This window comes from Nannobrachium achirus (assembly GCF_963921795.1).
Source record: "Nannobrachium achirus genome assembly, chromosome: 16".
NCBI classification, from domain to species: Eukaryota; Metazoa; Chordata; class Actinopteri; order Myctophiformes; family Myctophidae; genus Nannobrachium; species Nannobrachium achirus.
Window position 1 is genome coordinate 12,690,805 of NC_137823.1, and position 129,156 is coordinate 12,819,960.

A 129,156-nucleotide genomic window follows, 5' to 3' on the forward strand; every position below is an offset into this window, starting at 1 on the left:
TTCCAGGAGTTTAAAACCCAGACTAAACTGACAGAATGTGTCAGACAACAGAGAATTGTCGCTGGAAGAACAGTGAGTGTGGTGAACTGTCCAGACTGGTCCACAGCACCTCCCTCACAGATGACCAAAGATGTTCTTATACACGGCGTGACTCTGTGTTCTCCTGGGCCCCACGCTGTCCTTGTGAATGTTCCTGCCAAGTCCAGTTTCTCCGAAGCTGACAGGAGATCAGTGGAGGAACGCATGGAGCTGCTGGGGGACAGAGTCTGGAGACACGCTCTGGTTCTCTTCACACGGGGATACTGGCTGGGAGGGAGATGTGTGGAGGAGCACATCGAGTCTGAAGGAGAACCTCTGAGGTGGCTCCTGGAGAAATGTGGCTACAGGTACCATGTTCTCCAGTGCTCCAGGTATGACATGTCAGAGGTGACAGAGCTGATGGAGAAAATAGAAGACATGGTGACGAGGACCAGGGGACACTTTGGAACCGTCGGCTCAAGAGAAGACAAGTCTGTCAGCGACTCAGGACACTTCAGGGTGGGACACGAGACAAGACAGCTGACACTGTTTGAAAGACTGAAAGGAAAGAAAACACTTCTTCCAGATGACGAATGTCACAGACTAGAAGAAGAATGGAAGAAGAGAGAGGAGGGATGGAGGAGGAGAGAGGAAGAGTGGAAGACGACAGTGGAGGAATTGAAGAAGAGAGAGGAGGAGATGATAGAGAGGATGTTGAGGTTTGTGGTGATGAAGCCAGAAGAACCAACCCTGCCCAGGAGATGGAGCAGCAAGGAGATCTTTAATCCAAGCAGTGAGTATCAATATCCTTTCTGCAGCATATTGTAATGATTCCTGCGTGCAAGTTTGCTTTCTGTATAGGGTGAAAACGGGATAGAGCGCTCGTTTTCGGTGGAGATGACGGAGGCGCGCCATCTTAGCCTTCACCAGCGTCGGCAGGTTAGCTACTCACCAGCGTCGGCAGGTTAGCATTTCACCAGGTCAGCATTCACCAGCGTTAGTTTTACTGAGGTTAGGGTTAGGGTTAAGGTTAGGTTTGCGTGACACCTCGCCGATGTGTAACCTCTGCGCGGACCAAGTGAACACAATGGAGCGCTCCCTACCTCCAGTTCAGCCGATCACAAGCTTCAAAAATGAGTTTGGTGCGTGGTTATCCCGTTTTCACCCTACAGAAAGTAAACTTGCTTCCTGGTATTTCACTTAATTAAAACACTTCTGGGTTGTAATGTCTGTCTCTGGCTTTTGCGTGACACCAAAGTTTTTAAATTGCTTGATTCAATATTGAAATATTTCACCCTTTTTTTGCGTACATTGTTTCATAAAAAAGTTAAAGTAACAAAATAATCACACCTAGTGTGAAGTGAGTGGTGCTACTTATGAGTTCATCAAGCGTCCGGCTAGCCAATCACAACGTGTCCTTCGAAGCTTGGCCAATGGGACCCTGGCGTACAACAAACTGAGCCCTAACATAATGCGACATAATGTTAGGAACCATTTAGAGAGGTTGGGGTGGGCAGGGTTTTTTATTAGCATTATCCTCGTTGTAAATGTCTTGCTGTCTGTTGTCTTCTGTTCCAGTGAGTGACGGAACACCACCTGAAACAGGATATTCTTCATCCTGTCCGTCACTTGACAAGAAGGTCTTCGATTGGCTGAAGAGATGTCCTGGGACAAGGGTGCCTTCTTCACCAGTGACTGACTTCCTGACAGACGCTGATGTGATGAGTGAGACACGTGAAGATGTTTCATAGATTAACTTTGTTGACAGCAAGCAACTTGGTCTCTTGGCCCTTTCCATAGTAAATATGAGGTGGGGACCACCAGGTTGCGTGGCCTGGTCTGTCCACTGAGGCGGTGAGTGGGCCGGCGGCCCCTCTGGGGAGGCTGGGGCCACTGAGGGTCCTGCTGGCTGGGTCACAGGCTGTGGGGAGGACTCTCATGGGAGGACCATCAACAACAAGTGAACACAGAGACTGATGAACTGGATGGGTTTAGATTACACTGACTGTACAACCCTGACACCTGCTGGAGGCTTTAGGTACAACACTGTCCAGACTAAACATATAAAGATGCTCTTTTTGTTAATTATATTATGTTAGACATTAGGTCAGAGTAAGAGTTCTGTTTTGTATTTAGGAGCTATGGTCCCCACCCTGAGGTAATGTTGATGTTTTATCGTAAATGTACATAAATAAGTGTGGCATTTGAGAACCTCTGTGTGGCCTGGTTGTTTGGGGACTTTAGAGGGAGGGAGTCCATCATTTATGTTAGTGAGCCTAGCCCTGGCAAAATCAAAGCTTTGAATGTTTTTAACCAAATATTGTTAATATCTTTAATTTAGTTTTTTGTATTGCATATTTTCATATTTTGTATTTTATTGTGATCATGTGCAATAAATACAGTGTTGTAAAGCCCAACTAAGGACAAGGACAATTCAAATAAAATATAATACAATTAAAACAAAACACAAAACATACCCAAACAAGTATCCAAAATACTTAACTGGGTCACCTTGGCTACCGAAGAATGAATCAGTGTAGGCCTATGAATCATGGATCTGTTTTGGAAAGTTGACGTTGATACAGTATGCTCTACAATCGGCAAAAGAACAAAATAAAAACCTGTCATCAGTCAAAATAAGTAATCATTTTTTAACCACTTAAGCCTTATTAAAAAACAACATAATAAACAAAGTCCTAATATTACATGCCCGTAGGGATAGGAATAATGGTTAATAGTCCAATGTGATTGTTATTATGCATCAGTAAGTCTTCTCATTCTGTTCTCATTAAAGATGCGGTGCCATGGTTAAAACATGATGATCAGGTATTATGATTATACTAGGAGGAAGATTATTTCCAAAAAAGTGGACAGAAAGTGTTAAAATTATGTTTTTATTCATTAGGTTCATTAGGTATGCCTGGTTGTCAGGTGGGTCGTGACCCAGCTCTAGCTGAAGTGTTTTTCAGTTGGGCCTTTTGACTCTGAGGCTCTCAGCTTTCAGGAAGTAACCAACAATACACAGGGAAGGCAAATGTGCACATTATAACCCCAGCCCGTGGTACAAAACAGAAAAAGTACAAAACTATGGCACCGCCTCTTTAACGTAACACCTCCTCCACCATTATGGTGGCAAATGTTATACATATAAAAATGTTTAGCCTGTGTGCGCGCGTGTGTGTGTGTGTGTGTGTGTGTGTGCGTGCGTGCGCGTGTGTGTGCTGGGGGAGGGGAGGGGTATTTACACTCATGCTCTGTCACGGCAGGTGATCTGCTCTCCTCCCTTGCCTCCCTGTCATCCTCCCAACTATTCCCTGGACACCTTACAATCTGCCAGCGCTGGCTTCAACGTAGCAACACTAACACAACTAGAAACACACCAACATGAGAGAGATGGAGAGAGGAGGAATGATGGAAACAGGTGCTGAAGGATTCTATGTTCTTGCTTGAGACTTTGGTTGCTTTATGATACACTTTGCAGTATTTTTCAGCTTTTATAACTTTAGCCCATTTGTAAATGATGCGTTAATTGGATAAGCCATCTAGTTGTGACTACACCAAGAGGAAGGTTTTGTGACCAGCCAGCCATTTGTCAACAACTCCAAAATGACTCCAGTGACAAAGGACTTTGTGACATATGGTTCATTCAGTAAGATCGCAATGCATTCTCTCCGCTGCTGACTGGATTACAACATGAACGCTTTGGTCTAATCTTCAAGAAGAAAGATTGGCTTCAAACAGCGGTCATAATTTCTTTATGGTTTTAAACAGACATCTGTACGGTGAACTGATTATGATAACCATGCATGCTGATGGGATTGTCAAAGCAGCACCTTGCTCTTCCAAGGAAATGGTGTCTCCTCTTGCTTTACATATATTTCATCATGTTGCCTAATTAACACGAACAAAGGAGGTTGTTTTTAAATTGTGTAATTTAGAAAGATCAGTTCACTTAGTTTTAGTTATGCTATCCCTCCATGTTTTCGTCCGTCTGGGCCTTCATTGGTGTGTATAAATTGATGGTTTGCGTTCCCTTTTTCACAGAGGACAGGAAGGTTAACAGTTGAATGTCAATTTTAATTGATGTGAGAATGAAGACTATCGCCAACACCAACTGGGGACTCCTGAATCGCTGCCCTCCCCACGCTCCTGTCTAGCATCAGGATCTTGAGCTCTGCAATTAGCCTGGTTAGCTCTGCTGTCGCGCCACAGTGTGTCTACGTAGGTGGTGCACCTCTTTCCCTTCCTAACTGTGCCCTGGGTCAGCTCACACAGTGTCAGTTTGCTCACTATGGGTGCCTGACACATGTGACACAGTGCTAAAACAAGCCTCATCGTCATCTCTGTGACCTTGCCTGTGACCCCGGCGAGGTCACCCATTTAGGTCCACGTTTCTGAAGTCACCAACAATTAAGATTATAGCTGCGTTACACCGAATAGAGTCATGGCACAATTAGACAAAGGGAAGTGACAATCTTTGGAAAGTCCATCTTTTTCAAAATATTAAGCTTCATTAATGGTTACTTATTAATGGTTACCCACCGGACACCATAAAGATAACGATAAAGATATGTCGGCGTTAACATCAATTATGACGGCTTTATCGTTGTGGTGCAGACACTGCATCCACTTCAATTGAAAATATTTTTTTTTTATCATTAACGTGGCCGGTGGGAAAGGGCCTTAAGGCCTATATAGGCTCCGAGCCAAAGGGACTAGGCTACATCCTCCCTGAGAATGTCTGTGAACCGGGTCCACAACACAGACACGGGCGGTTCAGCACGACACCCAGACAGGGAGGGACACGGTTCGGGAGGCGGGTTGACACGCGAGGTGACCGACGCCCGCCAGTCGGGCTGCTGCCACCGTTGCGTCCCGCGCGCCGCGCGCCTGGCCTTCGTGCCCGCCTCCCTGGAGCGCCTTTACCAGACCTACTTCCGCCGGCAGCGGCAGGAGACCCTGGCGGTGCTGGCGGCGTTCGCGGCGCTCTTCAACGGCTACGTGGTGCTCATGTGCGCCGTGGTGTACACGGGCGACAAGCTGGCCACGCTGGTGGTGGCGGCGGTGGGGCTGGCGGCGGACGTGGCGCTGTTCGCTCTGTGCCGCCTGCGGAAGCTGCCCTCGGCGCCCGCGGCCCGCGGCGCCGTGCCCTACGTGCTGTGGCTGATGATAGCCGTCCACGTGCTCTGTTACATGGGCCTCAACTACCAGGCCTTCCCCCAGGTAGGAACATTACAGCAAATATAGAGATTATTTTTTATACTTTTTATTGCCATGGTTTCAATTTTACAATATACAATATACATTTCACAATATTTGGAATTTATTTGGACACCTACAACAATATTTAGTATCAAGTTATTTTCAGTCAGTTCTAACCAAAATGGCTATTATCTCAATGTTTTCCTCGCAACATAATCACTAAAATAACGTCACTATCAGGCAGAAACCTTGTATCTCCAAGTTTCAAATGTGTAGTCTTTTGGTAAAGCAAAGCCCTGCTTCATCATACAAGACTGTCGCACAAAACTAGTGAAAACAGCCGATCTACAAGCACACAACTTAGATCTGCTGTTTTCACTAGTTTAGTACATTTTATAGATGATAAATACAAAACGAACGGTTTTGGACACCCAACAACAACGATATAATATAATATAATATGCTATAAATATAAAGTGCTGGGAGTGAAAATTATAATGTAGGGGTGCCTCGGATTAAGAAATTATTTATGGTGTGCCCTGAGACAAAAAAGTTTGGGAACCCCTGCTCTACGCCCCCCAGGCCAGTGACTCTGCAGGCTGGCAGGCCTTCTTCAGCTTCTCCTGCTTCCTGACCCTGCCTCTGGACCTGGTGTCTCTGCTGCTGCTGACCGCTCTGTCCTGCTGCCTGCACACCCTGGTCCTGGGCCTGACCACAGCCCAGAGGCTGACCCACCCCGGCCAGGGTCCCATGCTGGTCAGACAGGTATAAGCACTGTCCTGCTGCCTACACCAGGGTTTCCCAAAGTGGGTGCCGTCGTGGCACACTTGGGTGCCGTGATGCCAGTCCAGGGGTGCCTTAGAATAACCTGATAACATTTGGAATTCATCAATATCACTAGGGATGTCCCGATACCAGAATCGGTACTCGATATTTTGCTCTACTCGTACTCGTCCGATATTGCTCACGGCAGCGCCAGATACCATTTAGTTTCATAAACATGTTGGCAACAACATATCAAAAGTCCCAAGACACAGTGTTGTGTATGTTAGTTCAACTAATGAACAGTGTTTTCACCTTCTCTCACTCTAGGCATGACAACATCATTATTTAAAGCATTTTATTTTGGAGCACCACACACTATTTAAGCACTTGTACAGAAACTTAACTTAGTGAAACAGACCTGATTTGTGACAATGCGTCACAATGTGACCCCAGGCATAGAATCGGCCTCAGGCCTAAATGGGTGGTTAAAATAAATATTGTCTCACTTCTCTCTCTCTCTCTCTCTTTCCCTCTCTCTCTCTCTCTCTCTCTCTCCCTTTCCTTCTCTGTCTTTCCCTTGCTCCCCCCCCCCCTCTCTCCCAGCTCATGGCCAACATGGTGTTGTATGTGTGTGCGGCGGTGCTGGGTGTGATGTCATACTACATGGCGGACAGGAAGTACCGGACGGCCTTCCTGGAGGCGCGCCAGTCTCTGGAGGTCAAGCTGACCCTGGAGGAGCAGAGCACCCAGCAGGTACGTGTCAAAGTGGGCGCCGCGGCACCCTAGGGTGCCGTGACACAACTTGTCCAGGGGTGCCTCGGAAGACTTTGACAATATTTGACTTTGTAAAACCTGAGTTGCCCTACACTTGGTTCGTCCTTTTTCAGCCTACACCGAATCTCTTCAGCAAAGAATTGCAGATCTACAAGCTGAGGGGGTTCCAGGTGGTCCCCCGGAGGAGAGTTGGTGACCAAATGGACTATTAGGGTCGATTCAGAGTCTAATAAGGAGATTATTAGTTCGGTTCGGCACTGTCCAGACCCAAATATGGTTCGCCTCCCCCGGTTCGGGGGGGCGAGTTGTGACTGTGATGCATGCAGAAAGAGAGGCGGCACGTCTATGTGAGCTTGTAGATTAAATGTCTTCGACAGAGCTCGAGCGTGTGTGAGAGTGAGGGAGAGAGTGAGAGAGAGAGAGAGAGAGAGAGAGAGAGAGAGAGAGAGAGAGAGAGAGAGAGAGAGAGACCCCATCTTCATCTGGTGCTGCTATGGAGCTGCTGCTCACTGGACCTCCAGCGTGCAGCTGCGAGGGCCAGTCAGATATGTATCCGTCCTGCTAAGCTCATGTATCGGCCACAAATGTTTTCATGCCATGGACCTCCAATATTTACAAGCGACTTCGGCACTAGCCGTTAAGAAAGTATGAATGGACTCCCCCCGAACCTAAATAATTTTGGGTCGGGGCGCCCTCCCGAACCGAAATAAGTTAGGCTCCTTATTAGACTCTGAATCGACCCTTAGCCTAACTCTTGAGAGTGTACCAAAGTGGACCAAATGAATCCAAAAGGACCCGGAAGGGTCCATTTGGATTCATTTCGTTTCATTTTACACTCTCAAGAGTTATATTAATGTTAAACATCTACAGTACATTACTTAATTTCAAATTTACAACACAATTACAGAATCGGTATTTAATTCACAATCACATTAACCCTGGTGTCCCTAATTTTGGCATGTCAACATTTACAAAGAACGCTCCACAATGCAAAGCGCTGTGATGCTGGAGTCCCTCAGGGCTCTATACTAGAGTTTAGTTTTAGCATCAGTTTAGCATCACGTTGCAGCACATTGTGAGCTTGGTGATTTGCTATTTTCTGCTAAAGGGATGCTGGGGTTTAAGTGGATAAAAGCTCTCTCTGGGCCGTTGGCAGGAGGAACTGTTGCTGTCCATCCTGCCCAAGCACATCGCTGACGAGATGCTGCAAGGAATGAAGAACCAGGCAACCCAGAGCGACGTGCAGCAGCAGCAGTTCAACACCATGTACATGTACCGTCATGAGAACGTCAGGTCAGTACAACATGTACCATCATGAGAACGTCAGGTCAGTACAACATGTACCGTCATGAGAACGTCAGGTCAGTACAACATGTACCATCATGAGAGCGTCAGGTCAGTACAACATGTACCGTCATGAGAACGTCAGGTCAGTACAACATGTACCGTCATGAGAACGTCAGGTCAGTACAACATGTACCATCATGAGAACGTCAGGTCAGTACAACATGTACCGTCATGAGAACGTCAGGTCAGTACAACATGTACCGTCATGAGAACGTCAGGTCAGTACAACATGTACCGTCATGAGAACGTCAGGTCAGTACAACATGTACCGTCATGAGAACGTCAGGTCAGTACAACATGTACCGTCATGAGAACGTCAGGTCAGTAACATGTACCATCATGAGAACGTCAGGTCAGTACAACATGTACCATCATGAGAACGTCAGGTCAGTACAACATGTACCGTCATGAGAACGTCAGGTCAGTACAACATGTACCGTCATGAGAACGTCAGGTCAGTACAACATGTACCGTCATGAGAACGTCAGGTCAGTACAACATGTACCGTCATGAGAACGTCAGGTCAGTACAACATGTACCGTCATGAGAACGTCAGGTCAGTACAACATGTACCGTCATGAGAACGTCAGGTCAGTACAACATGTACCGTCATGAGAACGTCAGGTCAGTACAACATGTACCGTCATGAGAACGTCAGGTCAGTACAACATGTACCGTCATGAGAACGTCAGGTCAGTACAACATGTACCGTCATGAGAACGTCAGGTCAGTACAACATGTACCGTCATGAGAACGTCAGGTCAGTACAACATGTACCGTCATGAGAACGTCAGGTCAGTACAACATGTACCGTCATGAGAACGTCAGGTCAGTAACATGTATGTTCATCTACATGTGTTCTTTGAAGGGATGGAGCTCGAAACAAGGGCCCGCTACAAACTCGATTACAAATGTATTGAGTACCCAGTATCAATACGTTTTGGGCTTATCAAGCTTGTTATCGACCATAGCGGCCCATGACGTCATCTTTAAACAATCAAGACAAGAGGCGATCAAGAAATTATTACAGTACTACTATCCATAATGAATGATTGTTTTAATGATATTTAATGATAATATTTGTTACTTTTGTCAATTGTCATCTTCATAGTTTGGTCAGCCACAAACTCAGTCAAAACAACTGGCCATTAAAAAAAGATAACAGTTCTGTTTCAGAATTTGTCGTCTTTCCAAGAAATATTAGATAACGGCGAATGCCCAGTAGTGGGCTCGATAAAATCCCGGCAATAAGCAGGATCGATGAGGTGCTCATTATTCCACAAAGAACTAGTAGGGATGGAGCTTGTTAATTTGTATTTGCGACCGTCAGGTCGCAGTTACTATCAAAACCTCCACAAACTGTCAGTCCGTCCGTCAGTCAGTCCGTCCGTCAGTCAGTCTGTCTGTCACACGTCACATGTCACACTTTTGCCCTGCTCATATCTCCGCAACCGTTGCCCCGATCCATGCCAGATTTTGCACACACACTCCTTGCCTGCCAACTACAACCTCCAAGGACCCCCGGAGTCCCAGGGACCCCCAGGTCCCTGGGGGACCCCCAGATGTAAAAAATGACCAAATGTGCAAAAATGACCAAATGACCACCCCAACGGGGCTGCTCACGGGGAATTCCCGGGGACCACCGACTCCTGGTGCTCCAGAACGGATGCAAAAGTGGTGGCGCCCCCAGTGGAGGACCCCCTGCCACTGCAGCGTACATAAAATGCCGTAACTCGGGCTAGGAGCGACCGGGAGAGCCGGGGCCGGTACCTATTCGTCCGCCTCGGCGGCGCGGAGACCCCACCTCTCATTTCTCACATGGCCCTCTTCTAGCGCCACCATGTGGCGGATTCTTGCACAACACATTTTTGGACACTGCTCCTACAATTTTTGCCCTAAAATCACTCAAATCGGTACACAGTATGTCTACACTCATGTCATCAACATGGATCTGTCCCATATAGCGCCACCTTCAGGCCGATTTTTTAAAACACATTTTTGGACACTGCTCCTACAATTTTTGCCCTAAAATCACTCAAATCGCTACACAACTATGTCTACACTCATGTCATCAACATGGATCTGTCCCATAGCGCCACCTTCAGGCCGATTTTTTCAAACACATTTTTGGGCACTGCTCCTACAGATTTTGCCCTAAAATCACACAAATCGGTACACACTATGTCTACACTCAGCGCCACCATCAGGCCGATTTTTTTCAACCACATTTTTGGACACTGCTCCTACACATTTTGCCCTAAAATCACGCTGCGACCTGACGGTCGCTTATCTCCCGATTAGGGAGTCTTACTGGTGATAAACTGCAGATTCACTCCCTAGCTTCCATCTTGGCCCATAGCACTTACTGTAGCACTTGCCTACCCTCAATGACCATACATGTAATCCACCGTTTGTCAGCCTTCTGATTGGTCCCTGAGACTCCCTGACTGGCCAACCAGAAAAAACCATTCACTTTTTGCTATCGGGGGTGGAGTTTGTGCAGTGGAGAATGTTGCTTCAGGCTTTCAACAACTGTCCGCACTGCGCGACACGGCGTGCGTCTAGTACGGCCACGCGAGGTGATCGCGATTTCGCTCAATATAATGAATAAGCTTCAACAAACTAGTTCACATGGACCTTATCAATATAACTAAGAGTTACGATTGGGTACATATATTTTAAATGGGCAGAATTACGAAAGCCAGCCTATTATGTGAGGAGAACTATAATCTGGCTGTCATCTTCCTACCCAAGATGCACTGCGCTTTCTCTTTCTATTTCTATTCTCTCTCTGATCCAGAGGATTAAACTAATTAAAACATATATTTTCGGGGGAAAACTACTGTTTTGCTATGTAATTACTGTACCTTTTTCTTCCCTTTTTATTAATATCACGTAGATGTGTTTTTTTGGGTACTTTATATAGCTGTAATGAGGCTATGAAAAAAAGAAAAATCCCATCCACTTCCACTATAAAAGAATCTGCAATGGTGATTCTGTCCCACTGGGATTAAACAAATTAAAACGGGAAACCCCCTGTTTTGCAATGTAACTACTGTACCTTTGTCTTCCCTTTTTATTAATATCACCTAGATGTTTTTCCTTTGGTACTTTAAATTGCAATAATGAGGCAATGAAAATACCCTCTCCCCCCATTCACTGCCACTATAAAAACAATCTGCCCAGGGTCATCTGTACCACCACAGGGCAGAATGGGGCGGGATTTGCAAAGGGGAGAATTTAGATAGCATTTTTATTTTATTCTTTGTTTTTTAAAACGTTCTTTACCGAATAAGGTGCTTGGTCTACCTACGTTTTTCTATGCATTTGATGTATTTGATGTTGATTGATGTATTACCTTGCTTATTGCGACCGTAGGTCGCATTTACTACCAAAACCTCCACCGGCTGTCCGTCCGTCAGTGAGTGAGTGAGTGAGTGAGTGAGTGAGTGTGACTCACTCACTCACTCACGTCACACGTCACACTTTTGCCCTGCTCATATCTCCACAACCGTTGCCCCCATCCATGCCAAATTTTGCACACACACTCCTTACCTGCCAAACTACAACCTCCAAGGACCCCCGGAGCTCCAGGGACCCCCAGGTCCCTGGGGGTCCCCCAGGTGTAAAAAATGACCAAATGTGCAAAAATGACCAAATGACCACCCCAACGGGGCTGCTCACTGGGAATTCCTGGGGACCACCCACTCCTGGTGCTCCAGAACGGATGCAAAAGTGGTGACGCCCCCAGTGGAGGACCCCCTCCACTGCAGCTCACATACAATGCCGTAACTCGGGCTAGGAGCGTCCGGGAGAGCCGGGGCCGGTACCTATTCGTCCGCCAAGGCAACGCGGACACTCCACCCCTCATTTCTCACATGGCCCTCTTCTAGCGCCACCTTCAGGCCGATTTTTAAAACACATTTTTGGCCACTGCTCCTACAGTTTTGGCCCTAAAATCACGCAAATTGCTACACAGTATGTCTACACTCATCCCATCAACATGAATCTGTCCCATATAGCGCCACCTTCAGGCCGATTTTAAAAACACATTTTTGGACACTGCTCCTACAGATTCTGCCCTAAAATCACGAAAATCACTACACAGTATGTCTACACTCATGTCATCAACATGGATCAGGAAGATTTTGGAAAAACTAATTTTTGCCCTATTTGTGGAGATAAGTGACCTACGGTCGCTTATCTCCCGATTAGGGAGTCTTACTGGTTGTAAATCGCTCTGGATTAAGAGTGTCTGCTAAATGCCTAAATTGCAAATTGTACATTTGTGTTCTAGCATCCACTGTGGTTTCTAAACTTTCCAGTATTTATTTTCCAGCATCCTGTTGACTGTGGTTTCTATATTTTCCAGCATTCTGATTGCTAGCATGTAATATTCTATGGGGTTTCTACTATCTATCATTCTGTACACTGTGGTTCCTATACTATCTATCATTCTGTTCACTGTGGTTCCTATATTTCCCAGCATTCTGTTTGCTGACATTGTGGGATTCACTCAGCTGTCCTCAGCCTGTAGCGCTCAGGAGCTGGTCAAACTGCTGAATGAACTGTTCGCTCGCTTTGACAAACTGGCAGCGGTGAGTTGATCTGTAGCACATACTGTACCTTTCTGATTCTTTTCTTTTCTTTTCTTTTCTTTTCTTTTCTTTTCTTTTCTTTTCTTTTCTTTTCTTTTCTTTTCTTTTCCAATGACAACCACATTCACCACCAGCTAGGAGTTACGAAAATAACAATGCAGTATTGTTTTCAGGGAGTGCATTTGAACAGCATGAGAATAATCTATACTGTAAGGTTATTGCTCATCTTTATTCATGTATTTCATATGGATTTACTTGCATAACATTCATCATGACACATGTTTTTTTATTCATAAGGGACTGTCTCAGCTCTTGATAAGGACTAACACCGTATAGACTACAGATAATCAAGTGTTAAGCTAATACTGTTGTTTCCTGTTGAGATTGGCACATTTCCTGGGGCAACCTTCCAAGATCACACATGTCACATGTCACTTTTTTTTTCTTTTTTACTCTCAAAAAAGAGGTACATTTGAAACTACATTGCAGTGCACATCATGGGGTGATCACTGCTTGCCTCTTGTGAATTGTTTTATTTTTATTTTGTTTATTTTCTTTTTATTCCGTTGCCGAGTGAGGTCAGCAGACAAAGTGAGTGGTCATGTATAATTATGCGTCTTTGTGAATAGAATCAATCAGTCAATCAATGTTTAAAAGGCTCTCCTCTGGTGCAGGAACACCACCAGCTGAGGATCAAGATCCTAGGAGATTGTTACTACTGTATCTGTGGTCTCCCTGACTACAGAGAAGACCACGCTGCCTGCTCCATCAGGATGGGGCTGGCCATGGTGGACGCCATCTCGTGAGTTACCCAGAGAATCACTTCCAACTTCCATGGGATGTTTCACTTTCAAACATGTTTTGGGTCATTTTCTCCCAGCTGGCTTTTGTGATCACCTCAGAACTATATATAGGCTATATACTTATATCTAAATTATTTTTAGCATATGAAGGGGGCTTCATATGCAAACCCATTGTAATAATAAATACATAAAAATACAATAAAATAAAATGGATAATTAATTAATTGTCTCATTAACACGGCAACTCACGTATATTAGAAGGATTATATCAGTCACCAGAACCAAGGACAGGTGTTTTCGATGTTAAAATAGAATTTGAAGTTTTGAAGACTTGAGAATATCAAATATCTAAATACTGAATCAAGCAACTTAAAGGAGCTATTGTCAACTTTTTCATTGTAGGGCCGACACTTTGTTTACATCCTAGTCTATAGACTAGAATGTAAACAAAGTGTCGGTCTGACAATGGCCAAAATGATTATTTTATCATTATTTTACGCTTTTTGTGGTCATTTTTGAATAGAAACACATATATGAAGCTTATTTTTTAATAAAGTATTTTCGAAACATTATTTTTATTTTAGCATCCGTTTTTCAAGAAAAAGTTGACTATAGCTCCTTTAACTCTCCCCACGCTTTGAACGTTCACGTTCGCCCCAATTCGCAAGACCTCTCCGCCAATACGGCGCTCGTTCGGTTCGTTCGTCTGATGACTGTAAGCTGATGAGGGGTCGCGTGGCCGTGTACTGTAAACACATTTTCCGCGGTGATGGTGTAAAAAATCCATTATGCGTTAACATCAACGGAGAACAATTCACTTCCTTGTTGATTTCTCTGGCTCTGAGGCGCTGTGGCCAGTGACTGGTCTTCTTCTTCTTCAACACATAACAGGCAAATTCACATTCATTCTCGCATGACGCCGCCCTCTGCTGCCTGGCAGACCAAAGTGCACTATTGCACAACCCAAAAAAATAAAAATAAATAAATAAATGTCTGTCTGTCTGTCTATCTACTATAACGTCGCAAAGGTAAGCCGCTTTTTGATGGCACCAGACCCAATAAATAAATAAATAATCTGGCAGTAGGAGAGTTAAGCAACGATCCAGGTTGTTCACAAAAGCCTTAGTAGACGTTAAAAAATTACCCCCCCAAAGAATGTTAAAGTGAAATATCCCTTTAACCTATAGGGTTATAGGTTACTAAGCTGACCAGTCCACTGCAGTATTTTATTTGGGTAGTCATTTATGAAGAGCCCAGATATTGTTCTTTCTGATGCAGTTTGTCCCTACCACCTGTTGGCTGAAGCGCACAGACGTCTCCTTACCTGTTACTAAGCTGTGCTTGTCCCTCCAGCTACGTGCGTGAGAAGACGGGGACGGACGTGGACATGCGCGTGGGCGTGCACACGGGCACGGTGCTGGGCGGAGTCCTGGGACAGAGGAGGTGGCAGTTTGACGTCTGGTCCACCGACGTCACCGTCGCCAATAAGATGGAGTCTGGAGGCATTCCTGGGTACATGAGGATGGATGAGTTTATCTCAGATGTATCACAGCTATTACTCAAAACGGACTAAAATACCGGTCCACACCCTAGTTCGTTTTCAGGCCAAGGACCCCTTAGTTGAGAAAGAGATGAAGCAGGGACCCCCACAACCACAATAGATCTGCTATTTTTGGCTACAGTTCTCACAACTAGGGTACAAGTTGTTAATATAAAAAGGATTGGAAGATTTGGAGGACCCCCTGTCGTAACTCTGAGGACCCCCTAGGGGTCCCGGACCCCCTGTTGAAAACCCCTGCCCTAGTCTAAGGCAGGGGTGTCCAAAGTTCGGCCCGGGGGCCAAATACGGCCTGCAGTTTCATTCCTAAATTGTATTATAAACGGCCCGCCAGCACCCTCAAACAAGAATACTTTTCCCAGAGTATAATTTGTCGGAATTGTTTCTTGTTCTCTCATTCTGAAGTCTGGTTACATGTGGTAATGTGGGTTATTTTTATTTTGTTCAGAGTAGACACCTGACAAAAGAACATTGATATTAAATATTGATGAATTGTGATGCATACTGTATGAATGTGACTTACCGGTAGCTACTTATGTATATTTTGTCAGGAGATATAGTATTAGTCAGCCTTTGGGTGTTTTAATATTTGCTAATGCGTCCTCCTTTGAAAGAGTTTATTTCTGCATGTGCGTGCGTTTCATCTCATAATACATGCATTCTTCTCTTCCATAGGCGAGTGCATATCTCTCAGAGCACCATGGAGTGTCTCCAGGGAGAGTTTGAGGTGGAGGCGGGGAACGGAGGAGACCGGTGTGAGTACCTGCTGGAGAAAGGCATCGACACCTACCTGGTCCAGGTTCCTCAACACGCCTCCAAAACCAACGGGCTCAGTGGGACGGTGTGTGTCCCGTGGCTATGTCATGTCACTCCTTCTGTCGATCCTTTTGAACGACGCAGGCCCTAATTTATTAGGGCACGGTCACACATACTCTTCAGAAGTGTCAGCGTTCACTTTCATTCTATGAGCGTTTAGCAGCTAAAGCGTGAGCTTGCTACATTTTGACACAAGGCTTTGTATGTGTCTGAAGTGTGCAGTTCAACATTGGTGAACTTTTACCGGGCGTGAAAACCAATAGCAAAGAAGCCCTGCGGTTGACCACCTGGCGGCCATTCCACTTGTAGTTTTATTTCAGTGAGCCGACCACTTCAACTCAAGTAAAAAAAAAAAAAATACATATCAGAAAACTGAAACTGAAAGAAAGAAATGCGTAATTGATGCTTTTTTCATCTCGGCATGCGTTGTACAGGGCTTCTGAGGGAATGACGACCCTTATACTGAAGCAAAATTACACGAGAGGGTGTAGGCCTATGTTATCATGAATATCGTTGCTGCAGGAACAAGCCGAAGGCTTATACCAGTTACCCTTAAAAAACACGTCAACTTCTTTTCATTGTAATTAAGATATTCGATAGAAATTTCTACATTTTTAATGCCACATTTACAGTAGCAACTATGTCCCTGAACTTCACATGAAACTGCTAGCGTAGCCGCTTACAAGGCAACGCCTATACGAAAACAATGATAGCGAACCGGCAGCTTTTTTGCGACCACCACAGCTGATTTCTTTGTTTGATGAGACCTGTTCCATATATGCTCAATATCACCACGGGTAGATAGCTATTTCAACGAATCCGATTGCTTCGTCGGAACTACAGTAGGCCTACCTGTTACTTTGTTCCCTTAATCCAGGGGTTGGCAACCATTCTGACATGAAGTGCCACAGTTTTTGATTGATAAAACATCAGCGCCAGGGATTATGTTATTCCCTCTGACTATGGGATTGTGGGTGGCATGTGATTGGGCATGAGAACATGTATATGTATGTACCGTCATTTCCTGCCCATTCATTCAGTAAACATGGTTGCACCGCTCATCCTCTCCTGTGTGTGATTTACAGTTCCTCCTATCTAAACTGGCGTGGTGGCAGCGGCGATTGGACTTACGTCTCAGGCCGAAAAAGGAGTTATTTAACAGTCTTATGATAGACGATCGCACGGTGGATTTCAGTCTGCCGTCAGAACGCGAGAGGATTTAGAGCGCAACATAGCCTAATATGGCAACGTCACTCAGAGCGCCAAAGCAATGGTGCTTAACCAAGATAGAGAACGTGAACTCTTTTGAGAACTGGCGACAGAATCTACTGTATACGCTGTTACTGGACAATGAATTCGCTCCTTTCCTTGTGGACGGCGCAGCGTGGGAAAAGAAGACGAGAGCATCTCCGCACCGAGGCTTCACTGACGACGGGGACGAGGTGCCCCGCCCCCAGCGGCGGACAAAGGAACAGAAAGTAAGCATGCTGGAATTGATGCTGGGGCAAATAGCCAATTATTGCCCTGTGATCTCACGTCAAAGTATAGTTAAAAACTCTACTTCCATTGACAGTATATGGCAAGCTATACGCCAGCATTATGGATTTCAGTGCACAGGAGCTCATTTCATTGACTTTGCTGCTATTAAATTGGAACCTAATGAAAGACCAGAAGACTTATTTCAGCGCTTAATGGCTTTTGTGGAGGATAATATGCTGCACAAAGACTCTGGAATCAGTCACATGGGAGAAGTTGTGACAGAAGATGAGGAGCTCTCGCCATCACTGGAGAACTTTATTGTGCTTACATGGCTCCGCTTGCTGCATGAGGAGCTGCCCAGACTTGTGAAGCAACGGTATGGCACAGAGCTACGTTCACGCACACTTGCATCCATTAAGCCAGAGATTTCGCAGGCTCTTGATTCCCTGTTAAATGAACTACAGGCGTCAGAGGACGCAAGGGCTATGCGCACAGCTGTCTCTGAATTTTCTAGGTCTGGTTCTAGATTTTCTAGCTCTAGATTTTCCAAGCCAAGACAGATGAGTCAGGGTCCGAGGAGGAGGGTGTGCCCTCTCTGTAAGGAGGCCAGAAGAGCTGATGAACACTTCTTGAGCACGTGCCCTTTTCTGCCCCCGGAGGACAAAAAGTTCATGGCAAGGACACGGCAGGTTACGGGGGAGCTGAGTGAGTCTGAGGGCGAGTCAGACAACTTTGCTGGTGAAGAGATGACTGCAGCCAGTGTTGTCCAGCGTGTGGTCATCAAGGCATCCCCGTATCTGGACACCTTTCACGGTCATCTAGCTGTAAGGCTCACTATTGACAGTGGCGCCACAGGGAATATGATGAAGGCATCATGCGCTACGAGACTGGGCGTCACCGTTACAAAGACCACACAGTTGGCCCATCAGGCTGATGGCTCCTCTCCACTGAAAGTAGTGGGGGAGGTAAGAACATGCTTTCAAAGAGGCGGGCAGAACTTGTACTTTGAAGGCCTCGTCGTGGAGAACCTTGATTCTGACATCTTGGCTGGGATCCCGTTTATGGTGAAGAATGACGTTTCGATCAGGCCAGCCAAATATCAGGTGTGTGTGGGTGAAAACACCTACTATTATGGCAACCAGCACAAAGGCGACAGACATGCGGTGCGGCGTGCACACGTACTCAGTGCACCTGACAAGTCTACAGTATGGCCGGGGAAGTACATCGAGCTTGACCTGCCGGCCGACCTATGTGACGTGGAGGGCGAGTTGGCAGTCGAGCCGCATGTAGACGAAAGACACACACACCAGTGGCTTGCCCCAGCGCTGCTTCAAGGCGTGGCAGGGAAGATCCGAGTCCCTAACCTCACCAGGGAGCCACAGTTGATCCAGAGACATGACCACATATGCCGCGTCAGAGCTACATTCGCACCAGCATGTGAGGATGTTTCACTACCAGCCGAAACTCCTAAGAATAGCCTTAAGCCTAAATCTGCACCCTTTGCTGAGCTTGTAGCTTTGGACCCAGACAACATTATGTCCCCTGCAATCAGAGACAAGTTTCTGGCATTGCACAGGGAGTTTGACTCTGTGTTTGACCCACAGTTCAAAGGGTACAATGGTGCTGTGGGCCCCTTTCAAGCCAATGTGAATATGGGGCCTGTGCAACCCCCGCAGCGTAAAGGCAGGGTCCCGCAGTATTCCAGGGGTCAGTTGCAGGAGCTTCAGGCCCAGTTTGACAATCTGGAGCAGATGGGCGTCTTCAGAAAGCCTGAGGATGTCGGCGCTGCAGTGGAGTATGTCAACCCATCCTTTCTGGTTAAGAAGGCAGGAGGCGGCTCTCGCCTTGTCACAGCATTCGCGGATGTTGGCCGGTACAGTAAACCTCAACCATCACTTATGCCTGACGTTGACTCCACCTTACGGTTGATTGCGCAGTGGAAGTACATTATTGCTACGGATCTCACAAAGGCCTTCTATCAAATTCCATTATCCAGAGACTCTTGGAAGTACTGTGGAGTGGTTACACCGTTTAAGGGTGTTCGTGTGTATGTGCGCTGTGCCATGGGCATGCCGGGGTCGGAGACAGCGTTGGAGGAGCTGACATGCAGGGTGTTCGGGGATCTTCTGGAGCAAGGCCACATAGCCAAAGTTGCAGATGACATGTACTGTGGCGCAAACTCTCTTGATGACCTGTTGGCCGTCTGGAGGAGGGTGCTGTCAGCCCTGCAGCATTGTGGGCTGAAACTTGCCGCCACCAAGACCACCGTAGCACCCGTACAGACTTCCATCTTAGGCTGGGTGTGGCGTCAGGGTACCATCCGTGCCACCCCTCACCGTGTGTCTGCCCTGGCCGCGTGCCCGCCCCCAAAGACTGTGACTGAGATGCGTTCATTCATTGGGGCGTACAAGGTGTTGGCTCGTGTACTCAAAAACTGTGCTACCACACTGGCACCACTTGATGATGTGGTTGCTGGCAGAGACTCAAAAGATGTGATCCAGTGGTCTGACGAGCTGCTATGTGCTTTTAGTAACTCCCAGAAGGCCTTGTCCTCAGCTCATGCCGTTACATTGCCGCGACCTGCTGACCAGCTATGGATTGTTACTGATGGTGCTGTCAGGGACCCAGGTTTGGCAGCTACGCTGTATATCACCTGTAAGGACACTGTGAAAGTCGCTGGATACTTTAGTGCTAAGCTGCGTAAAAATCAGGCCTCCTGGCTGCCCTGTGAGGGTGAGGCCTTGTCAATAGCAGCAGCAGTGAAGCACTTTGCTCCCTACATTATTCAGTCATCTCAGAGGACATGTGTTCTGACAGACAGCAAGCCATGTGTCCAGGCCTTTGAGAAACTGTGTAGGGGTGAGTTCTCAGCAAGCCCTCGTGTCACATCGTTTCTGTCAACAGCCAGCCGGTACCAGGTGCACGTGCGGCATGTGGCGGGGGCATCGATTTTACCGTCTGACTTTGCCAGCCGCAATGCAGCAGAGTGTGACAATCCAACGTGCCAGATTTGTACATTTGTGCAGGTGGCTGCAGAGTCTGTTGTGCGCCAGGTGAGCACTGAGGACATTATGCGAGGAGCGCAGAAGCTGCCGTTCACCTCTAGGTCAGCGTGGCTGGCTATACAGTCTGAGTGCTCAGATCTCAGACGCACGGGCGCTCATCTCCGTCAGGGCACACGACCGTCAAAGAAGCTGACGAACGTGCGGGATGTGAAGCGTTACTTGAATGTGGCCACGTTGTCCAGGGACGGCCTCTTGGTTGTCCGCCGCCACACTCCTCTTGCAGCATCAACAGAATGCATTGTAGTGCCGAGGGCTGCTCTAGATGGTTTACTCACTTCTCTCCATATTAAGCTTGACCATCCGTCCACCCACCAGTTGAAAACCATCGTGCAGCGTTACTTCTATGCCTTGGACATGGATGCTTCTGTTCAACGTGTAGCTGATGGGTGCCATCGATGTGCATCCCTGAAAAAGGCCCCGGCGTTCATGCTTGACCAGTCTACGTGTCACCCACCCGAGGTCGTTGGGGCCGCCTTCGCAGCAGATGTGTTTAGACGTGAACGCCAATTCATTCTTGTCGTTCGAGAATGCGTGACATCCTTCACACTAACCTCCATTATTGAGAATGAACGCTCAGAGACACTCAGAGATGCTCTACTTCGCCTGTGCGTAGGCGTGTGTCCACTTGATGGGCCCTTTGCAGTAATCAGAACTGACCCAGCTCCAGGGTTTGCTGCGTTGGAAGGAGATGAGGTTCTCGCCACGCACAGGCTGGTCGTGGAAGTGGGCAGGGTTAAGAACATCAACAAGAATCCGGTGGCTGAGAGAGCTATTCAAGAACTGCAGGGTGAGATCTTACGCATTGAGCCTAATTGTAAAGCTGTCACACCCCTGCTGCTCTCCGTCTCCACGGCCCGCTTGAACAGCCGGGTCAGGTCACGTGGGCTGGCTGCCCGTGAGATGATGTTCCAGCGGGATCAGTTCTCTCATCAGCAGTTACCAGTGGATGACCAGGCTCTCATCAGAGAACAGCAGTCGCAGCGTGTGGCCAACCACCCTTACAGCATGAGAGCGAAAGCACCATCCGGCCGTGCAGGTGCGCCAGTATCCCTCCAACCAGGAGACCTGGTGTACCTATATGGGGATCGGAACAAGTCAAGAGCCCGTGACAGATACCTGGTCGTCAGTGTTGATGGAGCATGGTGTAACATCCAGAAGTTTACGGGTAATCAACTGCGCCGTACCTCCTACAGAGTCAGAGTGAGTGATTGCTACAAGGTGAGGGACCAGTCTCCTGTCACGGAACCAGTGGACGCTGGCCTGTCGTCCGATGAGGATCCTGTGGAGTCTCTACGTGGCCCTGATATTCCACCGGCCATAGCAGAGCCGCCCCTGTCACCCCAGTATCATGGTGGCACGTCAGCAGACGTGCCTGAGACATGTGAAATGGACCAGTCAGTGGAGAGTGTGCCTCCTCCTGAGGCTGAGAGAGAGGTGACAGTGCCTCGCAGGTCGGGGCGTCAGACCAGAGAGCCAGATAGGCTGAGATATTATTGGTGAATGGACAATGCACAAGTTGGGGTGTTATTTAAAAAAAAAAAAAAAAAGAGAAAAAGGGTGGCGCCAGGGATTATGTTATTCCCTCTGACTATGGGATTGTGGGTGGCATGTGATTGGGCATGAGAACATGTATATGTATGTACCGTCATTTCCTGCCCATTCATTCAGTAAACATGGTTGCACCGCTCATCCTCTCCTGTGTGTGATTTACAGTTCCTCCTATCTAAACTGGCGCAGGATGCTTAATAGACTCACAGAGCAATAGCCCACCTATGTCCCAGACCCCCCCCCCCCCCCCCCCCAATTAGAATTAGGAGTTAGAATTATGTGCAGTTTGTTTATAGATGTGAGGGGGACTTCATAACCCATTTAGAACGGGTACACATGTGAAAATAGCAGATATACATTTAGCTATTTTTGAAAAATCGTGAAAATTTGAATTTTGACCTGATTCTATAAGTGTCTTTTAAATCCTTCCAAGGTTTTTTGAAAAACCTATGTTTCTATGTCAGCAATCTGGCAAGCCATCGTCAAAGAAGAGACTACTATGTCAGTGGTTCTCAAACCTTTTCATGTGAAGGACCCCCAAACTGATATTTATTTGGCCACGGACCCGCATCTCAAAATATCTAGTGCCAGGGACCACCCAGAAGCAAAATTTTAGTTACAAACGTTCGCTTTAAAAATACATAAATTCAAAGATTTGTACACATTTTCACAACTTTTTCAAAAATAGCAGATCTACAAGCTCGCAGCGCGGCACTCGGTGCCATTTACCGCAAGAGAAAACCTCTCTCACACACTTATGCCAGTGTGCGAGTGATCACCCTCTCCTGTGCCATTGTTGGCACCTAAGGTTGCCTACCCCTGCCTTAATCGTAACTCTCTTTCCCTGAGCTCATGTGTCATGTTTCCTCCCTCTTCCTCCAGAAACCAAGCACGCTGTCCAATAGAAACTCAAACCAGTTGATCAACACCACGGGAACCAATGGGAACGCTGCATCGAGCCACGCTACGCCCACCGAGCCTAAACAGGAGGTAAATTATGATGGAGTCGTAAAGTACTTTGATTGAGAGAACTTAGAGAAAAACCTGTCATTAAGTTGAATTTGTGCTCTGAGAGAGTGCTTTTTCTTTTCTTGAGTTTTTCCCACACACTGTGTGTGTGTGTGTGTGTGTGTGTGCGCGTGTGTGTGCGTGTGTGTGTGCGCGTGCGCGTGTGTGTGCGCGTGTGCATGTGTGCGTGTGGGTGCGTGTGGGTGCATGTGTGTGCGCGAGCATGCATGTGTGTGTGCGTGTGTGCGTGCGTGCGTGCGTGTGTGCGTGCGTGCGTGCGTGTGTGTGTGCGTGTGTTTGTGTGTGTGTGTGTGTGTGTGTGTGTGTGTGTGTGTGTGTGTGTGTGTGTGTGTGTGTGTGTGTGTGTGTGTGTGTGTGTGGCCCGTGCAGCCGGTGACGCCCCAGAGGAGTAAGAGCCAGGAGGAGGATCAGATCAACAGACGACTGCACCAGGAGCTGATAGAGAGAGAACAGCAGCAGATGTAAGACATGTCCTCACTGTCTGTCACATGAAAACCTTGGAGGTCCACAGGGGCGGACTGGGCATCTGGCATACCGGGCATAGTGGTGGTGGGCCTGTAGGCCCCTGGGACCCCCCAAAAAAAGATTATTATTATTATTTTAAAAATATTTTTGCCACCACTTTAGGCAAACAGTACTTTTTGGGCTGGGCCTCCATTAAGTGGAGAGGACCAAATGGCCAATCCTTCAGTAGCCCACAAAGCACATCACATGAGTGGCCCACTGGCTTGTCTATCATCTGAATACCGGCCTAGTAGCCCAATAAAGGGCTTTGCACACAGGACCGTTGAGTTTCTTTCCGTTTGCTGCATGATTAAAACGCATTGGATTTGGTGTGCAAGGCTGTGCGGAATCCACACTGCGGATCCAAAAAAGAGTAATAAAAGGAGTCAATGAGTTTTTACCGCATGCGACAAGACACAGGAATCGAACTGGGTTAGATCGGGAAAAAACGCACTTGCCGCAGCCACCTGCCGCATGGCAAATTCAGAGCCGGTGTGCATGAGGTCATAGAGAATCTTTGCTTTGTTTTGAAAAAATGAAATCGTCAGTTTTTTCCGTGCGGATAAACGTGCCTATCTGCAAAGGGCTTTACAGGCTACTGTGGCCGAGGAGTCCCACCCAAACATTTAACAGCATACAAGCCCACACCACGCCGCTGCCTTGATGCATTGTGGGCTTGTAGATCTTCCATGTTCGGTTTGCGCCGGTTGTGTTGGGCCAGTCTGGGCCAGGATGTCCAGTTCCATTACTTGCTTTTCCAACACGCTGATAACACTGGCGCCTGTTATATGGAGCCAAGGGGAGCAACGGCTCCCCCAGATCTGCCGCCCCCCCCCCCCCCCCCCCAGGAATATTGCGTGCCGATCAAACAACGTGAAGCGCTTTTGCGCACTTATTTAATTATTTATTTAGCGTCAGACCCTAGCTCTGGCTTCACTTACTGCACGTTAACACGTACGTCCTTTAAGTAGACCTAAAAATAAAAGTAGTGTGTTGACTAATCATTACAAGTGTCTCTTATTTCTCTTATTTTGAAATCCGATTTTAGAGGAAGTCCGTCTTAACCCAGCTGCCATGACACTCGAAACTCTAGTGTAACTAAGTAAACACGGACCCACGTGGATTAAAAACAATATATTATAGCCACAGTTCATATTTACGATAGGATATTTAAACCATGCTGTGACTTAAACAAGAACACACTTTGGAAATACGGCACGTTAACCTCTCGGAATCTCCGTAGCAGCATACAGTATTATGTGAGTAGAGCATCTCATCTGTCTCTCTGTCTGTGTCTCTCATGCTGGTTTATGTCGCATCACAAGGCTTTCACGTTGTGGGAGCAGAGCTTGCAGCTCCAATAAAACGCTTGCTGTGCAGTTATCAGGTGCAAAAGACGAGATCGCCCATCGCCGACGTCTTTTCTCTTTACTAGGCTATTATTTATATTGTCTTGCATGAGCAACTACGAGGTTTGCACTGTGCAGCATATCTTGATACAATCTGCCATAGTTCTCCATCTATTCATCATTGCTTTTAAAAATGGCACTGTTTAATGTGCAGCTCTGAAAGGCTTGCATAGACCTAGTGTTCTATTTATTTGGTCATGTCAGAGCCTATTAAAAAAAGGTGCACCAAGCAACATATCCAGGTCCTCCCCTGAAGCCCCAAAGACACCCGAAAATGACTTAATAAAGGACGACTTTATAACAGCAAATGACCGATTTTCGCGCAATAAAAGAAAAAAAAAAAAAAAAAAAAAAAAAAAAGATTCCAGGATTTGTGCTCCCCCTAGTGGGGACAGAGTTAGGCGCCGGTGGCTGATAACCCCTACTTACATGCATCTCCCTCTTTTGCAGCATGAAGGAGCACGGCTTCAACACGGTGTCTTTGCGCTTCGTGGACAGGGAGCTGGAGAGGCTGTACTCCTCAGAGAGGGAGGGCCGCAGCGGGGTGGCCTTCTGCAGCTGCTGCCTGGTGCTGCTGTTCATCACCGCCATGGAGGTCCTTATAGACCCACTGTGAGTTTATTGCGAACATAGGTTGCAAGTTTAGTATGTGAACAGAATGGTTTTGCCAATCTGACATCATGCTCTGGCTTCACTGTGATGTCACACTAACAGAATCCCTTTTATGCCCACATATGGAGTTCCCTGATGTCATCAATATTAAGCCCATATCTAACAGGACTTCATATAGGAATGCCCCTATATGGAGGCCACATCGGCCACATACCACACTAACGGCTGGTTCTACAGACAGCGATCTCCATGTATGGGCATTGTTAGGTATTTTCTTCTTCTTCTTTCGTGTATCATTGTCCTTGATGATTGGTTGGCGACATTTTATTTCTCAAGATTTCTTGTTACTTAGAGGAGGCCATGGGGCTGGTTGTCGTCTTCTCCCCCTTGCTGACGTCGCCTTAGGCAGGGTTTGAACCACTCACCTTCTTGTTGTGGTTTATATCATCTTTTTATCAATTCATATTGATGACCAACCGACCACCTGACCCTAAGGCACAGCTCGTGACTGTGTCATGCTTTAATGTCATGTACCATACCCACAAGGTCTCTGTCTGGTAGAAATGAGGCCTTATCTACTGCCATGGAGCCTGTAACTAAAACAATGAAAATTGTTTTGGTTTATAAGGTTCAGCCTGGGACATCTGGTGTCATCCAGACACCAGCAAGGACATCTCTTCACCCAGGAATCTACTGTATATGGACTCTTTGTCTTGTCATTTGTGGACAAGAAACATCCTATGAACTGTTGAAACGTCATCCACTGACTGACCAAATGACCATACTTATACTCATGTCAAAACATCATTTGTCAGACAGAGCACGAACCATTGAACCATTATTTCTCTACTGTACCTGTCTTGAATTCTCTTTCTCCATAGTAAACATTCCATTCTCACTCTGAACCACTCTCCTGTCTTATTTCTTTGTGATGGATTATTGTATCTCATAGGGGAATAAGAAGGTGTTGTTGTTTACAAATAATATATTTATCAGGCATAAAAGGGCATGATGTCAGATGTCATAGACATCATAGGACTTTAACATAACGAATAACTGAGTAAGCATGTTTGGGCTCTCACAGCATTTCTCCATACACTACATGGGTCTCCATATATGGGTAACTGGTCCGATACACATCACTGGCCAGATGGCCAAGAATTGGTGCAGACTTGCCCTTTAGGGCGAGGTCGCATGTCGCCCTGAGGCGTCTTACTAGTACATTAATATTGGACTGTACCACCGTAGCATGGAGCTATACATTAATACTGGACTGTACCATCACAGCATGGAGGTATACATTAATATTGGACTGTACCATTACAGCTCGAAGGTCGCTACCCGATTCCGGCTAAGCGGCTGAAGATGGATGGATGGACCCCTGGTCTATGGTCTGAACTGATGTGTCTATGTGTTTCTGTACAGGCTGACAGTGAACTACGTGACTCTGGCCATAGGAGAGGTGTTGCTTCTCATCCTGACCATCTGCTCCCTGGCTGCTGTCTACCCCAGGGTGAGAATGATTACTGTAGAGCAGGGGTCTTCAACGTTTTCAGTCCAAGGACCCCTTAGTTGAGAGAGAGATGAAGCAGGGACCCCCACAACCTTATCATAGATTCCATATAGTTTCATTGTTTGACAGCACAATCATCAGTGTGTATTTTGGATTCATGTAAATTTGTGTTTTCAGATACAGTGTTTAACCACTTGAACGTCAATACTTAACTTGACATTTCACTCTGTACTTAGTCTGCTCTTTTCCCCCTCTACACCAAATCTCTTTGCCGAAAATAGCCGATCTAAAAGCTGCACAACGCCTCGCAGCGTGAGGCGTTGTGAGCTTGTAGATCTGCTATTTTTTCAGAATATGGACGCTAGGAAGTGGTTAATTAATATAGAAAAGGAGAAAAAGGTTTCTATCACACAAAGATTTGGAGGACCCCCTAGAGGTCCCGGACTCCCTGTTGGAGACCCTTGTTATAGAGATAAAGAACAGTCTACCAGTGTACAACAAAGTACAAAATATCAGAGAATAATGTATACGTGTAATCAGCTAGTGCAAGTCTATCCACAGCTTTCCAACATCCCATCGTGCATTGCGCAGAAGGCGAGCGGCATTTCCGGCATCGCAGCCGAGTGTGATCTACAAGTTCACAAAGGTTGCATCTGCAATGCAACGTGAGCTTGTATGTCTGCTGTTAACCGTAAGTGTCCTGCAGATAATGCTACTGTAAAGTCTTGTGGAAACAGGTGGATAAAGATGCGTTTCAACCACTGACACCTTCTAGTTCACCAGTATTTCCCCCTAGTCTAAACCAAATCCTTTCCAAGGAAATAGCCAATCTACAGTAAGACAATCTGACAATCTGCATGTGTGCGTGTGTGCACGCTAACCCTGTGTGTGTGTGTGTGTGTGTGTGTGTGTGTGTGTGTGTGTGTGTGTGTGTGTGTGTGTGTGTGTGTGTGTGTGTGTGTGTGCGCGTGCGTGTGCTTCTACGTGACAGAGGTTCTCTAGGCGTCTGGCGTCTTTCTCGATGTGGATCGATCAAACACGCTGGGCGAGGAACACATGGGCCGTGGCCGCCATCTTTGTTCTCACCATGGCTGAGATCGCTGACATGGTGAGACTGTAACCGTTAGAGAGAGAGAGAGAGAGAGAGAGAGAGAGAGAGAGAGAGAGAGAGTGTGTGTGTGTGTGTGTGTGTGTGTGTGTGTGTGTGTGTGTGTGTGTGTGTGTGTGTGTGTGTGTGTGTGTGTGTGTGTGTGTGTGTGTGTGTGTGTGTGTGTGTGTGTGTGTGTTAGAGGTGTGCATTGGGACTGCCCTCACGATTCAATTCCCGATCTGATTCAATTCTACGATAGGGCCTACATTGTGAATTTGCAATGCATCAGACTTGGCACAGTTTTCATCAATATGAAAATAATCAATATACAAGCAGTCAGATATACTGAACAACATATTGTTTTAGAATGATTATATATACATATAATTATATAAAGTATTATAATTAAATAAAATTATATTTAGGCTTTGATTATTGATTGTCACCTTGCTGCGTGCATGCATGTGTGCGTGCGTGTGTTTCCTTCTTCTCACATCTCCTCAATGTCTTCCATGTGTGTGACTAACCAGTTCCCCACGGGGTCCATTAGAGTGCTTTAGTCGTCCGTGTCACTGCCTGTCGGCTCATTTGTCAGGCCCCGCGGGGACAGCCTGTTCCACACACCACTGCCTTATGAGAGAGCATGGCAGGAATAGAAGCGACACCAAGTGAACATGTATTCACTACTGTTAGTCATTAGTCTATATCATCAATGTCAGGTGGAAACCCTGTACGTACAGTAGCAGGGACATGCAGAGAATGAAAAGTGCCTTTTGGTGGAAATACCGAAAATAGCAGACCTCCAAGCTCACAACGCGTCGCGCTACGACGCGTTGTGAGCTTGGAGGTCGGCTATTTTCGGTGCATGATACCACACTGAACAAAGCATAATCAAGTTAATACTGGAGATATGGCGCACGGCATGGAATACATGTCTTTGTGACATTAAACATCTGAGTTGTGTTCCCTTTGTGATGTCACAAAGCTGAGTTGTGTTCTCTTTGTGATGTCACACAGTTGAGTTGTGTTGTCTTTATGATGTCACACAGCTGAGTTGTGTTGTCTTTGTGATGTCACACAGCTGAGTTGTGTTGTCTTTGTGATGTCACACAGCTGAGTTGTGTTGTCTTTGTGATGTCACACAGCTGAGTTGTGTTGTCTTTGTGATGTCACACAGCTGAGTTGTGTTCCGCTGCCCTACCGTCTCAACAACTCCAGCTCTGGGCTGACGTTGGAGTCTCTGGGAGAGGAAGGCTGTGCCCAGAACCCCAAACATTACAGGTACCTACTGATACCAGAACCCCAAACATTACAGGTACCTACTGATACCAGAACCCCAAACATTACAGGTACCTACTGATACCAGAACCCCAAACATTACAGGTACCTACTGATACCAGAACCCCAAACATTACAGGTACCTACTGATCCAGAACCCTAAACATTACAGGTACCTACTGATACCAGAACCCTAAACATTACAGGTACCTAATGATACCAGAATTACAAACATTACAGGTACCTACTGATACCAGAACTCCAAACATTACAGGTACCTAATGATACCAGAACCCTAAACATTACAGGTACCTACTGATCCAGAACCCTAAACATTACAGGTACCTACTGATACCAGAACCCTAAACATTACAGGTACCTACTGATACCAGAACCCTAAACACCAGTAAGACTCCCTAATCGGGAGATAAGCGACCGTTGGTCGCTTATCTCCTGTCACACTGCTGACATCAGTATGACATCACACCGTACACAAATGACCCTTATATAAGACCGGCATTATCTACCGACAGATTAGTAACAAGATGTCAAAATCATTGAAGGTTTACCCTACTAACCAACTGTTTACCATAGCAACCATGTTTTTTACCTTAGCAACCAACTGTTTACCCTAGCAACCAACTTTTTACCACAGCAACCATGTTTTTTTTACCCTAGCAACCAACTGTTTACCCTAGCAACAAATTGTTTACCATAGCAACCATGTTTTCTTACCCTAGCAACCAACTGTTTACCCTAGCAACCAACTGTTTACCATAGCAACCATGTTTTTTACAGGGCCTGGGATTGATGACATCAGAAATCTCCATATATGGGCATGAAAGGGATTTTGTTTCTGGAAATATGTCTGTGGGGTGCCACATTTGGAATAAAACACTTACATCACACATCTGGATATCCATACAACCCATCTAGTTTGCCTGTGTCCATTTATGCCCATATATCTGATGACATTGGGACAATGATCTCCATATATGGGCATAAAACTTATGTTAATTAGTAAAGCCTGGGGATCTCCATATATGGGCATGAGGGGTACCCTAAAAGGGCATCATCTGGGAATAGCAAATATAGTTATCCTAGAAAGTGAAAATCTTACATCAAAGGCCATAACTACCTACCTACCACCATACTGCATTCCTCATTAAACTACCTACCAGTAAGATGCCTAAGGGAGAAAAGCAAAGGGCGAGGTTGCACCATTTCTTGGTCTTCTGGCCAGTGATGTATATCGGACCATTTAACCATATATGGAGACATCTGGTACCCAAAGATATTCACAGATATGGGCTTAATATTGATGACATAAGGGATCTCCATATATGGGCGTAAAAGGGATTTGGTTCCCCTGGCATCACAGGGATCTCCATATATGGGCATAAAATGGATTTGGTTACCCTGGCAACACGGGGATCTCCATATCTCCATATATGGGCATAAAAGGGATTTGGTTCCCCTGGCATCACAGGGATCTCCATATATGGGCATAAAAGGGATTTGGTTCCCCTGACATTACAGTGATGTCAGTGGCTGGTTCTACAGAGGGGATCTCCATTTATGGGCATAAAAGGGAATGTATGTATGATGATGTCAGATATCATAGACGTCATAGGACTTTCACATAACGAATAACTGAGTAAGCATGTAAACCCGTAAAATCTATATTTGGGCATGGCTGATTTATGACCTCATCATGATGACACGAGCAAACACAGCTGAATTGTATAAATGATCAGTGCAGAAACCAACAGAAGTATTTGACCAAGACTCTTCGATTTAAACATCAACAAAGGTGTGACGTTTGTTGATGGTCACGTGTGACGTGTGACGGACGGACGGACGGACGGACGGACGGACGGACGGCCGGTGGAGGTTTTCATAGTAAACTGCTCCCTGACGGTCGCAATTACAGGTACCTACTGATACCAGAACCCTAAACATTAACATTACAGGTACCTACTGATACCAGAACTCCAAACATTACGGGTACCTACTGATACCAGAACCCTAAACATTACGGGTACCTACTGATACCAGAACCCTAAACATTACAGGTACCTACTGATACCAGAACCCTAAACATTAACATTACAGGTACCTACTGATCCAGAACTCCAAACATTACGGGTACCTACTGATACCAGAACCCTAAACATTACGGGTACCTACTGATACCAGAACTCCAAACATTACGGGTACCTACTGATACCAGAACTCCAAACATTACAGGTACTGATAAAACCCCAAACATTAGGTGTGTAGAGCTTCACGGGTAAAAATGTAAACAAATTATTAATTCTCACAAATAATTGCGATGAAAGATTGAATTTAGTTTTTTGGCATTGAAGACTGGAACATATTAATACAAGCTTTGCACACACACACTCCTTAGCTGCCAAACCACAACCGCGAACCCTCATTCCTCACATGGCCCTCTTCTAGCGCCACCATGAGGCCGATTCTTGCTAAACACATTTTTGGACACTGCTCTTACAAATTTGCCCTAAAATCACGCAAATCGGTACACAGTATGTCTAGACTCATGTCATCAACATGGATCTGTCATGCGACCTGACGGTCGCTTATCTCCTGATTAGGGAGTCTTACTGGTTTTATACATTAAAAACATTTCTTGGAGATAGCGGGAATAGCAGATCTACAAACGCCAATAGCTTGTAGATCTGCTATTTTTCAGATCTTTCAACATGGAAACGATTATGACGATTGCAAAAGAATTGCTATGAAAAGCTCCACCGGCTGTCTGTCTGTCTGTCTGTCTGTCTGTCACGTCACTTCACATCACGTCACAGTTTTGGCCCTACTCTTATCTCTGGCAACGTTGCCCCTATCCATGCCAAACTTTGCACACACACTCCTTGGCTGGCAATTAACCACAACCTCCACCAATCATTTCTCACATGGCCCTCTTCTAGCGCCACCATGACGATTCTTGCAAAACACATTCTTGTACACTGCTCCTACAGATTTTGCCCTAAAATCACACAAAGCGGTACACAGTATCTTAAAGTCATGTCATCAACATGGATCTGTCCCATTTCCCATATTCCCTCCTGATTGGCTACCATTGCCTTCTAAGGTTTCTGTATGCGACGTGGCGGTCGCTTACCTCCCGATTAGGGAGTCTTACTGGTGTAATGAGTGTGACAGGCCTACAGGTATGGCTAATTAAGTGTGTGTGTGTGTGTGTGTGTGTGTGTGTGTGTGTGTGTGTGTGTGTGTGTGTGTGTGTGTGTGTGTGTGTGTGTGTGTGTAGCTTCATGGCGGTCATGTCCCTCATGGCTAGCGTCATGCTGGTCCAGCTCAGCCACCTGCTCAAACTGGGGCTCATGGTGATGGTCGTAACGGCGACGGGCGCCGTCAACATCTACAGCTGGCGTGACCTCTACGACCTGTACGACCTCATGCGCTTCGCCACCTACAGGTGAGGACACCAGAGTGAGAGAAGTGTCAGGTATAGCGCCCGACACTTCCTGATGACCTCCCTGATGTCATCAAGATTAAGCCCATATCTGGGAATGCCCATATATGGATATATTGTGTCAGTCACACTTGTCCCTTTTATGCCCTTATATGGAAATGTTATGCCTCTCTCTCTCTTTCTCTGTCCAGAACATCCGTAGTGCCGTCCAGGTACTTGATGACCATGATGATCATCGTCATGATGATCAGTTTCTACTACTTTGCACGTCACGTGAGTCATGCCCAGTCTCCCTCGCATCCATCACAACCAACTGTGACATAATATACCCATATACCACGAAGAACTGTGATATACCCATACCCAGAAGAACTGTGATATACCCATACCCAGAAGAACTGTGATATACCCATATACCCCAAAGAAGGCTGTGTAGGCCACTATACCTGCTTTATCCCATTATTTCCTCTCTTTTTTCCTATTATGAACTAACCACCTCAAATAAAGGCTTTTTATTATCTCACCAGAAGAGTGCCTTGGTTTCTTTTTCCTTAGTTTTCAGTTCCCCACCAAAGAGCACCTTCGCCACACTTTTGTTTTTGAGCGGTGGTAAACCGCTCCAGAGAGTGGCTGTGCGTGTGTCTGTAGCCTTTTTCCTCAGCGTTTTGCCATAGTAAAATATGTGTGTGTGTGTGTAGCATAGCGCTCCATAGAGTGGCTGTGCGTGTGTCTGTAGCCTTTTTCCTCAGCGTTTTGCCATAGTAAAATATGTGTGTGTAGCATTGCCGGTACATCCTAGACTTAAATCCTAGTCTGAAGACGTTATGCAAGCACGACCACCGCTCACTTCACATTGGGTGTGTTTTTTTTTTATTCCGAGCTCTCAGCCTTTTCTTTTTTCTTTTTTCACAAGGAACTGTGATGTCACCTCACAAGTCTTTTACCACTCTAGCGTCCCTATTCTGGGGGCAAACATTAGATGAAAAGTAAGCAATTTACCCCGAGTGAGAGGACATTATGCTCTCATAATGTCCTGAGTGCGGGTGTTATCGGACGAGGCGCAGCCGAGTCCGATAACACCCGCACTCAGGACATTATGAGAGCATAATGTCCGACCCCGAGTGGTAAATAGCTTTTCTACCACTTTTTCCCGTATACATGAAAGAAAACACATAGTTGTAACTTGCAAGGATCTTAAGTTACAATCATTATTGCCTATAAAACTTCCGCGACGACAGCAAATAGTTCCACAAACATCTTCTACTCACCACCAGATGACGCCAACTCCATGCAGAGAAAGATGTCTAGCATACAGCTAAGCTAACGTCAGTTAGAAGGACCGTTCCGGCCGTAAATAGAGGCTGTTCGCTTCCAGAAAGGCATAGGTTCAGAGAAAAGGGGCTTTAAAGTTGGCGGATTGCATTGGATCCAAATAAATCGGCGACGATAGTACGCACGTTAGTAAACATAGGACCGCTGCGACCTTCATTTGTTGGTTGGGGGAAAGTCCCCGGATGTACACTGAGGCGCATTGATCTCGGACACACAACTTTGCGGCAGTAGTCCTCTCATAACCTCCGGAATTTAGCCAATCAGAATCCAGTATTTGAACACGTGACTCGAAAAAGTGGTAGAATAGCTCATCTACGAAAGCACAAAACGTGTTGCAATGTGACACACATGTGGAAAACGGAGGGGGAGCGATGAGTCTGCGATCCCTAGGTGGCTTTAAGAGGTTTCAATTTAAAACACATTCTAGAAGCACACAATAAATGTCTTTAGGAACGTCTCCAGTTTGCCATCATCACAGTTATTTCTCCTCATCTTTATCAATTTAATATTTTCCCCTTACTTAAGTATTGTACTTAAGTACAATTTTGAGATTATCTGTACTTTACTTGAGTATTTCCAATTTCCAATACTTTTATTACTACACCTTAGTTTCTAGTTACTTTGCAGATATAAATTATAATATTATAAAACATAGATGAAGCACTTTAGCTCTATTTTATACCTAGGCTGTTTGAAAATAGCCGATCTACAGGCTGACAACGCGTCGCGATGCGAAGCGTTGTGAGCTTGTAGATCGGCTATTTTCAACCTATTTTACTTTAGCTTTTTAATTTTGATACCAATACTTTTGTACTTTTACTCAAGTAGAATTTAGAATTTGGGACGTTTACTTATAACGGAGTATTTCTACATTGCAGTATCGATACTTTTACTAAAGTAAAACATTTGAGTAACTTTTCCACCACATGCACACACACGTGCGCGCCCCCAGGTGGAGCGTCAGTCCCGGAGGCTGTTCCTGTGGAAGGTGGGGGTGAACGAGCAGAAGGAGCGCGTGTTTGAGATGAGGCGCTGGAACGAGGCTCTGGTCACCAACATGCTGCCCGACCACGTGGCCAAGCACTTCCTGGGCGCCAAGAAGAGGGACGAGGTGAGTGGGTGTTCTGTTTGTTCACTGTACCGTATGTCCTAGAGCAGTGGTCCTCAACCTATTCAGGCTGGGACCCCCAAAATAATCATATTTTAACTGGGGACCCCCCCACCCAACCTGACGAGCACTAAGAGTTGAGGCATTACATTTTGTATCCACAACTTTCCAACGTCCCATCGTGCATTGCGCAGAAGGTGTGCGGCAGCTTCCGGCGCCGCAGCCGAGCGTGATCTACAAGCTCACAACGGTTGCATCTGCGACGCGACGTGAGCTTGTATGTCTGCTGTTCTCCGAAGTGTCCCACAGATGATGCTACAGTAAATTCTTGCGGAAACAGGTGGATAACACCGTTCTATTGTGAAAATAGCAGATCTACATACTCACAACGCCTCGCAAGGCGAGAAGTTGTGAGCATGTAGATCTGCTATTTTCACAATTTCTGCCTCTAAAGCCCCTGATACACGTAGCAATTTTTTTCATCAATATCAACCAGCAACGACCAGAGGCGTCAATTGGGTGTGGTCATTGGATTAATCTTTTTGTGCCTTCACGCGTGTAAGACACCAGTCATGTTTCCATATATCAACAGGCTTAACATTTGATAACATTTGATTTAAAAGTCCTTCAATTGTCACTTTAGAAATGTGCAGATACCCTCTATACACGTAAACTTTATGCTGGTCTGTTTACTGTTGAAAGAGAAAACAATGTTGCACATTAAGTTAATCATCTGGGGACCCCCCAAATAGGGGTCCCGACCCACAGGTTGAGAACCACTGTCCTAAAGGAGAGACAAGGTGGGTGTTCACTAGTCACCAAGACAAAATCAAAGGAAAGACCCACTGTCTCTGGTTTATAGACAGGTCTAATCCTACAACAATCCGATAAAAGGGTGTACCAAACTTTTCTCAGTTGATTCTAATGAGTTCTGTAGAATCCATTTCTGCCATGTATTTTTGTATTGTGCATAGTTAACCCTTTAAGTGCCTATCCCGAACATGTTCGGGATATTCGGGATCAAAAACAATTTTTTATTTGCTATTTTACTTACCCCGAGCTGCTTGGAGCAACGTGGGTGGTCCCGGCTCGCCCAGCGCTCACCAACGAGAGACGCTAGATGCTCCGACGATTTATTCCATTGAAAATGGTTTAAAATAAAGTTTAGACCCCCCCAATGTTCACCGAATGTTCATTGTAGGCGGCGCGACGTATTCCAGGGTGCCTATCCCGAACATGTCCGGGATATTTAATAAAATGAATTATTTTATCGGAGGCCTCAACGAAGCCCCGGTCTAGACGTCCATCCTTGGCCGGGACTTAGACTCGGCCATCCACGGGCCGCATCGCGCCGCCCACTCCAATAATAAATCACATCTTTAGACAGGATTTTCTCCGGATTGTGTCCCCAGACCCAAAGAGAAAGTTTTTTGCGGCTGAAATAGCTTTAGATCGGGCTTCTAAATGGGTTAGCATTTTGGCTACGTGTCAGCTAGCTTCCTCCTCTCGACACCCATAGCATTGACTGCAGTGAAAACACAAGCCAGTTGGGAGAGGGTCGACGAAAGCTATAAAGAAGGTCTATGGAGAAATTTCTGGCACTCTAGCACCCCTTGTGGCCGGATGGCACTGTATGAGTTAATGAGATAATTAGCATATTTGAGTCAATATGCAAATTATCTAATTTATGCACAATACAAAAATGTACATGTCAGAAATGGATTCTACAGGAAAAAAATCATTAGAATCAACTGAGAAAAGTTTGGTACACCCTTTTATCGGATTGTTGTAGGATTAGACCTGTTGCCTTTTTAGGAGGCAGAAAGCAGGTTGGAGTATATTAATTTACAATGGGAGAGTGAACGTGAACACAGCTTCTGAACCATTCTTTAGCCCCACGGTCACTGAACTAAAATATTGGACCCAATTGCCACAAGCCACACAATATTTGGAATGTTTTGACACTAAAATCTTTCAGAGAGACACATCAGGAGAAAATATGCTTTATATGATCGTGGGATCTGGCACCAATAAACTATAGTCACTGTGAGCTTGTACAGTACATCTTGCAAATTTTCTTAATATTTGGAAGATTTTCAATAATTTTGATTTCTTTAACACAAATCTTATCTTCTGGGGGTCCCCGGCACAGAAGACAAAACGTTTTCAGATGGGGGTCTGCTGCCAAAAATATATCAAATCGATGTCCTTAAACCCCCAAAACATTTTGAGAACTACTGTTGTAAAAGCCTAATTGTATTTCCTTTCCAGGAGCTCTACAGCCAGTCCTACAATGAGATCGGCGTGATGTTCGCCTCCATCCCCAACTTCTCTGACTTCTACACCGAGGAGAGCATCAACAACGGAGGCATCGAGTGTCTCCGCATCCTCAACGAGATCATCTCTGACTTTGACAGCGTGAGTCCCTGCAAAGTGTGTGTGTGTGTGTGTGTGTGTGTGTGTGTGTGTGTGTGTGTGTGTGTGTGTGTGTGTGTGTGTGTGTGTCACGTTGTGCTGCGACACGCTGTGAGCTTGGAGGTCTAGGTTCAACCAAAAGGCCCTTTTAGAAATGCCAGCCCCTGCTTCTCTGCACGTCCCTTATTCACTGTGTGTTGTCCAGTTGTTGGACAGAGAACAGTTCTGATGACTACAGTATGTATTGACTGTGTGTTGTCCAGTTGTTGGACAGAACAGTTCTGATGACTACAATATGTATTGACTGTGTGTTGTCCAGTTGTTGGACAGAACAGTTCTGATGACTACAATATGTATTGACTGTGTGTTGTCCAGTTGTTGGACAGAACCGTTCTGATGACTACAGTATGTATTGACTGTGTGTTGTCCAGTTGTTGGACAGAACAGTTCTGATGACTACAGTATGTATTGGCTGTCTGTTGTCCAGCTGTTGGACAGAGAGCAGTTCTGCAGCATCACAAAGATCAAGACCATAGGAAGCACCTACATGGCAGCGTCCGGAGTCACTCCCCAGAGCAACACCAACGGCTTCCCCGACAGCAAGGTAACCATAAGGATCTTTATTCCTTTTATTTATAGAGCGCTGTCACAACCGGCTCAGGCCATGACAAACATCGGGGAGAGGAGATGAGGTAAAAGTGTATTTATTGAATAAGGCCTGGGACAATAACTAAAGAATACTTTTAAACAGCTCAAATAAACATAACGCATAAGGATCCTATGAGATGTGGAGTCAGTGGTGCAAGTGTGGATGAGTGAAGCACATAAATAGACTGAAAATGATGGACGGTGGGAACCCATTGGCTTCTAAGCTGATAAAAAATTAAGTTTTTGTATCGGTGTCACCATCATTGTTTTAATGTGCGTACCAGGAATGCTATTGGCTGCCAACGGTCACGTGCAACCGCAGGGATACATGGGACATTGTCTTGAGCTTGCCGAAAATAAAGCACACGAAGAAGAACCATCACAAGCCCCTCCTATAGCATACCCTGCTTTAACATCAATTATATTTTCACAAAACGCATATCGTGGTGATTGAAACAAGGCTTTAAACTAGCAACAGGAACCATAAAGTGGTGGAGAGAGCAGGTCTGTCTCCTCCGGATCTCATCTGAAAACTGGAGAAGGGAGGCTTTTATAGCCTACTGGAGGCACCGGGCTCAGATGCTGTCCAATGAGCCATCAACCAATAAGCCAATGAGGCCCCACCCTGCTCACCTACAGGGAGAGAGTTAGGAGCAATGCAGGCACACCCCTAACCACCCAGTCTACTACTATGTATACAACCACCTTTAGAATACAACTGAATGTGCTTTACACATAAAGCATCATCAAAATAAGTTCCTAGAGTTTGGGAAACTGAAAAAACAAAAAAATGCATTAAAACTAAAAGCTATAGCATCTCTATGCCTCGTATTACACACAGCTCGAACACCACAGTGGTATATAGATGGATTCTGTAACAGAAAGGTATAGAACAACACAGTGGTGTATAGATGGATTCTGTAACAGACAGGTATTGGTGTGTATACTTACTTACTTACTTACTTAGTCCTCTTGCACTTCAAGGCGCGTAGAGCCAACTGTGGCAACCAGGTTTCTCCATTTGGGTCTATCGTGGGCAAGGTGTTGGGCTTGTGCCAGGGTCACATTACAGGCCCTAAGGTCCTGGGCAACTACATCCAGCCAGCGGGTGCGGGGTGCACCTCTGGGTCTTTTCCATCCATTGGTGTGTATACTGTATATCATCTCTGTCGGAAACCTTGTAGGCCTGGGGGGGGGGGAGAGAACATGTGTTCCAACTTCCAATGCAGTTATTGTTTAGTCACAAACTCTCTTTTTCATTTAAATTATATTGAATAATTCAAAACTCTCTAAAATTGTCGCTGGTTGAACGCTGACAGCAACTGGCGGACATTGATTGATTGATCGAAGAATTTTTTAAGAGGTTTGCATAAGAAAAGGTACAGTTTCATGACAGTACAGTTCACTGGTCATCCTTTTTTAACTCATATAACATTGAATGACAGATAAATAAAACAGTAATATGCAGAGAAAATTCTAAAAAGAGTTGTAAACTAGAAATACTGTTCCTACGAAACAGTGTGGGCTCGCATGTAAGACCATGTATGGGCATAAATATCTACCCTTTGTTGCACCTCATCTTTTATACTGTATTTTGTACTGTACTGCCTTTGTACTGTCGAGGAGAATAGGTTACGTAATAGGTTATGTCATGTTTGAGGAGAACTTGACTGATAAATTACGGAATTTTTGAGGAAAACTTAATATTGAATAAATAATGAAGATAACATAATGTTCTCGTTCTCAGCGAGCCCACAAAAACACGATTAAAAAAATAAATGATATATACAAATAGAAAAGGTCAGGGGAAGATATGGTTATAGGCTATGTTTACTCTTACCAGTTTCGAGTAGTAGCCGCCTGTAAGTGGCTTTTCAGAGCGGTTTTAAAGGAAGGTTGGGATTTACACTCTCCTTTAGGGCCTTCGGTGGGGCGTTGCACAACATGTTTAAAATAATATACCAAATGTACCATTATGTTTCGTCTATATTGTTGCAGTCCCTGGTTGAGCGCTGGCAGCACCTGGCCGACCTGGCAGACTTTGCTCTGGCCATGAAACTGACCCTCAGCAACCTCAACAAGCAGTCCTTCAACAACTTCATGCTCCGCATCGGTCAGTCACTCACTGTGTGGAGTCGTGTTGTACTTTCAGTCACTGTGTAGGTTTGTGTTGGGGATCGTACCTATATGTTCCCCAGGTTCTATGTTCCTTTGGGGACGTGTGTTATGTGTTGTACTTTTAACTCACATTTTAATACAGGCCTATTACTTGTATTATATATCATGTTATTGCTACCTTTACTCAAGTAAAAAAAAATCACACCCAGTGTGAAGTGAGCCGTGCTGCTGCTGCTGATGATAGACCCACATGACGTCACAAGATGTCAGTGTATGACACTGTAGAAAAACACTTGGAAAACCACATGTACATGGACACATTGGAGTCATATAAACATACTTATTTATATAATGCATTATTATTATTATAATATACTATAAGCCATGAAATTGATTAGTTTGATATAAATGTTGCAGTTGAAACATTTATTCTATGGTCAGACTGTCTAATAAAGGAGAGGGGTTCTGTGTTCAGATATTTGACCAATCTGCAAACTAAAACGTTACCAAGACATTTCTTCACCAATGTGTTTCTAAAGGTGTGTAATAACATGTACTTTAAGTTTGAAATTCAACTCCCGCGGGGAAACCTCTAAAACGCTGCTGAAAGTTTGGGGTCCCATTAACTTTACTATACAGGAAAACAAATACAAAAGATAAATCTGTTTTAAGTAGCATGTGAGGGGTCAAACTAGGGGTTTTTCATGATTCTGAATTCATTCATTCATGTGTTTTGCACGGAAAACATCCCTTGGGCTAAAAACGATTCATCACTTTTCACAACCCCTCACATGCTACTTAAAGCACATTCATTTTTTGTATTTTTTACCCCTGTATAGTAAGGTTAATGGGACCCAACATTTCAGCAGCTTTTTATGAGGTTTCCCCAGGAGTTAAATTTCAACATTTTAGAGTTTTAGAAACACATTCAGGGGTTGACAGTAAGGTCTCAGAGGCAGGCCATATTCTACTTGCCCTCAGGTCTTGGCCACTTGCCCCCCCCCCCCCCCCCCCCCCGCAGCGATGGAAAGTATATTTACTTAAGTACTGTACAATACGTTTACTTCTACTCCACATCTTGGATCCTAATATTGTACTTTTACTCCACTACAATTATTTGAAAACTTTAGTTACTAGTTACTTACTGCAGATATAAATTATAATATTATAAGACATATGTAAACCACTTTAGCACTTTTGCTTTTAACTTTTACTTAAGTAAAACCTTTGAGTACTTTTTTCTACAACTACCCCCCCCCCCCCCCCAACACACACACACACACACACACACACCAAAAAAGGAAGAAGAAAATAAAATAGTCTTGCTTGTTTCTCTCTCACAAACAAAACCTGGCAACGCTGGACAGCAGACCATCAGAGTCGGAGATGTGTTTATGTTAGTTGTTAGCACAGAACGCTAACAAGCAGGCTGCCCTGCAGTGCACATGCATGCTGCTCATGATTAAATACATTATGTAGCGCAATACAGGGAGGGAAACATCGGGAAAGCACTGTTGATAGCATGGAAAATAGACGCTTCACTCACTCGTAAAATAGACGCTTCGCGCCGCTCGCGGACATGTCAATGTTTTAGCGACTTTTGCGGTAATAGTTCTGTCTTCTTTCACTTTCTCCCCAACGTTTGGTGACCTGTGCTTCAGCACGTAAAGTGCGTGCATTAATCTGGCCATGCTGTAGCATAATGTGAGTGTGTATGCCTTGTAGATTCGCTGTTTTTGACGGAGCTCATAGCCACTGGCTGGCGGCTGCCTGCACGCGCGTTCGTTCAGTGTGTGAGTGTGTGTGGGGGGCGTGTGGAGGGACTTCGGAGGGAGAGAGAGACGGACAACTAGCCCTGTAGCCCCTGTTCAAGTATAGGCACACATCTCATTATTATGTTGCTCAAAATGTGCACTTGCCCGTTCGGGCAACCCAGTAGCACAATTCACCTGCCCGACCTTTTTATTTACTTGCCCCGGGCAGGCGGGCAACCGTTAGTGTCAATCCCTGCACATTGGTGAAGACATTTCTTGGTAACGATTGAGTTTGCCGATGTTTATCATACTATTCCTCCGTCTCCAGGTCTGAATAAAGGAGGGGTTCTGGCGGGGGTGATTGGAGCTCGTAAACCTCACTACGACATCTGGGGGAACACGGTCAACGTGGCCAGCAGAATGGAGTCCACCGGTGTGATGGGGAACATACAGGTGTAATTATATACTCTCACCACCAGGGGGACATACAGGTGTAATTATATACTCTCACCACCAGGGGGGAACATACAGGTGTCCTTCTATACTCTCACCACTAGGGGGACATACAGGTGTTCTTCTATACTCTCACCACTAGGGGGACATACAGGTGTAATTCTATTCACTCACCACTAGGGGGACATACAGGTGTCCTTCTATACACTCACCACCAGGGCATTCCCAACCAACTTGCACAGTATTATATTTATACGTTTGAACACTTTAGTTACTAGTTGCTTTGTGGATTTTGGATTATTATTAATACAAAACATTACAATACCCACTTCAGCCCTATATACATTTCGGCCCTTTGAAAATACACGATCCACAAGCTCACAATCTGTTGCGATAGGACGCTTTGTAGATCTGCTATTTTCAAAATGTTTTTATTTTATTTTTTATGCATTTCGTAAAATTTGAAAACTTGTGAAAATTCGGCATAATGACTAATGAGTACGTTCTACTTTTGGTACTTTAAGTACAGATTGATACCAAAACTTGTGTACTAAATTGAATTCCGGACTTTTACTTTGCGTAACTTTGCAGTATTGATTCTTTTACTTATGTAAAAGAATGTCGTTATTATTATTTTTTACACCACTGTCTGAGTGTGACGTTTTGCTCTTGTCCGCCCCCAGGTGGTGGAGGACTGCTATGTCATCCTGAGAGAGTACGGCTTTCGATTTGTGCGGAGGGGGCCCATCTTTGTGAAGGGGAAAGGGGAGCTGCTCACCTACTTCATGAAGGGCAAAGACAAACCCAGCAGCAACAGCACTGCTCCCATAACCACTAGCCTACCACACCAAGTACTGATCCCATGATAGTCCAGTCAATAACCCAAAATAAATTGCAATAGTAATCATTCAGGTTTTTTTTATGATCCTTTGGGTCATCCAAATAACATATTAAAAGTTGTGAATTATATATTTAGTGGATCCAGGTAACTATGGTTTAGTGAGTCATCACTTTTCACAGTTTTGTGGGGTCCATTTAAGCACAAGGAATGTTGGACCCAAACTCGAACCCCCTGAATTTATCTTGATCCACTAAATATATAATGTACAACTTTTAATATGTTATTTGGATGACCCAAAGGATCATAAAAAAAACCTTGAACGATTACTATTGCAATTTCTTTTGAGTTGGGCCTTTTTTTATATTTTTTATATTGACTGGCCTATAACCACTAGCCCAGGGGTTTTCAAACTTTTTTGACTGTAAATAGCTTTTTATTCCACGCACCCCTGAATGACACTGTTGACACAATGACACAATCTTACATCATATTACGTTACGTAAATATGCATTCCACCTGAGATACGGTATGATTTGTCACAGAGAAATATCCATTTCCATCAGAACTGACTGAAAATAACTTTATAGTTGACGTTTAACCACTTGAACCCCAGCTTCCCCCTACTCTGGGGGGGAAGGTTCACCAAAAATAGCTTTTTTGGGTGAAGAGAGTTGGGATAGATGAGAAAATAACTTGAGTACAGTGCAAATTAGTTGTTTTACTACCGTAAGCAAAGTGAAGTGATATTGATGAATTCCAAATATTATCAGATTATTCTGCTGCACCCCCTGGACTGGCATCAAGGCACCCTAAGGTGCCATGGCACCCATTTTGGAAAACCCTGCACTACCAAACCAAGTACCCATAACCACTAGCCTACCAAACCAAGTACCCATAACCACTAGCCTACCAAACCAAGTACCCATAACCACTAGCCTACCAAACCAAGTACCCATAACCACTAGCCTACCAAACCAAGTACCCATAACCACTAGCCTACCACACCAAGTACCCATAACCACTAGCCTACCACACCAAGTACCCATAACCACTAGCCTACCAAACCAAGTATCCATAACCACTAGCCTACCAAACCAAGTACCCATAACCACTAGCCTACCACACAGAGTACACACCATTATAATATTCTTGTTTTGATCTTCAGTACGACACTTATTTACTATGACAATGACAACACTATCCAGGTACGAGTCCACTCGTACCAGTAATTCTCAAATGTTTCACTTGGCAGGGCGTTGTCAATGCATGTTTCAGCTACATCCTTACATACCGTAGATGGTATTGCCATGTCATAAACAATGTAGCAGCAGAAAACGTGGATCTAGATGGACAAACAAAGTAGGTTATACAGCTACAGCAACTACATCCAAATGTAATGTTTTCTCATCAGCGAAAATGTACAGAAACGGTTTATTTGCATAAAGGTGGACATTACAGACTCTACAATGTCATTAATATTAATACTCAATCAAATGTGTCTTGTTTATTTTATTTTTTATTGTTCCACGTAATGACATTTGTTATATTTCATATCACCTGTTTATAATTAAATAGTAATATCCTCCTTTAAAGACTCTCAATGTCTCCACCTCATCATCATGTATAACTGCATTGTTCCACAGTTACACTGATCTTCCCAGGTAACATCTTCAGAGAATTTCCAGTGCAAATGTATGGAAAGAGAGTTTCAGTGAAAGTGTGTGTGAAGGTGTGTATGTGTGTGTTAGTATCAGGATCAGAGAATGACAGCTTTCCTCCATCCCAGTCCAGCTGGACTCTGATCCTCTGAGGTTTCTGCTTCAGCGAGAGCTCAGTGACTGACACTGGTTTGGAGGCTGCAGAGTATTTACCTTTAAAGAACGCTATTCCCCAGTGTTGACCCCCTCTGTCTCCCTTCCTATGGAATGACCCTGCTAAGACACCCAGTAACCAGCAGGGATCGTCTCCAACCTCAACATCCCAGCTGTGAGTCCCTGAGTTAAAGCCCTCAGAACCCAGGACAATGACAAAACCTCCAAACCTCTCAGGGTTGTCAGGAAGCTGCTGTCTCTCTCCGTATCTCACACTGGTCAGATCATCAGACAGGGTGTATACTGGACAGACAGTGTTGGGGTCCAGAATGACAGGAGTGTAGGAGACAATGTCCTTCATCTTGTCCCAGACTCTGAAGGTCAGGTTTCCCAGGTGTTTGGCTACGTCTATCAGTGGTCCTGAGACCGGCTGTGGGTACTGCGGTGTGAACTGGACTCTTTCCATTGTGGTCTTGTAGTTCTGCAGGAATGAGATGTGTTCAGCTCTCAGCTCCTCCTCTATGGCTCTGATGTTGTTTGAAAGGGTTAACATGTCTCTGTTCAGAGCCTTAATCTTCTCCTTGATCATCTGGCTCTTCTGCTGCTCTTCCTCCCTCAGTGCAGTGATGCTGGCCTCCTCTTCCTCTTGTAGAAACAGATGCATCTTCTCAAACTGCTCCTTAATCTGTGTCTCTGTGTGCCGGGCCTGGACTTTAACGTGTTTCGCTGTTTGGTCACTTTTCTTTTTAGCTTTGTTAAAGACCTTCAGTTTCGCCTGTAAAGGCTTCAGTAATTTCTGGACTTCTTCCTTGTGATCCAGAGCAGCTTCATCGATGGGTCTGAAACTGTGGTTGGTGTGTTTTTTAGAATCCCGACACGCAAGACACACTGGCTGTTGACATTCCAGACAGAACTGTTTTAGTTTCTCGCTGTGCAGACTGCAGAGATTAAGTTTTGAAGCTCTCTGTCTCTCCTGTATGACGGCCTCACACACGTTCTTCAGAGCCAGGTTACGGGGTAGATGATCTGTTGGATGTATTTCCTTACAATCTGGACATTGCTTTACCCCCTTCTGTCTCCACCATTGCTGCAGACAAGCATTACAGAAGCTGTGGCTACATAACAGGAGAACAGGATCTTTAAAGATGTCATGACACACAGGACAGGAATAATCCTCTACTGGAAGAGACGACGTGGAAGCCATTTAGTCTCTGAGTGAAGCTACAGACACTCTGCTCAATACAGGAAGTCAGTCAGTGGTGGTAACACTTCCTCCTCTAGAATGTTCCCTGAAGTTTACTCTCAGTGTGAATGGTGGTTGTTGTTACAGTCCATTCAGCAGCAGGTTCCAACTAGTGGTCTGGGTCAGTATTCCCTCCTGTAGCTGTGGAAAGACAGTCTGTCCTCCTCACTGGAAGTTGGGTTTGATCTGAAGGTCAATCTTATCGTCTCAGATGAGTCTGGCAGGGGCCGGAGCTTTGACACACCACCACAGACCTGTTGCAAAGCACACAGACATACGGAGGATTAAGATACTGCGTTTACATATATGAGAAGAAGAATATTATTGAGTTGAAAATCAACAATGGCCTCTAAATCATCTAAAGGCCTTATGAGTTATCGATCTACATTTAAAGAAAATAAAGTTCAATTTGAATGGTTCACTAGGAAAATGTGACAAAATGTTACAATGTGTAAAATGTCCTGATGATTCTACTTTTTGAATAAAATATGTTTCCACAGACCCAATTCTGTTCTTTTTCATGATTCAAATTTACCAGAAGTTTAAAAGGTAAGAAGAACAGAGTCTGGGTTATTATGTTCTACATCGTCTAAATGTGCTTTGCACACAACTTGCAATGAGTCATCTTCTGAGTACCTGCACACAAAGCACACTCTATAGCACTCAGGAGGATCCCATGATGCAACCAAACATTTGGTCTTCTTGAGACCCCACTCTGAATGCTTACACAAAAGAAAACTAATGAAACACTAACTGTGTTGTACATTGTTCCACAGAGACTGTTAAACACATGCATAATATGTAATCTGTACTGGACGTAATCAAGTACAGATTACATCCTTGCAGAATTCACCCAAGGCCTTGTGGAACACTTGAAACTGGTGGATAGATGAGATACAAGTCCACAATGGAAACAAGTCCCCAGGACTTTTATTGTGAAATCCTTTAAGCCTTAATGTCTTACTGAATCAATGCTGTTTTACATTTCTGACTAATAAAGTATTCAATCAATCAAAGTCACGTTAAAGTACAGGTAGAATGAACAACTATCAGAAAATAGGATTGTGCAAGAAAGCAGAAGGCATACATCCTTACCTGTAACGTTGTCTTGAATGTTTCCTCACAACAGAACAGAAGGTCACTGTGAAAAAGCAGTCTGATAGTTGAAGTGAAATGGTAGTTGCTTGGTGGTGGTCACTCCATGGTGTGTGTTGTGTCCTGACTCCTGTCTGTGGTGCTCTGACTCTGAGCAGCAGCTCTATTTGTCCTTGGAGAGGAGAAACACCTCCTCCCACCTTCCCACACCTCTCCTCCAGTAGAAAACACTCATTGGTCATTGTGCTGGTCATCAAATTATTGGTTTAGGAACACACACAATGTTGCCCTTGGTTGATGTTGATACTGCTAAAATTTTTGCGAGTTGAAAAAATTCGAATAATTCGTAAAATAAAATACAAAATAATCAAAGAAATCATTTAAGAATTATAGTGAAAATAGCAGATCTGCAAGTGCAACATGGCGCAATTTTGCAGAGCAACACGTTGTGAGCTTGTAGATCTGCCATTTTTACAATTTTGGTCTCAGGTCAACTCCTTTCTCTCTTAACAAGTGAAATTGGAAGTGATGAAAAAAAGTGCACGAAATGGAACTGGAACACAACATAAAAATGAATCGATATTAAATGTGTTCTCTCTCCTGAGTGGATGAAATTGATGACCCACCTGAAAACATGTTTATTTATTTTTTAGAGCGGTATTGGTGTGAATAAAACTTTTCTTTATTCAAACAGATGTGTTGTTGGACGTTATGACGATACACTGACCTCCCATGCCACCCTGTTTATTGCTAAAATGTGAAGCAAGAGAAATGTCAGACAAGACAGATTAGATGACCACACACACAGGCAGACAGATTGCATGCTGTGATGTAAAGACACACATGGGGAAAGGTACTGCTGAGCCATTACGCAATCACAGGGTGTTCAAGAAAGAGGAACCTGGCCTCAGTGATGCACAGAGTTGCAGGTCTAATGCTGGACATGATGAAAACTTATAATGATATGATTAATGTAAGTTAATAAACAATATTGATCATGCTGAAGTATGAAATGGACTAAATGATACATGTGTACAATATATCTGTGATGAAATGGGATATGTATTATTTGGTTGTTTTTTTGGCTAAGGGATAGAGATGCATTAATTGGGTGAAGGGTCATTTGAAATGCCAAACAACAAATGCAGAAGTAACTTGGTCACTCAGCAGATAGCAGTGATGGGGAAATGAATCCCACCCAATAACACAATACATACAGTTTGAGGGTGTACAGCATTGTGTAAACAGAGCTATTTCACTTTGTGTCGTTAAATATATACACACAGGGTAAAAAGCATTTGGGACAAATAGCACCATTTCTTTTTTCTCAATACAACTTAAATACTAAACAAACTAAAAAATGTTTACCAGGTAGCAGAGCTGTTTATAATGTAGGCTATAGGCAGTACACACACACACACACACACACACACACACACACACACACACACACACACACACACACACACACACACACACACACACACACACACACACAATATTGTAGTTCTATTATTATATCAGTCTTCTAGTGTTCACCCGCTATGAGTAGCTCCAGTATTTGTCTCTTGGTGACATCATCACAACAGCACTCTGCCTTTCATCTTAAGACAATTGAAACTGATCTGTACAATATAGAAATAGCTGTCAGCTCTTTTAAAGTGAACTTTAACAGTAGCAACAGGACATTAGTCACTTCTTTCTCTTTCAACGGCTAATAAATACATTTGGCTGGTAAAATTGCGCCTCCGGCAAAATTGACATCAACATCTTGTATGTCACTATAGGAAGATCAGAATGTGAAAAATGAAAGTCATATTGGAACACATTAGTGGAATTATATTTTTTTAGCCCAAAAATGTAGGCTAGTTAAATGTAATGCATAATCACAACATAAGGGGTCTTGTGACGTAATTTACAATGAAACATCTTCAACTGGATAGACATGTGTTGTAAATATTAACAATTTATGAATAGTCAACGTATGTGTTGTAAATATTAACTATTTATGGATCAATGTATGTGTTGTAAATATGAACTATTTATGTAACGCTCAGTGACTCAGACAGTACAACACAGAAACGATAAGTTATGAATTCAGAATCAATATTTAATCCAGATTACAGTCAAGGATCAGAACAGATCAAACAGTGAAGAATATTAATGTAATCTTCAGGGAGCAGGCAGAAAATCACAATTCTGGACAAATAATGTCTGCTAAATGCCTACATTATAAATTATAACTGTTGTATTTCTGAGAAAGGAAGAAGATATGACCGAAATACCTTTTGTATGTAAAACATGAATTCTTGAACATTAATCAGGCATTCATTCTGCATAATAAACCAAATAGCCTTTCTATTATTCTTGCAGTTGGATCCTATCAGATACCAAAGTACTTAAACCCATCACCAGAGCTGAACATTAACTAAGTAAATTTACTCTTAAACCAATGAACAGTGGTGGACAGTAGCTAAGTACATTTACTCACACTGGGTTCTTTCTGTGGAGTTCGCTAAGAGATTTTTAGGTCAGATTTAAATTTGGTTGGAGAATCATGATAGTTTGTTCTCTGACATCTTCAAAGTCACTCTTCTAAGGGAGGGGTGTCCATGGAGCAACACTCTTTTTGGAGCTGTGTGAAGCACAGGCTCCCTATACGTGGCCGTGTGGGTCTGTCTGTGTGTCTGTCTGTGTGTGTGTCTGTATGTAGCCTGAACTTCCTAAACTTCGGCACGCTACTAGTCCCACAGTTTTGCCACCACACACTCGCGCCATATGTCAAATCGACAGGCTTACTCGGGAATCGTGGGCTAGTAACTTGCTAAGAGAAAGGTTCAATAGTTTAATTGATATTAATTTATTAGTGAATTAATTTTCCCCATTGACTTATAATGGGAATCGCAAAAACTCACATTCAATTATTTGTCTCTCGCAAACCATAGGGGCTAGAGTTTCAAGACTTGGAGAGGAGGTTCATAATGATTTCAAGGATTAAACCAGTAAGACTCCCTAATCGGGAGATAAGCGACCGTTGGTCGCTTATCTCCTGTCACACTGCTGACATCAGTATGACATCACACCGTACACAAATGACCCTTATATAAGACCGGCATTATCTACCGACAGATTAGTAACAAGATGTCAAAATCATTGAAGGTTTACCCTACTAACCAACTGTTTACCATAGCAACCATGTTTTTTACCCTAGCAACCAACTTTTTACCACAGCAACCATGTTTTTTTTACCCTAGCAACCAACTGTTTACCCTAGCAACCAATTGTTTACCATAGCAACGATGTTTTCTTACCCTAGCAACCAACTGTTTACCCTAGCAACCAACTGTTTACCATAGCAACCATGTTTTTTACAGGGCCTGGGATTGATGACATCAGAAATCTCCATATATGGGCATGAAAGGGATTTTGTTTCTGGAAATATGTCTGTGGGGTGCCACATTTGGAATAAAACACTTACATCCAGGGCAGGAAATTCACGGCGGCCACGACGGCCATGGCCGTCGTTGCCCCTCTCTTTGGCCGTGTGCCCCTCGAAAAATGACATGCCCAAACGGCCACAGTGGCCGTGGTGCCCTGGCGCCCACAGCAGTCCATTAACTGCTTCTTACCGTTTTTTCCTCTGCGCGATTTTCCAGTCATTACGGTAACAGCAGTGCGTGGTTGGTTGAGCTGCACACATGACCAGTAGTAGATTCCATTTACGCTCGTAGTAGCAGCATAGCAGCCGCCGCATAGTGGAGCCGCCGGAGTCCCGCGACACAGTGTTTATACAAGTTACAACACAAAAACATCACCGGGCTAAACGAGCTCTGCTGAGCTCAGGACAACAACCAAAATGCAGCACAAGGGAACCAAAAGCTATTCTTTCCCCAAGAGGCTGAGCTGTCAGAAAGTACATTATTGTTGAGAAAGGGATCACTCCGCGAACGGGAGGGAGGAGTTTGTGTGCGTGTGTGCGTGCGTGCACATGGCCAGTGGTGGAAAAACTACTCAAATGTTTATACTTAAGTATCAATAGCCTACTGCAATGTAGAAATACTTCCGTTGCAAGTAAAGTCCTCGAATTCAAAATATACTTGAGTAAAAGTACAAAAGTATTGGTATCAAAATGTACTTAAAGTACCAAAAGTAAAAGTACAACATTTTTGAAAATAGCAGATCTACAAGCTCACAACGCATAGTTATGTGACACATCTTGAGCTTGTAGATCTGCTATTTTTTCTACAAGCTTGATTATTTTCAAATAATCAAGCTAAAGCTAAATAGGGCTAAAGTGGTTCATGTATGTTTAATAATATTATAATTTATATATGCAAAGTAACTGGTAACTAAAGATTTCAAATAATTGTAGTAGAGTAAAAGTACAATATTTGGATCCGAGATGTAGTGGAGTAGAAGTAAGTGTTAGAAATACTCAACATTACAATAAACAATTAAGTACAATACTTAAGTAAATGTACTTAGTTACTTTACACCACTGCACATGGCAAAACAGAAATAAACAGGTTCTTGATATTTATTTAATTGAAAGGTATTACATTAAACCTTAACGTTTAAGCTAAATTAATTATGACTGTGGCGTGGACTTAAAATCATTGTTTTAATGATGGCCTTCCTGCCCTGGCACTTGGCCTTTGTGCCCTCAAAAATTTGACAACACTAAAGGCCAATTGGCCTTGCCCCTAAACTGACGAAATTCTAGGCCTGCTTACATCACACATCTGGATATCCATACAGCCCATCTAGTTTGCCTGTGTCCATTTATGCCCATATATCTGATGACATTGGGACAATGATCTCCATATATGGGCATAAAACTTATGTTAATTAGTAAAGCCTGGGGATCTCCATATATATATAATAGCAAATATAGTTATCCTAGAAAGTGAAAATCTTACATCAAAGGCCATAACTACCTACCTACCACCATACTGCATTCCTCATTAAACTACCTACCAGTAAGATGCCTAAGGGAGAAAAGCAAAGGGCGAGGTTGCACCATTTCTTGGTCTTCTGGCCAGTGATGTATATCGGACCATTTAACCATATATGGAGACATCTGGTACCCAAAGATATTCACAGATATGGGCTTAATATTGATGACATAAGGGATCTCCATATATGGGCGTAAAATGGATTTGGTTCCCCTGGCATCACAGGGATCTCCATATATGGGCATAAAATGGATTTGGTTACCCTGGCAACACGGGGATCTCCATATCTCCATATATGGGCATAAAAGGGATTTGGTTCCCCTGGCATCACAGGGATCTCCATATATGGGCATAAAAGGGATTTGGTTCCCCTGACATTACAGTGATGTCAGTGGCTGGTTCTACAGAGGGGATCTCCATTTATGGGCATAAAAGGGAATGTATGTATGATGATGTCAGATATCATAGACGTCATAGGACTTTCACATAACGAATAACTGAGTAAGCATGTAAACCCGTAAAATCTATATTTGGGCATGGCTGATTTATGACCTCATCATGATGACACGAGCAAACACAGCTGAATTGTATAAATGATCAGTGCAGAAACCAACAGAAGTATTTGACCAAGACTCTTCGATTTAAACATCAACAAAGGTGTGACGTTTGTTGATGGTCACGTGTGACGTGTGACGGACGGACGGACGGACGGCCGGTGGAGGTTTTCATAGTAAACTGCTCCCTGACGGTCGCAATAAAAAATAATTGTGTCATTTGGCCGCATGGTGGCGCCATAACACCCCACTTTACGTTTTGGCCTGTAACTCTTGAACCGTAGGTCGGAAAATTAAAAATATTTTTTCCCTGGATTCCTTGGGTCATGACGCATTTCCCCCTATAGGCCACGCCCATTTGCGCCATGATAGATTTTCCGCCATCTTGAATTTTCTCCAAAACACACTTTTTGCTCCTTTTCCTACATATTTTCTTCAAATGTCACAAAAATCGGTACACATGATCCACACACACACACACACACACACACACACACACACACACACACACACACACACACACACACACACACACACACACACACACACACACACACACACACACACACACACACACACACACACACACACACAGCTCCACTTCACACGGGTGTGATTTTTAAGATGGTGGTCCCTGGCCAAATACATATCAATTTGACATGAAAAGTTTTGAAAGCCACTGCTTTAGGAAACACTTACGTGACTGTCATTGACCACAACACGATCCTTATACATTCTACAAAACTGAGTAATATTCCCCTTAAAGACTCAATGTCTCATCATTATGTTTAACTGCATTGTTCCACAGTTACACTGATCTTCCCAGGTAACATCTTCAGAGGGAGAGTATCATCGTAAGTGTAAATGTATGGAAAGAGTGTGTCAGTGAAAGTGTGTGTGAAGGTGTGTATGTGTGTGTTAGTATCAGGATCAGAGAATGACAGCTTTCCTTCATTCCAGTCCAGCTGGACTCTGATCCTCTGAGGTTTCTGCTTCAGTGAGAGATCAGTGGCGGACTCTGATGTTGTGTATTCACCATCACACAAATCTATTCCCCAATATTGACCCCCTCTGTCTCCCTTCCTCTGGAAAGAATCTGCTAACAAACCCACTTCCCAGTATGCATTGTCTCCAACCTCAACATCCCAGCTGTGAGTCCCTGAGTTAAAGCCCTCTGAACCCAGGACACGGCACAAGTCGTCAAATCTCTCTGGGTTGTCAGGAAGCTTCTGTCTTCCTCCACCTCTCGCACTGGTCAGATCATTAGACAGGATGCAGTCTGGATTGGCAGTGTTGGGGTCCAGAATGACAGGAGTGTAGGAGACAATGTCCTTCATCTTGTTCCAAACTCTGAAGGTCAGGTTTCCCAGGTGTTTGGTCACGTCTATCAGTGGTCCTGAGACCGGCTGTGGGTCCTGCAGTGTGAACTGGACTCTTTCAATTGAGGTCTTGTAGTTGTGCAGGAATGAGATGTGTTCAGCTCTCAGCTCCTCCTCTATGGCTCTGCTTGTTTGAAAGGGTTAATATGTCTCTGTTCAGACCCTCAATCTTCTCCTTGATCATCTGACTCTTCTGCTGCTCTTCCTCCCTCAGTGCAGTGATGCTGGCCTCCTCTTCCTCTTGTAGAAACAGATGCATCTTCTTAAACTGCTCCTTAATTTGTGTCTCTGTGTGCCGGGCCTGGACCTTAACGTGTTTCGCTGTTTGGTCACTTTTCTTTTTAACGTCATTAAAGACCTTCAGTTTCTTCTGTAAAGGCTTCAGTAATTTCTGGACTTCCTCCTTGTGATCCAGAGCAGCTTCATCGATGGGTCTGAAACTGTGGTTGGTGTGTCTTTTTGAATGTCGACACACAAGACACACTGGTTGTTGACATTCCAGACAGAACAGTTTGAGTTTCTCAGCATGCAGACCGCAGAGATCTTCAGAGCCTGATGAAGTTCTCTTATGTTTTGAAGCTCTCTGTCTCTCCTTTATGAAGGCCTCACACACATTTTTCAGAGCCAGGTTACGGGGTGGAGGACCTGTTGAATGTATTTCCATACAAACTGGACACTGCTTTATTCCCTTCTGTCTCCACCATTGCTGCAGACAAGCATTACAGAAGCTGTGGCTACATGACAGGAGAACAGGATCTTTAAATATGTCATGACACACAGGACAACAATAATCCTCTTCTGGAAGAGATGACACGGAAGCCATTTAGTCTCTCAATACAGGAAGTCAGTCAGAAGTGGTAACACTTCCTCCTCTAGAATGTTCCCTGAAGTTTACTCTGACTGTGAATGGTGGTTGTTGTTACAGTCCATTCAGCAGCAGGTTCCAGTGGTCTGGGTCAGTATTCCCTCCTGTAGCTGTGGAAAGACAGTATGTCCTCCTCACTGGAAGTTGTGTTTGATCTGAAGGTCAATCTTATCATCTCAGAAGAATCTGGCAGGGGGCAGAGCTTTGACACACCACCTGTTGCAAAGTACACACGTACAAAATGTATTTGTCATTAATCTAAAACACATATAAAGCATGTATCAGGAGAGTATTTTATTTCCTATATAATTAGTATAGACAGGAAACATTAAAGGAGGGAGACAGAGGCTCCTGAACCTGAAACCTGAACATGTTGTCAGTGTTTTTCAGAACACAATTTCTGAGGTAAAATCGGAAAAAAGTGGTTTGATATGAAGTGAATAAGGACAGTAAATAGCTGCTATCCGATATTGATTCGAGTTTTATTGATCACCATGGGGAAAAATGTCCCTTGCATTAACCTATTAAACTATCTATTGTCCTGCATCAGGAATGGCCACAGATGGTGTCACTCTAAGTGGACAACATTTCATTTTCATGGTAAGGTGTTGTCAGCTTGTACATCTGGTGTATTTGTCAAGTGAGGAGAGTAAATACCAACCTGTGTGTTTACTGTGTTGTCTCAGGTAGGGTTGTGATCCTGGAGGATTTTAACTGTTCCCTCTTAACGCTCTGATTCCTTAACGCCTCCTATAGGCCTATTTGAAAACATGAAATTAGGCCTTGATTAAAGAAATGTATAAACAAGTGCAATAACACATCCTTATGCAATTGCACATAAACAGGACATTGAGTAAATGCAAAACAAGCTTTTCCCCAAAATATTGGCTGGAAAGTTAAGTAAGTAAACATGTTTTAAAACTTGTAGTTAAGTAAAAGTATCAATACTGCAATGTAGAAACACTCTATTAGGCCTACAAGTAAAAGTCCGGAATTCAAAATAAAGTAAGAGTAAATTATGAAAGTGTTGGCAATGGCATCAAAATGAAGTAGGCTACAAAATGTTTGCGCTTGTAGATCTGCTATTTTCAAATAGCCAAGGTATAAAAATACCAAATACGGCTAAAGTGGTTTATGCACGTTCTAATTACATTTTTTATCTGCAAAGTAACTTGTAGTTTTCAAATAAATGGAGTAAAAGTACAATATTTGGATCTGAGATGTATGGTGGAGTGGAAGTAAAAGTAGCCTATTGGAAATTGGAAATATTCCAATAAAGTACAAATATCTCAAAAATGTAGGCTACTTAAAGACAGTGCAAGTAAAAGTACTTAGTTACTTTAAACCACTGGTCTTTGCACCTTCGCATTGTCCACGAGTAGGCTACAAACAACATTGTAATGATTGATGGGAAATACACTTCAAACAAACCACAGGGTGCAGACAACAGGGATATCAGCCCAAGGTCTCCATGTACAAAGACAGCCGCGTACAGACTAAAGAAATAACTTGAATCAAATGTCCATATAACAAATAACACTATATTCTCTTTCAAACGTATGAACTTAGTTAAGACACAAAAACAAACCTCTGACTCCCGCGCTATGCTCCCGCGTCTGTTCTCTGTTGTGGTGCAACCACTAACAGTGTCCCCCTGGCTGCCCTGGCACCACACTATTAGTTCCGAGCTGATTCAGAAACATCAACAAGTCTTTCCACACAGTGGCAAGTCTGGCAACGAACAAAAACACACACAACATATCATATAAACAATAGAAAAGAAGAAAAAAAAATCTAAATAATAATAATAATAACAGGTAAAGTGTAATAATAATTAAGGCATTTCAAGTATTAGTTTAAGCTGCTACTTTTGAGTGGTGCCTATGATCAAGCTTAATAATACGGGGAAAAAAGAAATAAAATGTGAGTTATAAGAGGATATATATAGGCTGTGTGTGTGTGTGTGTGTGTGTGTGTGTGTGTGTGTGTGTGTGTGTGTGTGTGTGTGTGTGTGTGTGTGTGTGTGTGTGTGTGTGTGTGTGTGTAGCCTATAGGCATATATATATATATATACAGTTTACAGTTTAGGCATTTAGCAGACGCTTTTAATCCAAAGCGACTTACAATAAGCAAATAAACATCACAATAATAAACAAGATTAAGTGTCAGTACATCAACAGCAATATAACAATGCAAATGAATATCCATCTAGAAAACAAACTATATAATCCGTAAAAAAGGTTTCTAAAAACCTGAAAACAAATGCTAACTAGCTCCATGTATGGTCATTGATCTTTCAGTAGTGCTAAGGGTTTAGGTGGAGTCTGAAAAGGTGAGTCTTCAGTCCTCGGCGAAAGCTAGCGAGTGAGTCCGTTGTTCTAAGTGCGACAGGGAGTTTATTCCACAACTTGGGGGCCAGGAGGGCAAACTGTCTCGGACGAGTGGATTTTTGCCCTGGGGTTTTTAGCGAGGGTTCTGTCAAGCGAGGGTTCTGTATATATATATATATATATATATATATATATATATAGAGCCTATATATATATATATATATATATAAATTGGACGGGCGGCCGAGCGTCTAGTCGGCAGCCTGGCCAACTCGGGATTGATGTAAATAGGGGATGAATGTCCCGCCCTTTAATGCAAACTCCATTATACCTGTTGTCATAGGACCCGTTTGACCATCACTGCACTCCCCGCTGCAGGGAAGGAGTGATGTCAGAATGGGAAGGAGTGATGTCAGAATGAGTCAGCAGAAGTGATGTCACTTTAAATGAGTCAGCGCTTGCTCCGGTACCTCCGGAACAGCATGATGTCAGACATCAGCTCTGCATACGGAGATTCCGAACCTTTCACGCCGGTTCCGGAAAACAGCGTATCGGGTCGAGGCCAGCCACTGCACTCCGCGCCACGGCGGGGAGCGCGCGTGCCGAAGCCGGTGGGACGAACGGTTCTCGAGATACGCAGATTAATACAGGGTGGGTGACGTGACGTAACGTTTTTGCTGTCCTCGGTGTCAAACATGTATAAATAAAAAATATATTTGTCAAAAACCTTCTGAATATCGTGCAGGACATTAAGCTTTATGTGAACTTACTCAAGATTAAAACATTTCATTCCTCATTTCTTCAGAATTTTCAACCAAACAAGGCAAAACTCATATGGTGTGACTGTCCTGACCTTGTTTCTCAAAGTGGGAACTTGAATAAAACTAAGAAAAAGAATTGCTAAAAATCATTTGAAAATGAATTTAGGCTAAACAAAATGTCTATTTGTGAGCCTATATCTTTTCAAAGTCAAAGCATAATGTTTTCAGTCATTTCTGATCAAAAACATTTTGTCCCCCAAACCAAAATCATTTGGTGTGACACTAGTTTGGAAAAATTAAACAGGCAATTATTTGGACACCTATTGGCTAGAGAGGTCCTTCTTCTGTAAGGCTATTCAGCACTCCAGCACAACTGCAAGACAGGTGTCTGAGGTGAGTTATGATTTTAACATTTTCATGAAATGCCATCTTGTTGAAACTTTGACAAACTCACCACTTCTGGATGTCTGTTGGTGTGACACCTTTTCATTAAAAAAAGCTTAAGTTATTTGAAGTTTTGGTCATATTTCCATGTAGATCTAGGTTGCTTTGTTATAGCTAGCATGCTGTTAGCATGCTAATGTGTACATAGTAGCCTCAAGGTAAACCTAAATCCAGAAAACGTAATATGGTGTGACACTTAATCATAATGGTGTGACATGTCTGCTTGTCACGCCATATGACTTGATTGTCACACCATATGATTTATACTGTTAACTACAGATATAACAATAAATAACAAAGTTCCATGTTTCTTTTGTACATTTAAACATTTGTTTTAAACATTTTTACATAAAATTTAATTTAGCTTCATTCAGTGATACTTCAAATTCATCAGACAGAGCAGAAACCCCTTCACAGAAACCTTAACATATTGTTTCAATCTAAACAATATTTTCTCTTTGTCTTAAACTATACATTCCATTTTCTTTTGTCAGCTGGAAAATGACAAGTGCTGAGAGAACGAGAAAGTACAGGGAGAAACTAAACAATGACCCAGCAAGGAGAGAGGAGCCAAAGGGGCGAGACTGCATTTTCTACGAAGAGCAGGAGGTTGTCTGTGGCATAGCAGAACCGCAACAAGGCAGCCGGTTTGCTACCCTCACCAAATACGACTGGCTGATGTACAATACAGTCTAATGTATTCACTCACTGGACTGGACAGTGGACAGTGTTAAGGTAGGACCCGAGACAAAACTAGCGAAAATAGCTGATCTACAAGCTCTCAACACGTTGTGCTGCGAGAGCTTGTAGATCAGCTATTTTCGGAGTTGCGCAACCCAGCACTCTTTAGCTAGTGGAGATGTGGTGTAATGTCATGATTCCTAATTACATTTGTTCAACACAAAATGCTGTGTTCAAGTTCAGGAGACTTCGGAAAAAAGCAATTTACCTGAATGCTGAGTTCTGTTTCCACTAATTGGTGTTAATAAAATGTTGCCTTGGCTCCAAGTGTGGCTATTCGCCTTATTGTCTCTTTAGGATCCTTCTGCCGTGGGCCGGCAGAAGACTTAGGTGTGCGTAGCATTCCTGTGCACATCCTCATCATCCATCTACTACTACAATTCTTTCTTATCCCATGTTAAAGCCCTACAATAATATCCTGTTCAGAAATATTAAGGCCATGTTATCCTGGGTAATTGTTTAATCAATCAGTAAAGTTCAGTACTCACTAATAGGTAGGTTAAAACACAGTTTGCGTTGACACATGAAGATATGATCATACGGTGTGACACTAAATCATTTGGTGTGACATTCCAAATAGTGAAAAATCATACCTTTATTAATGATGAAACCAAAAAAATGTTTATGGATTACATAGAGAATAGTATCAGGAAGAGTCACAAATATTTGTGTAATTTTAGAGAAAGTTTTGACAGAATACATTTAAAATATGTTGTAAGATCGACAACATGGGCCTCACACAGTGTCGATTATGAAAAAAATATACAAATATAATTAATTTTCAAAAAACTATAGTGGATCACTGGTTAGTTATGATAAAGGACTTTGATAAAGTGAGTAACTTAAGAAAGATTTACTCCATTTTCATTTTATGAACAATTATTTTCATGTCACACCATATGACGATTTTAGGCACAAGTACAACAAACTGCTGAATAAAGTCTGATTCCAATAAAATATCTAAAAACAAAATGTCCACAAATTTCCATAAGGTTGAGAGTGAGTAGAACAAAAGTAAATAACTTTTATGCCTGCAATTTAAAGTTTTTTTAAAAACACATTTTTTGGGGCGTCACGTCACTGACCCACATACATACATTCATACACACACACTCACAGAGATTTCTCGCATGTATCGTACGACACTGTACACACACACACACACACACACACACACACACACACACACACACACACACACACACACACACACACACACACACACACACACACACACAGTCAGTCTAACCTATAGACTATACATGTCAGTCTAACCAGTGTGGATGGTTCTACAGACAGGGATCTCCATATATGGGCATAAAAGGGATTCTGTTAGTGTGGTTCCCCTAATATAGAGGCCACATACAACCCCAGTTATCCCCATATATGGAGATATGGAGATCCCTTTCTGTAGAGCCATGTATATTCTATGTTATGTTATGTTTTCGCCCTTCGGCGTCTTACTAGTTATTATGCAGATGTGATGATAGATTGTGTGATGGTGAAATCAGAAGGATAAAGTTACACTGCACTACAGTTACCTTCAGATGTTAAAGTTTTAATGTAACTCATCTGAAAACATAGAAGAAACATACAGGTCAATGACACAGAAAAGCTGCTTCACAAGAACACAGCATGTTGTCAACGTCGGGCAGAAACCTTGTATGTCCAAAACCGTTACTTTTTATTTGATTCAAAAAGAACTTTAGAATAGTGAGATGTAGTTCACAACTACCTTCTTTTTGTTCGATGCTCTTGTACTGCATAGTAGGACATTAATCAGCGAAGAAAAAAGAAAAAGAAAAATGGAGATACTAGGTTTCAACCAGACAGAGACACATTTATGCTGCATGTAGGCCTACATCGTCCCCATCGGGTAGAAACCTAAAAAAATTCCAAAAACTGTTTCTTTTCAGGATTCAAATTCAAAAACAGCAGATCTACAAGCTCGAAATGCACCACGTTTCAAGCTTCTGGATCTGCTACTTTAGATGCTTTTGTGTGTATTATCAAGTAGGGTGTTTACTGGTATTTATGAAAAGGAAGAAAAAAAGTGAAATTATGGAGGCAGACGGTGACAAAATGTGTTCATCAAGTGTGGCTGTATTGATGACCGCCACCACGCCAAGCCAAGAGTGACTTCAAGACCATTTTAATCTGTTGTGTGTAGAGTACAATGAAATAACTGATAAGGCAAAGGAGCAAGTAAGTTACTTGTTAAATCTTGTTGTGTGAATTACAAACAATGAAAAACTGCTGTGTGAATTACAAGAAATGAAAACAATGCTAGAATAAAAAAGGAAAGAATGGCCTGTTTGCACACATCCAAACTTCAATCTGTTATAGTGTTTTGTGTGTGAACAACTTCTACATGATCTCATCTGACTATTATATAGGGGTAATAGGTACAACCTGGAATTTGTTTGAATGATCTGTACTGAGTTACATTAATAGAATATAATTAGTACATGTTGCGGTGACTGGGGGTTGTCTCCCTTTACTCTGCCATTGAGACATATTTATTGACAAGCAGGACAAATAACTTTGTCTATTCGCCTTATTCTTGGCGCTTCTCCAGGGCCATTGCCCTTTCTCTGCGCTTCATTAAATATCTGTTCTGATCCAGCCTACGTATTTGTGTTGCGTTAGACTTGAACCGCTTTAACCATTATTTTATGCTTTAATATATAAAATAGCAGAAATATAGAGCTTGTAGATATATATATATAAAAAATAAAAAAAAAAGCAAATCTTTGAATATATTGCTTCTGGGGGGACCCTGATACATAATAGGGGGTCGTTGGCCAATTACACATAATTCTAGGGGTCCTTGACATGGAAAGGTTTTAGAAAGATTTAGAAGATATTTTATAGAATCCGGTCAAAATATTCAAAGACTTTTTTACAACCTTATATCGTGGCACTTGGTGCCTCGCTATGAGCTAAAGCACAATTTATTTTCCCCAACAATATTCCCCCTTAATTAAAGACTCAGTGTCTTATCACCATCATCATCCTGTCTGACTGCATTGTTCCACAGTTACACTGATCTTCCCAGGTAACATCTTCAGAGGGACAGTAGGTGAATGAAGGTGAATGTATGGGAAGAGTGTGTCAGTGAAAGTGTGTGTGAAGGTGTGTATGTATGTGTTAGTATCAGGATCAGAGAACGACAGCTTTCCTCCATCCCAGTCCAGCTGGACTCTGATCCTCTGAAGTTTCTGCTTCAGTGAGAGATCAGTGTCTGACTCTGATGAGGAGTCCATGAGGCCATGAGTCCATGAGCGGTATACGCCTTCATCTAACCCAATGCTCCAGTGTTGACCCTCTCTGTCTCCCTTTCTCTGGTAAGGCTCTCCTACACCCACTTCCCAGTCTTCATTGTCTCCAACCTCAACATCCCAGCTGTGGGTCCCTGAGTCAAAGCCCTCAGAACCAAGGACAATGCCATAGTGGTCAAACCTCTCTGGGTTGTAAGGAAGCTCCTGCCATTCTCCAAATCTCACACTGGTCAGATCATCAGATAGGATGCATTCTGGATAGGCAGTGTTGGGGTCCAGAATGACAGGAGTGTACGAGACAATGTCCTTCATCTTGTTCCAGACTCTGAAGGTCAGGTTTCCCAGGTGTTTGGCCACGTCTATCAGTGGTCCTGAGACCAGCTGTGGGTCCTGCAGTGTGAACTGTACCCTTTCCATTGTGGCCTTGTAGTTCTGCAGGAATGAGATGTGTTCAGCTCTCAGCTCCTCCTCTATGGCTCTGATGTTGTTTGAAAGGGTTAATATGTCTCTGTTCAGACCCTCAATCTTCTCCTTCTGACTCTTCTGCTGCTCTTCCTCCCTCAGAGCAGTGATGCTGGCCTCCTCTTCCTCTTGTAAAAACCGATGAAGCTTCTTAAACTGTTCGATAATCTGTGTCTCTGTGTGCCGAGCCTGGACCTTAACGTGCATTGCTGTTTGGTCATTGTTCTTTTTAACTTCATTAAAGACCTGCTGTTTCTCCTGTAAAGGCTTCAGTAATTTCTGGACTTCTTCCTTGTAATCCAGAGCAGCTTCATCGATGGGTCTGAAACTGTGGTTGGTGTGTTCTTTAGAATCTCGACAGACAAGACAAACTGGCTGTTGACATTCCAGACAGAACAGTTTGAGTTTCTCAGAATGCAGACGGCAGAGATCCTTAGACCCTGAAGAAGTTCTCTTACGTTTTGAAGCTCTCTGTCTCTCCTGTATGAAGGACTCACACACGTTCTCCAGAGCCAGGTTACGGGGTAGATGATCTGTTGGATGTATTTTTTTACAAACAGGACATTGCTTTATTTCCTTTATTCTCCACCATTGCTGCAGACAAGCATTACAGAAGCTGTGGCTACATGACAGGAGAACAGGTTCTTTAAAGATGTCACCACACATAGGACAGGAAAACCCCTCAACTGGAAGAGACGACGTGGAAGCCATTTAGTCTCTGAGTGAAGCTACAAACACTCTGCTCAATACATGAAGTCAGTCATTGGTGGTAACACTTCCTCCTCTAGAATGTTCCCTGAAGTTTACTCAGTGTGAATGGTGGTTGTTGTTACAGTCCATTCAGCAGCAGGTTCCAGTGGTCTGGGTCAGTATTCCCTCCTGTAGCTGTGGAAAGACAGTCTGTCCTCCTCACTGGAAGTTGTGTTTGATCTGAAGGTCAATCTTATCATCTCAGATGAGTCTGGCAGGGGGCGGAGCTTTGACACGCCACCTGTTGCAAAGTACACACACAAGATGTATTTCTCATTAATCTAATTGCGACCAAAGGTCGCATTATATCCCTAAAAACCTTGTAGCTTGTCTGACTGTCTGTACAGGAAGTGATGTCAGTGAGTCACAGTGATGTGGTACAGAATGACTCATATATGGGCATAAAAAGGATGTCACGTGACATCACTTCCTGTACTGACAGTCAGACAAGCTACAGGATTTCTCAGGGTATAAAAGTCCATATATGGTCATTCCCAGAAAAAAATGTTACGTGACAAATTATGTCCATACATGGAGATTTCTGATGTCATAAATCCCAGGCCGAAAATGAGAATGTTAGGGTACCCCCTTATGCCCAATATGGAGATCCACAGGCATCAAACCAAGGCCCTAACTCACCAAGGCCCTGCTTGGCATTACTTACGTACGTTTTATGCCCATATATGGAGATTCCTATATTGTCAATATTAAAGACATTATTAAGGATATTATGTTATCAATATTAAGGACATATATGGGCGGCGTGTTCCTCCCTCCGCGTCATCAGCGCCCACACCCTAGGTGGGGTTGGCGATAGGGCCTTTCTGTGTGGAGTTTTCATGTTCTCCCCATGTCTCCTAGGGTTGATACCCTCACAAAAACATGAACAAACTTCCCCCAGAATGACAACAACTAGAATCGTCAGAGAAACGCTGTGATCCCTTTTATGCCCATATATGGAGATCAGTGATGTGGACATTAGGGATCTCCATATATGGGCATAAAAGGGATTTGTTCCCCTGGCATCACAGACATCCATATCTCCATATATGGGCATAAAAGGGATTTGTTCCCCTGGCATCACAGGGATCTCCATATCTCCATATAAGGGCATAAAAGGGATTCGTACCCCTGGCATCACAGGGATCTATCTCTCTAACAGGGCATCAACTGAGATACAATGCCTTTTATGCCCATATATGACGATCCTTAACACTGTTATGTCACCTGTTTATGCCCATATATGGAGATCTCTGCTCTGAGTATCAGACATCACCTGTGATGTCACAGTGATGTGTCAGGGGAACCACAGTGTCAGGCGTTACACGTAAACATACGGACAAGCTGTGCCGGTTCTGACAGTAAACTGTAAACTTCACTCCACATGTTTTGCGTGTGGACATAATTATTATACTGTATATTGTTCTACAGAACACCATTACTGAGGTAAATTAGTGTAAGAGTGAAATCCAGCCATGTTCTGGCTGAGCTATGTTTAGTATGAGAACCTCCACTAGGGGCGCTGTTGCAGAAAGCTAGGGAGGGAAAGGAAGAAGAAGAGAGAAGGGAGAGAGAGGGAACAGGAAAGCCTTTGATTCATGCTTTTGTTTACGTGCTGGTCTGTACGTCTTTGCTGAGGGACTACACTAAAGTTTTGAGCAGAACCTTTTACAGTGTCGACCTGAGTCTTTTCTACACCCACACCCATGTCGCTTACACTGGTGGTAGCGGTGGCCGTTGGGACTTTGCGCAACTTGTGGATTTTGTTCAACTTCAACTTTATGTTCCTGGGGAGCTATAGGCTAACGGACGTTAGCTTAGCTTGTCTTGAGTACAGTCAGCTAGTTTCCTCCATCCCTTTTGTTGTTTTCTTAGCTGCAAGTGAATATAGTACCCTTGATTTGGAGATCTAATTCCGTTTATGGCCTGAAGAAGATAACAGAGTGACAAAAAAAAAAAGAAAACGAATATAAAAAAAAAAAAAAAAGCAAAAAGGACTACAAAGTCATGTCTACCGGGGCCTCCTCCTCCTCCAGTGGGACATCTTCACCCAGCCCGGCGCCAAGGACTGGAGCCCCAGCGAGGGATTTCAATGGAGCGCCGAATGGAGCACCAAGGGGCATTCCTTTGCCTCCACCATTTAACAACGATGGCCGTGAGTCTTTTACCCTGTGGGCTCGTCGCTATGAAGTAATTCAAGAGGCCCGTTACAAGGACAGTGGTGTAGATCTGAACACAGTACTTGCAGCTGAGTTGCCCACTAGATTACCACCAGAACTGTTCATTGTGTGGGACAACCTGCCCCTGGTCACAAAGGGCTCTTACACTGAAGTTAAAAAACAGCTGCAGACAGCTTTTGGCCAAAAGGATGTCATTGCATCATTTCAAACATTCCCAAATGCCCGTCATAGGTTACCAAATGAAGCGATGGAAGTCTATGCTGCAGATGTATGCAGGCTGGTCAAGGAAGCTTTTCCAGATTTTGAGCATAATGCTTCAGAGTATATGAAAATGACTCGCTTCATTGGTGGTCTGGACCAAGAGCTTCAGATTAAGTGTCATGAAAGAGGAGTGAAGAATTTCACTGAGGCTTTTGATGTTGCCTCCCAGGCTGAGCGTGCTCGCCAAGCAGCTAGATTAATGTTGCCGGTGTCCTCAGCTAATGTCCCCAGCAGAGATAATGGTACAGTACAGTCAGTGAACGCTGTGCATGATCATGACACTGAGCTCAGGAAAACAGTCCAGGGCCTCACTGACACTGTTAAATGCTTGAGTGCAGATCTGAGTGCACTGAAATTACAACTGGATGGGCGTGGCGATACACGCTACCATGAAAGGCCCCCACATGTCCGTTCTCCCAGAACACCCTCTCCTTATGGGAGGAGCCCAGATAGAAACCCAAGTGCATGGGGCTCTGGCTATGGCCGTTCCCCGTCTAGATATTCTCAGTCCCCTCAGAGGCCTCGTCCCCAGCAGGATTATGCAGGCAGGCCTGACTGGTACCAACAGCCCTATAGGGACACCCGCTACTCAGAACATGCATCTGGCCCATATGAGGAAAGGAGGGGGAGGCAACCTTCTCCTTACAGACCCTACTATGATTCCCGCCGCCGTAGCCCTAGTCCCTATGCCAAACATGTGTCATTCAAAGACTATGGAGACACAAGCCAAACACATCACCAAAAGGACTGGGACCAGCACTACCCCACTAGGAGGGGTTACGATGCTCAGGACAGGTACCAGCAGGGAAACGGCCACTAGCTGATGACGCGGGGTGCTCATCAGCTACTTCTCTAGAAGCCCCAAATGTATGTGTCGCTGAAATCAGTGGCAGTCTTGATAAGAAAATTCTCTCAACTAACACTGGCACCATTGAAGGTCCTAGGAGTGCAGAATTCACCTCATATGTACATGGAAATGTTGAGGGCACTGCCATGAACATTATGTTAGATACAGGATCCTCAATTTCATTTATTAGTGAGGAAACAAAAATGTCGATTCCATCCCTAGCAAGGAGGCCCATCAAAAAGAAGTTTATCATGTCGCAAGCTGTGACCGGCCAGAGTCTAGATACACTGGGCATGATGGACATAACTTTTAGGTTGGGGTCACACACACTGCAGCAAGAAGTGCAAGTGATTAGAAATGTCAGCCAAGGGTTTATACTAGGCTTTGACTTCCTCTCTCCTCACAGGGTTATCTTAGACATGGGGAGAGGGCTGTGCTATTTGGGTGATGATGTCCTACCCCTTCTCAAGTACAGTAGCCTGGTACCTGCTAGTTGTACAGCTCAAATAATGGAAAACACCACCATTCCCCCATGCAGTGAATTTATTTGTAAAGTTGCCTTGATTTCCCCTGGCATCACTGCATGCACACCAAATGGTTACAGTGGCTATCTTGAACCCCGGCAACTTGAATTAGATGGCCTAGCAGTTGCCCGCACCCTGTCAACTGCTGAAAATGGCTATACTGTTGTCCGCATCATAAACCCCACACATGGTCCTATGGTGCTTTATTCAGGAATGCAATTAGGACAGTTCACCCCTGTTTATGACACTGAAGTCATCCTGGATTCGGCCCCGGTATGTAAAGTGTCCGCAGGTCCAGTGCAGCCAGCCAAACTTCCTTTTGATGTAAAGTGTGGTGATTTGACAAGCACAGAGCAGTCAGAATTACACAATTTAATCTTGTCCTACGCTGATGTATTCAGTAAAACCAGCTCAGACTATGGCAGCACAAGTATAGTCAAACACAAGATCAGCACCTACCAGGCGCCCCCAGTTAGGAAGCGTGCATATCGCACTTCACCCAAAATGCAAACAGTGATTCAGTCACATGTGGAGGAGATGCTGGAAAAGGGCCTGGTAGAGGTCAGTCACAGCCCCTGGGCAGCCCCTGTGGTAATGGTCAGAAAAAAAGATGGAACATGGCGTTTCTGTGTTGACTACAGAGGCCTGAATGCAGTGACTGTTAAGGATGCACACCCATTACCCAGAACTGATGACACTTTGGATGCACTCGGGGGCTCCTCAGTATTCAGCACAATGGATCTCTCATCAGGATACTGGCAAGTTCAGTTGGACGAGCAAGATAAAGAAAAGACAGCTTTCACCACGGGGAGAGGACTTTACCAGTTTTGTGTCATGCCCATGGGCTTGGTGAATGCTCCCCCCACTTTTCAACATCTGATGCAGCTGGTGTTACAGGGTCTCTCGTGGAAAACATGTCTGGTTTACCTCGATGACATTATTGTCTATAGCCCCAGTTTTTCTGTCCATCTCGAACATTTGAGAGAGGTGTTTGATCGCCTCAGAGCCGCTAACCTGAAATTAAAGCCCTCAAAATGCTGTTTTGCACAACAAGAAGTGACTTTCCTGGGGCATGTGGTCTCGGCTGCCGGGATGAAGCCTGACCCAAAAAACACTGACAAAGTGAGAGATTGGCCTGTTCCTACAAACCCAGCTGAAGCTAGAGCATTCGTTTCCCTCTGCTCATAGTATCGCCGTTTCATTTACCAATTCTCTAAAATGTCAGAACCCCTACATGCTCTCACTCAAAAAGGAAAGGAATTCTTATGGACTGATGTAGAGCAACAAGCATTCGAAAGCCTCCGTCATGCCCTGTGCAACACGCCCGTTCTCTCCTATCCAGATTTCTCGCAAGAGTTTCTGCTTTTCACTGATGCATCCAATACAGCCATTGGGTGTGTTTTGTCACAAAAAGATGCTGCGAACAGAGAACATGTTATTGCATATGGCAGTCGCATTCTGACAAAAACAGAGAAACGTTGGTCTACATATGACAGGGAACTATGGGCCATTGTTTGGAGCATCCGTCATTTCCGCCAATATTTGACAGGTCACCCCTTTCGCATCCTCACAGATCACAAACCGCTTCTCTCCCTGAGGAAAATGCCATTGGATTGTGATCCTACGGGCCGCAGGGCCAGATGGGCTCTGGAAATAGATCCCTATGACTGGACAATCGAATATAAGCAAGGCACAAAACACGCCAATGCTGACTCTATGTCTCGTCGTCCTTCAACATCCGTCGAGGCCAACCCTGTGGTCACTGACAGTCAGGTGAGCTGTGTTTCCATTCACACCCAAACAGTACCAACGGAGCCAGTCAAATGCACCCCAGCTATGGAGCTAGCACTCGGCTCAGAGACTGTAGCCACTACTTCGGCCGTTACACACTTGTTGTCACACACACAGTCTACCGTACCTGATGTTGCAGCTGTGACTATGGACAATTCACTCCTGACTATGGACAGGGAGTACTTGATTCAAGCCCAAAAAGCAGATCCTGAGTTGCAAATTGTCAGAAACTGGGTGTTGACTGGTCAGAGGCCACCATTCTCACGCATTAAGGCAGCTTCACCTGTATTGAGACAGTACTGGAGAGAGTTTTCTAAAATCACCCTTGTTGATGATCTCTTGTGTCGAACAGTCAGACCTCCACCTGGTGACCTTGTTTTACAGACTGTAGTCCCTAGTAGCTTACAAAAGGAGGTGTTCCGCTCCTTACATGGTCACCCACTCTCTGGTCACTTCAGTGCTCAAAAGACATTACAAGGGGCTCAGGTCAGATGTTTTTGGCCTCACATGACACATGACATTACTCAGTGGTGCCTTGAATGCACAGCCTGTGAAGCACGCCGTCCACCGACACCACACCGGCAAGCCCCTATGCAAAATATAGTGACATCCAAACCGTTTGAGAAGATTGGAGCAGATCTGACAGAACTACCACTCACAAGGCGGGGGAATCGCTATGTACTTGTTGTAATGGACTATTTTACGAAATATGTCAACTTATATGCACTTCCTGATCAACGTGCGACCACTGTGGCTAAATGTTTGTTTGAGGATTACATAAGTTGTCACGGTGTTTTCCAGGCTTTGCACACAGACCAGGGCTGCCAGTTTGAATCGGACCTTGTCAAAGGCCTATGCACCAGCCTGGGCATAACTAAAACAAGGACTACTCCTTATCATCCAGAGTGCGATGGTATGGTGGAACGTCATAACAGAACAATGAAAGACCAGTTGGCAAAGATCTTGTACGACAGAGGAGGTGAATGGGATGATTACATACGGCAGATTGAATTTTCCTACAACACAACAGTGCACTCCTCAACCAAACACACCCCGTTCTTTTTGGCCCATGGTAGAGAGGCCTGTCTACCTGTTGATCTCCTACTTGGGGGTCCCCCGGGTGTTTCACAAGCCACCCCGGGCACTCCAGGTGACTATGCCACTTCAGTAGCACAGAGACTATGTACTGCGTTTCATTCTGTTGCTCAAAATATTGAGGCAGCAGGTGCTCAACAGAAGCACTACCATGATCGTCGGATGAAACACACAGCCTATGAACAAGGAGATTTGGTTTGGGTTGACCTTCCGGCCCTTTCTAGGTGCAAACTGGCACCTAAGTGGGCTGGCCCTTTCAAAGTGACGAAAAGGATGGATTCAGACACGGGTGACATTGGGGTGGACTATGAACTCTTAGATCAACGTGACCCCAGAGCTAAGCCTAAGGTCATCCACTACAATCGCCTGAAGCCATATCGCTCTGCCTGGTCACCAGACCATCAGCATCTGCCCCTGTCTGCTACTCTGGCTGCCCCTGCATGCAGCCCGAGCCCCCCGCCACTTACTGCACTCTCTGGCTCCCGGCCTAATGTGTACCAACACCCAACAACCACTAGTGGGTGTTCTGTTCCTCCGACTGGGGCCCAATCAAATGTTATCCCTCTACCTCGAAGTGTAAACCCCACACCACAGGTGGGAGGCACCGCCACTGGAGGACATTCAAATGACCCATCTCCTGTAGTTCAACCTTTGCCATGTCAGCGGACCAGGACTGGTCGTTGTATCCGCCCCCCAGTACGGTTCAGGCATGATGTGTGAACTGTGACTCAAAAAAAAAAAGAAAAAAAGAACATTGTTAAAAAAAAAAAAAAAAAAAAACATTGTATGCTACTATTATTTGTGTGAACTGTGACTCAAAAAAAAAAAAGAAAGAAAAAAAAAGAACATTGTTAAGAAAAAAAAAACATTGTATGCTACTATTGTTTGTGATGTATCTTTCTGAGGTGACTTATGAATGCTGTTTATTTAGTCTTGGTTCTGATATCTTGTTTCAATTTGTATTTGAAGCGGGACGCTTCTTTTGTAAGGGGGGGAAGAGATGTAAGAGTGAAATCCAGCCATGTTCTGGCTGAGCTATGTTTAGTATGAGAACCTCCACTAAGGGCGCTGTTGCAGAAAGCTAGGGAGGGAAAGGAAGAAGAAGAGAGAAGGGAGAGAGAGGGAACAGGAAAGCCTTTGATTCATGCTTTTGTTTACGTGCTGGTCTGTACGTCTTTGCTGAGGGACTACACTAAAGTTTTGAGCAGAACCTTTTACAGTGTCGACCTGAGTCTTTTCTACACCCACACCCACGTCGCTTACATTAGGTTAGCTTCCGCAGTGGTCTGAAGACTCACCTATTCAGTCTCAGGTAGGGTTGTGATCCTGGAGGATTTTAACTGTTCCCTCTCAACGCTCCGATTCCTTAACGCCTCCTATATTTGAAAATAAATCAAAAATCAAACCTCGGTTCGAAGTGAAGCGGTGAACTTTTATTCTATGTGTTCTAGAGTTATGAACTCTGTGATCTATACATCTATACAGTTATGGACTCTGTGATCTATTCATTCATTAAATATTCTGAATTCTACATTCTTTATATATTCTGAATGAATATATAAAGAATGGAGGGCTGAATTATCATGTGAAGCTTGACCAATCCTCAAAGTATCCATTCATCTGACCGGGAGGGACACTACACACACAATTCTGGACGTACAGGACAGATAAAGCCTATTCATTCTAAACTGAAATGGCCATATATGGACATGGGACACACAATTTGCTTTTTGAAAAAGCCTATTCATTCTGGACTGATATTCTGGACGTACGGGACAGAAAAAACCTGTTCATTCTGGCCTGGAGTGACCATATATGGACATGACATGAGGTGACATACATTTTGTTTTTGAAAAACCCTGTTCATTCTGGACTGAGATCACCATATATGGAAATTAAACACACATTTTGTTTTTGAAAAAACCTGTTCATTCTGAACTGAAATGACCATATATGGGCGTGGGACACACAAAGCCACTAATAGGAAGCGGTTTTCACCGCTTCAATAAAACAGCCTTCATTAAGAAATGTATAAACAAATACAATCACACATACAGTATTGCACACATCTGGGTTACTTGAGGAGTTTAATGGACCCTTACATATATATGTTTGATTGATTGATTGATTGATTGATTGATTGATTGATGAGTTAATTAGAAGTTTGCAATAGGAAAAAAGTACAGTTTCATGACAGCACAATTGCAAATCACTGTTACAAGGACAACTATAAGGAGATCCTAGTAAGCTTTACGGCTTATTTATACAGGAACCACTTTATGTATCTCATATAACACTGGAAGACAGAGGGATAAGAACATGGGATAACATCAACTACTGAAAAGAATGTTTTAAAGTGTGCTTCTATTTTAAACATTTGTATGTTTTAAGTGTTTACATTTGTCTTGTCATTAAAGATATCTCATTATATATTACTTGAGTTACCAATAGCATAAACCTGAAACTGTGTCAGTATGACCTTAAACCTGAACTGTGTTCATCAACTTGAGATGAGATCATATTATGCAACTTTGTGCTACCCTGGTGCCTGGTACAGAAAGATACACAGGACCCTTTTCTTTGATGTCTTGAGTGTCTAACTTCTGTATGAAAACTGTGTTTTTTTCTCTGTATCTCTCAGAATGCATTCTCTGAATAATAAACCAACTTTATTGTACTCTGTTTCCTCTCCTCATATTTGGCTTCATGTTTTTTACTTTTCAAACATAACTGCCTATCAGAGCTTTTAATTATAAGGTTAAAAGGTCCTATAAATCTGCTTATCAATTACAAAAGCAGAAAAGAAAATAATAACTCCGAGTGTACAAATGGAACCAAATGGACCTGTAAGGGTCCATTTGTACACTCTTAAGTGGGCCTTGAAACTAAAGAGTTAGAGCAGGGATTTTCAACCAGTGGTCCTTGAGGAGGTTCCAGGTGGTTCCCAGCTAAATGATGGAGTGTTGGTAACCAAATGGACACTTTTGCATAGCAGCAGGATCGTCTTGGGTTTCACCCCAATTGTCACTGGAAATCCTTCTGTTAAGTCCGTATTTCTCCGAATATAGAGAAATGCTGAATATTAGATGCTTACTTGTTAGCCCCGGATGTAAAATATATGTTCGGGATCTTTGTTCAGTTTATTAGTCAGTCTGTTTTAATAGATTTGAGTTTTAATCAGGTTTGTTCCTGAACGCCATTGTTTTCCTTGTTTACATTGAGTGTAATACCGGCTTTCACCTGATGCGCCCCATCACTACCGCCCATTGAGGAATACAGGGAACCTCCTACAGAATCCCACACAGAACGGGATTGATACACATCTATTGAAAAACACGGGCTAATACAGTTCACACATGTTCCTAATGTAGAGTTAACATCCATAGCTACAGGCTCAGCACTTTATATGGTTTATTTGTACATGTACGGAGAAGTAAGGGCTTTCCGGACGGATGTCAAGTGATTATTGAGGTCAAGACTATCATAGAAGCGAAAGTAAAAGTAAGTCAGACTCGATTAAATCCATATACTAACGTGTCCATGTACAAAGACCGCCGCGTACAGACTGTAAATAAATGACTTGGTGAATCAAATGTCCATATTAACAAATAACACCATATTCTCTTTCAAACCTATTAACTTATTAACAAACAAACCTCTGACTCCCGCCGCCTGTGTTGTGGTGCAACCACTAACAGTGTCCCCCTGGCTGCACTGACACCACACTATTAGTTCCGGGATGATTCAGAAACATTACTAACAACTCCTCCCACCCAGTGGCAACGAAACAAAATACTTTCCAAGAAGTATATCATATCATATAACCATTCAAACTATATAATATAATGGCAGTTAAATCAAGTATTTGAGTTGTCCAATAATTCATGCTGGTTGGTTAGAGATCTATGCAGTGATTTAGAAGTTAGAACACATTTGTTTGTGAATAAAAAAACCTTTGCATGTTGCAAATTTAGCTAATTATCAGTTCATTAGTTATACCTGTTTCATCATTTGTTGTTTGTTAACAATGGTTAAGATAGAGTGATAGACTATTACTGGTCAACAGGCTTGTCGTTTAGAACACATGCAGCATGTATGCACCGCCACAAGGTGTCACTGTATCACAAGGTCAGGCAGAACCATAATGCATAATGACAATCATGGACTTCAAAGTAGGTCTACTTGAGCTTCTTTAATACAATATTACCTTATTAACTAGCTTCATTTACATTGTTGTTGTGTTTGATGCCACTATTTAATATTGGAAACACTATAGTTCTAGTTATGCAATGTTACTGCACAGTGTAACATGTATACAAATCCTACAAGCAAAGTTAATGTGTATTGAGCCAAGTTTCATTTTTCTCTATTTGCCCTAAAAAAGCTCTATGAATAGGCAGAAACATGTAAGCTTGGTTTTAATTTGTTCAATGATGAACAGACTCATTAAAGCTTTGCAACATTTCTTAAGAGTTCCTATTTCTAGTTCCTTCCTACCTAACAGGTAAAATCAGTCATGTTAACACAAAGAATTGAAATGACCTCGCAAACGTGGAGCTGGAAAACTATAACATTGAAGGTGATAAATGGGGACTCGCTTCATATTGAATGGGATGTATGTTCTGTTTATTAAAGACCTGGAGACCATTACTGTTATTGAACATACATTCTATAAAGCAATGATTATTACGAGCAGAGTAGAGTAATCCATGTTTTGTATTTGATGTTCTCAGCCTTGTGGAACTGTAGTTAAATATAAAGGGGAACATGCCACACCAACATTTAGCTAACACATACACACTGCATTATCTGTGGTTTCAAACAAGTGACTGTTGTATACCTTTTTATTCTGAGAATGTACAGTATGTGAAACAGAGCATAGGACCCTTAAACGAGATCTATTCATGATTATTAGACACTCCATTTGTGCCACTACAAGGCTAATGAGCTGGTTTGAAATGGTCCATCTTGGTTGGTGTAAGAAACAAGGATGGGTGCTGCTGGTACTGGACGATGAGTATAGGATGATGTTTTTTTTTGACACTATATATTTGCACACAAGTGAAATGTGTCCTCAGCATTTACCCATCCTATAACTAGGAGCAGTGATGTCATTTACCCATGCTATAACAACTAGGAGCAGTGATGTCATTTACCCATGCTATAACAACTAGGAGCTGTGATTTCATTTACCCATCCTATAACTAGGAGCAGTGAGCAACCATTCTACAGCTCTCAGGGAGCAGTTAGGGGAGAAGAGTTTTGCTCAGGGACACATCGACACATTGCTGGCCTGGACTCCAACCTGGGACAACCAGGGCCTCTGGCTTCAAGGGAGGCTCACTAATAAGAGGGGGGAGGATAAGGGGTCCAATTTTTAATTATCCTCCTGTCCTGTCCTGACCATAACTCCTAGTGTCTGAACTTGTGACAAGATCCCCCATACAAGATTTGTGTCGTTAAAATGTTTCAAAAAGTGTTCACATTTTTCCCACAGTTCCATTTTATTATAGCTGATATACAAGTTCAAACAACGCATCATGAAGAATCAGATGGTTTAGTGACTTTAGTCAAATCTTTAGATTAGTCAATAAGAAACAGTAAAGTGATTCTATATTTTATGTGGTAGCTGTGTAGAAAAAGATAAGTAGTAACAATTTGACTCAATGGAGTACATACAAAGGTGTTGCACACAAAGAAAAACTTGAAAAGACATTGTGAAAAGTATGTGAAATGACAGTGGAATCAATACACTGGTCTAAACATATGTAAATGTAACCTCATACGGTACTTGAACTGGTAACAGAGGAAAGAATACAACTTAGATTTCAACATGAATGACCAACATCACAAAGTGTTCAATAGAGACCACCGTTTCTCAACCTCAGGTCTGGGGACCACCAGCTCCCAGGGGTCCAAATGAGCCCTTATGGGTCCATAACTCGGAGTCAAACTAACACTGAGCATTTAGGACTGAAACTACAGCTCATCTGCTTAGCGATTCTTCTATCCATTAAGTTTCTGATTGATCACATAGTCGACGAGAAGCATATTTGGATCAATCTTTTTATTCCCATAAATCACCGTGAAAATATGTAGCTTTTTTTCTTTTCTATTTTTTCTTTTTATATCACACAAAACCATGGTGGGCTTGTAGATCTGCTATTTTCAAAAATCAATTTGTTTCAAATCTTTTAGTCAATTCAAAGTAGTGTGATTAACTGTTGAAGCCTTTGAACCAGTGGGAAAAAAATCACCTTTTTACCAAATGTAATGATCACTAACCATCATTAACAAAATATAGCAATCACAAATGTAGAACTATAGCTATGTAATATGTATACTTGATTCTCTTAGACAACAATCATTAATATCCTAGAATTGAGTAATGTCTCATCATTCCACAGTTACACTGATCTTCCCAGTTAACATCTTCAGAGAACCTACAGTGCCAATGTATGGAAAGAGTGTGTCAGTGAAAGTGTGTGTGAAGGTGTGTATGTGTGTGTTAGTATCAGGATCAGAGAATGACAGCTTTCCTCCATCCCAGTCCAGCTGGACTCTGATCCTCAGAGGTTTCTGCTTCAGTGAGAGAATAGTGCCCGATGCAGAACAAGCTCTGTATTTACCATTATCAAACTCCATTGTCCAGTGTTGACCCCCTCCGTTTCCCTCCTTCCTCCGGAAAGGCTCTTGCAACACACCCAGTAACCAGCAGGTATTGTCTCCAACCTCAACATCCCAGCTGTGACTCCCTGAGTTAAAGCCCTCAGAACCCAGGACAACAGGCCAGAGGACAAACCTCTCTGGGTTGTCAGGAAGCTTCTGTATCTTCTCTCCACAACTCATACTGGTCAGATCATCAGACAGGGTGTAGTGTATATGGGCAGTGTTGGGGTCCAGAATGACAGGAGTGTAGGAGACAATGTCCTTCATCTTGTTCCAGACTCTGAAGGTCAGGTTTCCCAGGTGTTTGGCCACGTCTATCAGTGGTCCTGAGAGCGGCTGTGGGTCCTGCAGTGTGAACTGGACTCTTTCCATTGTGGTCTTGTAGTTCTGCAGGAATGCGATGTGTTCAGCTCTCAGCTCATTCTCTATGGCTCTGATGTTTGAAAGGGTTAATATGTCTCTGTTCAGATCCTCAACCTTCTCCTTTATCATCTGACTCTTCTGCTGCTCTTCTTCCCTCAGTGCAGTGATGCTGGCCTCTTCTTCTTCTTCTAGAAACTGATGCATCTTCCTAAACTGTTCCTTAATCTGCGTCTCTGTGTGGCAGGCCTGGACCTTAACATGTTTTGCTATTTTGTCACTTTTCATTTTAACTTCATAAAATGCCTCCAATTTCTCCCGTAAAGGCTTCAGTAATTTTCTGACTTCCTCCTTGTACTCCAGAGCAGCTTCGTCGATGGGTCTGAAACTGTGGTTGGTGTGTTTTTTAGAATCTCGACAAACAACACACACTGGCTGTTGACATTCCAGACAGAACAGTTTGAGTTTCTCATCATGCAAACTGCAGTGATCCTCAGACCTCTTACGTTTTGAAGCTCTCTGTCTCTCCTGTATGAAGGCCTCACACAGGTTCTTCAGAGCCAGGTTACGGGGTAGATGATCTGTTGGATGTAATTCCTTACAAACAGGACATTGTTTAATTCCTTTCTCTCTCCACCATTGCTGCAGACAAGCATTACAGAAGCTGTGGCTACATGACAGGACAACAGGATCTTTAAAGATGTCATGACACACAGGACAGGAATAATCCTCTACTGGAAGAGACGACGTGGAAGCCATTTAGTCTCTGAGTGAAGCTACAAACACTCTGCTCAATACAGGAAGTCAGTCAGTGGTGGTAACACTTCCTCCTCTAGAATGTTCCCTGAACTTTACTCTCAGTGTGAATGGTGGTTGTTGTTACAGTCCATTCAGCAGCAGGTTCCAGTGGTCTGGGTCAGTATTCCCTCCTGTAGCTGTGGAAAGACAGTCTGTCCTCCTCACTGGAAGTTGTGTTTGATCTGAAGGTCAATCTTATCGTCTCAGATGAGTCTGGCAGGGGGCGGAGCTTTAATTGACACACCACCACAGACCTGTTGAAAAGCACATGCACAAAATGTATGTGTCATCAACCAAACATATTGAATTGGTTTAATGAAATGTATCAAAGTCAGGACAGTCTTTTATTTCCCTATATAATTAGTATAGACAGGAAACAACAGTGTAGTGAAACCTGAACACGTTGCCAGTGTAATAAGTGAAAAGCTTCACTCCGCGTGTTGCCTGTAGACATAATTACTGTATATTGTTCTTCAGAACACCATTAATGTGGTAAAAAGGGAGAAAAAAAAGAGTTTGATATGAAGTGAATGAGGACACCAGAAAGCTATCTGATATGCATTGAGGCTCTTAACCGCGCTGACGTCGGCGGCATAAGGCGGAAAGGCGTCTGCTGCCAGCAGGTAGCCATCGGCAGCTTTTCGGCAAGAGACGCTTGCCGTTGAAAAAGCTGTTGGGACCCGTTAACGGAGAACTGGACATGCTCAGTCTTGTGCCCTATTTTTCTATGAGTCGGTAGAATTGAGGGGGTTGTAGAGTGGACCTTTAGTTTGCTAGTACTGCTGCAGAACCATGCAAGCCTAAACAAGCCAGAGAGATTTGCCCGTCGCACATTTTAACTTAATACCATATTAGATAGATAGATACCTTTATTATCCCAAGGGGGAAATTTAGTTGTCCAGTAGTAGCACAGCAGTATACAGTTATTTACAAAGTTACAGAGACGTAAGAAAGATAGATAAGAGGGAAAAAACAAAACAAAGACAAGAGCAGTACAGTACCAATAAAGAGAAGGTGCATCAATAGAGGGGGCGAATAATATATAAGTATATATACATAAAGTGTCTTGCAAAAGAGACCATAGCAGTCAATGCTAGTTAGTGCAAACAAGTATCTCACTGTCATTGTTAAACAAAGCAAAAATACTCAGAAACTACCAACACTAACAACCTAATAGTGCAGTGTCAAAAATCAGTGCGAAAAAAGAAGAAACTAGGAGGCGTGTCACCGCAAGGCGCACATGAGCACTCTTCCTGGAAGGTCCTTAGAGGTCAAAGTCAATACAGCAATTGTTCCTTAGAGGTCAAAGTCAATACAGCAATGGTTCCGTAAGTCTAAGTTAGGAAGGGAGACCTTTTCAAGCGTCCGTTATGTGTCTCGTTGTACAGTTTAAGGGCAGCCGGTACAAAAGATTTTCCTAATCTCTCACATCTCCGTACTGGGTAGGTAAAGCGGTCGTTTCCTCTCTTACTCCAGTAACTGGTGATCTCTAGATGGAGGGGGTGGGAGGAGTTCTCCAAGATGGAATCTAGCTTCTTCGCAGTGCGCACCCTGGTTACTTCCTCCACCCCCTGCAGAGAGGACCCAACGACAGAGCCTGCTTTCTTCACCAGTCTGTTTATGTTAAACGTGTCACCTGCTCTGTTGTTGCCACCCCAGCATGTTATGCCAAAAAAGAGGACACTTGCCATGACAGACTGATAGAACATCTGTAGCATCCTATTGCACACCCCAAACGATCTCAGTCTTCTCAGGAGGAACAGCCTGCTTTTCCCCTTGCTGTGAATCGCCTGCGCGTTGTCCGACCAGTCCAGTGAACTATTCAGGTGTACTCCGAGGAATTTGTAGTTATCCACGAGCTCAACCACCTCACCGTTAATGGTGCTTGGCACCGGGGGGACTCTCTTGGAGGTGCGGAAGTCCACCACCATCTCCTTAGTCTTGCTTGCGTTGAGCTTGAGATGGTTGTCCTCGCTCCACTGCACAAAGTCCCTAACCACACCATCGTGCTCAGCCGTGTTGTCACCCGAGATCTTGCTGATCACTACGGTATCATCTGAGAACTTCTGCAGATGACAGGTCTTGGAGTTGAAGCGGAAGTCCGATGTATAGAGAGTGAACAGGAAGGGTGAGAGCACAGTTCCTTGAGGGGCCCCCGTGTTGCTCACCAGCACATCGGACCGACAGCCCTGCAGTCTCACAGACTGTGGTCTTTCTGAAAGGTAGTCTGTGATCCATGCCACAAAGCCCTTGTCCACCCCCATCAGCGTAAGCTTCTCCGCAAGCAGAGGCGGTTGGATAGTGTTGAAAGCACTGGAGAAGTCAAAAAACATAATTCTGACTGTGCTGCCCAGATCCTCCAGATGGGTGAGAGACTTATGGAGCATGTAGGTGATGGCGTCATCAACCCCAATATCAGCCTGGTAGGCAAACTGAAGGGGGTCCAGGTGATCACTGACCGCCGGTCTCAGTAGGTTCAGAACCAGCCGTTCGAAGACCTTCATGACCTGAGATGTCAGGGCGACTGGTCTGTAATCATTGAGGACCGAGGGACGGGTCTTCTTAGGCACTGGGACAATGCAGGAGGACTTCCACAGCTGTGGTACCTTCCCCGTCCTCAGGGAGAGGTTGAAGAGATGCGTGAGGGGGACAGCAAGCTGCTCCGCGCAAGCCTTAAGCACCTTAGAGTTGATGTTATCAGGTCCCGCTGCTTTCCTGGTGTTGACTTTTCCGAGTTGGCGCCTCACTTGCTCGGTGGTGAGAAACAGGGTGGGTGGGTGGGGGGGGGGGGGGGGGGGGGGGATGGTGCAGGGGAAGAAAGAGGGCGGCAACCGAGGTCACCGTTTGACCCAGCCGCTGCTTGTTGAACATTAACAGGAGCACCGTCAAACCGATTGAAAAAACGGTTCATCTCGTTTGCCAGCTCCTCCGTGCCTGACACAGTAGAGTTGGCAGAGCCGTACCCCGTGATCTTCCTAAAAACCACCCCACACTTGTCTCGTATTGTTCTCCCTCAGAGAGTTCTCCAGCTTAGCTTTGTAGCTCCCTTTTGCCTGAGCCTTGACTGTTTTAAGCTCCTCCACCACCACCCTCACGCCCTCCGAGTCACCTGCATGGAACAGATCCCTTTTTCTCTTAAGGATGTGAATGATTTCTTTTGTCATCCACGGCTTGTTGTTAGAGAAGCAGCGAACCTTCTTAGTAGGAACACACACCTTCTCGCAGAAGCAGATATAGTCAGTGATAACCTGACAAAGGCTATTCCCCATGTTCACTGAAAAATGATTCCCAGTCTGTCATTTCAAAATCAAATCTGAGTCTCTCCTCCGCCTCCTCCGTCCAACACTGAACCTCCCTGATGAATGGAAGCACTCTCTTCACGACAGGAAGATACGAGGGCTCCAGTTTCACCATGGAGTGATCAGAGCCACACACAGGGGGGAGGGAGACGCAACTGTATGCGTTCCTAACATTAGCATACAGGAGGTCAAGAGTATTCTCGCCTCTTGTTTTGCAAGTGACATACTGGGAGAAATCAGACAGGCCCTTAGCAACATTCACCTGGTTTAAGTCCCCATTCAGCAGAATAAGGGAGCTAGGGTAGTGCGTTTGAAAACTGGCCACAGTAGAAAAAATAGTGTCCCGAGCTACCGCTGCATTGCCACTAGGTGGACAGTACACGCCACGGTCAACAGGACGACGCACAAGAATTCCCGTGGTAGATAAATTGGTCTCAAAACGACCCCCATACAGTAGGTTCGATGTCTGGGTTACAAATTACCTTTTTCCACTGTGGCGTGTTCTTCCCTGCACCAGGTCTTACTAAAGTAAACAAGTATCCCACCCGCTCTTTTCATTTTGCCATTGTTTTTCACTATCTCTCGATCTGCTCTTATACAAAAACCATCTACAGAGATAGAGTTATCTCAATCCCAACTCTCAATTCCAATACCATATAGACTCCAAAGCAAAACTAGTAATAGTGCCGTGTTGTTTTGGTGGAACACAGCACGCAGAGAAACAATCTCCACCTCCGGTTGCCAGATTCAGTGAGTGAAAGTGGGAAAACAAGCTCAAAAGAAGCGAACAGTTTCACCACTTGAGCTCTGTTACATTAGCCTTGAGCTCTGTTACATTAGCTATTTTCTATAAGATTGTTGAAAGACAAATAAGCAACTACACTTCAGAAACAAGCCTAAAAAAACCTGCAACTAGAGAGACTTTACAGGAAAACACAGAATGGACACAGATGGTTTCACTCTAAGCGGACATTGTTTCATTTTCATGGTAAGGTGTTGTCAGCTTGTACATCTGGTGTATATGTCAAGTGAGGAGTGTAAATACCAACCTGTGTGTTTACTGTGTTGTCTCAGGTAGGGTTGTGATCCTGGAGGATTTTAACTGTTCCCTCTCAACGCTCTGATTCCTTAACGCCTCCTATATTTTTTGAAAACATAAAAACGTATAAATAAATGCAATAACACATACCTCTGCAATTGCACATAAACAGGACATTGAATAAATGCAAAATGAGCGTTCCCCAAATTATTGGTTGGAAAGTTAAGTAAGTAAACATCACTCTGCAGAAATAAATTAATCTGGGAAGTTTTTACATGACTGCAGAGGAATTAAAAGCACGATATCGTCCTCTGAGATTTAGTGAAGTAGATGTACTCTAAAGAGAAGTGAAACTGTTAATACTCAAGGTACCTCAAACATGACACTTGAATACAGTATGGAGTACAGGGTTGCCAACATTGGACAGTCAGGAGATTCTTTTGTGGTAGTTTGGGGGGGCATGGAACTCCCCAAACAGGGGGGGGGGGGGGGGGGGGGTATTTTTATAATTTTATTAGGCTTGCTTTACTCGCATTGGAAAATGATGGGTACTATTTCAGCAATTAAAACGCAAAAAGTAGGTGACCATAGTTTGATGTGATAACTGAAGCAATGTAAGACCTATTAATATTCACTACTTATTGTAAGTGGATAGGCCTATATCTGTGTGATTCCATGCACTGCCCACACACCTAAAGCGGGGGGTCTGGGGGTCCCCCAGAAGATTTTGAACATAGTAGATGTTATTTCCTGTGTTCTGGTGAATTTTTGGAGTTGATACCAAATCCAGAATCATGACACGCGTTACCATTACCAACTTGTAAATAGACTAAGCCCCCTTCTGTTTTTTTCCTGCTTTTGTAATTGATGTTATCCTATGCAAAGTACTGTGTTCTATCCGCCTGTCTTTCAATGTTACATGTTTTCAATGTTACATATGTTGATACATAAAGTGGCTCCTGTGTAAATATAAGCCGTAAAGCTTACTAGGATCTCCTTTTAGTTGACCTTGGCTTGTACAAGTGATTTGTGCTGTCATGAAATGGCAAACTTCTAATACATTCTCCAATCAATTAATCAATCAAACCACGCACATGGCTTAACGACAACAAATTATCAATTCACCTGGGAAAAACTGAGTCCATCCTCTTTGGATCAAATCATAACCTCAAAAAAGTCGATAACTTCACAATCAAAGTGGGTGACAAGGTCATAACACGAAAAAACTACATCTCTTACTTAGGATGTATCCTTGAAGCTAATCTTTCCAGCGAAAAGATGACTTCTAAAGTAATAAATAAAATCAACCAACAAACTCGTTTCCTACAGAGGATCGCCCCAATGGTCAATTTCAACACACTGAAGACCATAGCTGGTGCAATAATCCAGCCCCTCTTTGACTACGGTGTTCACGTATGGTATCGTGACGCCCCACAAGCCCTTAAAACTAAACTCCAAACAGCCCAAAATAAACGAATTAGGGTCCTGCTTAACCTTCCCTATCAGACTCACCTCACCGCTACTCACCAGTTAAGAGTGGGGTGGCTCAGAGTAGATGACAGAGTACAGCAACTTGCAATGGGCCTGGTGTACAAGATTCACTACACCACTATGATTCCCAAGTACCTGTCAAAATACTTTATAAACATTAAGGATGTCCATAATTACAACACCAGAGGCAGCGCCACAGATCACTTTCAACCCAGAGTCAAAACCAACAAAGGGTCAAACTCGTTTTTCTGCTATACCACCAAAATGTGGAAAGCCTTACCGAAGGCCAGGCATAAAGGAGTGTGGATCACTAGCATCCTTTAAAATTGCCCTGAAAAACCACTTACAGGCAGCAGCCGTTCGCAACTGGTAAAAAAAACTAACCTAGCCCAACCCTACCCTCCCCTGCCCCTTCTTTTTATATACTTACTGTTTGTTTAGACTTACTGTTTTCTTTTTCTTTTTTGGTCTCTCATTTTATTTTATTTACCTGTACATCTACTGCATAGTACTGTGTTCTATTCGTCTGTCATTCAATGTTATATGAGATACTTAAATGGTTTCCTGTGGAAATAAGCTTAGTCTTTTCATGGATCTCCTTTTAGTAGACCTTGTACCAGTGAACTGTACCGTCATGAAACTGTACCTTTTCCTATGCAAACTTCTAATAAAGTCTTCAATCAATCAATCAATCAATCAATCAATCACGCAAATCCCCCAAACCAGGAGAAATTCAGGAAATTATGAGTATGGCAGGAGACTCCTGCCGAGTTCATGAGTGTTGGCAACCCTAGCCCTGAATACATGACGGTCATGTATTCAGGGCTATTAGCCCTAGAATGTCTCAGATTTTCGGTCGATTGACACTTTGTGTGATCCCTCAAATACATGAAATATTGACAAAGTCTATATAAATGATAACAGACATTCTAGGGCTTAGCCCCATATAGAACCTCACCCGTCGCTGCGTCCTGTTGTGCTCCGAGATGAGGTCCTAGAAATGTCTGTTCGAATGCAGCGACGGTTGGGGCTACGTTCGACCAGAGAGGGCGCTAATGCTGCCATTCCGGCTGCAACTTCCAGGCTTGTAAACATTACCGGCTGACAAAACTAGCGATTTTAAGGGGTTGTTTCATGCCGCGGTTCAAGTTTTATGTACCGCTGTTAGGTTTTCACAACCTGGGAGCTCGGAACTGCCGTTACTTTTTGGACAAAATTTCGTTTTGTGTGTTTTCCAACTGTGATGTGGAGGCTGTCGCAAGATTCCGGCGGCCACCTTTCTAGGACCTCATCTCGGAGCACAACAGGACGCAGCGACGGGTGAGGTTCTATATGGGGCTATCTAGGGCTAGGCTATTGGCAACCCTTTTACTCCACCATTGTGTAGGTGTAATTTAAACCGTGTAAAACACGGCAAAACAACAACTATTTAATAAAAAAATGCAACGCAGCAGATTCACAGAATATGTGCGCATACAGACTGTAAATAAGTGACTTTGTAAATCAAAAGCTCATATTAACAAACACTACAATTCTCTTTCAAACAACACAAACTTTACAAACCTCTTGACTCCCGCCCGCTCTATGCGCCCGCTCCCGCCGCGTCCGTTGTGGTGCAGTCACTAACAGTGTCCGTCTGGCTGCCCTGACATCACACTTAGTTCCGGGCAGATTCAGAAACATAAACAATTAGGTAAAACAAAAACACACAAACAGTAGGGCGTCAGAAAGCATGGCATTTGTCGCCTGTAACTGTTATTTATAACTTTCATATACAAACCAACCTCCCAACGAGTGCAGAGTTGTCTGCTCTGCTAGTCTGCTTCCATTTGAGCTTTATTGCAATACCTCTTATCAACCAGTAGGTGTCCTACCTGACCACAAGTTTCAAAAGAGAGCAGCGAGACCGACTAGTAGGCATCAACTTCAGCAACTGATCTGTTAGTTGTAGCCTATCTGTGGGAGCTATTCAGTATTTTGCTATTTATTTACTATATTATTTGATTCCTATTTGTTATATTGTTTTGCTTAATTAATTCAGTTACTTACGTATGATTTGAGTTAATTTTGAGTTACAGCTAAATACTATTATTTACTTACTCTTATTACGGTAATTGGGCAATTGGGAGGCACAGGTGCATTTACTTAGGTCATCATGCAGGCTCAGGATTCAGATTCAGTTTGACTTTGACACCGGGAAGGTGCACAAGTTTTTACCAGGGACACAGGGCCAATGCATTGCAAATATTGCCATCATGCTGTATTGTTCCAGAGAGATTAATAAAACAGCACAAAATGCAGTTTCTGGCTTGGACATTGGACTCATTCCCTGCGTAAGATCCACTTTACCTGGTGCCCCAGTGGCCTTTTGAAATAGTGTGTTTTTGGAGGACAAATAGCCACTACATAAAGTAAAAACTTGCCCTTTTTGAAGTGGACTTTTATCGTTTGGATTTTTGCACTGTTGCGTGTTTTGCACCAAACAGAAGACCATTATTCATTCTTCATGTCAGGGCCCAGCGCATCCAAGGACAATGCCCATTGACTTCATGAAGCCCTGAATTGTTTGATCCACTTGAACCACTTGAATGGAGGACCACCTGGCTAAATGGATGCAGCACCAAACTGCACAACGGCATTGGTAACTATGTGAAGAATAACCTGTCAGCTTTATTTGAAAAAGGCAAACTTATTTGGAGTGACAGAATTATTTCACAAAATACATGCTGATGAGTATTGGGAGTTGTTGAGACAAAGTGAAGTGTCATACATGCCTGTGTGGAACAAATCAGAAATTATGGATCAATCTGAGAAAAACAAAACAGTGCCTGTTGAATCAAACATGGAGAATGTTGATACACCTGAGCCCCCAAAACGGAGCAGCAAACTTACTACAAAAGGATTGGAGTTTCATATTCAAACATGCCAAGAAAAGAGATCTGCACAAATCAAACAGGCCAAGAAACACATTGAACCAATGCGTGAGTTGATGAAATCCACTGACAATGTGAAATCTGTGCAGGCTCATTTATGTGAATTCATCCAATGTTATGAGGAGGCTATGGACAGACATGAGGCCTTCATACATATGAATTTGCCTAAGGAGGAGGTATTGAGGCAAAATACATATTTCAAAGCAACAGTGACAAAGTTTCTTAATTTCACTGAGGATGTCAAGGGTTGGTTGTCTGCTACAGGTCACCCTTTTATTGATGATGTTGATGATGATGATGATGAGGATGATGATGGTTCAAATAATGGCAAGGAGGATGAAACAGGTGACAATAATGCTGAAAATGTGGTTGAAAATGATGACAATGCAAATGACAATGGGGTTGAAAATGAAAATGTTGAAACAAATGACAATGAGGTGGATGAAAGAAATGAAAGTCATGTGGAGATTCAAGCTAAACAAAGTACTGTCATTGATGACATCAATCCAGAGGACAGTGCCTCAAATATTTTGTGTCTCCAGGAAAGGCAACACAAAACCCATTCTAATGTGTCAAAGGTATCATCCACTGCATCTGCTAGGATAAAGGCAGAAGCTGACAAAGCAGCACTTTTGGAACGTTTAAATGGAAAACACCAATTAGAGGCACAAGAGGAGGAACTAAGGCTGCAGCAGGAGAAACTAAGGAAGGAAAAAGAACAGTTTGCCCTGGAAACTGAGCTGGCCGCAGCCAATGCTAAAATCAACACGCTGGAAATCAGTTCAAAATGTGGTTCTAAAAGATCCAACGGCATGAACTCTTATCTGGAAAAGAACAGGGCTCGGATCACAAGCCAGCTTAATCCGCATGCTAACTATTTTGTCCCACAGGGAAATGTCAAAAATAACATGCAAAGTGAACCTCATCTAGGAGATCAAGCTGTCCCTGTTCGGCCTAAAGACACTGCACCGACCATCAGGTTTAAAGAGACAGCACAGACTGTCAGGCCAAAACAAACAGCAGCAATACAGAAAGACCTCAGACCACTATTCAATCAACAACCACCAACACAAGTTGCTTATGATGCTAAGACATCTTCATTGAACATGGCTTGCAATAACCCCCAAAATGACATTCTGAATATCATGCAACGTCAAACCGACATAACTACACTTCTGGTACAGCAAAACCTGTCATCTTCCCTACCAGTCAGAAATATTCTCACATTTGATGGTGACCCTTTAATGTATCATTCCTTCATCAGATCTTTTGAAAGTTGTGTTGAGGTTAAAACTGACAATGCAAGTGACTGTTTGCACTTTTTGGAGCAGTACACCAGGGGGCAGCCAAGGGACCTGGTGAAAAGTTGTCAGCACCTACCTTCTGCTCAAGGCTATGAAAGAGCAAAGGCCCTGCTCGCTGAACATTTTGGAAATGAATACAAAATTGCCTCTGCATATATGTACAAGATTGACAGCTGGCCTCTGGTTAAAGCAGAAGATGTTAAAGCACTGCAAGCCTTTTCTCTGTTCTTAAGGGAATGCTCAAACTTGACACAAAGAATCAAGCATATGAATGAGTTGAACATGCCATCAAACCTCAGAAACATTCTTATGAAGCTTCCTTATAAGTTAAGGGAAAAATGGAGGAATAAAGCATGTGACTTACAGGAGCAACGTGGTTGCAGAGTGCTTTTCATTGACCTTGTGAACTTTGTTGAAAAAGAAGTCAGAATTGCCTCAGACCCACTGTTTGGTAACATTCAAGATTCAAAATTCTCCAGCAGCAATAACACCCCCACTGTTGGTCCACCAAGGCAGAGGAAGCAGGGCACCTTTGCCACCAATGTCACTGAAGTGAAAGATGGAAACACAAATCACATGGATCATAATGTCAAGGTCTCCTCCCAAGGTCGCATCAAATGTTGTTTATTCTGCCAGAAAACCAACCATTCACTCGACCAATGCTTTCAGTTTAAGTCTAAGACACAAAAGGACAAGATACATTTCATAAAGGAACATGGAATATGCTTTGGATGCTTGAAAGTGGCGGGACACATAAGCAAAGAGTGCAGGAGCAGATTGAATTGCAACGTGTGTCAACAAAAACATCCTTCAGTCCTTCATATCGAGCAGAAGGGTATAAGTACACCTTTCAAAGAAGCTACTGTGAGCCCTCCGAGTGAAACATCTGCTCAGTCTCAAACATGTGGCCATATAGGGGCCGGAGATGAGGACAATGCTGTGTTTTCTATTGTGGCAGTGCAAGTGAAAAGCAAAATGAGTGACAGAATTGTGCAGACATATGCTTTTTTGGATCCGGGGAGCTCTGGTACCTTTTGCACTCATAACCTAGCCAAGAGACTGGGGCTAAGTGGCAAGCCAACCAGTATTCTATTACGCACAATGGGGCAAAAGAAAATTGTGAGTACCAATGTATTATCCCACTTGGAAGTGTCTGGCATGGAAACGGATGATTTTATTGAAATGCCCAATGTCTTGACCCAAAGAGCCATGCCAGTGTCACGAGTGAACATTCCACGACAGGAGGATGTGGAAAAATGGTCCTATTTGAGGAACATAAAGCTGCACAACTTGGATGTAGATGTGGACTTGCTCATCGGAACTGATGCAGCAAAAGTGATGGAGCCATGGGAGCTGATCAACAGCCAAGATGATGGACCGTACGCAGTCAGAACCAGAGTCGGCTGGGTCATTAATGGACCACTAAGGAGTGGAAGTGACGGCAGAGTTAAGACTGGCTGCTCTGTTGTCACAACCAATCGCATATCTGTTGAACATCTGGAGGAGATGCTCATTAATCAATACAATCATGACTTTAATGAAAAAACATCAGAGGGGCAATTGGAAATGTCAAGAGAGGACATTAAATTCATGCAGATAATGAGAAGATCAACAGAAAAGAAAAATGGACATTATTACCTCGACTTACCTTTCAGAGAAGAAGATCCGGTCTTGCCAAATAACCGCTGTGTTGCAGAGCAGCGACTTCAAGGCCTGAAGAGGAAATTTGAAAAGAACACCAAGTTTAAGGAAGAGTACACCTCATTCATTAATGATATGCTGGCTCAAGATTATGCTGAAGTTGTACCCATTGAACAGCTGGAACAAGAGGAGGGAAAAGTGTGGTACATTCCCCACCATGGAGTACATCACCCCATCAAAGGAAAGCTGAGGGTTGTATATGACTGTGGAGCCTCATACAAAGGAACATCTCTGAACTGTCAGCTCTTGCAGGGCCCCGATCTCACCAACACTCTGATGGGGGTCCTACTCCGCTTCAGAAAAGAGCCTGTCGCAGTCATGGCTGACATCCAGGCCATGTTTCATCAGGTGCGGGTTCCTGATAAACATGTGAACTTTCTTCGCTTCCTTTGGTGGCCACAGGGTAACACTGATCAAGAACCAGTCGAATATCGAATGAGGGTACACTTGTTTGGCGCTGTTTCATCTCCCAGCTGCGCCAATTATGCCTTGAGGCGAACTGCGGAGGACAACGCAGCTCACTTTCCCCCTGAAGTGATCAAAGCTGTCAATCACAACTTTTATGTTGACGACTGCCTGAAGTCTACAGCTTCGGAGAGAGATGCAATCAAGCTTGTAAAGGATTTGACTCTGCTCTGTAGTCAGGGAGGATTCAACCTTCAAAAATGGGTGACAACCAGCCGTGCTGTCTTAACATCAATCCCAGGTGACATCAGAGCAACAGAGATGAAAGAGCTGGATTTGGACACAGATCACCTGCCTATGGAAAGAGCACTTGGACTGCAATGGTGCATTGAGTCCGACCAGTTCAGCTTTAAGACCTCATTACAGCCACGCCCACAGACCAGGAGGGGTATCTTGTCGGTGGTCAGCTCACTGTATGACCCCATAGGATTTTTGGCTCCATTTACAATGCCAGCCAAATTATTGTTGCAGGAACTTTGCCGTCAAAACCTGAAGTGGGATGAACAGATTTCCCCTGCCTTCTTCAAGCAGTGGTCTGAATGGCTGAGTGACCTTCAAAAGATGAGTGTATTCACAGTGGAGCGCTGTATCAAACCCCTGAGCTTTGAAACATCTGTAACAGCACAGATCCATAATTTTTCTGATGCCAGTCAAGCTGGTTATGGCACAGTGTCGTACCTGAGATTGGAAGATGGCAACAAGGTGCACGTTTCATTTCTAGCTGGAAAGGCCAGAGTTGCCCCTCTCAAGCACATCACCATTCCTCGTTTGGAGCTCACAGCAGCAGTCCTTGCTGTCCGAATGGATGGAATGCTACAAAGAGAACTACAGTTGCAACTGGAGAAGTCAGTGTTCTGGACCGATAGCACGACTGTCATAAAATACATCTCCAATGAAACCAGACGTTTTCACACATTTGTTGCCAACAGAGTCACTGTGATCAGAGAGGCTACAGATGTTGATCAGTGGAAGTACGTGGGCACTAAAGACAATCCTGCTGACGAAGCATCACGTGGATTGAGAGCAGAAGAATTTCTCACACGTGGAAAATGGATTAAAGGCCCAGATTTCCTCTATTTGCCTGAGAATGAGTGGCCTACACTGAAAATGGATTCAGTGATTCCTATTGATGACCCGGAGGTCAAAAGAGAAGCAGCAGTGAATGCAATTGTTCAGGGCTCTGAAAATCCAACAGACCATCTCACCAACTACTTCTCATCCTGGAAGAAGCTTAAAACATCTGTTGCCTGGTTCCTTGAACTGAAAAGACGTCTGCTGCTTCTGAGTCAAAAAAGAAAGGAACTCAAAGCGACTGAAAGTGACGCAGATGCTGGAGTCAGAAGTACTGTTGAACAGAAACTTAAGAGCTTTAAAGCCACACTGTCTGGAAAGAATTTGACTCCAGAAGATTATGAGGAAGCAGAGAAGGCAATAATTCAGTTTGTTCAGAAATACAAGTTCAAAAGTGAAATTGCCTCTCTCAAACATGGCTCTCATACTGTTTCCAAGGACAGTCCACTGTACAAGCTAGATCCCGTACTGGAGGAGGACATTCTCAGAGTTGGAGGTCGTTTGCACAGGTCTGCACTACCATCAGAAACTAAGCATCCTGTTATTCTTTCCAAAGACCTGCATGTCTCCCAGCTCATTTTACGTCATATCCATCAACAAATAGGACATGCTGGGAGGAACCACATGTTGCACAGACTTCGACAGAAGTATTGGATAATTAATGCCAATTCAGCTGCAAGGAAGACAATAACAGAATGCATGGTGTGCAGACGCCACAGAGGAAAGCTTGGAGAACAGAAAATGGCAGACCTGCCTGAAGAGAGAGTGGTGCCAGATGTGGCTCCTTTTACTAAAGTGGGAGTTGATTATTTTGGCCCCATAGAAGTGAAAAGAGGAAGAAGCCTTCTAAAAAGGTATGGAGTGATTTTCACTTGTCTGACCAGCCGTGCAGTACACCTGGAGGTGGCACATTCACTTGATACAGACTCTTGCATTAATGCCTTGAGGAGATTTATATGCAGAAGAGGCCCTGTGTCAAATTTGAGGTCTGACAATGGCACAAATTTTATCGGAGCAAACAAGGAATTGAAACAAAGTCTTGCTGCTTTGAATAATGCAAAGATCCAGGATGCCTTGATTCAGGATGGAATCAAGTGGAGCTTTAATACACCAACAGCCTCACACCAAGGTGGAGTTTGGGAGCGTCTCATTCGTTCAGTAAGGAGTATACTGACCTCCGTTCTTGGACAACAGGTTTTGGATGATGAAGGCCTGCAGACACTGTTGTGTGAAGTGGAGGCAATACTGAACGACAGACCCCTCACAAAAGTGTCTGATGACCCTAATGACCTCGAGGCCCTCACCCCAAACCATATTCTCCTGTTGAAAGGAAAACCCATCTTCCCCCCAGGACTCTTTGAAAAGAGTGACCTATATATAAGAAGGAAATGGAAGCAAGTACAGTATATCGCAGAGCTGTTTTGGAAAAGGTGGACGGCTGAATACTTACTTGTGATGCAGGAAAGACAAAGATGGTCTGCTCCAAGAAGGAACTTCACCCCAGGAGATATTGTCATCCTTGCCGACCCTACAGCCCCAAGAGGATCCTGGAAGATGGGCCGAGTTTTGAGCACCAAGTCCGACTCCAAAGGATTGGTCCGCTCTGTGTGCATCCAAACCAAAACCAGCGTTCTGGAGAGACCTGTGACGAAGATCTGCCTGCTGGTGGAGGCCACAGAATAAGACCATGGACACATTCTCTATCTATTTCTCTGTCTATCCTGTCTTCCTACCATCTGTTTATTTTTCAGTGGCAACAGAAGACATCCAGAAGACATTATTTGGATAGAGAATAGCTCCCTTACATGTATTATATACGGATAATTGTGACTTTCACAATTAGGGGCCGGAATGTGGGAGCTATTCAGTATTTTGCTATTTATTTACTATATTATTTGATTCCTATTTGTTATATTGTTTTGCTTAATTAATTCAGTTACTTACGTATGATTTGAGTTAATTTTGAGTTACAGCTAAATACTATTATTTACTTACTCTTATTACGGTAATTGGGCAATTGGGAGGCACAGGTGCATTTACTTAGGTCATCATGCAGGCTCAGGATTCAGATTCAGTTTGACTTTGACACCGGGAAGGTGCACAAGTTTTTACCAGGGACACAGGGCCAATGCATTGCAAATATTGCCATCATGCTGTATTGTTCCAGAGAGATTAATAAAACAGCACAAAATGCAGTTTCTGGCTTGGACATTGGACTCATTCCCTGCGTAAGATCCACTTTACCTGGTGCCCCAGTGGCCTTTTGAAATAGTGTGTTTTTGGAGGACAAATAGCCACTACACTATCGTATGAACTCTACCCTTATTATACAATGGTTTAGGTTACATTATTATATTATAATTTGTTTCCAGCCCACGCAGCAGTTTCAACAAGTGTTAAGATGTTATTTACTGCACACCATGTTGGCTGTTGACTACAGTGTGAAGGTGACAGTCAGTGATGATTTGGGGTGCCATATCATCTGCACATTGGTCCCTAGACTAGAGCAGTGGTTCTCAACCTGTGGGTCAGGACCCCCAGAGGGGGGGGGGGGGGGGGGGGGCCCCAGATGATTAACTTAACGTGCAATGTTTTCTCTCTCAACAGTAAACAAACCAACATAGAGTTTAAGTGAGACAGAGGGTGTCTGCACATTTCTAAAGTGACAATTTAAGGACTTTTTAATACCTCTAAAATGACAAATTGTCAAATATTAGAGGCAGAAATTGTTAAAATATAAATAGAACCATGTTATACGAAATGTAATGCCTCAACTCTTAGTGCTCGTCAGGGTGGAGGGGGTCCCCATTAAAAATATGATTATTTTGGGGGTCACGGCCTGAAAAGGTTGAGAACCACTGGACTAGAGGGACCAATGTGACATGATGTCCCTAGTGCCCAGAGTTGTCCAGATGCCAACATCTCATTTATGAAAAAACACAAAAGTTAAATTATGGAGACGAGTGGTTTCTGCTTGACAGCGATGAAATGTCTGTCTGTATTGATGCCACCACACTAAGCCACCACGCTAAGACAAGAGTGACTTCAAGACCATTTATTCTGTTTTGTGTGTAGAGTACAATGAAATGACTGATAAGGCAAAGGAGCAAGTAAGTTACTTGTTAAGTCTTAGTTGTGTGAATTACAAGAAATGGAAAAACTGCTGTGTGAATTACAAGAAATGGAAAAAAAATGCTAGAATAATGTAAAGAACAGCATGTTTGCACACTTCCAAACAATTCTGTTATAGTGTTTTGTGTGTGAACAACCTCATCTGACTAGCACATACTAAGGTAAAGCTACAATGTGGAATCTGTTTGAATGAATTAAAATCTGTACGGTGGAGTTATGTTAATCCAGTGGCTGGGGGTTGTTTCCCTGTACTTGAGATATTTATTGTCAGGCAGGACAAATAACTTTGTCAACTCGCCTTATTCTTGGCCCTTCTACAGGGCCATTGCCCTTTTTTCTGCTGCTTCATTCAGTATCTGTTCAGCTCAACCCTAGTAGGCTTCATAATTAAACGCAGGGTAATCAGTGTTGTTTTCAAGAATGAAAACAAGACGAATAGGCTTACGTTTTACCACTTTTAAAAGATTTAAAATAAAAACACACAAATATGGGGTCACTGGCACAAAATATATTCGGATGAGGGTCCACTGAACAATCTGATTGCTGGACATTTCCAACCCTTTTCTGGCAGCCTTTCAGCTGTCGAGTTAAGTGGTCAGATGGAATTACCTCCCTCCACGGCAGAGACCCAAAATGTACAGATTGCAGCTCTTTAAATCTGAGACAGAAAGGACAAGACAACAAACTGACACTTGCTATAGGCTATGGACAAACGAGACAGATGGAGACAACAATAAATAAAAGCTTATGCCTATATGTAACAGCTTAAATAGCCCATTGTAGATCAGCTATTTTCAATATTTAAAAAGAAAACATGATATATAATAGGGACACCAGGTTGAAAGTGGATAATGAATGTATGTATATGGTTTCAGACTATAACACACAGGTCCATAACATATGTGTCAAATGTAAACGCATATACATCTGATAACATAGCATCTGATTATTCTGCATGAAGAAAAGAAAAAAAAACATTTCAGGAGGTGGAGAAAACCTATATTCTGATAGCATTCTTTTTACTATATTAGTATAGTGTTTGTTTCAGTAACAGTGGTCTCTCTCTCTCTCTGTGTCTTTCCTGTGCTTTTAGTGAACAGATAATATTATACAGTGTAATTGAGTTGAATCTGGAGTGATGAAACAAATCAACAAGTCGGTAGGTACATCGGAACACTATAGAAAAGGGGTTGGCAAGTGTCATGTTTTCATTTTCTGAATAGTCAGGGTGACATATCAATATTAAGTTTGATCATGACAACTTTCAAATGTTCATATTTCCAACAGATTTTTGAGAGTCCATAGGCTATATACATAACAACCTTTTGTAATATTTTCTTTCAGGTTGTAATGATCATTAGACTCCGAGCAATAACCCTTGTGCCTCCCCAGACACAGATTCAGTTTGAATCACTGTAGAATTATGTGCAGGATTTCATTTGTAGATAGATTTATTTAACTTAATTTAACTGACTACACTTTTTGTTATATTTCTCTCTCACAAATGAACCAGTGTGCCAGTGATCACCCTCCCCTGTGCCAATGTTAGCACCGGTGCCTAAGGTTGCCTACCCCTGCAATAGAATCTGATCCACCTGTACTTTCTGTCTACTAAAGGGCTGGGGGGACTGGTAGACTCCTGTTACTGGACAAACACTCTATAACATTAGTGGCGTTTCCATAAAGCCTCTTAATGCACATTAAAGCTTTTGTGCATAAATCTTTTTATGGAAACACTTCAAAATTCAAATAAACTTTCATTATCCGCAAAAACCTTTATGCGCTTGGAGGAGGTGGATTTTGAGGCTTCTCCTCCTAGTTAACACTTTCCCCTGCTGCTTAATTAACGTCCGTTGTATAGCGTTAGCCCACAAAAGAAACCGGTCAGTGTGTAAATTCCTCCCGTTTTCACAACGTGCCAGGCTGCCAGCTGTAGCTCTTTACAGACTGTTGTGCAAAGACAACCTCCGACAGAACCAGTGGTGGGCAAGGAGGTAGGGAGCGATTCGCTGTGTTCAGCTGGACCACGCACACCGAGTCGGCTCATGCGACCGTCGCTAATTCGAAAGACTCCCGCAAATGGAAAGAGGCTAAATTTGCTTTGTCTTAATGCGCATAATTCGCTTCCTATTTTCAAATAAGTTTATGGAAACATGACTAATGTGTACCATCAGAATATAGAGCTTTAACCTTTTACGTCAACCCTATATGGTTGCCCAGAGTCCCTCAGTGTCTCTCTTCTTCTTTACGGCAACAATACAGTTAAAAGCCTTTGAAATGATGAAAGGACCACTAGTCTGGATATACAGTGTGCTTTAGAAACAACTTGCAAAGAGGGTGAATGACAGGAAAGCAAGAGTTGGCGGCTTAATTCCACTGAGTGCATACGTGAATTAAATTAAAAGGGCACGCTCACACACGCGCGCAAGTGCAAACCAGAAGTGCCAGCCTCACGTTCTTCTTCCATTCAATGAGAAGCAAAAAGGGGTGGAGAAGTGTAGATTTCGACACTGGTGGATTGTTTGAGCGGGTGTCAACCAATAAGAAATAAGCGCTGTGGTTGACACTACTTGGCAGCCCCTTTGGCTTTTAGCCAATTATGTCCAGGAAGAATTCCGCGGTGCAGTGCCACGGCCTCATTATCACGTCCAGGGACTCGAAGGACAACTTTGAGTTTCTTCAGTTGTTCAATAAGTTCTTTGATGCCAACTGCCACTGCGCGAGGAACGGTACGACCCTGAAGCTGTTCGCCACTTAACGTCTGGCCAACCAGCAGCTCTTTCTACCAAACCTCTCCTCGACAGTCAAACCAACTCCATGCAGTACCAGAAAGTACCGGCACTGCCCACGGGAGCGTGTCGCTGTTTCGACGTTCATCTTTTCGACACCCGACTCTAACCCTCACCCTAACCTTAAACCTCAGTGGAGTGAGTCGCTAACCCTCCGGTCGAAATGATGGGCGTTCGCACAAGCGAGATTTCCCCACTGCCCACAAACCCGCAAGGCATCATGCGAAACTGAAAAGCGTTGGCGTTGAAACGCTTCCGGCGCCAATGTGTGAGCGTGCCGCCTGAACGTGAAGAAAACTGTCTAGTAAAGTTTCAAAACAACATTTCAGCAAAGCTGTTGAATGGTTACTAGGGCTGAACAATTTGGGGTAAAAATATAAAACGCCCCCAAAAAAGGACCATACTGGTGTTTTGGTGTAGATACTGTATTATAATCCACTGGCTACAAGTCATCACAGAGCCCAGCACCACCCAATGCCACATTTTGGCGTCCGATGCCGTTCTCAATTTGGGAGATTCCTAGGGACCAGTTGTTCCCAAAGTGGGTTGCGGTGACCCCCAGGGGGTCCTTGAGGGGGTTCCCCAAGCAAAATGAGTTAATGTAGCATCCAAATCATATTGGAGATTTGGGGGTCCTTGACTTTAAAATGTTTGAGAACCTCATCATCCAAAACCACCGGTTTACAACTGTTTTGACCTATATTTTGTACAAAAGTGCAAAAATCTATTTGAATTTCTCTTTGAGAAGATTTAACTTATAAATACATAATAAAACACAAATAAGCTTTTTTTATGTTCAGTTTATCATATAAACTGAACCTAAGATCTGCAACTTCAAACATTTGCTTTAGATTATCGTACTGAAATGAATGGGAAATGTCTAAGAATGGGATGGCACACATAAGCTGCATAACTGAATACCGATGTAGTAAAGAATAAAATTTTATAATAAAAAATAAAAATCACACCCCGGGTGAAGTGTTGCACATTAAGTTAATCATCTGGGGACCACCTAAAATAATTTGGGGACCCCCTGGGTGTCCCGACCCACAGGTTGAGAACCACTGCATTACAGGACTACCTCCTATTCTCCACACAGTGGAACCAAACAGCTGAAGGAAATCGATCAAATAATCGATCATATCGGTCACACCGATATCAGCCGAGCTTTACTTTACTCTACTGACACATTTTCCAAAGCATACGCAAGTTTAAAATAATTGATAATTTTGAATAATTACCATATTTTAAAACTCCCAGCCATCCCAGGTGAAGAATCCACCTCAAAGTGTTCAGCTTCTTCTATTCTAAAGTTTCAAGTCTTCTGCAAGTTGATTTACATTAAACCAACGCAAACCAATAGCTACCTGGGAGGGCAAGAAAACATTGTCAGCAGTAAAGTAAAGTAAAGTATGGGCCTACAGTAGGAGCTATACAATGTACAGTATGGTCCTTTAAGTATATATTTAAATTAGAAATTAATATGATACTTGATTGGTTCATGGTCCAAAGAGGATCTAGAACACAAGTGGACCATGTTAAGAAATCTCTTTTTTGACCCCTCTCTTTTATGCAATTAAGTGCAGACCCTGCGATTTGTAAATCGCAGTAGCAGTTTGTGTTATGATTTTGTCTTATTTCCCCCCGATGTATTGTTCAGCCCTAATGATTTACCCAAAGGCTCGAGGCACTGCAGCCCGTATCAACACGTAGGCTATGCATATACTATAGAAAAGTGCAGAATTATAGGTTCTCTGTTTTTTTTGGTGTTCAAGTGCATAAATTTGATCTCACATTTATGGCTTTTTTTTTAGTAGACAGACTTAAAAAGGAGTACTTCGTCCACAACTTCACCCTTTTATTCTATCAATAAGTCACCCTGTGAAGCCTTGAATACATGCCGCATGAGAGCTTGTACATCTTCTATTCAAAAAATATATATTTGAAAAATATCGAAATAATTTAGATTTTTGAACGTAAATCTTCGATTAAATATATTTTCAAAGCAAACAATCTGAACTCAAATCTTTGCTTCTGGAAGTCCCTGGAACCACATATTTTGAGATGGGGGTCAACTACATATAGTTTTGGGGACCACATGAAAAGGTTGATATAGAAAAATACCTTTCAATATAGAAACGTAAAATGTTTAGGTATTTTTCAGGTCTTAGATTCTCCAAGCATTACAAAGGCTTCACGGGGTCCCAGTAACTGACAGAACCACAAGTCATTTCAGGAGGGGATGGGTGGTTAGTAACTCCTTTAAAAATCTAAAGGGAGGACGGGGGGGTTGTGGGGGTTAGGGAGAGGGAGGTCCTGTCCCCCCCTGCCTCCTATAGTCTCTTGGTGTGGCTGGAGTTGTAGTGGCTGCGCATGTCCTTGCGCAGGCGGAACTTCTCGCCGCACACGCCGCAGATGTACAGGTGCACGTCCATGTGCTTCTCCAGCTGGTCGCCGCTGGGGAAGATCTGGAAGCACACCTGGCAGATGGTCTCGCCCGCCGACAGGTGGGAGATCATGTGGCGCAGGTGGTCGTGCTTGAGGAAGGTGCCCTTCGTCGTCGTTGTTGTTGGGGATGATATGAAGAAAAGAAAAATAAGGAATTTGTGTCACGATTATTGTGGCACAGAGATAATTTTGATTGACGGTTACCAAAAACATGCTTAAAACAGTTTAAACACTTGGAACCCCACCATCCCTATTCTGGCAGGGAAACGTTTGGCAGAATAGCAGTTTTAGTGCAGTAGATCTGCTATTTTTTGTCATTCATTGATCTTTAGTTATTTATTTTTATTTAAATGGGGTAGGCAATATAAGCTTCAGCTTCAGCCTACACCTTCTCTGACCATTTTTAAAGTGCTTACTGATATCTACATTACTATACTGTTTGTCTAAAAGGAACCAAACTAAACTAAACATTTAGTGCCTCATAGGAAATAATTTGTGAACATCTATTTTTACAGAAAGAGAAAACAGACAACAGACAAGGTGCTCAGAAAAAGAAAAAAGTATTAACAGTGTTCCTGGATCAAGCGGGATGCAATCATAAGAACATAGTTAAAAGAGAAAACCTTTTTATTACATTTTAATTAATCAATTAACATTTTCCCCCCTAAACCTCGTTTAACTTTTGAGTGCCCGGATCATCTGTCCTTTACTATCGATGTGTACAGCTCGACAAAAGCAAAGTGTTTGACAAAGGACAACTTCAAGATAATCTAAAATCTCTGCTATACGATAATTGTCGAGTGCTTAACGATAACAATGTAATGTCGTCCCAGGCATCCATCCATCCATCCATCCATTCATCCCTTCCTAGTACCTGGTCGCAGATGGGGCAGACATCGCGCCATGCCCTTGTGCATGTCGGTGTGCCTAGGACTGTCATGATTATGACATTTCACATGACGATTTAATTGTCACTCAAATAATTGTGATTAACGATTTCATTTTGTTTTTGTTGTTGACGATTACATTTCTCTTTGGCTTGTATGCTTTGAAGTTGCACAATGCACATGGCAGACTTATAACCTAAATATACAAAGACGTTACTCACATGTTTGACAACTTTATACTTAAAAAAGAACATTGATAGTGGAAATAGCCGATCTACGAGGTCACAACGCCTCACAGAGTGTTTTAAACTATATGAACCTTTCTCAACATGGAAACGATTATGACGATTATGCAAAATAATTGTCATTACCTCAAATAATTTGCTATTAGACGATTATTTAAAACCCATTTAGAACGGGTAAACATTATTGTGTATCATTATTTTATGCTTTAACTATAAAACAAAATTGCAGATATACAAGCTCACAGCGTGGCACTCTCGGTGCCACGCTGCAAGCTTGTAGATCTGCTATTTTTGAAAAATTGTGAAAATTCAAATTTTGACCCGATTCCCGAAGTGTCTTTTGAATCCTTCTAAGGTTATTTTAAAAACCTATGTTTCTATGTCAGCGATCTGGCTGGCCATCGTCAAAGAAAAGTTCCTTTTCACTTAACTGGAGCTCAGTTAGTCTGTTCTTGAGGGGTGCATCTCTCCACTCCGACATGTCTCCTTTCCGACATGTCTCCATTCCGACACTAACCCTATCTCTAACCCTAACCCTAAACCGAACCCCCATGGGAGTGTCGTCACTCCGACAATAAGAAGTCAATTTCGGAGTGGCGACATGTCGGAATGGAGAGAGCCTCCCGTTCTTGAGAGACTACTATGTCAGTGGTTCTCAAACCTTTTCACGTGAAGGACCCCCAAAATGATATTTATTTGGCCACGGACCTGCATCTCAAAAATATCTAGTTCCAGGGACCAGCCCCAGAAGCAAAATCTTAGTTACAAACGTTCACTTTGAAAATACATACATTCAAAGATTTGCACACATTTTCACGACTTTTTCAAAAATAGCAGATCTACAAGCTCGCAGCGCGGCACTCGGTGCCGCACTGTGAGCTTGTATATCTGCTATTTTTCACTGGTTAAAGCATTCAATAATTCTAGGCCTACATGGGTTAATAATTGTGACAGGCCTACAGTAGGTGTGCCTTCCCTCCCTCCCTCCCCTCCCTCCCTACCTGGTCGCAGACGGGGCAGACGTATCGCGCCATGCCCTTGTGCATGTCGGTGTGCAGCCTCAGCTGGCGCTCCCTCAGGAACTGCTTGCCGCAGGTCTGGCAGCTGAACTGCTTCTCCTTGGTGTGCACGGTGTAGTGCTCGCGCAGGTGGCAGCGCTGGTAGAAGCCCTTACCGCAGATGCTGCAGAAGTGCTTGCGCCGGTGGTCCGGCTCGCCGCCGATGCCGCCTATACGGGGAGGGGGGGGGGGGGGGGGGGGGGGTCGTCAATGATGATCGTGATGTATTTATTTTATTATCTATGTATTCGTCAAAATATTCATGTAGTGTGGTTGCTTAACCCTGGTTTTTGACATTATCGAAACGAAGCGGATAAAAGAGTCAAACTTTTTTTTTAGGCTTCTTTAGGACCTGGAACGATGGATTTTAGCCTTGGGTACCAAACTTTATTTTGAAGTTTACCCATAGAATTATCCATATCAAGTTGGGCTCCCATCGACTTTCTATCCACAACTTTCCAACATCCCATCGTGCATTGCGCAGAAGTTGCACGGAGCTTCCGGCGCCGCAGCCGAGTGTGATCTACAAACTCACAATGGTTGCATCTGCAACGCTTGTGTGTCTGCTGTTAACCGGAAGTGTGGTGCAAAAAAATCTACAGTAAATTCCCGCGGAAAGAGGTGGATACAGGAGGAAAATGCCCAGAAAAAAATCTGCTTTAAGTAGGATGTGAGGGGTCTAACTAGGGGTTTGTCATGATTCTGAATCCATTTGCACAAAAAACTTTTTGACCACTCACTTTTATGCAATTCAGTGCAGACTTTGAGATTTGTAAATCACAGTAGCAGTTCATGTTGTGATTTTGTCTTGTTTTCCCCGATGTATTATTCAGCCCTAATGATTTACCCAAAGCTTGAGGCACTGCAGCCCGTATCAACACTTAGGCTATGCATACCGGTATACCGGTACATCATCAATGATGATTAGGACTTTTTCTTTTTATTGATGAATCTGTCAAAACTGTAATTGTGGTGTTTTGTTTGGGGCATAGAAAGTTTGGAACGTGTGAATATATGTATTGTTGCTGTTCTCTTCTCTCTCCATATTCTAACTCGATTTAAAAGCAGATCTACAAACTCGCAGCCACATTGTGAGCTTGTATATCTGCTTGTATATCTGCTAGGGTCAAACTCGTTCTTCTGCTATACAACCAAAATGTGGAACGCCCTACCGAAGGCCTTAAAGGAGTGTGGTTCCCTAGCATCCTTTAAAATCGCCCTGAAAAACAGGCGGCAGCCATTCGCAACTGGCAATAACAAACTTTCTATTTACCTACTGTATGTATTTTTCGTGCTGTTTATTTTATTTTTATTCACTTTTTTTTACTATACCTACTGCATAGTACTGTGTTCTATCCATCTGTCATTCAATGTTATATGAGATACTTCAATGGTTTCCTATGGAAATAAGCTTAGTCTTTATAGGATCTCCTTTTAGTTGACCTTGTACCAGTGAACTGTACCGTCATGAAACTGTACTTTTGAAGCGGTGAAAGCCGCTTCCAAGGAGTGGCTTTGTCTGTCCCGTACACGTTTTTTGAGGATTCCCATAGATTCCCAAGGAGTGGCTTTGTCTGTCCCGTACATGTCCCGTGCATGCTTGACCAATTGAGGATTGGTCAAGCTTCACATGCCAATTTGGTCCTCCAGACAAAATCATTCATTCATTCAGAATTCATAAGAAAATATAGAACTAAAGCACATAGAAAGTATAGATCTAGATCACAGAATGTATAGATCTAGAACACAGATTTCATAGCTCTAGAACAAATAGAATACAAATTCACCGCTTCACTTCGAACCAAGGTTTGATTTTTTTCTATGCAAACTTCTAGTAAAGTCTTCAATCAATCAATATTTCTCAATAGTCAAAGCATAAAATAATAGTTAAAGCGGTTCCGGGTCTATAAACGGGGTTATAAATCGACAGGGAGGGAGGCCCCCAGCCTTACCGGCGTCGTCCAGCAGGGCGGGGCGGAACAGCTCGGGGTCGTGGTGGCAGGACAGGGCGTGCTCCAGCGCCAGGCTCTCGCTCTGGAACAGCAGGCCGCAGTGCGGGCAGGCCAGGTGGTCCTGGTCCGGGTGGTCCTCCAGCAGCAGCCCCTCCTCCTCCTCCATCATCATCATCATGCCCCCCTCCCCCTCCCCCTGCATCATAGGCTCCTCCCCCAGCAGCGAGGAGCTGTCGTCCTCGCCGTGAGAGTCCGAGTCGCCGCCGCCGCCCAGCTGGGACTCGGCGCCGCAGCGCTCGGCGTGCTCCTGGAGCTGACGCCCTTTGATGAGCACCTGGCAGGGGGTTAGAGGAAAACAGATATATATCGTCGTTGCCGGGTGGATGTATGTCCAAGACCGTTCGTTTTGTATTTATCATTTTAAAAATGAACTAAACTAGTGAAAACAGCCGATCTACAAGCACACAACGCCTCGCGGTGCGAGGCGTTGTGGGCTTGTAGATCTGCTGTTTTCACGATTATCTGCATTGTAAAATGATACGGTAAAATGATACGGTATCTGCATTGTAAAATGATACGGTACAATATTTTGCTTTTGCATAACGATATAGTAGATCATTGCAAATTAAAACAATTTTTCGATTACGATTACTATATTCATTACACCCCTACTTGATACTGATCGCTGAAATCTGCAGGGTGTTGGGTGAAATCATCCAGGCAAGAGCTTCTGACATTAAAGGAGTAGTTCACCCCCAAAATGACATTGAGTTCAATTCCTAAGATAAAAAAATATATTACAATAAATGTACCCCCATTGGAATCAATAGTCTCCATCGGGTGAGTAATCAATAGAAAAAAAGTCATTTGGGGGGTGAACTACTCCTTTAATATGGGGCCGGGAAGCTTGGCTCACTATAGTCACTAGACTACCAATCCACACCTCCCGGGTTCACATCCCGCTTGTGCCACTTTTGTTCTGCCCACCGCAGACAACCTTTTTTTTTGGTTGCAGATACAGTATAGTTATTGACTATGATGGAGGCGCGCCGTCTCATACGGCCTTGATCCACGTGATTCGAGTTGTAAACCAGGGGGTCCAGAATAGTAAATATTGTTGTGGGGACTGCTTCTGTGACCGACTGCTAGGGTTGCAACAGTATGAGATTTTTAACACCGAAAATATAGTCTGTGTCAGCACCAGGGTTATCGGTAACACTGTTTCAACCACCATTGAGTGTCTTGTCGTCTTGTGAGCACTCAGTAGCAGCCAATGCTACCTCAAGCTACAACAACAACAACAACCATCCTACCATATTGAAAATGCAGCATTGTAAAAAAGCAACAACACTGTTAGTGTTACAACAGCACTGCATTTTCTTGTTTGGCTCATCATCGTTTATCCGCCTACTGCGTGCTGTGCCATTATAAAGCCACACAACTAGCCGCTTGGAACGTGCCCTGCAAGTGGGGACGAGGCATCAGTCTGATGGGCTGTGCCTCTCCCTGTGGATGATCTGTTGATTCTGAATCTGTTCTCGACACTCTCACTCAAGGAACAGCTCCCACGATTGAGAACCGAACCCCATCGTTCATTTAAAAGAGCCGTTCAAAAGAGCAGAATCGTTCGCGAACGTCACATCTCTACTGCGCTGCCTGCAGCCTGCCTCGGGGCAGAGCTGACAGCTGAGCAGCGGATACGTTTTTTAACAGTGTTATCGGTGTGCAGGTAAAGTACTCGGTGTTGTGCTCGCCCACCGTTAACACCGGTAACACCGAGTACCGTTGCAACCCTACCGACTGCCACTTAAAGGGACTAGTGCAGGGTTCCCCAATTAGTTTTCCCCAAGGGCCGAATTATGTCTAGGGTACCAAGCCGAGGGCCACAACATTGCAGGGGGCGATGGTGGCGTTCCGGCTACTCCAGCGACAGTTCAGATATCGTCGTTGTCGGGTGAAAATCTTGTCCAAAACCATTTGTTTTGCATTTATCATTTTAAAAATGATTCAAACTAGTGAAAACAGCCGATCTACAAGCTCACAACGCCTCGCGATGTGAGGCGATGTGTACTTGTAGATCTGCTGTTTTCACTACTTTTGTGCAACAGCCTTGTATGATGAAGCAGGGCTTTACTTTGCGAAAGAACATACAAATTTGGAGACACAAGGTTTCCACCCAAAAACGACGATATACTAGTGTTGTTGCTGCTCGTATACCACCATTATTACTGGGGTTGGTGGGGGCCAGACAGTAGCACCCTGCGGGCCGCAAATGGCCCGCAGGCCGCCTATTGGGGAACCCTGGACTAGTGGGTTGGGATGCAGCATGCAAGGCTTCCCGCCCCAATATTACTGTCAGTAGCAGTTGCCGGATGAGTTCACCCGCGTGCAATGAGCGGTGTTATTTCTCTATTTCTGGATAATGAGTAGGTCTGCGCTAGGCCAAACACTTCATAATAACTGACCACTCACTGACTTTTCATTTAGACCACCAGGATATACGTAGTTGTAATACATGACAATAGATTATATTGTGATAATCACTGTTATTATATATTATAGTGTATTATAATTATCATAGTAATATATTAATTATTAATAGTGTATTATAATCACAGTTATAATCCATTATAGTACATTAAATTAGGATAGTTGATATTGTATTATAATCACAGTTAAAAGGGTCAATTTGTTTCTTACCGATTTGTGTAATGGAAAATGTAGATATTTTTTATGTGGTGCGGTGTAGTGTTGTGTAGTGTGGTGCTAAAGCTGCAGTCGAAAAGGGGCTTTTAGGCCGGCTTTACACTGCAGTCAAATCCAGCCCAAATCCGATTTGTTCTCAAATCTGATCTTTTGGCCCGACTTTTCACACTGCATTTGCAAGTGACACAGATCTGATCTGTGCGTTCAGACAGCGTTAGCCCAAAGCTGCCCTGCGGCGACATGTATGCTTTGGTTACCGTGGTAACGACGTAGGCGTCATGACGTTACGTCACTACGTCGACGCTGGTTGATTACGTTCTGATTGCGTTCAGGAAATGCGACATAATAGACCATAGTAAACACACGTTAATATTGTTTTTCTCTCTTCTTTTCTTTACTCTTGTGTTTCGCTCTTCTCTCTCGTTTTCACTGTTTAGCTCACGTGTTTTCTCTCTTCTCTTTTGTTTTTCTCATGTGCACAGTGCGCTGTAATCAAATAGTAAATACTCGCGCTCTGTAATGATGTAATTTACAGCCGCGATCGGGTCGCGCTGCTCGCGCAGCAAGTGACGCTTGGGCCAGTTTGATGTGACTTGAATGTGACCTGCATATAAGTCAATGGGGTGGATGTGGTTGCTGCTTTCAGACTGAGTCAGATGTCCTCAGATCCGATATGGATCGGATTTGAAACTACCTCTGGATGTGGTTTTTCAAAATCGGATTTCATGTGACCTGAATGTGACATGTTTGGATTTAGACTATTTTAAAAAAATCGGATTCCACTTTTGAAGTGACTCAGATCTGATTCAGGCTAGATTTCAGTGGCAGTGTAAAGCCGGCCCACAGACCGAGTGCCTAATCAAAGGTTCAGAGCACCTGGCTACGCTGCGCTATTCTTATGCCTTATCCAACATGACCGCCACGTAAACAAACACACAGTGCCATTTACTACTAAACGTTGCTCTCAACAATGTAAAATAAAATAAATAGTCGATGCAGTAACGGAAAATGGATTCTATTTGAGAGCCAACGTCGCTCCACATCAGTGGCTCTCGTTGTCAGGATGACTGCTGACCTAGACGTTATCCCATACTAGGGCATTCACCAAATATTAGAATATTCGAATATCAAAGTCACTATTCGATGTTGTTCACCGAAGTCGAATATTCGCTTCTTTTTTTTTTCTCTTTAAAAAATGTATAGTTTATAAAGCTTGGCTAGATAGGAAGTCATAAGAATGAGTTGTCAATGCCCCTGGTGGATGAATTTGTTAATGATCTATACCAGGGGTTCTCAAACCTTTTTAGGCCATGACCCCCAAAATAAACATATTTGAACTGGGGACCCCCACCCTGACAAGCACTTGGATTCGTAGGTATTACATTTAATGTGACTCGGTTCCGCAGATAAATATTGTGAAAATACCAGATCTACATGCTCACAACGCCTCGTGTTGCGAGGCGTTGTGAGCATGTAGATCGGATATTTTCACAATGTTCGCCTCTTGCTTACTTAATATTTGACAGTTTGGCCAGTTTGGCCAGTCCTGTCGAATATTCGACTAGTCGAATTCTTTGAGGTTGAATATTTCGAATACTAAAAATCACTATTCGTGAATGCCCTATCCCTTACTATTGCATTTTTTGTAAATTAACGCCCTACTTAATCATACTACAACATCACACAAAAGTATGAAAAGTAGCACATGTGCAAGCTCGAAACACGGCGGGAACAACGCATTGTGAGCTTGCGGATCTGATTTGAATCCTGAAAAGTAACATTTTTGGACATTTTCCACCTTCCAGACCTGAGGTCAATTTTTAAAACGCCTTCTAAATCCCAACCCAAGTTTTCTTGAATTTCTTATTACATTTTGTTTCCTTTTTAATTGTATTCATGTTGCTATATACCATAGCAACATCTAAAATGACAGGGATGTTTTCCCAAATTGAAGGGTATAAAAACGTATAGGATTTCCAGGTATAAATGCGAGGGATAATGTCATTTACAATAGGATGAATTTAAGACGAGAAAAGATTAGATGGAAGCCAGGGGAGGAGGCCGGACATCCGCTTTACTCCTGGATTGTTTTCTGTGCTTCAATGGTCCCGTATGACGGAAGCATTTGAAACTCGTGGGAGGCAACAGTCTGGGCTCACAACACTATAAGCCACGTAAGTGTGTCCAATCTGTTTACATCTGAGCTACCGTCTATTATACGGTGCCTCCTATGCATTCTATAAGGTGCATGTGTGTGTGCGTGCGTGTGTGCGTGCGTGTAGCATGCATGGTGAACATAAACACCATCCATTGTGTTTACGTTAGTTATTCACTGAGTCGTGCAACAACAATAGAAAGTATTTTTGGAGCATTAGTCGACTAATGATAAATGATCATTTCAAGAACAGCAAAAGGGAAAGACATGATGAACTATTGTTGTGGCGGCCCTGCCCCTCTGCCTCGCTGTGTGCTAGCCGGGCAGCCTGAGTGATTAGGACAGAGTGGAGCAGGCCTTCAGACAAACTGAGTACAGCTGGGAGAAGGTACCGTAATTGCTGGACTATAAGCCGCACCTGAATTTAGAGCTGAATTTAGAACAAAAAACAAATGTTTACATATATAAGCCGCACCCGACTGTAAGCCGCAGGTGTCCTTCCTGCTTCCTGCTAGAGTGCCCCTGGTGGCCGTTAGCTGTAAAAATATATATATAAATCCTTGTTAAATTAAAGACCATTGTAAAACTAACTAACTGGCCGTTAGCTGTAAAAAATCTCTATATAAGCCGCACCTTTGTATAAGCCGCAGGGTTCAAAACATGGGAAAAAAAGCCGCGGCTTATAGTCCGGCAATTACGGGTATATAAGGTAGTCCCCCCCAGGAATCCGCAGAGAAAAAGTCTCCATTCCGTGGAGAACAATCTTGATTCTGAAGACATTAAAACACAACCTAAAATTACTAGTTATCAAGTAAAATTATTTAGTTCTAATAATGAAGTAAAAGACTTCATGAAATAGCTACAATTAGTGGTTAGAATAATCGAACATTTGAATTTAATAATTAAATTCTGTTGCAAAGGCTATATTTTCATGCAAACCATGCCCACATAGTAACTATATTTTAGATGATACCTAGTATGGGTGTAATATTTCTTCGCGATAATTTCCACGATCATGGTGGGGGGACTAATAAGGAGTTAAGGAACCTACCTCTCCTTCTAACCTCTCACAATCTCACTTTACTGCCTTGAAGCAGCTTGTAAATGTAGATTTACAACCTTAATTTGGAATAATATATTTAACTAAAAAACGGTTGACTTGTGCGTGGACTCCCTTGTTTCGCCATGTAATCCCTAGTGCACGACACTACATAGAATCCAAAAAATGTGTGAAATCGGAGCTGTGCGACTTCAAGAACTTCTAATTCCAATGCACACCTGGCCACAGCGTCCACAGGCGCAGATGTGACCCATGTGGTTGGAGATGTAGTGGGTGGACTTGTCCTCGTCCGCCAGCAGGGCCCCGCACAGTTCGCAGGGCGTGCACGCCGGCTCCTCGGGCTTCTCCTCTTTGATCCTGCGGAGCTTGGCGGCGGGGGGGACGCCCGAAGAGGAAGAGTCCTCTTCCCCCTCGTCGCAGCCGGACGCGTGGCCGTCGAACGCCTCTTCGTTGCTGTCCTCCGCGGCGCCCGGCTCCGGCGGCTTGCGGCGTTCGAACCTCGCCGTCCGAGGGCGGTCTCTCGACGACGACGACGGCTCCTTGTGTTTGTTTTCGCCGCCGCGTAGCCGCGCGCTGCAGTCCCTGCCGCCGGGCTCGCCGACCCGCACCACCTTGATGCTGCCGCCGCCGCCGTCGCAGTCGTCGGAGAACGACGGCGACTCCTCAGGCTCCGTCTTGATGGAGACGCTCCTGGCGGAGCCGGCTTCGTTGTCCGCGGTTGTGGTCCCGGCCGCCATGGAGCGGATCGTCATGGCGCTGCTGGAGTCCATCTTGTGCTCCCCGCCCCCCACGGGCCAGTCGTCCAGCTCTCCTTTGCAGACCACCCGGCCCGGCTCCTCCGGACCCTCCGACGCAGAGCTCTCCGCTTTACTGGAGTCGTTGTCTGCCTCGGCGTTGGTCCTGTTGGGGCAGAGGGATGTTATAACGGTTATGGGGCTTTTAAGCCGTCACATCATTTTGTAGTCAGACCTCCAAGCTGATTTATTATCAATATCTGTCCCTCGCTATTTCAACAGATCCGAGACAAAAATAACGACTAAAGTATAATTCTACCACTTTCCTTTCAACAACAAAGAGAAGAAAAATTTGTAAATAGTACAAAGATTCACTTTTTGGGGGGGCAAAAGTTCTCCTCTGCTTACAAAATGATGTCAGACTTAACAGCCCCATAGGCCGTGACGGTAACGATGGATAATAAAGCGAATAAAATCTCACGAGTGAAAGTTTAATGATTGTGTTTAGGTATGATCAAATACTCTTTAATCTCAAAATAACTAATAACCAAAAATAGCTGACCTACAAGCTCACAACACGTGACGTGACACGAGGCCTGCCTGACGGACGGACATGATCTGCAGGTTTTCATACTATATGCGACGTACGGTCGCAATAATGTTTTTTCGATTACTGTTTTCATGAATTGTATTTATTGTATTCATTTATTTTCCCAAATGAACCGGCCATTGGCTCACTTGGACTGACCTTAAAGGAGTAGTTCACCCCCAAAATGACTTACTCATGACTTACTCATCGGCAATACTCAATACATGCCAAGGAGACTTGAATGCATGGATATTTTGTAGTTTTTGTCGCATTCCTAAGCCAATAATTTGATTATAATAAATGTACCCCCATGATTCTTTGGGTCCCCTACCGGAAATAATGGGGGCTTTATTGGCTTAGGGGCTTTATTGGCTTAGGAATGTGACAAAAACAAAAACATATCCATGAATTCAGGTCTCCATGGGGTGAGTAATCAAAAAGTCATTTTGGGGGTGAACTACTCCTTTAAGGCCGGTCCACACCAATGTCATATCCTGATAGGTCTGCAACCCTTGTTTAAGTGCACATTTCAAGACAGCGTGCATGTTGATATTTTGCGTGGCATGATCCAACGCAGGAGGTTTGAACGTAGCCTAGACTACGTAAGCAGAAGCTAAAACCCAACAACGCTGATGTATACTTTGTTGTACCACAGCTGTGTGGCTAACCGAGACAATCTAAAAGCCCTCAATGGGTCGCATCTACGCCACGTTATGATGTTGTATATCGCTGTATGTACCAAGCAACATCTCCAAGTGCATCCTTGAGAACTAGACTAATCAGTAACCATTCAAAATAAGGTACAATCAATGGAAAAACCCTGGCGCAAGCTACCTAAATAATTAATGATATACCTGGCTACAAACGTGTTAATAATAGTTACCTGGGGGGCTGGTATAGTGTTAACCCATTTAGGCCTAGAATTATTGAATGCTTTAACCAGTGAAAAATAGCAGATATACAAGCTCACAGCGCGGCACCGAGCCGCGCTGCGAGCTTGTAGATCTGCTATTTATATTTATAGTCGTGAAAATGTGTGCAAATCTTTGAATATATGTATTTTCAAAGCGAACATTTGTAAATCAAATTTAGCTTCTGGGTGGTCCCTGGAACTAAATATTTTGAGAAGCGGGTCCGTGGCCAAATAAATATAATTTTGGGGGTCCTTCACCACTGAAGAACCACTGACATAGTATTCTCTCAAGAACAGACTAACTGAGCTCCAGTTAAGTGAAAAGGATCTTTTCTTTGACGAGGCTAAGCCAGATTGCTGACATAGAAACATAGGTTTTTCAAAAAGTCTTAGAAGGATTCAAATGACACTTATAGAATCGGGGTCAAAATTCTAATTTTCACAACTTTAAAAAAAATAGCAGATCTACAAGCAGATCTACAAGCTACAAGCAGATCTACAGCAGATCTACAGTGCGGCACTCGGTGCCACGCTGTGAGCTTGTATATCTGCTATTTTTCAATAGTTAAAGCATAAAATAATGATACACAATAATGTGTACCTAACAGTTACCTGGGGGGCTGGTAGGCCTTGCGGTTGGTGCAGGTCAGGATGTGCTCGATCAGCAGCTTCTCGCAGCTGAACACGAAGCCGCAGTCGTCGCAGGTGTAGGTGCGGCCGAAGCGCGGGCGCTCCTTCAGGTTGGCGCTCCGGCCGCCCGAGCGCTTCCTCAGGTCACACGGCTGCTCCGCCATGCTCTCCACGAGCGACGGGGCCACCATTAAAGGCACGGCGGCGGACACCACCACGTCCTCCACTACTGCCACCGCCGCCGCCGCCGCCCTGGTGGTTGACAGCGGGATAGCTTGCCGCGCCGCTGCCGCTACAGCAGTGGCGCCACCGGTGCCGCTGCTGGTGCCGCTGCCTAGGAATGTCAAAAATTGACCTTTATCAAAATTGATTGTTCTACAGCACTAATCGATTATTAATCAATTAATAAATAATAATAAAACTTTATTTGTATAGCACCTTTCATGACATGAAATGCAGCTCAAAGTGCTTTACAGAGCAGAAAATGAAGCACAAGTGCTTAACAGAAAAAAAAATACACATGAAAAATAAAAACATAAAACATTGAAGAACAATTTCAGAACAGTGTGGACGTCAATAGCATCAAGGGATATAAAAATTCAGCTAAAAGCTAGATTAAAGAAATAAGTCTTGAGCTGTGCTTTAAAGCTATCCACAGAGGCTGCCTGTCTTAGGTGTATTGGGAGTTTATTCCAAGCTGTCGTTCCGTAGAAGCAGAAAGCTGCTTCACCATATTTTTTATGTCATTGTAGGCAATAATTGACACTATAGTTTACAGTTGGTGCTGGTGTGAATAATAATGGCCATTTGCTAATATTATTAATACTATTATTAGCCTATATTTTGGTTGAAACTAACTAAGCCATAAAATAGTAATACAAATAAAAAGAAAAAAAAAAAAAACAGATTTTCGATGAATCGTTGATATCCCTACCGCTGCCAACGGCTTTAGGTGGGCGCTCCGCCTCGGGTGCCGGAGGCCTCTGCTGCTCGAACATGCGCACGCCGAACATCATCTTCCCGGTGGCGGCCACGCCCCCCGTGGTGGAGGAGGAGGAGCTGGAGGAGGAGGAGGAGGACGAGGAGGCGGAGGAGGACGGGGTGAGGTGGTTGGAGCTGCGGATGTCCCGCAGGTCGTCCAGGGAGTCTGGGATGTAGTACATCTGCAGGTAGGCCATGGACGCCTTCAGCTCCTCAAACTCGTAGCTGCCCACCTGGGGGGGGGGGGGGGGGGGGGAATATGGAAATAAATTCAATATCATAATATTTTTCCAAGCGGTATCACGATACACAATCTTATCGCGATTCTTTTTCATGTAGTTTTTTATGGTTATTTTTCGAGTTACTTAACCGTACAACCTACAGTACAAGGTAATAAAAACTAAAAGAAAAAGGAGTAACAGACCATTTAGACCAGTGATCCTCAAACTGGGTTCCTTTTGGGAGGTTTAAATTGACCCTTACAAGTATGTAACTCTGGCAGTATACACATGAAACCAAATGGACCCGTAAGAGGAGAACATGACACTTTAAAGTTTGAGAACTACTGACAAACACTGTTATTCTCTAGCAAATACATGGACATGGAACACATATGGACAAACCTTACACAGAGATTACACACATTTATCGATAGACCAAGAGTAGCTATATGGAATGGAATTAGTAAAAAAAAGTAATTAGACCCCTATTTCTTTATTTTCCCTCTTAAAATTGCTAAATACAAGACAATCGATTATTTGCATTGCAAAACAATTCGATACCGATTATCTGCATTGTAAAACAATACGATAAAAACCGCTACGATATTTTGCTTTTGCATATCGATATAGTAGATCACTGCAAATTAAAATCGATTTTTCGATTCAGTTACTATATCGTTACACCCCTATACCCACCACGATGCGGCCCAGGTACATGAGCTGCAGGATGAGGTCGAAGCACTCGGCGCTGGTGCGCATGTTGCTGAGGTCCAGCCGCGAAGCCCCCTGCTGGTCGCGGATGAACAGCATGCGGAAGTAGGAGCTGCAGGCGGCCAGCACGGCCTTGTGCGCCCGGAAGTAGATGTCACCGATGGAGATGCAGCAGTCGCACAGGAAGCCCCACTCCCGCTGGTTGTTGAGCTGCTGCAGCACGTGGTCGCTGTGGCTTAGCCTCGCCATCGCCGCCCCCTACTGGGGAGGAGGGGGAAGGACAGGGGTGGTGGTGGTGGTGAAAATGGTAAGTGGTAAATGGTGCATTTATATAGCGCTTTTATCCAAGGCGCTTTACATAGATTGTGCATTACATTCACCCACACATTCATACACCGATGGCGGAGGAAACCATGCAAGGCACCAACCAGCTCACCGGGAGCAACTAGGGGTTCAGAGTCTTGCTCAAGGACGATATTAACTCAGGGGGAGCCCAGATTCGAACTGGGAACCCTTTCGGGAACCCTTTGTGCTCTAATGGCGGTTTCTCTACCCCTGAACTATGCGGAGAGGAGAGACGGAGAGGAGGGGGAGACGTGAGGAAGAGTCGAACAGGAGATGAGAGACGAGCGGGATAGGAGAAAGAGAGTAGAAGAGATGAGAGAGAGAGGAGAGATGAGAGGAGATGAAAGCAATTAAGTGGCTGCATGCTTTATACACTGAGGTTTGGATGTGGTCAGGGTTTATTGTGCTGCAGTAGGTTTCGTAATGTTGGCTGGATTCCGACCGCGTTGGGCCCTGGTACCGTTCATATCAGGACTTCTGAATGACTATGTCGTTTTTTTTACATCATGATATAAAGGTGGTGCTTCTATGCCAGGGGTTTTCAAAGTGGGTGACGGGGCACCCTGGGGTGCCGTGATGGCAGTCCAGGGGTGCCGCGAGATAATTTGATAATATTTGGAATTTATTTTGGACACTTGAAAAAATATTTAGTATCATTTCACAAAGTTATTTTCAGTCAGTTCTAACCAAAATGGCTATTATCTCAAAATTTTCCTTGCAACATAATCACTAAAATAGTGTCACTTGTCGGGCAGAAACCTTATATCTCCAAGTTTCAAATGTGTACGTCTTTTGGTAAAGCAAAGCCCTGCTTCACCATAAAGGACTGTCGCACAAAACTAGTGAAAACAGCCGATCTACAACGCCTCGCGATGCGAGGTGTTGTGTGCTTGTAGATCTGCCGTTTTCACTAGTTTAGTACATTTTATAGATGATAAATACAAAACTAACGGTTTTGGACATACAAGGTTTCCATCCGACAACGACGACATATGCTATAAATATAAGGTAAAGGGAGTGAAAATTATACTGTAGGGGTGCCTCGGATTAAAAAAAATATTTATGGGGTGCCCTGAGACATTTGTCTCAGGGCACCCCATAAATATTGGACCCTTACAGGGTAAAAGCTTTTTAGAACCACTGTCCTAGTGAACTGACTGGACTCATAATGTGTCATGCATAGCCTCATAGTAAATCATTGTCATGGATATTCTGAAGAAAACCTGGAGACTGACATTCAGTAAGTGGGTCTTATGATCAAAATAAGAACATTATACTGTAATGGTGTGTAAAAGAGAAAATCTAACATTTGACACAGACATGGACAACTCTTGCCACGGACACATCTGTCCGTGTACACTGTTATAAATGGCTATACAGTATATGAGTATAATATATGGGGCTCAAGTGGAAGGCCTATGCCTACCCATGATGCTACTACTATGACAATGTTAAATGATGTGTTGATGACTAAGTGAAGAGCTATCACATACGATGTTAACATACAGTATTCTACAAAATGTTCATTAATATACCCCATATATACTGTCAGTATGAAAACAAATTATACATTCCTGAAAGGAACGTATCATTATTATGACAGACTGTCTTATACTCTGACTCAAACCAATTCAGAGAATAGTTTTTAAATGTTTAATTCCATGACTCAGAATAACAAAAAATGATAACTGTTCTGTAATCTACTAGAGTAGAGTTAGAGTAGAGCCGATTCATACTTTTAGAGACACATCTATTCCGGTTCGGCTCTGTCCAAAGTTTCAATCGGGGGGACGGGTACCGTCATTAATTCGGCTGTTCGGTGCCATAGAGATTTTGTGACACCCCGAACCGAACCGAAATAGATTTGTCTCTAAAAGTGCAGTATGCATAGGCCCTTACTGGGAGTATAACATCTAAAATATAAACATGGCCCTACTGTTACTTAGTAGTCTACTGTACGTATAATAGCCTATAACATAAACAACAGTACTAGTACTGGGTACTAGTTACTTTTTGATTATTATTACAAAACATACATTAACATACATTGAAAAGCCAAAGTACAAGCTCACAACGTGTCGTGCGAGCTTGTAGCTCTGCTATTTTCGTACGCTTTTTAGATTTTGGACATTAGAAAACTGAAATGGGACATTCTGCATATTGAGTACTTTTACTTGAGTTGCCTATATTTTAATGCCAACAATACTTTTGTACTTTTGCTCTGGTACATTTTGAACAACAACTTTCTACTATGTGAGTACTTTTTCCCACCACTGACATTTAGTAGCCCAGAGTCACAGACCTGTACTTAACCCCCCGTCCAAGGACCCCTGTCTGTCAAGGACCCCTGGGGGAGTCCCTAGACCCCGCTTTGACAACCACCGACATAAACAACATGGCCTGTGTGTCTGTGAAGATCTTTGCATAAGGTAAACACAACTCCACCCAGACAGACGGTCTCTACAACAGTAGAGCCCAACTGTACCGGTTTGTTATGACACGTTAATAACATACCTAACATAACTTTTGCCTCGCAATCCAACGTGTCAACTTCTTGAGAAGACGTTAACTTTACGGACATCAATAGATATTAACTATACACTCCTGACCATAGTTTGTAATGAATATTCAACATTACGGTTCATTTGCATAGTAAGCATGCAGTAGAGCTACCTAGATAGGCCTATATGAACATTAATTACATGATAATCTACACTACAGTATGGGGGGGGGTAGTTAGTCTTCTATTACAGTGCACACATGCATAACAGCAGAGCTAGTAGTTAAGAAGCTAAATGAGAGGTTATTACACCACACCAGCCCGCCCACGCATCTCTGCGTGGCCTGCTGCTTTTTCAACTAGTCTCTACTCTCTACGCCAGTGGTTCTCAAAAGGGGATTTCAGGGACTCTGTGGGTTCCTTTAGGGGGGTCTAAATGGACCCCATACAGGTCTGTGTAACTCTGACAAGGTACAAATGGAACCAAATGGACCCGGGCCGTTCCATTTGTACCCTGTCAGAGTTAAGGGAAGACCTGGAAATGTAAAGGTTTGAGAAACACTGCTCTAACTAATATAGTATATGCCACTCTCTCAAACACACGCAAGGCACGCACGGGGTGTGTGGGGGGGGGGGGGGGGTTCCCTGTCACGCCTAATACTATAATAATATGCGATATTATATGATTATAAGCCTACATTGAGTAAGAAGTGACAGTTAACTTGTAAACCAACAACGACAACAACAACTACTACTACTTACTAGGTGAAGAAGAACAGAGTCTCTCTCTCTCCCGCACCGCATGAAAAGGACGAAACGCAAAATGGAGATTGTGTTTGTAGAGCTGCGTGAGAGAGAGAGAGAGCGCTTGCGTGAGAGAGAGAGGAGCTGTCTGTCACGCACAGCAGCCCAGCACTGCACGCACCGCCTGCCTGCCTTCCACCCCCGCGCTGCTGCGTGACGTGCGTTCGTTGCTTTTCTCTCCACTCCAAAGAAACCCCGCAGCAAGCAGCCATTCACGCAACGAACGACCGACACGAGACTTTCTTCTTCTTCAGAACAACAACAACCAACGACGACGACAACATGGTTTATTAGTATTATTCGTAGTTTAGTAGCAGCGTTACTATCGTTGTATTTGTACAGTTACAGTGTTGTTTACATTACAAACTCTTTAAAAAAAAAGAGAAACGTCGAACAGACACTCACCGACACACTATAGGAGGGGGAGGAGGAGGAGGGCCAGACCCACGGCGTCGGTTCTGAAAAATGGAGAGACTTTAGTGTCTTTTTATACTGTCCCCCACACCGGTCCTGTTCGGCTGGGTTCTGTTCGGCTGGCTTCGGTCCAGTTCGGTCGGGTTCGGTTCCTCGGTTGCCCGCGGCGGGCCCCGTCCCTCCGTCCGTCGTTTTCTGCTCCTCTCTTCACTTCTTTTTATCTATTCCCAAATCCCCCCAGAACCAGAAAGTTGTGGTGGACCCGGACGGGACGGGACGGGACGGCGAGGAGGAGAAGAAACACTCACTCACTCACTCTCTCTCTCTCTCTACAGTCAGTCCCTGAAAAAAAAAAAAAAAGGAGGATGAAAGAACTTCCGCACAGCCGCTCTGCTCGGCTCGCGCTCACTCGCCGAGCCGCACGCGCCTCCCTCCCGCCTCCCCGCGAGCTTTAATACCATGCCTCCTCCCTCTGCTGCGTCGTCACTCAACCTCCCGCCCCCTACTATTATTAAAGGAGTAGTTCACCCCCAAATAACTGTTTTTCCTATCAATTACTCGCCCCATGGAGACTTGAGTTCAATAATAAATACTAGAAGTTCGCGGCCCTTCGGGCGGCTCACGTCTAGAGATCATGCCCGCTTCATGGGCGCTCACAGCTACATTGCAGCAGTCAGTGCATGAGGCGTGCGTGCGTGCAGCTAAATAAGTCTGGGCTCGCTGAGCCCAACCGAGCCCACGGAATCTCACCCCTGGCAGGCTTGGCAGCAGTAATCCAACTCATATAGCCATAATGGAGATCTGTATCTGTCAGTTCATGCAAACATAAGTTTCGCGGTGATTACACCTAGAGTCCGGCCCACGTACATATGGCGATGTGATTGATATGACCATTTTGAAGATTTTTGTGTCTGTCAATCCTAATTCAGGTGCCCACTCAAAACACAAATCCTAATTCAGGTGCCCACTCGTCCAGGTGCACAGTTGACCAGGTGTCCACATGTCCCTTGTGCCCATATGTCCTTAGTGGCCACATGTCCCTAGTGCCCAGATGTCTCCACTCCTAAGTGTCCACTTCTCCAAGTGCCCACATGATTTTGGTGGCCAGTTGTCCAGGTGTCCACCTGTCCATGTGCCCACATGTCCCTAGTGCCAGATAGTTTTGGTGGACAGTTGTCCAGGTGCCCACTTCCCCAAGTGCCCACATGTCCCTAGTGCCCACTCATCCATTTGCCCACGTGTCCCTAGTGGCCAGATGGTTTTGGTGGCCAGTTGTCCAGGTGCCCACTTCCCCAAGTGCCCACATGTCCCTAGCGCCCAGTTGTCCAAGTGCCCACAATGTCCCAAGTGCCCAGATGGTGTTGGTGGCCAGTTGTCCAGGTGCCCACTTCTCCAAGTGCCTACATTTCTCTAGTGCCCAGTCGTCCAGGTGCCCACATGTCCCTGGTGCCCACATGTCCCTAGTTCCCACATGGCTACCTAGTTGTCCAGGTGTCCACCTCCCTTAGTACTCACATGTCCCTGGTGCCTAGTTGTCCAGGTGCCCACCTCTCCAAGTGCCCACATGTCCCCAGTGCCCAGTTGTCCAGGTGCCCACCCCTCCAAGTGCCCACATGTCCTATAGCCACATCTCTATAAAAAATTACTATATGCTATTTCACATGTTGCATGTCTAATAAAAAATAAAAACATGAATGAAATCTGAAACATATTGATATAAATTAAATCTGAAACATAATGATGATATAAATTAAATCGAAACGGTGTCAGGCATAATCGCCTATAACATTTTCGCCAGGTCTTTTCGCGGGGCACTTTTGCCGTGGAGGAGAGTCTTTTCACCTACCTGTCTGAGCCATTTCGCCTACCCTCAATTCTGCTGTCAGACTGTCCATGTTTTCATATTATCTCTTTGTCATTTAAATATTATAGTGACTGTGACAGTGGTGTTACATGTCAAACCTACACACGGCTATCCTATGCACTCCATAGTATTCACATAAATACAGAGCTATTGGAATCAGGTGCGCCCAAATAATTAATTAATCCATGTCCCGATACTATACATTCTTTGGTGCAGTATTGAACAGTATTGTAAAATGAACAGTGTTGCAGGTCTATTATTGTTTTAACATTAGGCTATACAAAAATGTAGGCTATTAGCCTATATAGGTCTATATAAGATATGCTACACCTAAATAGCCTATAGAATCAACCTTGCCTGTCAACAGGCATAAAAAACTATTTTGCCATTTTTTAGGAATAAAATGTGATGTAAATAATAAATGTCAAGTAAACTGTTAGATTCACTTGACACCACTGTCACAGTCACTATAATATTTAAATGACAAAGAGATAATTTGCAAACATGGACAGTCTGACAGCAGAATTGAGGATAGGCGAAATGGCTCAGACAGGTAGGTGAAAAGACTCTCCTCCAAGGCGAAAATGCCAGGCGAAAGGACCAAATGCCGTGTAGGCGAATATGTTATAGGCGAAAGTGCTGGTGACCTGAGGAACATAGTGGTTCTTTGGCTCCATCTGCTGATCAGAGGTTTTGGGTGCAGCTTGGTGAAATATATATATTTTTTAATATATTAAATTATATTGCTGATTATTATTAATAGAAACCTCTTATCTCCATATTCTGTTTTTTTCCCCCTAATTAAAGCTTGGTCAAACTAAGCTACGGCGTCACGCAAAATTAGGTCCAAAAGCCTTGAATGCTGCAGCAGGTTTTAGACTTTAGAGTGTGTATTTTGATATAGGCCTATAATAAAAATAAAAGAAAGGCGTTAAACTGATGTTGTTGCTAAATTAAGAAATTTTGCTGGGGACCCCTGAAGGACCCCTGGGGGTCCCCGGACTCCACTTTGGGAATGTTAACTTACCAAGTGATGCAGCAGTAGGCTACACTATAGCCTAATTTATATCATATAAATATCAATTTATATCATCACTATAACACTGTAGGCCTATGTGTTGAAGGCAGCACTATTTGTTTTTGGAGCTGTGTGGAACACAGCAGCTCCGCTATAGGCAGCAATGTGTGTCCTCACCGTCAAGTGAGAACTGTCCCGTTGAGTTTGAACAGGATCTGCGCATGCGCAGCAGTTACACAACATTTCGGTACCTATCGAATTGAGTTCCCCTCCGCCCGGATGCATGGAGAATGACGTGCGCACAGCATGCGCGACCGCACGCCACACACACACACACACACACACACACACACACACACACACACACACACACACACAGCGGCGGCAAAACCGAAATCGCGATGCGAAATCCCGCGATTAGCGAATCGCAAAGGCGAAGTAGACTTCCCAAGCAATATGGAGACGTTTTAATTTTTGAAATCCCTTCATAATTGACTAAGGAATGATCAAATCAAACTGTGGTGACTTTCTTTGCTTCCGAGCATCCACACCGCTGAAAGTGAAAGTGAATTTGGCACAGTGGCCACTGTGCAGGACTCTGCCAGTGCGTGGGAACTAGGGGTGCTGCAGGTGTTCCAGCACCCCATGGGGAAGTTTTCATTTTTTTATTTAAATAAGAAAAGAACAAATCAAACATAGCAAAAATACGTTGCCTGTTGTTGTCGTTTTTAATTTATTCATTTATATATATATTTGTATTTATATATATATATTTCCATTATAAAATGGATTAAAAAATTATAAAAAATATTAGGCCTATTATTTTTCAAACATAGCAAAAATACGTTGCCTGTTGTTGTCGTTTTTTATTTATTCATTTATATATATATATATATTATTGCGACCGTCAGGGAGCAGTTTACTATGAAAACCTCCACCGGCCGTCCGTCCGTCCGTCCGTCCGTCACACGTCACACGTCACACCTTTGTTTGTGTACGGTGTGATGTCATATATCTTCAGTATGACATCACACCTAGGGATGCGAAGATATACCGGTACGGATCGTAATCGCGATACAAACGTCCGCGATACGAGTGAATCGGTTCATTCAGTGTGTACCGGTACAACAGACGGCCGAAATCGTGATGGATCGTGCCGTGAGTGTCTGGATCGGTAAATTCCGCGGTTGTATCGGTTCTTCCATATAGTATTTCATTCTATCCTGTGTTTCCGAGGCGCCATGAATGCACCATCATCAGCCGTTCGTTCAACCCCCTCTCCAAAAGCCAGTCTTTAACGCGAGCTGCGACTCGGACAGACGGACAACATCTGCACTCTGTCTGCAATGCATGCAGGCAACCAGGGAGACAGACAGTGCAGCGAAATGCGAGTGAATCAACACGGACGAACTAGCAGCCCCAGGGGTTAAAAAGATGCAAGATTAGTAGTACAGTACTTAGCTTTATAACATCCAAGTCAGCTGCGCTGATTGGTGTCACAGAGTAGCACAGGCTGATCGAGTGATATGTAATCAACAGCCGTTTCTTAGCGAATCTCCGACGGACAATTGATTGAGATCATCTTCTGCGCTATATTAACTGCACACACACAACAACAATGTTGCTGGGTGTTGTAGGACTACTGCTTGCGTTTAAAACAAAGTATTTGTCACTGTTCTACAACTTTCCTGTTGATGCAAGCAACTCTCTCACTTTCTCTGCTGTTGATTCTGCTCTGGGAAAGAAGCCTAATTTATACATCGCAGTACAAGGGTGTCGCACCTAAAATAGCAGACCTACAAGCTCACAATGCGTCGTGGATGCGACGCACTGTGAGCGCGTGTAGTAGTTAAAACAGTATTATTAGATTTGTTCCATCTTACTTACAGTGGGCTTATATACTGTAGCTTTGCTTCAAATATGATCCATTGGATTACACATTTGTGTTTATTCAGAAATCATCTAGAATCATAGAAAACACACAAAATACATTTTAGTAACTATATTTATATCATTGCATTGTGCTGGTTATAGTTACTGCATATGGCAAAGGGTTAGGGTGTAGGTCTGTTTTAAAACATTTTGGCTATAAAAATTGCATAATCCTGGATTAAATATAATATATAATATAATATAATATAATATAATAATACAAACCAGGGAGAACTTTATTGTTTTTCAGGTCAAGGACCCCCTAGCTCAGACAGAGATCAAGCAGGGACCCTCGCTGTAGGCTAGGCATTATAGCCTACTGTATCACACAAATATTTGGCAGGCCCCCTGTAATAACCCTGGATTGGGGTCCCTGACCCCCAGTTGAAGACATATAGGCCTACTAATAATTACATAGGCCTTCTATATGATTAGTTATCAAACAATTCTACAATAGCCAGCAGCTTTGTGTTCTCCCAGAATACTATATGTTGGGTTGTTAGACAGAGCCTAGTACTACAGTGAAACAATAAATTGCCTTGACTTTAAATTTCATAAATTTTAAGTCGCTATGTTTTGTAAATTTTGGGATTTGGGCTTGAATCGTGGTGAATCGTGAATCGTATCGCATCGTATCGGGAACAGGGCTGGATCGTGATGTATCGTATCGGCAGGATTTCAATGTATCGCAATTATATCGTATCGCTGGCAGTGTATCGAGGTGCGTATCGTATCGCCTCAGTGGTCGAGATTCGCATCCCTAATCACACCACATGTGTACACAAACCTTTGTGTACGTTGCTGTGGCAACAGTCTGTTGTTGCTGGTCTGTTAGTGTACGTTAGCAACCACCTTAGCAACCATGGTTTTACCCTAGCAACCAACTGTTTACCATAGCAACCATGTTTTTTTACCCTAGCAACCAACTGGGCATAAAAGGGATTCTGTTAGGGATCTCCATATGTGGGCATAAAAGGGATTCTGTTAGGGATCTCCATATATGGGCATAAAAGGGATTCTGTTAGGGATCTCCATATATGGGCATAAAAGGGATTCTGTTAGCTGTTAGTGATCTCCATATATGGGCATAAAAGGGATGCTGTTAGGGATCTCCATATATGGGCATAAAAGGGATTCTGTTAGGGATCTCCATATATGGGCATAAAAGGGATTCTGTTAGGGATCTCCATATATGGGCATAAAAGGGATTCTGTTAGGGATCTCCATATATGGGCATAAAAGGGATTCTGTTAGGGATCTCCATATATGGGCATAAAAGGGATTCTGTTAGCTGTTAGTGATCTCCATATATGGGCATAAAAGGGATGCTGTTAGGGATCTCCATATATGGGCATAAAAGGGATTCTGTTAGGGATCTCCATATATGGGCATGAAAGGGATTATGTTAGGGATCTCCATATATGGGCATAAAAGGGATTGTATCCCAGATGATGCCCTGTACTTGGGATTTGTTGATGTAAATGTTCACATAGAGTGTAATAATTGGTAAAACAAACTTTTGGCCTATTTGTGGAGATAAGCGACCAACGGTCGCTTATCTCCCGATTAGGGAGTCTTACTGGTATATATATATATATTTCCATTATAAAATGGATTAAAAAATGGTACAAAATATTAGGCCTATTATTTTTTCGCGGGCGCGAGCGGGCCCCCATGGGCCCAGAAACGGCTCTGCACACACACACACACACACACACACACACACACACACACACACACACACAGCTCCACTTCGAACCGAGGTTTGATTTTTAACAAAGCATTGCTGATGTTCGATTCATTTGTAGGCTATAAGTCTAGAAACATGTACATAATTAGGCTTACTCAATTAAAGTAAAAAAAAATACCTAAAGACATAGCTCCCCTGACTCTTCTATTGTAAATACCTCTTGCACTGTATTTTTTGTGTGTTTGTTTTTTGTTCTTTTGTTTACAAGTGTTTTTTTTTCTGACGATATGTAGCCTACTATGTTCTATCTGTCTGACTCTGTCATTCAATGTTATTCATGGGTTCAATTTGTAGTCCTACAGTGGCCATGTTGAGGATCAACAAAGGTGTTTTACTTGTTTGATTGGCATAGAATTAATGTTCTACATCAATCAGAACACCTGTTGGTCCTCGCGATAAGGCTGCTGTAGGACTACAAATTGAACGCATGAATATGAGTTAAAGAGAAGGATCTCAAATGGAAATAAGCTTAGCCTTACCTGAGTTTCCTTTTAGTTGACCTTGTATCAGCTGACTGCACTGTCATGAAACTGTAGGCCTACCTTTATGCAATACCTCTAATAAATCCTTCAATCAACCAAAACGTTGTAGCCAAATAAAGCCATATAAAGTTCAGTGGGCATAATAGCTAAATAGGCCTACATTATGTAGGCCAGGGGTTTTCACCTGATTTTGACCCAGGGTCAGGGACCACCATCCCTACGAGCAAACTGGGGACCACCACTATTGTGTCGATAAGTCCACCCATCATAACCTCATCATAGATCACCAGGTGTAGTAGCTATATCCAGAGCTCTCTCTCTCTCTCTCTCTCTCTCTCTCTCTCTCTATCACCGTCTATCTAGTAGGCTAGATGTACAGTAGAGAGTCACGTGACAAATCATTTTTGGGGGGTAAAATCTCGCAGGATGCCGCCGGCGCGCGAGACTGTGCGAGAACACCTTCTTCTTATTCTGCAGCAACAAAAACATTAACCTATAATAATCTACACCATTTCTGCACGTTTACACGGTAAGACGCTCTGATAACCACACACACATTCACACGCACTGAGTGTGTGTGTTTGCATGCACTGCACGAGAGAGAAAACAATGATGCACCGGTGCGCGCGCCCACGCACGTTCCGTGCCTCGCAGGTTATGTTTTCGATCAAAAGGCAAAGCAGAACAATAATAATTGTGTTGATGATGATGAATCTGCAAAGACTAGTGAGACAGACAGACAGACAGACAGACAGACAGACAGACATTGGTGATTGCTGGTGACGCCGTCTGCGTGCACGATCGCGACACGCCGCGCACGGATCGTCACCTGCACCGAATCATCACACACAAACACACACACCCGGGCGTTTATTTATTCCAATGTATTTTTGTGATCGTGTATGGCTATGTGGCCGCGCCGCCGGTTATAATAGTTATTATAGCCTAATAGTGTCCAATAGTATCCTATAATCTACCACCCATATGGCGTTGCTTAATTGCCATGGCGACGCGTTGTGTGGTTGGTTTCTGACTGTTCGGCAAGCGACGCCGGTCGCGCGCAATTACGCGAGGCGTCGTTCCACTGACTGTCTGTCTGTCTGTCTGTCTGTCTGTCTGTCTGTCTGTCTGTCTGTCTGTCTGTCTGTCTGCAGCAGGGGTTTTGTTATTTGAAACATTGTGACTGTGTCGATCTAGTCGAGTGCCAGCCGTTCATTGTAGGTTGCTAAGCCTATGGTCTAAGAGCCTAGATCTATAATGGAAAACATCTGGCCCAAGGCTTCCACATCTGGATAACAGCTGGATTTTTGCCATATCATGCTTGACTGTCTCCTCCTCTCTAGGTTCTCAAATAGGCTATCAGTGTGACTGTTGATCTGATCTGATTTGGTTTGGACATGAACAAGACAATCAGGATAGACAGAGCGGTGCATCGCTGAAGTGTTCTTATTAGCACATGTGCTACCTATGAATCTCGACACCTGCATGTCCACAGGATTTTCGCTCCCAAGAAATTAACACAATATATAGGCCAAATATACAGAAATCTAAAATACAGGCATTAAAAACACACTAGCCTCAGAGTTACAGTCAGAACTGTAAGGGTCCATTTGGTTCCATGTGTAGGCCTACACTCTCAGAGTTATATAACTGTAAGGGTTCTTTTGATTACATGTGTACACTCAGAGTTACAGACCCTTAAGGGTCCATTTGGTTCCATGTGCCCAAATGTATAATCAGAGTTACAGACCTATAAGGGTCCATTTGGACCTCTAGAGCTGTGGTTCTCAAACCCTTTTGATTCAGGGCACCCCTGGGAATAACTTTTACATAATAAAATGGTAAATGATGCATTTACAGTATATAGCGCTTTTAACCATCTATATCTATATCCATAGCTTGCTGCTTAGCAGAAATTATATTTTAATATATTTTCATGAACGGAAATGCCAGCTTCCATCGGATTTCAGGAGGTGTAGTTCCAGAACATAGTATAGCATTCGGAGATTGTGGAACAGTTGTCACTAACACTAACTCTGGGGGAGCCCGGGATTGAACTGGGAACCTTCCGGTTGCCAAGTGGCCGATCTACCCACAGAGCTGGCACAGCATCCACGGCACCCTGAATGACAACTTGTTAATTTTTAGAACCTTACATTCATGTCATATGAATCTGCAGTGTTGCATTGGTGATTCAATGTCTGGGTGCTTGGTAAACCATCCTGGGTTGTGTGAATTCACAGGCAGTCAGCGTCTGTCAATCACAGGCTCTGTGATTGACAGACTTCCACTTTTGGTTTTCTGCAAAATTGCCCACCCAGCGCTTTGGGGCCAGACCAGTCTGCAGGCGAACACACATGGTGATGTGAATCTGAGCAAGCTGGGTGGTTTACCCCGCTAATATTATGGTTAGGGCTGTCACAATTATGACATTTTACATGATGATTAATGTCATTCAAATAATTGCGATTAACGATTTAACTGTGTATTTGTCGTTGACAATTACATTTCTGTTTGGCTTTTTAGGCTTTGAAGTTGCACATGGCAATCATGACACATAACTTATATACAGTACTATACAAAGAAATTACTGACATATTTGAAAATGTTATACTTAAAAAAAAGAACATTGATAGTGGAAATATAGATAGTGGAAACTATTTCCACTACTTTTTGAACCTATATGTGAACCTTTATTAACATTTCTCAACATGGAAACGGATATGTCCCAGAATATAACCTTATATGCTCACATTTCAACTAACATGAAAAACAATTAAACAAAAAAGTCCATACGTGA

General features: G+C 43.7%; 3 protein-coding genes and 1 pseudogene across 6 annotated transcripts; 1 reads left to right on the forward strand and 3 right to left on the reverse strand.

The window, feature by feature from the left end:
• Positions 1–4,854: 4,854 nt before the first annotated feature.
• LOC308300794 (adenylate cyclase type 3-like) lies at positions 4,855–43,562 on the forward strand (the record flags this gene model as incomplete). Its single annotated transcript, XM_080744694.1, has 22 exons — positions 4,855–5,241; positions 5,803–5,985; positions 6,589–6,738; positions 7,916–8,052; positions 12,593–12,704; positions 13,379–13,506; positions 14,861–15,019; positions 15,741–15,906; positions 22,856–22,963; positions 23,390–23,463; positions 25,366–25,527; positions 26,953–27,040; positions 28,032–28,148; positions 29,308–29,411; positions 32,704–32,871; positions 33,060–33,141; positions 35,153–35,311; positions 37,580–37,726; positions 38,211–38,327; positions 40,370–40,484; positions 42,572–42,696; positions 43,380–43,562. Exons 1-22 carry the CDS (start codon positions 5,029–5,031, stop codon positions 43,560–43,562), a joined length of 2,997 nt encoding a protein of 998 aa, XP_080600820.1. The 5' UTR covers positions 4,855–5,028.
• Positions 43,563–45,154: 1,592 nt separating this feature from the next.
• On the reverse strand, positions 45,155–55,453 carry LOC308300795 (annotated as a pseudogene). Its single transcript has 2 exons — positions 54,008–55,453; positions 45,155–46,552 (listed from the first exon to the last, which is right to left on the reverse strand). The product of its transcript is annotated as an uncharacterized misc_RNA (transcript).
• A 7,273-nt stretch (positions 55,454–62,726) lies between these two features.
• LOC308300796 (uncharacterized protein) lies at positions 62,727–78,694 on the reverse strand (the record flags this gene model as incomplete). The annotated part of the gene is made up of 3 exons (XM_080744695.1): positions 62,727–64,144; positions 76,693–76,702; positions 77,318–78,694. The coding sequence occupies 3 exons, from the start codon at positions 78,692–78,694 to the stop codon at positions 62,727–62,729; spliced, it is 2,805 nt and encodes a 934-aa protein (XP_080600821.1).
• A 17,312-nt stretch (positions 78,695–96,006) lies between these two features.
• On the reverse strand, positions 96,007–119,607 carry zbtb1 (zinc finger and BTB domain containing 1). Of its 3 annotated transcripts, none has more exons than XM_080745254.1 (8): positions 119,302–119,607; positions 115,233–115,505; positions 114,269–114,548; positions 113,317–113,668; positions 110,687–111,368; positions 104,548–104,881; positions 102,539–102,765; positions 96,007–100,509 (listed from the first exon to the last, which is right to left on the reverse strand). In XM_080745254.1, the coding sequence occupies exons 2-8, from the start codon at positions 115,494–115,496 to the stop codon at positions 100,291–100,293; spliced, it is 2,358 nt and encodes a 785-aa protein (XP_080601380.1). In that variant the 5' UTR covers positions 115,497–115,505; positions 119,302–119,607; the 3' UTR covers positions 96,007–100,290. The 3 variants fall into 3 exon arrangements, with proteins under 3 accessions (XP_080601380.1, XP_080601379.1, XP_080601378.1); XM_080745253.1 differs by having other exon boundaries at positions 115,233–115,508; XM_080745252.1 differs by lacking the exon at positions 119,302–119,607 and adding an exon at positions 118,855–119,095 and having other exon boundaries at positions 115,233–115,508.
• Positions 119,608–129,156: the final 9,549 nt, after the last annotated feature.

Excerpts from the sequence above, each read along its gene's own strand:
- zbtb1 (XM_080745254.1), bottom strand. The coding sequence starts at position 115,496 with ATGGCGAGGCTAAGCCACAGCGACCACGTGCTGCAGCAGCTCAACAAC. Across the intron at positions 114,549-115,232 it reads TGTACCTGGGCCGCATCGTG|GTGGGCAGCTACGAGTTTGA; the intron begins GTGGGTATAGGG and ends CCCCCCCCCCAG. Across the intron at positions 102,766-104,547 it reads CGCCCTGCTGGACGACGCCG|GCGGCATCGGCGGCGAGCCG; the intron begins GTAAGGCTGGGG and ends CTCCCCGTATAG.